Source organism: Thunnus maccoyii, chromosome 23, assembly GCF_910596095.1.
Source record: "Thunnus maccoyii chromosome 23, fThuMac1.1, whole genome shotgun sequence".
Lineage (NCBI taxonomy): Eukaryota > Metazoa > Chordata > Actinopteri > Scombriformes > Scombridae > Thunnus > Thunnus maccoyii.
The window spans coordinates 15,191,322-15,308,494 of NC_056555.1; the positions used below are offsets into that span (position 1 = coordinate 15,191,322).

General features: G+C 39.3%; 4 protein-coding genes across 6 annotated transcripts; 2 read left to right on the forward strand and 2 right to left on the reverse strand.

Moving 5' to 3' along the window:
* Positions 1–7,015: 7,015 nt before the first annotated feature.
* On the reverse strand, positions 7,016–24,692 carry LOC121891238 (sodium- and chloride-dependent betaine transporter-like). The gene is made up of 16 exons (XM_042404065.1): positions 24,385–24,692; positions 23,030–23,215; positions 22,518–22,652; positions 21,355–21,495; positions 21,030–21,147; positions 19,831–19,881; positions 18,069–18,198; positions 16,411–16,545; positions 14,180–14,283; positions 13,972–14,096; positions 13,369–13,481; positions 12,778–12,915; positions 12,276–12,378; positions 9,508–9,608; positions 7,998–8,144; positions 7,016–7,849 (listed from the first exon to the last, which is right to left on the reverse strand). The coding sequence occupies exons 2-16, from the start codon at positions 23,202–23,204 to the stop codon at positions 7,682–7,684; spliced, it is 1,884 nt and encodes a 627-aa protein (XP_042259999.1). The 5' UTR covers positions 23,205–23,215; positions 24,385–24,692; the 3' UTR covers positions 7,016–7,681.
* A 453-nt stretch (positions 24,693–25,145) lies between these two features.
* On the forward strand, positions 25,146–30,860 carry LOC121891240 (protein mono-ADP-ribosyltransferase PARP11-like). The gene is made up of 8 exons (XM_042404067.1): positions 25,146–25,305; positions 25,536–25,660; positions 26,425–26,545; positions 26,735–26,810; positions 27,223–27,295; positions 27,631–27,758; positions 29,521–29,672; positions 29,766–30,860. The coding sequence occupies exons 2-8, from the start codon at positions 25,544–25,546 to the stop codon at positions 30,080–30,082; spliced, it is 984 nt and encodes a 327-aa protein (XP_042260001.1). The 5' UTR covers positions 25,146–25,305; positions 25,536–25,543; the 3' UTR covers positions 30,083–30,860.
* An 86-nt stretch (positions 30,861–30,946) lies between these two features.
* On the forward strand, positions 30,947–34,959 carry LOC121891241 (protein mono-ADP-ribosyltransferase PARP11-like). 2 transcript variants are annotated; one of them, XM_042404069.1, is made up of 8 exons: positions 30,947–31,517; positions 31,712–31,814; positions 31,920–32,034; positions 32,122–32,191; positions 32,341–32,404; positions 33,784–33,917; positions 34,010–34,161; positions 34,278–34,959. In XM_042404069.1, the coding sequence occupies exons 2-8, from the start codon at positions 31,716–31,718 to the stop codon at positions 34,565–34,567; spliced, it is 924 nt and encodes a 307-aa protein (XP_042260003.1). In that variant the 5' UTR covers positions 30,947–31,517; positions 31,712–31,715; the 3' UTR covers positions 34,568–34,959. The 2 variants fall into 2 exon arrangements, with proteins under 2 accessions (XP_042260003.1, XP_042260002.1); XM_042404068.1 differs by having other exon boundaries at positions 30,947–31,501.
* Positions 34,960–39,539: 4,580 nt separating this feature from the next.
* Positions 39,540–100,438, reverse strand: tmtc2a (transmembrane O-mannosyltransferase targeting cadherins 2a). 2 transcript variants are annotated; one of them, XM_042403668.1, is made up of 12 exons: positions 99,985–100,438; positions 69,904–70,519; positions 56,147–56,981; positions 55,107–55,221; positions 54,222–54,307; positions 53,332–53,516; positions 52,957–53,035; positions 51,569–51,690; positions 48,282–48,363; positions 46,222–46,336; positions 43,557–43,620; positions 39,540–40,984 (listed from the first exon to the last, which is right to left on the reverse strand). In XM_042403668.1, the coding sequence occupies exons 1-12, from the start codon at positions 100,065–100,067 to the stop codon at positions 40,781–40,783; spliced, it is 2,586 nt and encodes an 861-aa protein (XP_042259602.1). In that variant the 5' UTR covers positions 100,068–100,438; the 3' UTR covers positions 39,540–40,780. The 2 variants fall into 2 exon arrangements, with proteins under 2 accessions (XP_042259602.1, XP_042259603.1); XM_042403669.1 differs by lacking the exons at positions 69,904–70,519; positions 99,985–100,438 and adding an exon at positions 66,103–66,264.
* Positions 100,439–117,173: the final 16,735 nt, after the last annotated feature.

Consider the following 117,173-nt stretch of genomic DNA (forward strand, 5'->3'; position numbering starts at 1 on the left):
AGCGTCCACTGCCAAGAATAATAGGGAGCGATTATGTAGGTGATACAGGCAGAATGACAATAGATATAGAATGTCATGAATGCAAAAATTAAAATTGCCCAAGTTCTGAAGATCATGTCAGAATTTCATTGGTCATATTCTTATTTCTTCTTTGAAGATAGAGAATAGTATATGAGAGAGAGAGGAAACATGGTAAAATTATTTACACCAGGAGCTACAAGAATAAGGCTAGCAGAATCATTAAGGATTCCAACCACCTGGATCACAGCCTTTTCTCCCCGCTGCAGTCAGGAAGAAGGTGCCAGATACACCAGGCCAGCACCAAGAGGCTCAGGAAGAGCTTCTACCCTCAGACCACTAGGATCCTAAATGAGGTTACTGCCTAAGAAAAAGTAGAGTTATAGTTCATGTACCACATTGAAATAAATCATGTTTGCAATTTTTGAAAATGTTAAAATTCTGTAAATTTTGTTGCACTGATGTCTTCAAGAATAACCTAAGTTAAGATAAGGTGAGTCTCATTTATGTCAACAGTACATAAATGCTGCAAGTTGATTCTGATAATGTTAAATGGGAAATGTCTTACTGCAGCCACCTTGTTACCACAGAGGAAGACATGCAGTACATATTTGAAGCATTTCCCTCATTACATTAGTGAGAGAGCTGCATTGCACTATGACACATATAATAAACGACTCAGCAAATCCAGATGTTGTTTTGTGGTAGAAAAACAGTGGGAAAAAAACAAAAACAAAACAAAAACAGCAATCAGCATATCCGAGAAATCAGAATCAGTCATGTGTGCATTTTTAAAATTTTATGATGATTTTTATAGAGTAATAAAGCCACAATTAAAGTCATTGCAAGTCATTGCAAACAGACTAAAACTCATGCAACATTACTCAGTAACTATATTATTTCTGGTGAATGGAAAGTGAGTGAGTGTCATAAAAAGTAGTAGACTTGGACTCATCTTCAATTCAGTTGGTAAATATTCCTTAGTAACCTTAAATGAGGCTTACGTATGCTTTTTTGTATTCTCTTATTTTTATACTGTCATGATGTCTGATGTCTGTTAAACATGGTCAAAGTTCCAAAACTTGAGGTGAACATATGTAAAAATGCTCCCTGAAAGTCAAACGCCAGGCTTGTGATATTACCTCTACTTCCTCCTTGTGACGACATCAGATTGTTCGCACATGCCCACAAACGGCCAACCATTCAGGGGCTTTTGTTGCTAAGGCTTTTCAACGGGTTGTTTGCGTTGTCCACTCGCATGGTTTGGATCAGATTCGAGCTCAAACATGTACAGACATATTTGAGAAGTTTGAGAAGAATGAGCAAAAGAAGTGAAATCCTATTACTGATTGTTTAGCCTTCCGAGCTGCCAGAATTCTGCAGAGACACAGCTTCTGGAAGCTAATCAATCAAAACAGAGTAGGCTCATCGAGAGGGGAGCCTTAAAGAGACAGGAGTTAAAACAGCCTGTGTCAGACAGAGGCTGAACTGAGGGGCTGCATAAAGGGCCAGTCTAAGATATATAAGGAGTTTAATCATGTAAAGATATTCCAGTAGAGCTGCAGAATATAAATATAGACCTGGAAATGTGCACAATATGTCCCCTTTAATGGCAAAACTGGACAACAGTTTGTAGAAACCGCTGCCTTTGAGGCCTCCTTGCGAGCTGCCTTTAATTCACAGCACGTGTTGTGATCTGTGAATCAATGCGGGGGTTATTATAAAGCAAGGAACGCCCAGAGGCGATTGGCATGCGTAGATAGGGGGCTAATATTACCAACATTTTCATCCAGCAATGCAGTGGGACGATGCATGCCGCATAAATTTCCACAGGTTAAGGACGAAAGCGGGGCGAGGCGCACATCAGAGAGAGCATGATTGTGTTAATGAGCGAGAAAGAGTAAAAAGATGAAAGATGATGAGGGAGGCAGGGGCAGAGAAATCACTGCAAAGAATGAGGAAAAAAGGTATAGATGGATTGGGAGACAGAATAAAAAAGATAGTGAGATAAAAACGGAAAAGTTGATATGTTGCAGTAGTGCCTGGTTAGATAAGAGGGGAATGAGATGAAAAGATACATAGAAAAGGGAAAATGACTGTAAGACACAGAGGAAGATTGTTCCATTGCTGGAGATGGAAAGAAAAACTGGAAGAGAGAGAACATCAGATAAAAGAAGTGACAGAGGGCATTGGAAAGTCTTCATTTACAGTTTGCCTGATACATGAATTTGATAGAGTTTCATTGGCGTCGCTGCAGAATGTGCTATTCCTCCCCGGAGATCCATCAACAGCCTCATTCTCCATTTCATTCCATTACCCCTGAGTCATGTCTTATCATCGCAAGTGTCTAAAATCCTTGTGACCTTGTTATATGCAAAGTCATTGTCCTTAATACGCCCCAACATAAATTAGATCAAGGCACTGTCACCATAAAAGCCCTAAGAAAGGCAATCAAACTTTTTGCAATTTGTTACTGTGATGCATTCAGTGTTGCCTTCGTCAGGGGACCGCTTAGTGATTTTTATCAAATGGTCGACTGAACGATAAGGTCAAGCACGTTTGATGTATTAATCTTCTCTTTTCTCACCTCCTGTCCGGTGGGAATTGTTGCTGAGCACAGGGAACAATCAGAGGCGTCATTAAACACTGATGAAAATATATGGACAGGTACTGACAGTTACTGCAACACCGAGTGATGCAATGTCGAGCCGACAATGTCATCCACTGGCACGCGTTCAGCAAGAAATGCTTGGGACAAAGAACAAAAACTTCTCAAGAGGCAATTTTGTAGTATGAATATCAGTTCTGTAGCCATTATAAAACTCTTCATTGTGTTTGCTAATCAAGATAATTACTCAAAAAGAACTTTATTGACAAATATTTTTATTTTATCAGATTTTATTAATTATTGTAACTGACCGCTAACTCATGCTGGAAGTCCAAAGTTACCTCCTATTTCTAGTTGATAGATTTTCATTTGTTATTTATACATTCCTTTATAAAACAGTTGCTATTTGATAGTTTTTATGTTTACGTTTTGAATTGGACAACTCATCCCTGTGTAGTTAGATGTATTTTCCACAAGGTGGCAGACATCCCCTTGCTGAGTTGGTTAACTGCTCATGCTAAGATGACTAGGTGAGCCCGTGCATATTAGGCCTACTCACCTGCCGCATAGCGTTATTAGCTTGGTGAATATGGAAGAGTAAACATGCATGGAGACTTTGGAGAGATGCTAACGGTATCCAGAGACGAAAAGGAGAGAAAACTATCTGAAAATCCTTGTTGAGCGGAATGAGGTATGTGAAGTAGTCTTAACTGCCTTCACTGCAGGTATCACCAGGGTTTGAGTTGTTCATTCAAGTCATATGAAACGTTCTTCTGCTTTGTTTGTTTATACTATTAGCATGCAGCGCCATCTTATTAAAGTAGCAGTGGATTCGTTCTTTGTGTGAATTTAAACGTGTTCTATGTGTGTTTGTTTGAAGGAAAAGTCATTTGATGTAATTTATTTATGCGCTGTAATGTTTAGGATTTGTCTGAATATTCACTGCTTGTGGTATGCATTTGAATTTAAATGATGATGCCGTTTAGTCAGCTTTGTAGGCAGCATTTTGAATTTAGCTTAGATCAGTGTGTACACTCATTGTATGTGTTTTTTTCTCACTGGACATTAACATGGGTGAGACAAGTTATTATCAAAGAATGTCCTGAGTGACTATCATTTAATGGTTGTTTAACTCACTTTATCATCCTATGTACTGTATTTATGCTGTAGATAAGTATTGATGCCATTTTTTGCATTTTTGTATATCTTTCTATAGTTTTCACAGTGCTTTCTACAGTGCATGAGATGACTGGTGACGAGAAATAAATAAACCGTGAAGCATCAGTTTGAGACTCTCTGTGTCTTGCTCAACCAGGCCAAGGACTGTTACAATTATATTTGACAAATGAAACAATAATGTATAGACAACATAACAGGTAGTAGCTGACACTGGCTTCATTTTGAGGTTAAGTGAAGGATTTTGATGTCTCTTTAAAGTATATTTAAAAAACAGAAAGTGTCTTTACCAAATAGATCGACTCTTCCATATATCAGTGAACATGCCTAGGTACATAAATAGCATTTCATAGATTTTTTCAATTCTCTTTCATCAGATTGCCTCTATATAATTAAAGTTCTGGTTAAGACATTAATAATCTCCTTGATCCAGTAACACGGTCTGTTGTAAATCCATAAATTAATCATGAAGAAAGCCAGTGGGATTTTCATGTGATATTGAAATCATTTCTGAATTACAACATGAGGTTTTGTACAAGTCCACAAGCAAAGAAATACCTATAAAGTGTTAACCACAACTGGCATAGCTGCGTCAACCCCTGCAAACCACTTGTTACTGATAAAGTTTCCACTTAAATGATCAAATAATGTGTTTTAAGTGAAAACTTTAAATGTTAAAATATTTATATTCATAAAAAAATAAAAATAAAGAGTTAGTTTGACAAAAAAAAAGGATCCAGGATCCAGTGTATGTGTTATTTCCAAACCTTTAACCACATCTTGTGGCCTTCCTCAGCAGATGGAGTTGCTCTGTTGATTTAGTTTGTTATCACATGTCCAAGTATGGAATTTACAGTCTCCCAACGGTGGTGCACTATAAGGGGTACGAGTGAACCTTCAAGCTCAATATACTTACACTCAATACTTACACTATACTGAATCATGCAAGCAATTGATCTTCTGAATGTGCTCTTTAAATTTAGGCATCTAGAGTCAGTCAAGAATATAAACAAGTCCATGTTAACGAAACAGTTCTACCAGTTCAGTGCTTCCTGGGCCAACCACATGGAGGCTGCTCTTACTGACAGTAAAACCATGGCAAACAGGAATAGGCTGCTTTTTAAGTTAGACCACACATAGTTTGTAACTGAAGAAACATTTATTTTAATTCATTAAAAGAGATGATGAACATTGGCATCTAACTACAACCAAGCCAACAAACTAAAATGGGTGGGAGCCAGGGGGAAAAGAGACAACACTGACTCCCACCAGGTTATGTGGAGTAGTCAAGCAGTCAGTCCAGGTGAGTCAAATCTCTCTAACGACCCTACTCCAGGCTCCTCAAAAGGGAGCATAAATTAAACGGAGCATAAATAATTTTACAAGACATTAAAAAACATAGAATTGAACCCTGACACTAAAATAGTACAAGAAAAAATAGTAGGTGACTTAAAAATAATGTGTTGTTTCTCCAATTTTACTGAGAATTTTTTTCAGAATTTATCCTTTTTTACTTGATGTGCCCTATTTACAACAGCCTATTGTGGATTCACACACTGTATTCTGTATCCTCCAACATCTAACTTAATAGAAGAAATGTCCGTCTAGTCTTGAAATATCACCTCAGTTTTTTACAGATACATTTTTCATATCTTCACTTTATTTCAAGCAGAGCATCACTCCTGTTTCTTTCTCTCGGTCTTTTAAGAGACAGAATGGGGGACGGGAATACAAAGACAAATTTGGGGAAGATCCCAGCTCATTAGTGAAGTGCACTAATGATGCAGCAGAATTAATGAAATGTGATATCATAGCATGCTTCGATTTACCAGGTGATTTCAAATCTTAGCCCAAACATTGTTTGGTTGAGAGATTTGGCTTCAAATGTCTCATTTATGACAGAAACCCTGCGTTACGAACTGAAGATGTGGAGTTGGAAAGATGTCAGCTTTTAAATGTAAGAAAAGGCCTAATGAAAGACATTATAAAGTTGCATTATGGGAAATATAGGATCCAGAGGTTTTGGAGCATTACCCATATTAGGGACTAGAAGTCATAATATCGCAGCATCTGCTGCTCAGTTTTGACCATTCTTTACTTAATCTGTTTCTTGTGAATCTGGCAACTTAGTGGAAGCTCAATACTAAATTGTTGGAGTAAACCTTTTAATGTGGCTAGAGAACCAACTCTGAAGTATTGGTTGGGTATGAAACTGCTCCAAAATGAAAAAAAAAATGAAGGAGAAAACGAATTTGCAAACAGACCTATAGTCTTGCTGCTTCTATGACAGCTGTTAACATCCTACTGGCCTTATTTAGTTCCCCTTGTTGCATTCTATATTTGCATATATTTGTCGATCTAGGAAATTGTTGGTACCCATGCCAATGATTGGGGTTTTCCATTACAGTAACACTGGCTCTTATGCGTCTACTGCATCTGGTTAGTGGTTGGTTATGTAAAAGCTGCAACGGGAACAGGAAAAACGGGAAGTGTTGCACCACTTGTTAACCTATAGTTCTATAGCCACCCTCTGGCTAACTGCAGCTCCTAATATAAGCAGAGCCATCAATATATAAAATAGGGGCATGACCTGACATGTCCATACTGTTGTTCTCCATCACTTGGAGAACATTGAATTGCCAGCGGCCCACGGGTAGATTCCTGTTGTTGATTTTTTATCCTCTCATTATGAAAAAGAAGAACACCAGTGTCAATTTCTAGGATGCACCTTTGACCCACACAACCCAATGGTGGGCATTTTGGCTTTCAAGGCCAGACTTTTTCTGGAATGAGGGTCATTCTGTGTCGTCAGGGGCAGAGTGGAGGTGGTTGCAGGGGAGGGGAGGTGGGATGCAACTGGGTGGAACTGTCTGTTAATTGAATGCCGGTTTGAATTACACAGATGACTGAGCTTGGCATTATAATGGAGCAAGTTCATGTTCACCAATCACACGTACGCTGTGACATGACACATACACATAGCCTGTTTGTGGTTTCATGGCTGTGTATTAAGTTCTTTTTTTGGTATTTTTATGACAAAAAGAAGGTAGGAAGACACAGACATGAAGTTTTTGTTTTAATGTTGTTACACAATAGGAACACTGAGATCAGCTCAAACTGACAAGTTGATCATACTGAACTTGTATCGAATGTTTATCTTATCTGGTCAGAAATCAATGGACAGGATGAAAAGAGACACACTGCACCAGGACATTTAATACACTGATACTTTTAATGAGATTCATCACCATTGTTTACACAAGGTAATATGTGCAATACATAACATATAATGACACTAAAGACCATGGGCACATTCTGAAACAAATTTTGGTTGACTAAAATGGAGATATAACATTAATAAACACAAAATTCTCAAGGTAAATTGTGCAGAGTACAAACTATTGACTATCACAGCATCATAACAGTACATTAACAGAATTAATCAACCCTTATTCAAATTTTGCATTCATTAAATTTAACTTAATTGGATGACAGTTTTGTCTGCAATTATACATTTGATGAAGAACAGCTAATATAATTTAAAATTGCAGGTAAAACATGGTAATAAGTCAAATGAGCCAGATGCATGGCCCTGTTAATGTCAGAGGCCAACTACAGTATACAGGATTATAGGTAAGTATGAGTTTGTACATTTTATGGGACTTTTTCATTATTATTCATTATTTTAAAAAGTAATAAAGTAAAGGGGTCAAAAGAAAACATCCCTAAAATGATCTCCCTGAATACTCATGAAATGTGTAAACATTTATAAATCTTTGCGTATGATTAAAAAATGTGTGTTTTTGTTGTATAATGCAATGATGCTAATGGTTTAAACAGCATAATTTGCTGCAGGTCTATAAATGTCATCAATTACCATCAAACACCAATGGGTTCCTCTATCATCATCTTCTCGTTTCTTTTGTCCACGCTGTTGTTTGGCTGCCCCTGAGCCTTGAAGATAACCTTGCTACACAGTGTGAGCACTGGCTTGTGTGCCCGAGCCTGACGCAGGTCACTGGATGGTGTAGTCATGTTTTTGGGATTCTGATTGTTAGGAGGGAAATGCAATTAAAACTCAGTTATGCAAACATCACAGCATCGTAGTAAGTGTTGAGGAAAAAGATTATGATTGAGCTTTATCTTATTCATTTATATTTGAAATTGACCAAATGCAACTTGTGAATTCACTCACCCTACACAGTGGGACCAACATGAAAATTGGGATGAATATCAGTGGAGTAATGATGAGTAGACTGCCCAATATGGTAGCCCAGAAACCGGGTACAAAATCATACACCACAAAATGGCCTCCCTTTGATAGGTCATACTGCATAGTGAGCTAGGGGACAGGAAATGGACAAGTTAGAGAGCTTTAGTAGTAGTAGCTTTAGATAGTGGCGCGCTCTGTGGTGCGACAAATAGAAAGAAGAGGAATCAAAGCTATCTTTAGGTGAATAAAATCAAAATATCTGTGACAAGTCACACTTTAATTGAATGGAAAAAATGACAAACTAAATATTTTTAACCAGATAACTAGGCACACATAATAATGGAGGGAATCCGCAACTTTTTCAAACTTCACTGGTCGAAAAAATTTAAGGACAGTACCAGCGTTTCTGCATGTCTTTAATTGCTAAAAAGCAATGAGTTCCCAGGATACGTTGTAAGAAAAATAAACTCAGAAAACAAACAGTGAGAAGAAGAAGACAGCAAGAATGGACTCATGTAAAACTGACAGGATTTTGTTTTGTTTTGTTGTTGCTTTTGTTTTTTTTGACCACTTGGGGGCAGCACAACAACCTGTAAACACAAGACCGACATATTATCTGTTATCATATTATCTTGTAGCTCTGTGTGTTTAGCTAGTTGCTAACACTGGTTGTCAGCAGTTTGGTGCTGGGCAGGTAGTGTACAGTTAATCAGAGCTAGAAACAAGGTTGATGAGAGATGATTGAGACCAAAACAGTCAAGTTTCTGGCAGTATATCCAAAACATTGAGCTGAAGTCACTAAAATGCTCTGTAGAGCTGAGAGGAACTAAAGAGTTGGATGATAATTCTCTGTGGGTTGGTCACTTTGAGCAACCCATTTCACATTACACATTTTTCCATTGTTGGTAAAAAAAAAAAAAAAAAAAGACTAGTGCAGCGTAATGTCCTAAATATTTTTAACACAAAGTTTCAAAACTATCCACAGTTTCAACTATTACCACACAGTAATACACAACTCTGACCATGTCAACATAATCCAGTGGTTGTCTGGAAGGTAAAAACATTCATTCTTAAACATGCAAAAACATCAGTATGCACCTTTAACTGGTTTAATTGACTCCAGGTCGGAATAAGTGTGTCTACTGTTTCTGCTCTTGTACTGATCATGTCTGCAGTGAAGTGTGTTTAAAAACAGATGAGTCCACATTTCAATTCAGGTAAGCAGGCAGCTGCCCTCCTCTTATATGTGAGCTCATGCATAATTACTGATGTGGCAAAATGAACTATCTGAAACACTCAGCAAAGATGAAAGGCCAGGAGAGGTGGAAACACGAGGAAGAAAAAACGAGGGGTGATGAAAGGCAGCATAGGATCTGTGTTCAAAACGAATATAAAGAAAATAATGAATAGTGTGAAAGAAAGGAGAATACAGGAAAGACACACAAAGTAGATGAGTAGTAAGAGAGATGTGATCCAAGTGTGAGAAGCTCACCCAACAGATGGTCGGCGTGATAAACAACCAGCAGTACTTGAGCACAGGGAATGGCAGGTACCCTATCATGTCCTCAATGTTGTAATAGAAACGGTCCGCTCCTGCAAAGTCATGGACAGGAGACGTTAGTCAATCAAAGGGAACAGAATTGTTTTGTTTTTACAGGGAACACTCTCAAACAAATGGGGCCCTTAAATGAAAACACACTGAAATGGTGAAGCCTTCATTTTCTGATATCCAGTGGTGTTGAAATACAGATTTTGATTAAGTAGTGATATGATAAATCCTTACAGAGGACAGTGGGTTTTTTTTCCCCTAAACTAACCTGTGATTAGATGTTTGTTTACCCTGTTAAAACCCAACCTTCTTATCAATGTCACATATAAAACATAATCTCAAAATAAACATTTTAGAATGACACTTTGTTTAACACTACTGTATATTCACTATATTATATATATAATATAATGTGCCCTGTGGAATTTTCAAACAAACAAATGTTATGTTTACATTCAGTGTTTCTCACCTAAATGCATTGTATGTATCCTTGAGGTGTAACAAATGTGTTAAATGTATTTCCTTTCTCATAAAGCACTAGCAAAGCCAAAGTTTTAAGTTGTGCAATGTTTACATCCATTTGCTGCAGTACAAACAAAACCCACTCGTAAAAATATTGCTCCATAGCGCTCCTACTGGTCAAAAACTGCACAGGTTGCCTTTAACTTGTGATTATTCTTTTCTTGACTTACGTATGGACATAACTTTGTGGATCTAATAATGCTTCAACCCAAAAAGATTTTAAAGCTCTGTGAAACAGGAAAAATTGGTTTAGTTTTGTGTGTGTAAATGGTCTAAAAAATACTAAAATAATAATAATTTATTAACACAACATGGGTACCATAATCTAGGATACTGTTTTGGTTTCATTTATGTACCATATTATCTAAACATAACTAATGACATTCTTGTATGTCAGACAAGCAGCAATTGCTCCTGTGACATACTAATCTGATTTCTTGTTGGAAACATGTGATGTTTGTGTTTCAAACAATGGAAAATAACCAAATTGTTAGTGTGGAGGTGGTGTTTGTTGAGGAGGAACCTCCAAACCAACGAGAAGCAGGTATCAGGGGAAATAAAACTCCGTTTTAATCTCTCAGTTAAAATTAGGAGGGATGGTGAATAAATGCCAGGAGGGGGGAGATAATGTGAGTTTAAATGAGGAGGGATGAGGAGGAGTGAAACAGGAGATGAGGCTGCTCACCTTGAGCAGCTGAAGCAAGGAAGAGAAGACAATAACTATAGAAAGAAGGAGAGACATTAAAACGCAGGCCAGGAGATAAGTACATGACCTGCTTGAGGGAGCAACATCCACAGATTGATTTTTGCAAATGCATCATAGCAGAAGAAGTTGTCGAACCTATTTAGAAAAGCAGACGCAGCCTCATAAATGATACAGTAATCAACCCTGAAACTAACTATGCGAAGAAGGAAAGTGAGTGGCCTCATTTCGATGTGGGTGAGGATGCATCGCCACACATAACACAGACTCACTCTGAAGGCCGAACGAATGGCTAAACAACTCAAACTGGGAAGAGGAAGCAGCTGCAGAGACTGATCAATATCTCGCTCTGCATCACTTTGCAGTGGGGGAATGTGTGGCTGAACCCTACTTCTATAGAGCAAGTGCATCTGGAAATGCAATTCTCAGAGTCCCGTCACTGTAATTGAATATATACTGTGAACGGTCAGGGTGTTTGTGAGTGCACTTCCAAGGAATATGCTGTTATATCTCCAGTAGCAGGCAAAGATTGCTTCATCTTCATGAAAGAAAATGTTTTGTTTTGAGAAGAGTATCAATACAGTACAGATGCCCTGAGAGATAAGAGATTACTTATAAAGACAAATATGAGAACAAAGGAACATTCAACCCACATGCTGTAATTTAGCCACATATACTTCTGATGATGAAGGTGTAGGAGGTGGTGAAAGCTGAAACAGTTTATCCAAAGTGATAGCAGATGAATACTGGGATATGAAAAGGTTAACATTTATGGTAGAGGAAATGGACAGATAGAACCAGTAGGTGGGGCACTTGTCCCTCTGGTCTTGATAAATGCCACAAACCACAACTGAGAGAAGGACAGTTTGTTTCTTTGACCGAATGCCATCCCCAGATGAGACTGATTAAATTGTGGTGATGAAACACAGAGCAGAACGCCTCAAATCTTGACTTCTCTGTGCTTGGAGTACAGAATGTACAGTACAGTAGGCGAAACCAGAAATACTACTTGAAACATAGCAACCAATAACTAAATAAGCAATATCACAGATACTCTATACCCTTAGGGGAGTGTACCTACTGTATATGTGGTGCATATCCAGAATAATGTGAGAGAGATGTAATGTTAAGATAACTAACAATAAAATATTCTAAAACATAAGTAAACACAGAATCCTCTTTTCCCTTTAATTTCATCAAAGTGTTCTTTTGTATTGGAGAGCCAATTTAAAGTTATGCAGGATAAAAATAATATAACTGTCAAAGTTTTTTTTTTAATCTAAAGCTGGTTTCTAAACAGATAAGATTACAAAGATAAGTGATTACACTGATGAAACAAATGCTGCTGCCGGAATAGCATAAGCCAGGGAAATAAAGTGAAGTTCTGTTTGGTAGCTACTGTGAATTGAAGTAAGTAAATCACTATAGTGTTGACAAGTTGGTGTGCATCATGTAGTGCAGTGATAACAGCCAGTCCATGACTAACCATACACCCAGGCAATGCCGATGGTCTCAAAGCAGGCAATGAACAGGAGAGAGATTCCACTGGCACCGTAGCTGTCAACTAGCTGAAAGAGGACTATCCCTCCCTGAAACATGAGCAGAAAAAAGTCATGGCAGGCAGAAAGATGAAAGACTATTTGTGTTTTTATACATGCATTTTATTACATGCATATTTATATTTAGTGTATTATTTATCAGTATCATGCTGATCTTACAGCAAAATTAGACTAGAATTTCAAGAGAGTCAGGCTAGGCTTGGGTTTATGATTTATGATTAGGCTTCAGAAGGGTTAGAGCACCAATCTGCTGCATCTAATAGATATTCAGTCTATTCATAGTATTGTATATCTACATGTATTTGTTGTTATTTGACTATTAGATCCCTGCACCACCCAAATTAAGAGTAAACAAGAGTTATGTGATTAGCTTTTCTTTCACTGTCACCCTTTCCCATCTGCCGTCCTTGTACCTTCCCTGCTGCTTACCTCGGAGACAAGTGGCAGCCCCAGTAGGAAGCAGACAACAGCGATGACCAGGACCAGTATCTCTCTTCTGCCAGGCTTCCTGAGTTGACGTGGGAACAGGTCTGTGATGGCTGTGGCCAGGCTCTCCACACACACAAACTGTGAGGAAAGAACCAAAACGGATTAGCTTATTTGTAAAGAGCATATGATGCTGCTATACTGGATATTAGGTCTGCAACTAACTGACATGACTGACTGTTATTTTCTTTATCTATTTAAATTTGTTTCTCTGACATCTATAAAATATGAAAATGGTGAAAAATGTCAATCACTGTTTCCCAAAGCCTGAGATGCAACCTAAAATGTTTTGCTTTGTCCCGACGAAGAAGTCCACAACCCGAAGATATTCAGTTACAATCACAGAAGATTAAAGAAACCAGAAAATATTCACATTCAAGGAGGTGGAACCAGAGAATTTTAGTATTTTTTTCTCAAATGTAATGACTTAAAACAATTAATCTGTGATCAAAATGGTTGGCGATTAATTTGTCGATCAACTAATCATTTCATCGACTAATTGTTCAGCTCTACTGTATATTATCCATTACATACCTGACTGTCCAGGCCCAGGAGGAGGATCATGAGGAAGAAGAGCACAGCCCAAAATGTGGAGCCAGGCAGTAATGACAGGGCCTTAGGATAGGCTATGAACGCCAAACCAGGACCTGTTGAAAGCATATGAATACATCTATCGACCCATGATCTGGAAATTTTGAAGACCACAACACAACTGAGTTCAATAACTGTATTTGTGTAGCATTTTTCATGCAGAGATTTGGCCCAACATGTTTTTTAAAGCTTAAAAAGAACAAACAAGGTCAAGAAGAAAAGTAGAGCAAACAATCGAAAATTACTTTAAATCCTAAAAAACATTAACAGTAAAAAATATGTAAAAAAATGAAATAAAAAATTGTGAAAGACAGTATTCATTGCATTCTTGTATACCTTTAGGAATGTCACTGGCCCAAATGATGATGAACTACTTTCAAAGGAAAATCTTTGAACTGTATCTGGACATAAGATGCCATCTTGTGGACACTGTTGGTTGTTGTCAACATTTTCAACACCTACAGTTTCGTTGCCTACATTTATCACATGACACTGATAGTGAAAACAGTCAAATAAAGGAGGGTGAAAAGTGGGGAATTAACTCACCACTTGCAATGACTTCATGTATCGATACACCCTGGTCATAAGCCATGAATCCCAGTACTGAGAACACAACAAAGCCAGCAAAGATACTGGTGGCGCTGTTCAGACAGCACAGTGCCAAGCAGTCCCTGAAACATAACAAGAAGACAAGATGGCTCGATGAAAGAGCACAAATCTGTAAACGTGATGATGCGCTGAGAGCAACACTGACCTGTAGCAGTTGTTGTTGTATTTGTTGTAGCTTCCCAGAGCGGTCAGTACTCCCTGACACACGGCGTAGGAGAAGAACACCTGTGTCCCTGCATCAAGCCATACCTAGAACGGGTAAAAAAGAGACTTTTTAAGTTTCATATTGTTGAAATAACCCAGATTATATGCTTCTCATCATCCCTTTACAGAACAATAAAAAAGAATCTGGTCCAAACTATAAACCAGAACTGTACAATTACAAACAGCTTTGCTTTATGTCAGCATCAATAATGATACAAATGTCTGTTCTCATGTACATAATACAGGCATAAGGTATTTGCATCTTCCTATTATTTTATTTTGTGTCACTGTGTTCACAACTATGTGAATGAATGAGTGCACACCACACGTGCGTTTGCATTTGCGTGCATTCAAGTTTGTGGACATGGGCGGTTTTGTTTACATGAATGACTGTCTGCGGGCCCTTTTCCTGACAGCATCTGGTTAGCATTAGAGACACCACAGTGCTTAGAGTCTTGCCCACTAAAAGATAGAGTTGGCAAGGCTCCAAAGCAATATACAGACCCCTACTCTGGCCCCATGCTGGGTCTGACTTATTCCCAGCCTCGGGTCAGAATTGTAAGCCTCAGTCTATAGCAAAGCATCTTCACATTTGACACTGGACAAAGAGGGAACTGTTGTGTCCTTTTAGAAGCATGTATTTTATAGGAATTCCTCTTGAGCGTTCTGCATGCAGATTCTCCCACGCACAGACACTTAGACAAAAGGGGACACAGTCATGCATTAAACAGACCCCAGATACATGCCAGGGCTTAGTTACTATTTCCTCTGTGGATTAAGTAAAAACAGACACATGCATGCTCGGCAAGGCTCATAAGAAACAGATCTGTTTTCAGATTTGTTGTTAAGAGCATCTGGCATTGCATAACCCTACTCTCATAACTGCTTTCACCTGCTTTTAACATTACTACACATAATATTCTCACAGGTTTTGTTTTTTCCATGATTACATAGCAAGATTCTCACGATGGTTCAGCACGGCATGTGTAGCTGTTTTGCAAAAGATATGACACGTGTTTATCAGTTTCTTAGAGTAGCACAAATATTTGGTCTTCTAACTCTGAGTGGCATGACTGAACACAAGCATATTATCTCTCATTCAGTGTGTGGCGGTGAGTATACTATATAGGCTAGCAAAGAGGTGAAAACCCCAGTGCATCCAATTGAGACAGGCACACAGGAATCCAGTCAAACAGACAGAGACTGTACAAGAAATAGTGGGAGAAACAACTGCCAAAGCAAATACCAAGGGTCTCCTTTTTTATCTATGTGCTACATCAACATCAGCCCTGATAAATTTGGATTTTTTTTTACCACGCAGAAACACCACTCCCAGAAATGTTCATACAAACATGCACGCATAGGAACAGGAAGAGACACCCCTGCACCCCAAGACGAGTTCCGAGGCTTAACCCTCCAGCGATAACATTTGACCCCTGAAGCTGAGAGTCATGCTGTGAACTGTCAAGAGGAAGACAGAAGAGACAGAAGCAGGAGAAGGGGGAAGAGAAAGACCCCTTTTTGCCAGCTGCAACAGATGCAGTCATTGTGCAAGAGCATGCAACGGAGCCAAGACTTCACCCTCTGTTTTTTAGTTAAGAAATGAAATCATTAAACTATTGAATAACAGGTCTGCTGTAAGACTGTAATACAGTGTGCTAATGTTTAGATTAGATAATCAATTTGCAGTGACAGTAGAGTTATTTTGACTTTTTATAGGAAAATATACCTTCAAAATGTGTTAGAAATTCCCCATAGAGTGTGCTGTTTTTACTTCTGTGTGATGATGTTACTGTATACTCAAGGGAGAAGCTTTCTTTGACAAACTTTTTTTGCTGAAAAGGATCTTGGTTTGCTTATCTTGTTAAGACTCTGTCTTGGGACCGGAAGTGTGGAGTTAAGGCAGAGAAAAGGAAAGGTGGGGGTTGGGGGGTGGGTGAGAGTAACAGGACACTGTTTTCATCCTGCTAGAAAACAAAGGAATCTAACAGAGAGAGAAGTGTTGGGAAATAAAGTGAGTGAAAAAGACAGAGCACTAACTCATTCTGCATGTCTTTACTTAAGAGCCACATATTGATTAGTGTACTGGAAAGCAGGAGTTCTAGACAGTACAATGGTATTTCAAAAACCAAACATTGTTACAAAAACAGTTGATTATGTGTGTGTACTTACGCCTGGATCAGTGATCTTACTAAAGTCAGGCTGCAGGTAATATTTCACGCCCTCGACAGCCCCTGGCAGTGTCATCCCTCGGAAGAAGAGGATGATCAACATCACGTAGGGGAATGTAGCAGTGAAGTACACTACCTGCAAACACATAAATGCATGCAAGCAGGTTATGGTTTTGTACATATGCAAACACCTTACACCACTTGCCATGTGTCTTTTGTAATATACACTATACACACTGCGTTAAATGTTTGGGCTTTTTTTGTTTTGTTTTTATTTGGTGACTTGGGGTCAGCACAACAAGCAGTAAACAAAACAATATACTGTATGAACACGTTACACAGTTGTAGGGGTTGGCAAAGAGTTAGCAAACAGTTGCCTATTTTCACATCCAGCAGACATGGAGCAACATTAGCTTTCATTTGGAGTTGTATCTCCTGCCACCTGGAGAATGTAAGTGCAATATTCATTCTCCAACATTTCTGTTTTGGTCTCTACTGACTCCTGAGGGAAATATCTGGCTCTTTAGCTGCTAAGTGCTTCACCATGCTTACCAGCTAGTTGCTAACTTTGTCTTTGTGCCTTTCCATGCTGAGCAAGTAGCATACAGTGTTTGTTTGGGGTTTTTTTAAATCTAAAACAGCTGCCTGCTGTTAGAAATGTTGATAAGAGCTATGACAGTGAACCAAAACAAAGTTGTGGACCTTAAAACCAAACAAAGAGCTAAAAGATGCTAAAATGCTCCATAGAGCTGAAGGGAACTACAAAGTCAGATGATAATTGTCTGTGGGTTTTTCACCACTAGCAACCCCTTACGCATTGTACATATTAATTTCATCCACTGTTGATATAAAAATATTCATTAGAGCAGCTTTGAAGTTAAAATGCTGCAGATTTCAGTCCTGGTTTACTTAGTGACACCTGTGGTTACTGGTGGTAATTACAAGTATGTTTAAATAATACAGAGTTCCTTTCGAAATGACCCATGTATTGATCACTGGGGGCAGCAAACACACCTTAAGCAACTACTCTGTCAGAAAGAAAAAGGAGCAACTCCTGCATTTGTTTACAGTGCACCCAAACAAACTGTGGAGGATTAATTTACAAATTGGGGTTGGCAAAAAGGCTAAAACGACAGTAACTGAAAATGTGGGAGGTTGAGGAAAGTGAGATAAAGGTGAGTTGGATAGTGCACAATTCAAAATGAATTTGTCTTGTGTTTCCTCCATAATTTGTCAAATGCATGCGTGCACCAGTTTTTGTTTTCCACATTATTTCTAGTACGTGATCCAAATCCCAAGCAGGAAAGGCAGACTCAGCCAGTTACTATGAAAACTACTAAAAAGGCAATTACAGATACAAATACCTTGAAAGGCTATTGCTGAAAAAATGCCGGCTATAGATAGCATCGAAATGACATTTGATATAATGAAAATTCGGATTTAGGATTATAACTTAATGTGCACTGATGAATCCAGATGAAAAGCAATCATCACTTATTGATGTCCCTTTATTTAATCTATGCAAATCCTAAAAGAGTGAATGTACATAGAGAGAAAGGTAAATAAGCTAAAGACAGCTGACATATGGACTGTGCATTAAGTGGCTGCAATCTAATATCAGGGAGGGAACTATAGTGTATATGCACCCTGAGTGCTTACCTTGCCTGTGGATTTAATTCCCTTCCAGATGCAGAAGTAACATATTATCCAGGCAAGCAGGAGACACAAAGCCAGGTCCCAGTGCACCTTACCCAGTGACATGTCATCTGACATTCTTAACACACGGTTACTGTGGGGAAGAAATGGGTCATGTAAACACTTATATACACATGCATCATCTGCAAATAACACACAGAATGATAGATATGTAGATGTGGAGTGCATACAAACACGCTTTGTTTCTTTTTCAAAAACTTTCCTGACCTGAAAATGAACCAAGCCTGGTGGAAATATGTCATGACTAAAAAGCATAAGAAGAATGACTTGAAAGCCATCTTTTCTGTTAACATGCCCATGTGGAAATAAATTCAGATACATTGAAAAGGAACAAACATCTGTGCCATACATTCAGATGTTAAAGTGTCTTTTAGTTGATTCTGCATGGCTTTAGTTTATATTATAAAAACTGCAGAGCACACATTGTTCTCATTGAGGGAAGCCAGTGCAGTGAGGTTGTATTTCTCAATATCTGATATCAGTGATTTCTCAATATGTGTTCACATGATAGATCTGTCATGTGAAGGGCAGCAGCCATGTTACGAAATGTTTAAAAGTTAGGGAGTAAAGCTGCGAATTTAGATAAGGTTCTGTAATTGGTCATATGTGGCTTTCTGGCTCATTTTTTCTGCTAGGTTTGGGTGTCCCTGGTTCACCTTAACATCATAACTCACTCAACACCCTGAGAATAAAGATTGCCTCTTGGTATCCTGGAAGCATTAAGAGCTATTTATGAGGAATGTTCCACCCACAGATAGACACACTGGAGAGTAAGATATTAATGTCATTACTGTTGTTTTTTTTTTGTTTTGTTTTTTTTTGTCATGGACATGATTTTTGTTCTTTTGGGTTCTTATGTTCACTCCGTGTGTCTGTTTAATTCCAGTTCTTCTTTATGGTTATTGAGCCTGTTAAGTTTTCAGTTACAATATGGCTCTTTGTCCCTTTGGTTGCTATTCTCCTCTGTACCAACAGAGCCCTTGGCCTTTTCTCCCTGTTTTGTGAAGGCTGGACTGGGTGGTAGGAGTATTACTTTTCTTGTATATTTTGTTAAGCTATGCTAGTCAGTGTGCGGAGTCATTTCTTATGTTGTTCTATTATTCACTTTCAGTAAATATACTGAGATCTAATATTGGGATAACTTATGGGTTAAGTCTGTTTGAGTTTTCTGTCTTCTGGTTTTGGTGTGTCTAATGAAATCTAAGTCCTGGCTGACATCTCTGATAGATCATTGATGTTATTATTTTTGGAAGACAGCAGGTTATATGAGATTTGTCCTCAGCCCAGAGTAACTATTGCCTTTTGTGTTCTTTCTTGTTTTCCCCAGCCTGCTCTTCCCTACACACCTGCCCTGTATCAGTCTCGTTAGCCCTGCCCTGCTCCATGTGTTTCCTCCCCGCCAATCGGCTCCTTGTCTGTTCCCCTGTCCAGTCACCTGTTCCCCATTGCCTCATTAATTCTGTTTATATTTTAGCCCTGGGTTTCGGTTTAGTATTTGTTGGATCCTTTGTTCAGTTTGTTCTGCTGGTCCTGTATTCTGTTTTGATCAGCCAGCTTTTGTTTTTGTCTGCACAATCCAAGAATAAAGAAGTTTCTTCAGATGTGCTCTGCCTGCTGTCCTTTTGTCCATTTCCTGTTACTCTTCATGACATTTTTTCATGTTTTAAGAAGTGTGTGTGTGTGTGTGTGTGTGTGTGTTTCTCACATCCAGAATTCCTCTTCTGGTGACCTGATCGAGAATGGGTCCGTCACATTACTGGAAATATAAAACAATGCAGGCAGGTAAAGTAAGCTGAAAGAGGCAAAGCAACTCTGGTTATCCTACCTCAATCAAAGAGTAGTTCTACACCATTCTCAGCTATTGTTGTAGCTTTGTTTTTTGTAGCCTCTAAACATTTATCAGGTCATTAATTTCCTGTATCACACAGATGACTCTTGATATTATCAAGAAAAATGATGTAATCTATAACATTTAAAGGGATGTGATAAATATTTTTTAAATTATTATTATTTAATATGCCACCAAAATATGGCCCTCTTTTCAGCCACTATTAAAATAAAAGCTTGATATGTCAATTAGATTTAGGGGGTGTACTTTTCACCCCTAAACTGTCCCAAGGCAGCAATTAAAATGTGTTATCTTTTACTGCAAAAACAGATGTAAGCAACTCCTGCTATGAACACATAAAAGCATGGGTGTGTCCCTGAGCTGTTGCATATGGAAGTCAAGATGATTCCCATATTTCTTACTACAAACATTCTTACAATGTTTTCTCACGGAAAGACATGCATCAGCATGTAGTGATCGTCCCGCTATGCATTCAACATGTGTTACAAAAGAACATGTTTAAAAACTACGGGAGTTGACAAAATTCAGAACATGAATACATAATTAAAACAGAAATACATATAGTATGTAAGTTTAAACAATTTCATAGTTGTTAAAGAGATTCAAACGCAATTGTAAAGTAAGGTGGTGCTTTAGCCAGGATTTTAAAAGGGCGATAGTTGGGGTAAACTGTTCCACAGTCTGGGTGCAGCAATGGAAAAGGCTCAATCACCTATGGCAGCATTAAATGTTGAGGAGTGAGTGATACCAGGATCTGAGGAGATTGGAGATGTAGGCTGGTGCCAATCAATGCAGAGCTTTAAAAACAAATGAAAAAATCTTAAAATCAATTCTATATTTCACTGGTAACCAGTGAAGAGAGTTCTTGGTACCACTGAGAAGTCTCGCTGCTGCATTTTGAACGAGCTGCAGGTGAGCAAAAGAAGACGGACTAACTCTCACATTGAGCTACATGCTACTATTACTTGACGATTGCAAGCCTGTCTCCAGGTCTCCAGAGAAGGAAAAGGTTTTTTATCAAAGTGCTACATCTTGATAATAATGATGCAACTTACATGTAAGTGCCATTGTAGAAGTATTCAGCTGAGGTGATGTTGCTTAGGAAAGACCAGTTGGACTCAGGGTGAAAAATATCGGGGTTAGCAAAAATGCTCAAACGACCATGACATAACTCTACAAGGTAAAGAAAAGAGAGATAAAGATGAGATTGAGGTTATACACTTCAAAATGTGAAAAAATGTTGAGGAGAATTCATCTTATCTCCATCTCATATTTCCTCTGAGGTCAACGGGAAACCAAGATTTAGTGTGTGCATACTGCTAATGAAATACAGATGTGTTTAAATGAGCCAACTTTGATTCATTCCAAAGGGTTCCTTACCAGTGTTCCACCAGTTGTCACATGTAGACCAGGGCAGAGGGCTTTGGAAGGAGTTGATCAGGTAGAAGATAGCCCAGGCCAACACCACAATGTAGTAGATGTTCAGATAGATCACAATCACCAGAGAGGCAATCCCCACCCCTGCAGGAAACAGTGAGTGTTCACACGGTGGCTTTCGATTGATGAAAGTTTCTGTTCCCAGTCTCCAACACTGAGTTTAAGTAAGTATGTGTTTTATTTCTGTTCTTATTGCATGTTGGTGTAACATCAGAAGTGTTTGATATCAATAATCAATCAGCAACACTGGCCACAATCAGGACACATACTCCCTTCTACTTATTTTTTTTACATTAATGCCCTATTGTATGAGCAACTTTGCCTGTTAGACATTTATATAATGAGGAAAACAAGCCTTTCCCATGACTGACTGAATGCTCCTTAACTCCAGCGTAGGTCGTAAAAGTGAAATGTTGCATCAGATCTTAAACATTCCTCATAAAACCCCTACAATCTAGAATATTAAAGGATGTGTTCACAATTATTCAAGTCTTTCTTTCCAAATTAACATTGGAATAGTTTTTTTTATTGCCATAATCATTCCTCCTGTTCATACTGGCCTTTTGAAAATCTCTGCATAATGCACTTACTGTACAATAGGTGATGGGGGGGGCAAAGTCCACAAGCTTCCTTCTGTGCAAAAAAGCTTCAGTCATCCAAATGAGTCAAATCAAGTATAAAGCATCTTTCAATGTCACACTTTTCTTAGTGCCAAAATCCCTCTTTTTGTTAGTATACTTCCACTGCAGCTCAACAAGGAAACACTGTCTGAGGAAACACACAAGACTGATGAAACCTCACATAAAAGCTTCAGATAAACGTTTAAATGCATTTTTGCACAAAATGACTGTGTAGCCACACTGTGTAGCCACACCCGTCACTTACATTGAAAGCACATCTGAAGGGGATCTTTTAATAGCCAGTATGAACAGGAAGAATGATTACAGCAAGGAAAACTTCTTTTGTGAACCTGAAAAGGTTATTGTGATCATTTTATATTTTCCAGTAATAATGACAAAACCACATTGACAAACAAGTATCTCCCGCATGTCAGCTGACTAATTCTTGTGTAATTCTACACAAATCTTTCTCAGCTGCGCTTTTACCCTCCAACATTGGGCAAATCTTCCTCCAGGCGGTGACTGCACCCTCACTGGTGTATTGGCCCAATGCCGTCTCCAGGAAAAATATGGGAACGCCACAGAAGAACAGGAACACAAAGTAAGGGACGAGGAAGATACCTGAAAATATAGACACATGTTAATTGTTTTCTTGGGGTTGGGGATTGGGGGTATTTTTCCCAGGAAAATCAAGCTAAAATTGGATATTATGACATGTTTTCTGACTGTAATGACAACTGGACTCTTTGGAAAACCTTCTTTAATTAAATCCAGACAGCCATGAAGATGATCATAAATAAAGATGCCTCTTAACTATGTTTTGAGATTAAAATGTAAGATGTTAGGGTCCCCTCTCCATCTCTCAGCCTCTCATGATCTGACCACTTGCCAACATGCACACGTAATGACAGATGAAAACTAACACTTAAAGAGCAAATGCTTTTACTCAACCTCAGCAGCTGTAAATTCTCTGTTTCAGCCAGCAAATAGTCCCTCACCTCCTCCATTCTTGAAGCACAAATAAGGAAAACGCCAAACATTTCCAAGGCCAATGATTTCTCCAGCCATGGAGAGTAAGAACTCCGTCTTACTGGCCCATTTCCCCCTCGCTGGAGCCCCTTTATCTGGCCCCGAATCTCCAACAGGGCCCCCTCCAGCTGTTTCTTCAGTCATGGTCTCTCAATCTGTTGTATGCACACGTAATTAGTCAATTAGTCAATTACTGGATCACTTGATCCTCATGCACTACTCCACTCTGTCTATTCTGTATTTCTGCATTGTAGAACTTTAGCCAGATTTATATGTCTTTTGCACAATCCATGGCCATGAACGCTGTTAAAGTTTTTTTTTTTTTTTTTTAAATAATCTAAAGTTTTAAGTGGTGCTACGTAATGACGCGATAAATGGACCAGGGGCTACGTGATGACGCAGTAAATGGACTAGGGGTTGCCTCCTTCCCTGTTCGGAGATTTGCAGATGTGGGTAAAAGAGGGGCCCCACACAGCGGATGACCCCTTCACAGGAAAGCATAAAAAGACAGAAGTCCGTCATCAGAGCAGACTGTTTTCTTAGTCTGACAAGTAGGCGGCGTAGCCTGTTTATTTTTATTATGACAGCACGTTGTGATATTGCATGTTGTGATTATTTTCTATTTAATTCTGTGTATGATCACATCCTCTGTGTGTCTGCATGAGGAAAGGACAGTGCGTGAACTTGACATCACATCCCTGAGAGTGAAAATATCGCGCTACTTGTTGAATTGTTATTATTATTTTTTAAATGGATTAAAATATTCCCGCAAATGCAGTGGTAATAATTAATAATAATTATAATTGTTTTATTAAAGTTCATAATTATTTTATAAATGTTACTGCAAGAAATAGAATATACTTCATGGTCTATATAGGCCAACTGTGGTTCTGATTTCTCTTTATGAATAAAAACGTCTCAACCCCACCCCCCTTTCTACAAATCACAGCCCTTACGTAAGTGTGGTGAGATGACAAAAAAGGTCCTCGGATCTTGAATCCTTGAATCTTAATTAACACTAGTGAAATAAAAATGATGCCATGATACCTACCATGTTCTCCGCAGCATCTCTCTTCCATAGTCTAACCTTTGCAGATGTGCAACAAAACTTTCATTTATAGTTCTTACATTTATCCTAATGAATATCCCACACCACTCATAAATGCCTTTAACTGGATTTTTTTTTTTTTAATTTTTTTTTTTTTTTAAAGAGTCGACTAACTTGTTGCAAATACAAGCCTAAGAGTAAAAGAGAACTGCAAAACATCATGAGGCAGTAACATTTTCTAGCTACTAAAAAGAGTTTTGAATGCGTATAACTCACCCGTGAGCTTGGAGAGGGCGCCGACCATAAAATGTCTTCACTGTCTAAGCGAAGTTTGAAGAAAAGCCTTTATTCTAAACTGGGGTGTGTCCTGAATAGCATACGAGCTCCACATGGACGCCCTCGCATGCACATTCAAAGGTTAGTGGAAAAATTCAGATATTTAAGCAAACGTTACAATACTACAGAAAATACTGCAAAACTATTGTGATCAAAATGGACTTCAGAATCAAATTATAAATGAGTGTCCTCTATTAGAGTGTTATTATCTAACTATTATTGGATTATTATTGTTATTATTATTATCATATATGCATTATGTAGGGTCTACATGCATCATATTTTATAAGGTATAAAAAAGCTTAAGAACATGCAATCTCAGAATATTGCAAACGACTAAACACAATTCCCACCCCACCAATGGTCGCGTGTGTTTTTGTATTTTTGTCTTTTTAATCAACCTAAAAAACTTGTTTGAGTTGCAAGCTGAAACATGCCCCCCTTCGACCTTTTCTATTACCCAACTACCTGATACTCTACTTCTATCATACGCACTGTATACCAGGCATCTATTTCTATATTCCAAAAGCTTTTGTGTCTTAACTACCTGCAACTTAATGTTTATTAATAAACCAACATTTTAATGTGTGAGGCGGACAGTTTGTCTACCTGACAAGACAAACACTGGGAATACTGCTCCAAAGTCAATGGGAGGAGTTACATCATATTGGCGCATTGACGTATGGTGCGTCACGAAGCAGGAAGTAAAAGTAAACAACGCATAGATAGGAAACGATGTTATGTTGCGTTAGTTATCCGTTCTCACTCCGAGTCTGTGATTTTTGGTGCTTCATTCAAAATGCCTGACGGATTTATAACCCGATAAGGGCAAGGACCCGGTTAGAGACAAGCTGAAAACCGGTAAGACACCCGTAGAGTTGAGCAAGTGTCGGGTGCGGCAGCCGTTAATGATAGCTAGCTAGATATGGCAGTTTCCTGTGTTATTTTGAATTTGTTTACAGGATGAAATACCCTCACGTCCATGGCTTAAAAACATCTCCTTGACGTTGGGTTCGTCTGACGAATAAAACACCACCTTGCCACCTCCTAAACGTGTTGTTTTTATGTTTTTTTTCACTTGTTCATTTCAGATCTCGCTATGTTAGCCATCAGATCGTCAGAGGAGGAGTCCGCAGAGATGGAGGAGATGGACACCTCAGAACCCAACTGGTGCTGGTTCTACTTGGCTGAGTGTGGAGTGTGGCATATGTTTGAGGTAGTACAACTTTACACACACACACACACACACAACAGCACACCGCATCCTTGTACCGCATGTTCCCGCCCATTGCCCCTCCCTCGGTGATACTTCATGCAATTTGGATCCAAGGATCTGCGAGTTTTAGTGCCAACTGAATCAGTGCAATGTCACAGACTTGCATGTCCTCTGTGATTGAGGTCAATGAATCGATGAAATTACGGGGTGCAGTCTGTGGTGGGCATAAAAAATGGTATATAGACAGTAAATGCAGGAAATTAGCCCATTATCTCTGCATATAAACATGTGCAATGGGGACTTGAATGGGGCTGCAACTAACAAGTATTTTCATTATAGACTAATCTGATGATTATTATTATTCTCCAATTACTTGGTCTATAAAATGTCAGAAAAGTGCCTTTCACACTTCCCTTAAGCTTAAGATAATGTCTTCAAATTACTTTTTTTGTCTGATCAACAGTCCAAACCCCAAAATTTTCAATTTACTATCACATGAGACAAAGAAAAGCAGAAAATCCTCACAAATGTGAAGCTGAAATTTTTCAGTGTTCAGTTTTATTTTTACTTGAAAGATGACTGATTAATTGATTAGCAAAATAGTTGCAGATTAGGCTACCTTTCTGACTATCAACAAAGTGAAACATGACTAGAAACCATCACTCACAACTATGAATTAATCTATCCACCTCGTTAATATCTATCCACTCATTACCACTGCTTATAAATTAAACACAAGATTGATTGATCTTTCTCAATCTCAGATTGATCCCAGTGCAGCCTGCTCTGTGACCAGCGCTCAGATTGAGCAGTGCTATAACAGGAACCAACGTGGCGTCATGGAATTCTACACAGCAAAGTATACGTACAGGCTTGACTTCTCAGGTATGATGATGATGAAAAGCGACTTTTTTGCATGACTGCATAGTTCAAGTGATACTACAGCTACTCTGTCAGACAAAGATTAGTCAGCTCTCAGAATTATGAAAGGAAACTTGGAGGATTTTGAGTCAGAATTAATCCTGTTTCAGAAGTTATGCCTGTATTTCTAATCTTTATTAAATTCCTTGCCAGTTATGCGACAGATAAATGTAACGACAGGAAAGCAGCGGCCAATTAAACGCTCCCTCCACTCGGCAACTGGCTTCAGGTAAGACTGAACATTCAGAGAACTTTTTTTTTTGTCCTCATCTCTTCCCTTTATATAGAAGAGAAAAGATGTTAAGAGAGAAAGTAAAGAGCAGTATGGAGTTGTGAGTAAGGAGAGCAGGCCTTAAAAGAAAGGTCAGAGGTCAAGCATCTGCCATGTTCGGGAATCCTTGAGGTAAACCCCAAATCTCTATCAGCTCACCAGGGAGCTGCCCTGGAGCTGACCCTGATTTTTGGTCTCTCCAAGAACAGCAGGAGCAAGAGAAAAGAGGATTTCTTCATCAGGCACAGAAGTCTCCATTTTTCACATTTTAGATAGCATGTATTGACATCATGCAAATACGATCACTCTTATAATGCTGTAATATCTTGATTACTGACTCCTCTCCTCTCTCCGTCACTATCTCTGTCAGGTTTATTTGTGATAACCTCGCCTTGCCTGTTCCCTGTCATTGGGAGAGAATCAATACAGATGAGCCCTATCAGGTAAGTAAAATAATGTAGTGTGTATATTATGCACACATTACTGTTATATACACAGTGTTTCCACTTCATTTGCACTGAATTGGGTTAGCTTTTGCCTCAGAAGAGTCACATGTTCTTAAGCTCTTTTATGAACAGGTGCTTTGCTGACACAGTTCCTGCAGATATTTCAGTAGCACATTCACACTGTCCATAATCCACTGCATCTCATTCCAAACGTGCTGTTGGAAGGTTGATTAAAGGTTGATTAAACATTCATTTTATTTCACTTTTTTCATTTTTTTCTAACTTGCTCACCATTTCTTTCACTGTTCCTGTGTGTGACTGGTTTGTTTCAGCTCATCCAGCTCGGAAGAGACACCTATGAGTTTAAAGAAGTAGCCAGACTGTACGAAAGGACCATGGATCATCCAATCAAATCCATCCAGAGGATTCAGAACCTGGACTTGTGGGAGTTTTTCTGCAGGTAAACAGTTGTTGTATAGTCTATTTGGGTATCTTATTTTTTCTATGTGGTGTATATATCTTAGCTCTTTATTCTTTCTTCTTTCTTCCACACGTTTTTCAGCCACTAACTTCTTCTGCATACTTTCAGCTGCAGAAACCATTCAAATATCTAGGGCTGTAGTCTGCTGGTCGACTGGTTGATTAGTTGGTCGATATGCTCTCATCCGACTAAATTCTCATTGGTCGAATAATCTCTGTGTTATTTTCATAAGGAGAAAAGTGCTTCATCAACAGCTTTCCAGGATTATTCCATTATTTCCTGCGGCGGGAGGGACAGACTAACAAATTACCTGTGAAAACGGGGGTGTATTCAAAACACCCCCGTTGTTTTCACAACTTTGAACTCGCCCAACCTAATGGAGACTGCTGGGTCTAACTGTACTCAACGTTTACTGAACGTTTACTGAACATACTAACCGTTTACTGAATCTGTGTTTCTCCATAGTGACACAACGAGAACCCCCGCAAGGCCAAAAAAATATTTTTTAATATTTGATAGCGTTTGGGAGTCTCTGAGCAGCGCTGTTCCGGTACGTGAGTCAACCTCTGTGTCGTTGCCTGGGAAACTATTGGTCGCGTGGCTCCGTTAAGGAGTATGTTTGCGTACTACCCCCCCCCCCGGCACTAATCGATTAGTTGAAGATTATTACGATTTTGGTCGACCAAGATTTTCTTTGGTTGACTACAGCCCTACAAATATCAAAACATTCAGCTTTTTCAGGACAATGCTTTCATTCAGTTAGTTTTTATAATGGAAAGTGTATGGGAGGAATGTTTTTGACTAATAACTCATGAACCGTGAGGCCTATCAAAACAATATTTGCACAGTGTGTTCCTTCGATGAAGCTGATTCGACTGATATAAGCCACGCCCATTTGCGCCAGGAAAATCCTTCCACCATTTTGGATTTTTTGGTAAACACATCTTTTGTTTCTTTTGGCACATATTTCATCTAATTTTCACCAAACTTGGTACATATCATATCTAGATTACCCTGAATAAAACTTATGAGTTCGTTTTTGGGTATCACTGTTTGTCAGTAATTGGTTACCAAATTTTTGAAGGCGTGGGCTGATACCCTTAACAGGCCATAGCTCTTCAATACTAAATTCAATCGCAACCAAATTTGGGAATGTTGTACACACAGTCACATTGCACATTGCAAGTGTGTAACATTTCATACACTTCTACCCAGAGAGAGTGCTTAAGTAACATTATAACATGATATTTCTGCAGTTCTGTTGTCTTAATAAAATGGAATTTGGTACATAAGTTCTCCATAAGAATGTACACATCATATTGGAGCATGGCACTAATAGCGCCACCTTGTGGTTATTAGTAAAACACCACCATACTACTTATTAACTGCCATATCTCTTTAATGTAATATTCCATGGTAACCAAATTCAGCAAAGTTGTACAGATGGGGATGGTGAACAAGTGTGTAGCATTTGATACAATTTGAGTTCTCAAGCTTCCACCACAGACAAAGCTTTTCTTCTGTTAAAATGATTAAACAGAATGAAACCAAGGTTAGAGCATTCTCACTTTTACCAACACATTTTAATTGATTTTATTGCAACATCTAAGAACCACAATGAGTCAGTCAAAGTTTTGAGCATATCCCTGTAGCCCTTGATGGCTTTAAAATACACTCATCCTGTAACGAGGTAATAATCAGTACTCTGTGTTGTGTTGTCATTCCTTGGTTCTCCCCTAAGGAAGAAAACACAGTTGCGAAAAGTCAAGCGAACATTGGATATTGAGGAGCGAATGCTGTTTCATGGCACAGGACACAGCAACATACAAGCTATATGTACGTTTAACTTTGACTGGCGGCTGACTGGAAGCCATGGCGATGTTTATGGCAAAGGTAGATCCATCTGTGTTGTGATACAACATCATGAAACTATTCACAACATTTTTTTTTTTTGGTCAGATTTTAACTCACGCCTCTCTCTTCCAGGGAGCTACTTTGCCCGGGATGCCAAATACTCCAGTAAATTCTGTCACACCACGGGGAAGCACAACACCACTTTACAGAGACACGGACTCGCCCCGCCAATATTTGCCAGTGAGCCGCCTTATAAGACCATGTTCCTGGCCAGAGTGCTTGTCGGAGAGTACACGGTTGGTCATCCTATGTACTGCAGACCACCCTCCAAGGACGCCAGCTTCACCAACTTTTATGACAGTTGCGTGGACGATATGGCCAATCCAAAGATTTATGTCATTTTTGACAGCAACCAGATTTACCCAGAGTATCTGATTGAGTTCTACTGACGCCTAACACAAACTTTTTTCTTATCAAAACATGAACTATAGAGGCTGGATCTCAAATATGGAAATATTTAGGATACAAAGTCAGATGATGGGATGGAACAGAGAGAGAAGAGTTAAAGGGACCTTTGCTTTTTCTTTCAGTTAGATCTGGTGCCTAACTGGAGCATGGGTCATCTAAAGTGCCTTTAAGGAATTGGAAAATCAAGAAGACAATACAGACTTTGTGTACAGTTTGTTTACTGTACAGTATATTCTAAGACGGGACCTTGTGGTTGGATTTTTTCTCTGTGACTTATAAAAAGTCTGAAAAAACTGAATGAAAATCTGCTTTTACTTTAATCAGTCTTAGTGGAAGTTTTGTATTTAATGCAGAATATGTGCTTGCTTGTTGAATATCTGTGCACAGTTGTTAAACATAAGAGTGGAACTTGCAGCCTGTAGATTATAGGTGATGTCCTGCCACCGGCCACAGCCCTTCTCTCACGTCCACACAGTGCCACGCATGAGCTTATTTACAAGTCATAGTTCCTGATGACGAAACCAAAAACCATGTTCATGCTTACCCATTAAGCCCCGTGATCTGTTACTTAGTGACATAAACATCTGTGTGTACCTGGTACGATGTATTATGTAGGCATGGATTCTTTTGTTTTTATTCCCCAAAAAACGCTTCTACCTCTGCATTTTTTTAAACCATGCATCAGTGCACTTTATTCTTTCTGTGAAAGGCTCGGTAATTGTGTCACAGTGACATAAAGTTGTGATGTCTTGTATTCAATTGTGGTCCTTGAGCAATATGTTTCTGTGTATCTTCTCTGACCATTAACTCTAGTCTTTTAAAAGACTTTTTGTTCATCCCAAACCAAAATCAAATCAGTTTGAACATTTCCAGTTAAAATCATCCGAGTGTGATGTCACCACCTGCTAACATCTCTCTTAAAAAGGAATAAGCAGGTTTTCTTTGCACCTGGTGTAAATTGATCAAAAAATGAATGTAGCCAGCACATGTATAGCACTGTAATGACAATTAACCACACAATGTAATATTGCTTTGCTATGTACATGTGTTGAATTCACTGTATGATGTTTGTGTGTGTTCTTGAGCAAAGGTGGAATAACAAAAGGAGGATTCAGAGTACTAAGTTTGCCACAAGGTGGTGCAACAGTACAAAAATGGTTCTTGAGAGACTCTTGCATTTCGTCATAAATGCAACCCAGTGTCTTCAGTCGTAACACTACAACTGTGTGTGTGTGTGTGTGTGTGTGTGTGTGTGTGTGTGTGTGTGCGTGCGTGCAAAGGGTGTGTGCAGCTATATGTGTGTGTCTGTAATTTGCACATGTTACAACTAATAAACTTTTCAACAGATCTATTCGGTTATTGATTGAAGAACATCTTTCAGAGGAAGGCCTGTGATGCAAGTAAATATACCACACAGTATGTTTTGCTGATATCACTTGCTCTTCCGGTTGTGTAAGCCAACCCTAGAGGTGTGGCTATGACGTTACACTCAGCTGAGTCAGAAACACAGATGTCAACTTTAATAGCTACCTGAGTAAATCAGAAAGAGGACAGCAGGTTTTATAGCTGATTGATTTAGCTTTTACTGTAATATATTTAATCTCTGTCAGGACAATGTGGTGCAGGGAGGTGGAAATGGAATCAATGGACACATCAGACACCCCATGGTGCTGGTATTACCTGGGAGACTGTGGAAGGTGGCACAGATTTGAGGTAATTTGTTTTAAACATTTCTTAAAATCTACTACATTACAAAATGTCATGTAGAGCTGATTGTCTGAAGTATCACTGTCCTTCTGTTTTCTGTTCATCCTTCAGGATGACACAAATAACCCACTTAGGAGTGTGGATATTGAAAAATATTACAAATTAAACTCGAAAGCAGTTTTAAACACATCTTCATCCAACTGTAACAGCAAGTTCGATTTCTCAGGTATCTGAGTACATTTTCTTCTTTATATAGAGTTCTCATTTATCTGTAATGAGGGTTGAAATTGATGCTTTTTGTGTTCTTAAACAGCAATGTTACAGACTGACCTCATCACAGGAAGGCAAAGAAGGATCCACCGAGGCTATGACCTTCAGAGAAGGTGAATATGAAGCTTAAAATAAATAAATTTAACAGATGAGTTATATTACACAACAGTGAGTCCTAGATAAGTAAGTCCAAAGTTTGGTTTCTTGTAAAATGAAAGTGAAACTTTCAGCTCAATGAATAGTTAATGATTTCCTCCCACAGTTGCTCCTGCTTCAGTGCTGCTCCTGTCTTCTGGGAAATGGTTGATTCCACTGCTCCATATCAGGTGATAATGACAGAAATGAATGGAAAACTGTTCAGTCAAGCTAATTGTGACCTTAGAATAATAAGGTTCTGTCTGCTAACCGAGTGGTTTTGAGATGGTTCAAAGTTTTTATTACCTTGATAGCAACACTGATATACAGTAAAGTTCCCTTTTATTACTTTAAATATAGAATATCAAACCTCTTTACTTTTTGTTGAAAAAAGTACACAGTTTAGTCCTACTTTGTTTTAATACACAAAATCATATAGCTTACTGAAGGTAGTTATGATATAAGATATTTGGGGACAGACATCAATTTTGAATTGAGAATATTTGGTCACATTAAAGATTTTGAAAAGATGATTTTTGATAACACTGTTATAAAGATTTTCTATATATTCTGACGTGCTTCTCTATTAATTTGTGGATGTTTTCTCTCCTTGTTCTACAATTTTTCAGTCTGGTACTGAATTGGCCTGCTGTTGTTTGCCCTTCTTAGAGATATTCTGGCCATTATTCTGCTGCCATAATGATTTCTGCTTTTTTTGCCTGGGCAAACTGTCAATGTCAGTTTCTAAGCTCTGAATGCAGTCATTATCATCACTGTGTGTCTGCAGTACACAAGTTATAAACAGACACATAACAATCCCAGTGAGAACCATAGAGTTAGCATTAAATCTCATTCAGCAATCAGCTAGAAACCTGAATTTATCTTATATTCCTACATATTAAAATGTTGGTCTTCATTGATGTCATCTCTACTGTAGTCACAGTAACTGGAGTTAAAAATAATAACATTTAATTCATGATAACAGTTTCATGAGCTGTGCTGTGAGCTGTGTATTTATTAAGATTAGCTAGCTAGCTGTCTAGCATGGTAGCTCATGGTAAAAACCAGCTTTACCCAAGTTAAAAAATTATACTAAAATGACTCTTAACATAACAAGCATTTATAACCGTGCGCCATTCATACTGTTTTTGATAAGATCGTCAATTTTGAGGTTTTAAGTTTTTAAATTGAGCAACATGTCATGATCTTTTCAGCTCCTTTAACAAAGTTAAAGAATGACCTTTTTGTTTTGTTTTTTTTAATCTGTGCCATTTATGCATAACATAAAACTAGACAAAATGTTAACTTGTCAAAGAATATTGCCGTTTGAATAACATTTTTGCGCTCAAATCAGATAGAACCATAATTCTAAGGTCACAAAACCCAATTTGTATTTTTCAGTTGCCTTCATTTGCTTCTAATGGAGGTTTTTGCTTTCAGTATGTTTATGTTCATAAAAAATCAGACAAAGCCACTGGAATTCAAAGACTACACTATACATATGCTTTAATGTTCATGTATGTTTTCATGTTACAGTGGATGCCTATTTGTATTTTGAAATATTTTGCAGTTAACCCCACTGAGTGAGCTCACTGCTGAGTATCAGACTGTGGCACATTACGTGAAGAAAGATGGGCTGTTGGACAGATCCATTGTATCAATCAGCAGGATACAGAATTTGGATCTTTGGGAAATATTTTGTAGGTATGTAGGTCTATGAGTCTTGCTCTCTCCATCCCATCCGGCACTCCACTTCTTTGGAAGCAATATTGTCTTTCTCTTTGTTTGTGTCAAAGGAAAAAGAAACAGTTAATGAGGATTCAAGGTGTCCAAGAAATTCAAGAGAAAAGACTCTTTCATGGGACTAAATTCAGAAATGTTGACAGCATTTGCAAGTACAACTTCGATTTACGATTAGCTGGACAAAACGGTCATATGCTTGGAAAAGGTAAGTTAGATGATGCAGTAACAACAATGCAATAATACATTAAACTGTTTGTGTAATGTACGTATCTGTTCAACAGACTTTCCCCAGTTAATGTGACTTTCTTTGTTTTTATTTAGGAATATATTTCGCAAGACATGCAACATATGCAGACAAATACAGTGAGAGCAGCACGGATCCTTTGCCACCGCATGGCAGCCCAACACAAAGTACACCAACCAAGACCATATTTTTAGCTCGGGTGATAACTGGAAAATCAAACGCTGGACAACGTTATTTCCTAAAACCTGATCATGGATGTTCTGAAAACTTGCATGACAGTTGCGTGGATGATATCACACATCCCACAATTTTTGTAATTTTTGATCCAAATCAAATATATCCAGAGTATTTGATTCAGTACAAATGAACACAAGAGAACACAACATGTCCACCTCAACTGTCTGGGTGAAGGATTTTCATCAACATTTCCAACATTTTTTACTACTTTTTTTAAACAAGCCCAAATCTGAATTTACATGCAGTTTATGACGATTCTTTTTTTTAAATGCTCTTTTTAAGAACACAGTCTTGAAAGCTACGTATACCTTTAGATATCTGAAAAGGAAGTAAGTCTATTTATTTTATAACTATTTTACATATTGGGAAGTTTGGGTCTAAAAGACATCATTACAGGTTGACTTTTGTCACATTTGTTTATAATAAGACATAATTTATTAGCACATAACGCAGATAGCTTTTTTATCTTGAAACAGCAGAGGTTATTAAATAAAATTCCTGACACAACCAAACCAAAGTTCACAACTGTTTATTTCTGTGTTTATTCTGTGTGTTATCTGTATTAGGACTGTGGATAAAAATCTTAAAATTGTGGTCTCTTGGAAGGAGGTGCACATTGACCACATCGGTCAACTAATTTAATATTTGGGTGGTTATTGTGTGTGTGTGGCTCTGTGTGTGTGTATTCTCACATGTTGAGATATTCCTGTTTGCTCGCTCTGCCAAGCCACATACAAGGACAGATGAACACCCAATTCTGCTATTCAAAGCACGCCCATTAAAAGAAAACAATTGAATGCATTAACAATAAAGAAATAAAAAGAGGCTGCTGTCCTTTTCACAACTAAGGTGAATAACCTGCACAACAACCTGCACTGACATCACTGGCTGTGGTGTGTTTTGATCCCATTCCTGTTACCTGGCAACATGAGTGATGTAATCAATGTTTAAATTATAATTTCATTATTTTTACATATTTACATTTACACATATTTTCAGTGGGGTTCATTCACCTCTTTGAATACAACTCATTTTTTCTGTCACAGAACCTGTTCAAATGTAGGAGACAGAAATGCAGCGTAAGTGTACTTTATAAAAACTGTCAGCAGAGGTCGCTGTTGACACAGTGAACATTTGGGCAATGGAGATTGAACTCTTCACGCAGGGCAGCGCTGGCAGGTCAACATTAGATTTGGGATATTTCTGTAGGAAACTTGGGCCTTTTCAAAAAGCCAACTTTTAGCATCATCATTAGTTCCTCGGGAGTGAAAGCTGGTGGTCCTCATTATAGAAACTCTTTTTGCTCATTAAATTGGACATCCACTGTCCTCCACATCCATCTTCTCACTTATATTATTTGGCCTTTGAATGAAACAGTACATTTCATATACTGATTTATTATGATTATTTTAAAAGTTCAAATGAAAGCTTACATTTTAGTCACATTCATTCACTGTTTTTGAATAACTGAGGCAGCACCAAGGCTAAGTGCCAGTTTTGGACCATATAACTATTAACACTGATACTTCACCTAACACAAATTTAAGTTTTTGATCAGGCAAATTGATGAATTCTCATTTTTGCCATGCCCTTAAATGGCATGTTGACCGCTATGTTAATCCATCAGTATGCTGATAGCTTGTTTTTCCCGTCTTACCCAACTGTATGATTCACAGGGTGAGTGATTCACTGAATTGTCATAACAATTTTTTTACATCTGAGACCTCACACTTTGCAAGCCAGTAAAATTTAGCCAAGAGATGTTTGCATGTGTGCCTGACTGTATTTGCATAGATCTACATAGCCTGCATCTACAGTCTAATCAAACCATATCTAGTGTCCTTGACCTTCAGTTTACTGAAACACCAAGACATAAGGCATTGGCCATATGTTCCCCCCTACGCCCACATGCTTACCTAGCAGGCGTGGTAGAGAGGGGTTGGAAGGAAATCTTTCATCTGCCTCTCTTCCTTTCCTGTTGTGTAGTTTTAGTTGTTTACTTAAGCAGGTACAGCAGAGGCCCAGGTGTCGCTCTCGCTGTCGAAAGTGAAGGCTGCTGAATATGAAACACCCAAGCACAGATGTACCCATCATGAGTGGAAAAACCATCATTTTCTGAAAGTCAAAAGCACCTAATTAGAGTTCATTGGCTGTTAGGTGTAAAGTACAGTAACAAGTGCAGACTGTCTACACTCAAGTAAAGGAGAAAATATTCTAATTAGACTTGTCAGCTTTTTAAAAAATGATTACTCATGTGAGTGTGGAGGGAGGTGTAAAGGCTATATATATTTCCCAAGTTTTCCCTGTGCTGAAGGTGTCTGATTTGCATTGAGTGCTGGGATAAAGGATCCTGCAGGATATTTGCTCTCTCTTTTGCTCTCTCTTTTCTCTCCCTAGGGGTCATGGGACATTACTTTCATGTACTATTATAATGAGCTTTATCACTATGAGCAGAATAAGACAACTTGTTTTGCCAAAAAGCTGTAGCTGTAGAATTCATTTCCGAAATGTTCTACTTCAGATTTTTTTTTTTTTATAAAAAGGGTCATACCCCGAATATATTTGATATATTATCATGTCATTAACCAAGAACTTTATTTCTTCTAATCATGAAATGCATTTGTGATTTATTATTTTGCTTAGCGTTTGCACAGTATACTCTTGTGTAATCATATTTACTGTAGAGTGAAATTTCCATACAATAAGAGAATGTGGTTTACTTCATACAGAATATTTGACTTCATTAAAGTTAGGAAAATCCAAAACATTGGAATCCCACAATCCCAAATGGCGCGCGCACACTCAGTCACATATATACACTCAATATTGTACAGGCTTTATTAGTATGGTATTGGTAGGTTTCCAGGCCATCATTTCTCAGTGATGCGTATAGCAGATGGTATATTTAAAGTAAGGTCCTTTCTTTGCATAACAAACACACTCTTGATTCAGTGCTACATAACAAACTATGTCTTCACAGATGTATGAGTTCCACTGCGTACTTTGCGTTTGAAACTGGGGCTGTGAGTTCTCACAAGTCAATAAGTGAGTGGAGTTTGATATCTGCTTAAATATTTACAGCTTGGTGTGCTCAGAGCCTGGCGTGTGATTGGAACCTCTTTGATGTCTGCGTGATCAGATGATATCAACATGTTGAGTTTGTGAAAAGTCTAATTAGTGGTTCCTTCCCAGAATGCTGGGTGTGTGTTATTGAGAGAGACACAGAAAGAGAGAGGGAGGAACTGAGTGAGGGGCTGTTCTGACTTAGCAAAATTGGCCTACAATGATACCAAGAGAGAAATCTTTCTAAATTATTTAACATTTCAATATTTCAAACTCTCAAAAAATATATATATTTGGTAATCTTAATTAAACTGAGCGAGGCAGTGACAGGATCAGAGCCTCATATCAATTCTGTAAATACTCTATTCACTCTACTCATTATTCACGCACAGTAGTGGTTGAAAGTTTGTGAACCCTTTAGAATTTGCTCTCTTTCTGCATAAATATGACCTAAAACATGATCAGATTTTCATGCAAGTCCTAAAACTAGGTATAGAGACATCAATTAAACAAATGAGACAAAAATCTTACACTTATTTATTGAGGAAAATGATCCAATGTTACATATTTGTGTGTGGCAAAAGTACATGAACCTTCAGGATTATCAATTCATTTGAAGGGGAAATTAGAGTTCGATGTTTCAATCAATGAGATGACAATCAAATGTGAGTTTGGGAGGCCCTGCCTTATTGGAAGAAGAGAAATCTAGGTCTTCACTATCGAAGTATGAGCTTCACAACACAAGTTTGTGGAAGTGTATCATGGCTCAAACAAAGGAGATTTCTGAGGACCTTAGAAGAACAGTTGTTGATGTTCACCAGGCTGGAAAGGGTTACAAAACCATTTCTAAAGAGTTTGGACTCCACCAGTCGACTGTCAGGCAGACCATGTACAAATGGAGGACATCCAACACCACTGTTATCCTCCCTTGGAGTGGTGGAACAACAAAGATCACACCAAGAGCAGGCATGTAATAGTCCGGGAGGTCACAAGGGACCCCAAGGTAACGTCTGGGAAACTAAAAGCCTTTTCTTGCAGTGGCTGATGTCAATGTTCATGAGTCCACCATCAGGAGAACACTGAACATCAATGGTGGTCATGGCAGAGTTGCAAGAAGAAAGCCACTGCTCTCCAAAAAGAACATTGCCTCTCGTCTACGGTTTACTCAAGACTACGTGGATAAGCCAGAAGGCTGTTGGAAAAATGTTCTGTGGATGGATGAGACCAAAATCAAACTTTCTGGCTTGAATGAGAAGCGTTATGTTTGGCGATGAGCAAACGTCACATTCCAGCATAAGAACCTTAACCCATCTGTGAAACATGGTGGCGTCAGTATCATGGTTTGGGCCTGATTTACTGCTTCTGGACCAGGACGACTTGCAATCATTGAAGGAGCTATGAGCGCTGAGTTGTGGCAGCAAATTCTACAGGAAAATGTCATGGTATCGTCTGTGAGCTGAAGCTCAACAGAAAATGGGTCATGAAGCAAGACAACGACCCTAAACACACAATTCGTTCTACCAAAGACTGGTTAGAGCAGAAGAAAGTTCATGTTTTGGTCAAAGTCCTGTACTTAATCCTAAAGAAATGCTATGGAAAGACTTGAAGTAGGCGGTTCATGCATGGAAACCCAGCAGCATCCCCAAGTTTAGACTGTTCTGCAAGGAGGAATGGGCTAAAATTCCTCCAAGCTGATGTGCAGGGCTGATAAAACAGGTACCGGAAACGTTTAGTTGAAGTTATTGCTGTGAAAGGGGTCACACCACTTACTGAAAGCAAGGGTCCACATACTTTTGCCTCAGACAAATATGTAAGATTGGATAAATGTCGTCAATAAAGAAATTTTTATGTTTTTGTCTTATTTGTTTAATCGGGTTCCCTTTTTTTTTAGGACTTGTGTAAAATGTTTTAGGTCATATTTATGCAGAAGTAGAAAAAATTTCTAAAGGGTTCACAAACTTTCAAGCAGCACTGTAAGTAAATATCTATCCATCTATGTACTGTAGGTTGTCCAGCTGCCATTCATGACATCACTCAGCTGAGAGCAAAAATCATATTTTTATTATGGAAAAAGGTTCAGTTTTCTTTACAAAACACAACACATTTCCAGCTACACATTTTCTATAATTTAACCAAACGACACAATCATCAAAACATCTAACATCATTTTGAAGAAGCTCTCTCTGTGTCACAAACCCCACTCTGTGACAGGAATCACAACCTGATGTCCCTGAGCAGAGAGAAAAAAAATACATACACTGTATAAAAAACACATTTTAATGTAATTGTCTAATGAAATTATGTATCTATATGGAGAAATGAGAGCGAGAGGGTGGACTAATGCAGCACAGTGTTGTCATTTTCACAAAATAACACGTATTAATAAATTAAGTTTGATCATTTTGATCACATGAAATGAAACATCTTCATTCGACACAAGGAACACGACACATAAGTGAGGACAGTTCTTGCTTGGCACGAGAGGCGAGAAGACTCAGTACAAGCTTTGGCACCGCTTTTTCTCATGATCTGTTTTCTTATTTTATTTTTATTTTTTTACAGTCACAAGCATTTCAAATGCACCAGGTGCAAACAATCTTCAGTGACTCGGACAACATATCAGTTGGAGCAATGTATTGTACAGCACTGTATTCAAGGGCGGTACCTGAAGACGTCTAAGCACTGGCATGCCTTTAATACTATGGATTTATTGTGTTAGGAGTAAAAGTTGAAGGCTAGATCACCCTGAGGGAAATACATCAGGGATTTGATTTTTTAAGACAAACCAGCTGGCATGATGAAAGACTACTTCAAAACCCATTATTTCACTACCTTTGCTACATCTTCATTCAAATTAAGCACTTAAAAAAACCCAGATCCAAGTTTTTAATATCAGTGAAATAATAAGCTGATTTCCAGATTTTTTTTTCTCTTTTTGGGACTTTTGGGACTGCTATTATTTGCTTTTGATTTCAGTGTATCATTTAACAACTGGGCATCATATTATAAAACATCATAATAAAGGTGACATTAGTTTTAGCTGTTTGACCCACCACACCACACCACACTGGTGGTCATGTATTATAGAGCAGAATCTGCTTCTTAGGCCCTCCAATCCCAACCATGCCAAGCCTCAAACTGTATTCCACAAGCACCACAGGCCACGATTCAAGAGAATTAGTCTGTCATGCCTCGTACAGCTCTTTCATATCCTGTCCTGCTTCGTTCTCTGGAGGACAATAGGTCATCGTTGAGGGAGCAGTGCAGCAGCTTTCTTAGTTCAAAGGTCGCTCCTCTGCATCCCAAGCCCGTGCTTAGTCCTGAGTCCCTGCCTCTCCATGATGTTCCACAGCTTTCGCAGGTTGGACTGGGTAATGACATCATCAGGTTTGAGCTGCAGTGCACGCAGGTAGTTGGCCTCCGCTTCGGGAAGCTTCCCGTTCAGGTGGAGAATGGCGCCGAGGTTCATCAGAGCAGCAGGGTACTGGGAAAAGGAAGAGAAACAGGGTCAGAAAAGTAGAAAAGGAGACAGAGTGGTGCACACTGCCATAATAATAAAGAGATGTGAGGTGTTCAGGGTGTTGAGTTATAGGATTACAGCACTCATGGCAACTGCGCCGACCTTGAATTTATCTGTTTGGACAAACTATTTTAAACTTGCCCTTCTCGGTTCCACGTTTGGCACAGACAGTTATGTGAGACATATACACATTTTAGGAAGCTTCCCAGGTGCATTAAGGCTCTGATGAGATTTATTTAAGGCTGAGAAAAACAAATATGCATTAAATTAGCCCTAATGCAATCTCACAGTAGCATGGCCAAAGACAAAAGTGTGTCCTTTGACTGTGCCACAGTGAACAAATAGGTGGCTACAGATTGTGTGTGTATTGTAAGTATTTTTTTTATGAAATGTATGAACAAATGCATTTAGGGGTGTGTTTTCAGGAGTTCTATTTAATTAAATGCCTCTTTTGAAGTGGCAAAGTGGAACCATCTGGCCCTGAATAGTGTACCAGTTGTGGAAATCTACAAAATCCAGGTCTCTCAGCAAGCCATAACTAACAAACACACCCAAATCTCATCCTAAAAGTCCTCTGCACCTCATCCCCCAGATCTGGCATCGTTCCCGGGCCCCGCGTCCTCACTGCATGACATATGGTTAGCAACTTGGCAACTAGTTCACAGCTTCTCTCTCCCCAAACACAACTGTTTGTCTCTTCTTTAACGCTGATATTTCACTCGTTTACATTCCACTTCTCGGGGAGCGTCAGGAGACAAGCCTCGGGAGTGGGAGTTTGTTTTTCTCACCTAATGTAACAAATGAACGGAGCTGGAAAATTTCAAGCTGTGGCCTTGAAGGAAAATGGAAAATTAATTAATCAATGCTGTTTTACAGCAAGAGGAGCTGCAGTGCAGCACTGACACCCATTTTTCAGTTGGTGCTTGTTTTTGTCACCTGGCGCAACTTGTATCAAGCAGTTACGTTACATTTCAAATGCTCCAAACTTTGTTCTGCTTTCTGTACCTTGTAAGCAGCCATAGACACACTAAGCTAAATAAATGGGGGTCCTGTGTCATTCTAGACAACTGGGTGATATGCAATATACAGTCTGGGCTTAATCACAACAAACAGACCAGGGAACATTAGAAATGGAGCCCCGTTTACATGTGTTGTGTGTGTTTTGAGAGTAAAGCTCATGATTTTGCCTGTCTTGGGTTGGTCTCGCTGTTATACACTCACAGTGATGAAACGGATGTGAGCGCTTGACCTTCAGCAAGTTAGATAAGCAGTATTTCTAAGATAGCCTTATGAACTACAGCACAGTGAGCCATTATGTCAGCTTAAACTCAGGCAAATTTCATTATTTCAATGCGAGCTCATCATGTCATTGTTTTTGATTTGCAGGGACCAAAGAGCACACGCTGTAGATTCATTACTCACGGTGACAGTTTCCGCAGTTAGTAAACATCGCCTGTTCCGCCTAGGATTCAGCGTTATATTTTGAGAAGAACCTTCATCCGAGTGGTGTAAATAAAGCATTTCAGTCGGCGTGTAAGATGGATATCTTTTTCTCTGAAGCCACACGATCATTGCCTTTCTTAGCATGTAGAACCGGCGCTGTATCTTTCATCACCTGAGAGCTTATTGGATTAAGTTGATATGTGAGAGACTGTCATTCACTAAGCAGACGTGTGCTAGTAAAAATGTCAAAGACAAGAGGTGCTTTATTCGTGACAAGTGACAAGAGGAGCCCTCAGCATGTCTGAATGTGCGCATGAAGATTTTCCTTTTATGACTCTGAGGTAGAATAATTTTTACATCACGCAAACACAGCTTTCCGAATTAAAATGGACAACCAGCAGTCTCGCTCGGCTTTTAGGATTTAAACAGGATATAAACTGACAGGCAGACCTTATCTAAAAAGGGTAAGATGCTATACAGGACCCTGTGGGTGTGGCAGTATAGCGCACGTTACTCCACTGTCGGGCATGAAGATGAAAGTCAAACCCTCTCTCCTGACTGAGCCTGCAACATAAGTCACAGAGCAGGCCGTCACCAAACAGACTAGCAAGACAAATGACTGCAGGAAGCCTCTTCTAGGTCTCGTGTAAAGACACACAGGTTCCCTCTGAATAAACTACCTCTCCCAGACTGGTCCACGCACCCCTTTCCTTTGAAGTGACTGATTCATACTCAGAAGAGGAAACAGGATATAATAGCCCCCAACTTCCTCAACTGTATGTGCTGACACCGAGAGACACGATATCCCACAAGGCTCTAGTCTGTTAAACTATACTGTGATTATCAAGTATTTACTCTGAGGCTGAACGTGTGTGTTCATCAGCATCAGACAACAGCAACCATCGAACTCGTTTCTCTTTGGAGATTTTAATAAGCACATCAAGGCATCATCCGCAGCCATGAACAGAACAGTTCCCAGTTTTTTCTTCAGCTGCATCACTTTTTGCCAGTAGCAACAGTGCTATAACATAATGTCAGAGTGATGGGTAATACATAGCATGTTGTAAAGGAACAAAAAACACCAGGTACTTACATCTGGTCTGAGGCTGGCTGCACGCTCATACTGCCTCTCTGCTGCCTCGTTTAGACTGGCCTGTCTGCAGAGGAGAAAGAACAAAGAGAAAGGATGGAGAGTAAAAAACATGCACAGAATAACACAATTTATAGTAATACGAATTACTAATAATGACTGCATTCATAGCTTTACTGCTAACCATATAAATTACTGTAATTATTAAGAGGAACGCCTCACTGATGATTTTACATATAATTGTCAACTGGATTTGTCAGGTTCTACGCATATTTTTTGTCATGTTACATTTATCAAAATTATCATTGATAATACACACTTTTGTTTATTTACTAGTTTATTTAGCAGGTACATTAGACATAAATCAACACTACTCAAAGTGTGTCAGACTAATCCTAAAAGAAACAGAGAAGCTCAAACTAAAACATTTTGCACACCACGCTGCACGGACAGATTCATTTTTCTTTAAACCAGAGGTTCCCAAGCTTTTGGGTTTGTGACCCCTTAAAATGAAAAAAAATGTTTACTTTGTGAACTCTCGTCATTGGACGAATATGTGCGCCAGTTCAACCAAAGGGCAATTTTTTCCGTGTCTTGTTTTATATGACAAATTTGTTTCAAGAATTTGTTTAAAGAATTTGAGTCCTCAAGAGATAAAATTATCCAGTTGTTTACCAGATAAAAAAGTAGATTAGAGGAAAGTCTGAAAAAAAAAATCAGTTTAACTTTGTGTTGATTGGCTGCTGCTTAATAAACAATCAGTTCACATTAAAGCTTTTTACTTTGCATTAAGATATCTTATCTTTTTGGGCATTATGCATAATTAATTTCTAATTAAATACCATTAGTTTGTGGAAAAATTATGTTGCTCTAGTTGTTGCAGACAAAGACTTTCCTTGCCAAGCTAGAAACATGGACTTAAGGTATTAAATTATTCAGAGATGACAGATGTCTGCTAGTTAAAGGCTGAAAAGAAGTCTTAACTTATTACTAATTTATGTTGTTTGCATGTAACAGATTTGTAATAGTAGCCAATGTCAGGTTTTTTCAAATTCAAGCTTGTAAAATACTTGAAAAATACACAAACAATGTTTTGCATTTTGATATTAATTTCCTTTCTTGACTAGCTGTGTCATACTGGGATAACTGGGATAAATACAGCATTACAGTTTGTGTTGGGGCATTGATTTGTCCTGTTGAGACTACCTCACTGTACATTAAGCCTTACATATTATTCATCACAGTACGATGGGGCACAGATGAAGAGAGATGGATGTTTTTAGGATGGTGTTAAATCCAGAAGCACTTCACCACCAGTCACCTCTTACATGCTACAGCTGGCTACATAAAATGGGGTTAATCTGCTCCATACTGTACATACATTTTTATCCAAAGAGCCTTTGTTATGCCAAAGTTCATAAAGTCAAGGAAATCATTCTTTCCTGACATGGTAATTAATATTTATAAGACTTACTCAAGTAAAAAGGTATGCAACATTTTATCAGGAATGAAGCTCATAACTGACTATCAAATCCATCATCTTATAGTGTCCTTCCTTGGTCTTTGTTTTGTTTGGTCAGGTGCTAGCGAGTCTGTAAAAAGGGCTGATAAAATGGGGGAAATCACATTTTAAAGGAAGTAAAATTGGGTAGAGGAAAGCGCAAGTCATTGTTGCTCTTTCCTAGAAGAAAAATAACTTCGTCCAAAACATGTAGAAATGAACTGCTTCGTTCACTCAACGCTCTATTTGCATGAGTAAAATGAAACGTGGGCCGAGCGGAGCATTTGAAGGAAAACCTTTCATCAAACTGGTTTGTCAGGTCATTTACTTACAATGATTATGGTCATTGTAGGTAAAGGAAGCCAAGATTTCTAGCTTATCTTTACTATCAGTGGAGCAGCTTTGATGTTAAATCCAGCTAGTGACAGGTGTATGCCACATTCATTAAGACAGGTCCAACCCTAATCGCTTTGGATTTATGTCACAGTTGAGTCCCATCTGAAAATAACCAGTCAGGCCAGAAAACAGCAGAATAATCTGTCATTTAGATTTACTCTTGCGTTTCTGAAAGCAAACCACAGCCAAACCCTGAGACTTTCAACATTTTTTTTTTTTTACAAATCCTCTGTGGTGTTGCCTTTAGATGAATGCTAGAGAGCAGTAATGGTTTTTCCACATATGTAGAGCAAAAAGGAATTAAGGCACATCGTTCCAATATTTCCTTCAGTTGCTGGGAGTAGAGGACATTTGCAGTCCCTTTTGACACGTTTTAAGACTTATAAGCTGTCTGCGCACGTGCTTGCCAAACTTTGGAGGAAAATTCTCCAATGGTCTCTTTACAAGCCGAGCACTGAAACATCACTATGATGGACTGAAACCATACCAGTGTTTATATATGTAATACATAATAGATTTTATGGCAACTATTTCTATAGAGAGGACATTTACTATCCTATAACAGTTGTATACAGTCATTTATATTTCAAAAAGATGGATATTAAATAGCAGTGGCACACAATAAACTCTGTAAATACAGGATTTCAAAAGCATTTGTTGAAATATGTGTTCATTTAATTTTCTGTACTGCATGCTGTTCTAAATAGGGAAACTCTACTTTCTGTTGTTCCAGGGTGGTTGCCAGTGTTGTGTGTCAATGCATTAGCCAACCTGAGCATATGAGCAGCACTGAAGACCACATCAAACTCCGAGCTGTCCAACTCCGCAGCCCTCTCCGCCATCTCCGCCGCTTCGCCAAGACGAGACTGCTCCAGCAAAAACTGACCTGGAAAGAGGGGAGGAGAGAGAGGATAGCACAAGATCTGTTCAGTACTTTTTCCTTGCAAATAAGAGGGGTTTTTTTGCTGAGAAAATTATGTACAAGTTTAGTCTTTAGTATCATATTGTGGCAAACCGACAGAAGTGAGATTGAGTGGAAAAAAAAAAAGATAGAGAAAGCTGGTTAGATTAGCCAAAATGGAGATTGGTGCAGAAACAAAGGAAGATGAATGGAGGCAGTGAAAGAGATGAGTGCCACAGGAAATGCAACAAGGAGGCAGCGACGCTGAGAGAAAAAGTGAGACGGCGAGAGTGAGGGATTGTTGTTTTGCTCGGCGGCGTCTGAGAACACAGATGAGTTGGGAGATATTTCATGTGTTTTCCTGTGGGAGTCTGGCCACCTGGTGCTGCACCCACAAGCGCCTGCCTCAGTGGCTATGAATTAACAGCGGAGCCCAGCCGCAGATGTTAGAAAGAGGATAATGTAGCGAGGCTCTATTGAAGTGTGTGTGTGTGTGTGTATCTCTTGAGTTTTTTTGTGCAACTTCCAAACTGTTCTGCATCCCAAAACAAGCTGTTACGCACCAACACAGACTCGTTAGAAGCGGGTCATAGGAAGGACAGTTGGCATTAAAATGTGTTACTGTGAACAATGGCAGGAAAGGGGGGTCTTGTCTTCCCTATCTGACTTGTCCTGTGAGCTTTCACCCCTTATGTCCTTACTTCCTTGCAGTTTCTCACATGTGTCATTGTGTGTGCATCCGCTGTGTTATATTACAGACAGATATCCATCAATCCTTGCACGCACACACACACACACACACACACCTGGAGCTCATCCAGTGAACCCTGGATAGCTAAAGCAGCCAGATTTGTGATAAAGAAAAGCCCAAATAAACATCACCTATAGCAAAAGCCTACAGGATAACACTCAAAAAAGAAAAACAGCCAGATAGGCAAAGATAGAGAAAAGAATATAAGAACCTCAGAAGGGGAAACAGCCCGGTCCAAAGACAGCAACGCGCCCCTCGCCGGGGACCAAACCAAACTCAAACCCATAAGATATGCAGTGCAGAGAAAGTACCAGAAGGAATAAAGAGAGATAAGGAAGAGGAGAAAGGGGACAATGGCGCTTTCAGTGAGACAGTACAGATTTCATTTCCTATGAATATCCTGGAGATAGCAACACGGAGCAGCAAGGAGCCCACTCCTCCAAACTGATTTGAAATACTGCATTATAACAGCAGCACAGGCAGAGCGTGGTATCATGTTTTGCTCTCTGTTACGAATAGTAAATGATGTACTCTGATCCTGTCTCCTCACTCAGATAAATGTAGCATACACTCCTGTTTGTATATGTGTTTGCACCATCTGCAAGCCCTCAAACATACAACTCCAACACTCCCAGCTCTCATAGCAAGAGTCAATTAAATGACAGTATATTTCCACAAATTAGTTACTATTGTGTAGTGATTGCCTAAACACATCCGAAGATTTTTTTTTTTTTTTTTTTTTTGGAAACATTATAAAAGCAGTGAAGTATTTGACACCTTCAAATGATTGATTCCAGGCCGGTTTACAACTTGAGTTGTAAGTGGACCTGGTATATTTAATAACTCCGGGTCTGAGGGTGACACTACAAAGTTTGAATCTTGGATAAAAGAGTAAAGACCTCTGTGTAATTATTATCCTCAGTGCAGCTTACTGCAGCAAAGCCCGATCATTACAGCAAAGCCTACAAGCACTGCGCGGCAGAGGATTGGATTATAAGCAACCCATGCATGTTTGAGTTGGAAGAAGAGGACTTCAAATGATATTTTTATATCTCTGTAAACCACAGAACAATTTTTTTGAGTATAGAGGCATCAAAGTTTTATTATTTATATGTTAATTTTAAAATAGGTTTTGCAAAAAAGAGTTTGCAATATCTCTCTGTGATATTTTCTTCTTACCATAGTGCATGTAGCAGTTTCCTTTTGTCGGGTCCAGTTGAATAGCTCTTAGGTAGTACTTCTCTGCTTCTGTCTTCTGCCCCTAAAGGAAAAAGAGTGAAAAAAAATCATTGCTTATATAAGACATTTATTTTTGGTTTTGTGAGACAATTGTGTTTCTGTAATATTTTGAGTTTTTTGCATTGACACATGCTATATTTTGACCTAAAAGTGTTTTGTTGACCCCTCATGAATATACTAAACCTGCAAAAAGGTATACTGGGGTCCAAGCACCTGACACAACCAGAAGGATGAGGCCATCACTGAATAAGGTTCAAATAAGTGTTTAAAACATTTGTTTGTATGCTTGGGGAGGCTCAGAGGCCCTCCGGCAAAATCTACTCCAGCCTTGGAATCGTTTTATTTTGTGCCTTGAGTACTCAAGTGTCTCTTACTTTAGGTACTGTTCTCTGCAACACACTTCAAACCTAAAATCCAAAAAGAAAAATGTTTCCCATTGACTTTATTTGTTATATAGTTTAAACAGAAACCTCCTAACTTAACCACAGCATGATTTATGAGTATATTTATTATCTACAAACTAGAATTACACTATGTTATGTACAGAATTATTTTATGATGAAATAATATGACCCTCCTGGGTGTAATGTATTAAATAAAATCAAGGAAATTAAATGGGATATGCAGGAATTTTTGCATGAAGTAGAAACTGAGTATCAGCACTAACCAGATCATAAAACCTGAAAAAATAGATCAAATTATAATGAATCAGAAAAGTGGTGGAAGATTAAGTTCTTCGTGTTAGAAATGCACACACCACTTGTATTTTACGGCATGTGCCCTGAATCATTTGAGTGCATTGCCATGCATCAGTGGAGGCATGGTAACCCTTGCTGTAAAGTTCCAGCAGGAAACTGATGCTCATAAAGAACACACTACGCCGCCACTAAGGCCTTTAACCTTTAAAGAAAAACCTCAGAGTTGTGCGTGCGTATGTACCTGCAACCAAACTGAGAAGGATATTGCTTCTGTGCACACGGGGCTCAATTTCTCCACCTCTTTCGTTTCATGCGTCAGCGCTGATTGCTTCCATATTACCCATGGACTCGCCATGCAATATGAAATGAGAGGACTGGGCATATTAGGTTTGCTTCATTGGCTTTTTCTCATGCCCGCAATCGCTCAGAACGAATGAGCAAATATCTGGCCTGGATGGCTTATTATACATTTTCTTTGGCCTCTTTCTCTTTACATTCAATTAAACCTTTTCCCCAGCTATCCATCAGAACAAAAAGTCGAGAGGTTCAGTCCAGTTTGGTTGGAACAAGTAATCATTTAACAGATTTATGAAAGGTTTCAGTTTGACAACAGACAACTATCATGAGACAATGTGAAATTTTCTTTTTAGGCAGATAATATAATTCAACATAAAGACACACACACACACACACAAAGCAGTTAAGCAGCTATACCTTGCACCCTTATACTGTATGCAGTCTTCTGTTTTTGCATTATTGAGGGGTCTTCCGAAGTGAAAATCAGTGGTTAACGTAATGAACGTGTCTAGATGCACAGCTGAGTTTAAACTCATAAATCACATGAGCGTTGACTGACCACATCTTTCCCTAATGTGCACCACACCCTTCTGACTCCAGAAAGAGATCTCTGACAGACAGCCGTGCTCTAATGTTACACAAGATACCATTGTGACCTTGGTAAGAATAAGGCTAATTAGCGGCGTTAGGAGTTGCACTCGTTATGTGCTGAGGGAGAGTGTGTTTTCTCTCAGCTAAGTGCATCTGTGAATGGACATGAAAATGCCAAGTTTCAGATTTATTATTGTGTGGATTTCCCTTTTGAGAGGAGGAGGAGAGGGTCACTTTGAAATTGAAGAGTGCAACACAAAAGTTTTCATCAACTTTCAGTGAGAAACAGCATTACAGCACGTACTGGGGTGAACCGCGGTACAAGACTCCAGTTTGACCTTTCCTCCCCACGTTTGTATGTCGATCGACTTCGGCAGGACGGCAAAAACTGTAGCTGATGGAGTGATTCAATAAGGAAGCACAGTAATTGCATTATAAGCCTGTCCACTGGCCCATTGTCCAGGGTCCATCCAATCTCCTGTTCCTTAAGCCCTGTAAGAGGAGGGGGCCTCTGTGTGAGTCAGGGCCCTGCATGGATCTGTAGCCCTGAGCCTGAGGGAGCACAGCAGATGTCCAGCCACACTGGGCGACTCTAATCTAAACCTGTCCTTTAGGTGTGTGTGTGTGCTATGTATATCTTCAAATCTTTCATTGAAAAAGGGGAAATGATCAAAACTGAGGTTTAAATCCCCTGAGGATTGCAGCTGCAAGTGTGTATGAGTGTGTCGGGCTGTGCAGTTGGTTACGTCTTTCTTCACTCAGTACCCGCGGCTGTGGAAGGAGAGAGGTCAAACCTTTCTAGAGGGGTTATGGAGGGCTCACAGTTCAGCTCCCACATCCAAACTTGTCTCAGCTGTGAACACAACTGTTGTCACATTTTTAAGGAACAGGAGAGGTGGTGGGAGGACAGGAAGTATGACTTTTATTCTGCAGGAAAAAACTTTAGAAGTGCAAAGTAACATTTGGGGGGGTAGGTGGGCAAACTTGTGTACCCTTGATGTCCTCTAACACTCACACATGTGTATATATACATGGTCTCACACTGTGAGGGGCAGAAAAACACACGCATAATCTGGAACTCATCCAATCACAGAGGGATATCTTTCATCCACACCAGACAAACTCCCCACGTCTGTGACCTTCAAACATCAGACACAAATTTATGCAGCTACTATAGAGCTGGTTTTCAAAGCTATTTGGCTTCAGTCCGGGATCAGGGTTAATCCAAGGTCACCCAAAAAGCAAAATAGGTATCATAACATTTCAGTCTTTTACACAGCGTGATCCTCTTCCTATTTCATCCAGCTTTACTAGAGATCAAACACTACAATAATTAATGCATAGCTATTCGCCTAAATGACTTCTGATCAGGGAGAAGCATTTGTTCAGCATGCACCTTTGAGGCTCGCACCTCATAACAATTATCACACCTCTTCAGGCTCTGCAGAGGAATCGATAGGATGGGTTGCTCCAACGTTCCATAAAGTCACTAAATATGCATTATTCATCACTCCACTCTGCCACTTCAGGTCCCATTTAATTACACTCTGCCAGATAGTTAACCACTGCAAAAGTCACTAAGGTAATGCTTTGTCTTGTCTCGTGGTTCTTCATGCATTCTGCGTCTGCAATGTGACTTACAATGATAGACAGGAGTTTCCCATAAGTGAGGTGAGCAGGGATATGGTCAGGCTTGGCCCTGAGGGACTCTCTGTACCAGTGACCTGCTTCCTCCAGGCGGTTCAGCCGCATGTAGGCCTCTCCTAGAGAAGGGGAAAGGTCAACATTCGATTAGACTAGCAAACTAAAAATGACTATTGTCGAAAAAGCAGCAATTTTCTTTTACAGAATCTTTTTTGTATTTTCAGGGTTTGGTAGCTATCGTCCTAAAATGATCTATAGTAGGCCCCTGCTCTCAATAACAGTAAAGGAAAATATGAAATATGTGCAGCTAACAGATATGTTTTCAATTAACAAAATTGTGTTTAAAAAGAGAGATATGACTGTTTGATTCGTTATGACTTTTTTATTGGCACACTAGTTACTGACAGAATTCAGAAATGTCCATGCTGTAGATCTTTATTTAGTCATGTTGTCATATTGTACTTTAATTATTTGAATCTCTCTACTATAGAGAGGCTGCTCAACAGAAAACAGCTCAATTTAAACAGGTGCAAGACAGATAAACTGATTTGAACTCTGCTGCCCCTTATCCACAGGGTTAGCATTCCTCACATGCTGAATAAAAACTTATTTCCCCCCATTGTAGTGCAATCTATTACACATCATCCTCTGAAAAAACAATACTTTTGTTTGAAACTCTGAGATTTTGTTTGATCTGAGGACATGCTGTTGGCTCCTGGGGTAAAATGACAAGCTGATGACATCAGCTTGAACAAAGTATCCCCTGGACATCCCACTAATGCAAACACTGACCTCCTCCAGTCCCTCCCTCCACCTGACTAAACACATTTTCCCATTTTCATTCAGAGCTTCCAAGGAATTCATGTGGACACCTCCCCGCAATCTCAAACATGACATCGGGATGAGCTTTCAATAATGTAATTAGTTTTACAATAACAAAAGAAGGGATGTGATTTATTACGCGGATTAGCTTCAATCATCTTCAAGGAGGACACAAAGTCTGTGCACGCATTTAAGAGCTACAGTGTTGGAATCAAACAGGTGGTTTGAGTCCTCTGAAAGTTTATTTTGGCAATGCGTTCATGTCAATTTGTTGAATTCATCTGAAAGCTCAGATAAAATGGAAGACCAACATCCACAATGGAAACAAACATTACGTTTCGTCACCGTAGCTCGAGCCAAAGTCAGCGCTGGACTACAATGTTTTTGCTCGCGTCATAAAACAATCACGAGGCTGTTCTAGTAATTGTATTCATTGAATGATTTTGTTACTTTACATTTCAAAGCAGGTATCACCAAAGTAGTGAACTTTTAACCCTGCAATTTCAGTTGCTGTCTTTGCAAACAAAGAGTCAGGGTCAAAACAGGCTCCAACAGTAACTTACCCATCATGTTGAAAAGGCTGTGTGGTGCAAACTGTCTGGGCATTTTCTGCACCGCTTCCTTATAAACAGACAGGGCCTCCTATAGTGGAGGAAAAAATAGTAACAGTAACAATAACAGTAAGTTCAGTTTTTGTTTTGCATCAGCATAATACAGGCCTTGTAAATAATGAGGGACTCTTTGTGAAAAACTGGCTTTTCTCTACACAGTTGCGTGTTCAGTTCTAAATGGTTCAGTATTTAGTCCTACATTAAGGAAAAGTAAAGTTGTAAGAAGAATGTATCATCACAATTTTAGCAAAAAAAGCCACACCACTTCATCAGTTCAACTCCTTAAATTTTCCCTCAGTTCTTTCAGCACAAACTAGATGCACAAACCTCCTGCTGGCCCTGTTCATGAAGCAGTTTTCCCAGGTTGTACAGGCAGCTGGTGACTGAGCTTTTGTGGGCGTGGGGATCCTTCAAGTTCTCATCGGGAATGTCGGCACAAGTCAGGAAGGTGCGTTTGGCCTCTTCCAGGCTGCCCTGGTTCATCAGGATGATTCCTGTGTTCAAGTAGGCCGCTGTGAGGAGGATGGGAGAGAAAGACAGAGGCATTAAAACACGATGGATACAATTATATTAAAAAGGGTACAATCCGCAATCTACATGTAAACAACATTCAAAACACAGAATCTGCTGTCTTTTAATCCTCCACAGACTAACGTTAGAGTAGAGAAGATAAGGAGGATCAACAGAGATTTAGTTGGGGAAGATGGACATATCTGTACAATAATGCAGCCAAAAGGCGACAGGACAAAAAAGTCAAAAGCAGATAAAACTGGCATAAGTAAAGAAAGTAAGAAATAGAATGAAGTGAGGCTAAAATGGGATTAAAGTGGGAGAGAAGACCTGAAGATACCTTGTCAAATGAAAAAGGGGTCTGGAAATAATTGCACCTTTTGTCCTTTCTCATAAAAACTGTCCTTGGCCAGAGTCTGGTACAGTAAAAGACAGACCCCTCATCTCACATGCGAGCACTCAAGTGTGAGATTGGATCTCATCATTTCACTGTCAAGCTGAAACAGCCTGATATGGCCTTCCCAAAGTGACCACAGAACATCTAATTCAGCATTAAAATCACAGCATAATGGTGATCCAATAACAAACCCTTAGCTCACATCTAATGAATCCAAACAGTCAAATTGAGTAACGTGTGAGTACATCTAATTGCTGATAACGTTTCCGTTGATCACTCCAGTCATCATCTCTCTGTCAGATTTACTTACATGCCAGCGTTGGCCGACTCCCAATGGCTAGTTTATAATAATGAAGTGCCTCAGAAAACCTCTCATTCTCCTGTAGCAGTAAACCCCTGAGAGACAAAAAACAGACAAAATGTGAGACACAACACAAGAATTATCTTTTTCTTTTATATCTGTGTCAGTTGAGTAGGCTTTGACCAAAATTACAGCATGTCAAAGTGATGAGGAGACTTTGAGTGAAAGTTAAGTAATGAAAACACAAAACTGCAGCAGCTTCTGTATCCTTTACCCAATATACCAATGCATAACCCCAATATACCCAACCATCCATCATGTTCAAATAGCACCTCCATTTTAAAGACTGCAAAAACATCATTGTTAGGTTTCCCCCCTCTCTCTGTGTTGCTTTGCCAGCTTCCTGACACTCGTAACTTGAGAGGGAACAGAGAAGTGGGGAGAAAAACAGTGCCACCAGAGACATGGGTCTACTATGAGGTTTTGGCGCCTTTGACACTTTGTGTCGAAGGATTGGAAGTGGCTTTGTGTTCTCCCTCAGGCCCCGAAAAACCACGACTAATCAAATCAGCAGCAGAAGGTACAAAGAGCCAGCAGGGACACACAAAATTATTTTCTCTTTGCTACACTCTTGCATCACATTTTGCTCTGTGGCTCACTTGTGTCTTTCCCCCTGTATCACATCTATTTTTGTTTTGCCTTTTTTAAACTCTTCCTGTCTGTCACTATCCGTCTTCATCCCGTCTCCCTTCTCTCTTTCTCTCATCTCATGTCCCTTTCTGCCTTTCCTGTTCTGCCACTGCGATTTCAAATGATGGATGGGATGAATCAGAACTCCTTCGCGTCAAGATGCTGCAAACGGAGGGAGGGGGGATGGGCATCTTTAACACTTACAGGTTATACAGCATGTCAGCCATATTCCCTCGGTAGTGCAGGGCATTTCTGTATGCCCTCTCTGCCTCCGCCATCTTGCCTTGGTTCTTCAGTACGTTCCCCAAGTTGCCCCAGGCTACAGGAGACAGGTGCAAGTCAAGAGAAACACTTTCAGAGTGGAAAAACACAATGTGGGTATTCATTTAAACAGTGGTTAGTGTGTTTGCAATATTATCACAGCAATGGCCATTACTTGCCAGAATAAACAACAAATAATTACTGCATCTTTTGTTTAGTTGTGAACATGGTTATACTTAATTCAACTATTTCAAAGCCAGTCTTTTATGTAGGAGCAGAACGGGATATTGTGGTTTTCTTTGTGGGCTTAACTGTGTTGTAGTTCCCCAAGCAGAGTTGTGTTACTTTCTCACATACCTTCCCACTTTTTCCACATCTTTCCAGATCATATAAAAGGCAAAGCATGGCTATAAATAGTGTGAGCTTCAGGAGACAGGCCCAACTTAAGGATGTGGTAAGTAGAGCTGGATATCATTTGAAATTTTTTTAAATGTTTTTCTACAAAACCCTCTTTTTCCTGTTAAACAAGGTAAGCCAAACTTCTCAAATGCCTGTGTTAATTTTGTCAGTAGTACAAGAACTTTGCCTTGCAAAATTTAAACAGCAAGACAGCAAACTTGTGAATAGCAGCCACTGTGGCCACAACTGGCAGCTAGGGGCTAATTTTAAATGCTAAAACATAAGTTAACAGTAGCACAAGTGAATACAAGGCATTACATCAGAAAAATGACTCATTAATACCAGTTACACAGCAATGTCTAAAGTTAGCTGACATTATCTAACATTAGCCACCTAAGCTACTGGTCATACCAGACCAGGTAAGGCTGTTTTTTTGCTTTAAATCTGGAAATATCTGATCAAAGACAAAGTCATGATAACGATATAATACCATCTTTTGATTCTTGACAGTTTTCAATTTTCAATCAATTCAAAATTACTCAGGTTTGATACCCATCCCTGATGATAACTGGTGCCCTTCTTACCTTTTGCAGGGTTCACACTAATCCCAGACTTGTAGAGATTCTCCTCATTGCTCCAGTCCCTGTTTCTTTGAATAGTTCTTAGCCCATTCAGCAGCACTAGCCCCACACAGAAACACAACAGTAAGGCCTTGCAGCCTCTAGTCCTCAGTCTGACATACAAGGTTCTTGCACCAGCAGCAACCAGTAAACAGAAGCCTATACTGGGGATGTATAGTACCCTCTCCGCAATTACAAAACCTACATAAAAGAACAGGTTGGAGGCTGGGATGAAAGGCAATGATAGTACGCCCAATGAAAATAGTACTAAGTTTTCTGTAGGGGGCAGGGACGTCCGTGGAAGGCAGTGGTGAAGTCCAGTTGACCCATTCAGGGTGGTCTTTGGTGGCCCCTGGTCTGTGTTATGGTTTGTGTCGACAGCATGGTAACCATTCCCATTTGTGATTGATTTCCCATTAGTGACCTGGGCTTTCCCATTGGTTTCCTTGGCTTTAGAGATGGGGCAACGGAAGTCAAACATAACCAGGAGGATAAATCCACCATAAAAGGCAACAGTGTGAAGGTTCCTCCAGTCTGCCAGGGACCTGACCAAGGGCAAGGCGTCCATGGACCAGTCGAAACTGAGCTTGTCGGGGCAGAGAAGCAGCCAGGCGTTGGCGGCAGGCAGATGGAGGAACGTAAGTGTTCGAGTGAGAAAATGTGGCGAGTCAGCTGCAGGGTTGTCAGAGTTGGAGAAGTTGGGAGGCTTATTGCCCATCCAGTAGAGGCGAGCTGACAGCAGGATCACTCCCCAGGAAGCCAGCACACCGAGACTCAGCAAAACACTGATGTTCTTTTTCTGAAAGTGAAGAGAGAAGAAATAAAATCATGCTAAAAAGGAAAACACCTAAATAAACATTTCAGTCCAGAAGAGCTTATTCAAAGCCACAACATTTTGTCTGTGTTCCAAAGCACCTGAATTTGTTTTCATTTTAGGAGGATATTTTAATACTTGTCAAGTTTTTCAGAGCTGAGCCACAGAGCCAAAAATGGACCTATAAATTTATTGTTAGTCTCTGCAGACAACAAGTTATTAAGAAGGATGTTCAAGACTTTCAGTATGGGCTGTTAGGGTCTGATTTATTAATCCACATTTGAAAAAAAAAGGAAAAACACTTCAAAGAAATCCCAGATTTATAATTCCACCACTGTATAGAAACAGAAACTGTCCAAAGAAATCTCTGGAATGTTTTCAATGGCTGCCTTGGGCATAAACCGCTCTCATGTACGATTACACAGCTCTCGGTGACACTGGCATAGTTCTTAAATTTAAAATGCACCACAGCCAGAAACAACACCACTTTATATACAAGAAGAAATATGACAGATTCAAACTGGTGAAAGACACCTTAGAATTGGAATAGCTGTGTGGTGGAGCGGATGTCACTTTCAGTCAGCAACAACATGACTGTCAGGAAAGAATCCTTTTTAATGGAATATGTCATATTCCAACTGGTAAAAAAAAATGCAATATGCTTAATTTCACATTTAGTTTCCAAGTACATTCCAGTAAGTCAAGAGCTTTTATTAAGAATGACAAAAAATAAACTCAAAAACCAATGTCAAAGAATGGAGCAAAATTCCAATACTTTGATATGGTTGCTTATTGAGGATATATTTCTACAATTTCCATACATCAGTAATCCACATTCCCTTCAGTTCTGACCTCGTTGAGGTCAACTTTGAAGTAAATTTGAAGCATGAGAAGCTTTTCCTCACAAGTCTTTCCTTGTTGTTGTGTCAGGGTTGCAGTGAGTGTGACTGGTAATCAGCTTAGGACTCATTGTGTTGGTATGCAGATGCTGTTTACATCTCATAAGAGCATTAATTCTATAGCATGATCACAATTAGGTCCCCTGTCACGCAACACCTTTCACCCAACTGTCTCATGACATCCAACTTGATATTTACTACTGTAACCTCAACCTTTATAAACTTCCAAGATTGAAATAACATAAGCTGAAAATAACGTTAATCTCCTAATCGCTGTATTTATACACACTTGTAGTGTTAATGTTGTCAGCTAGTACTTTATTTAGTCTTAGTCCTGTGTCAAATGTTTTTGTTTGTTGTTTTTTTTTTTAATCATATTTAGTCAACCTCATCCTGTTTTTTTTTTTTTTAGCTGACTGAAAGTCTGGTCATTTTAGTCTTATCTTTGAAAGAAAACCATAACTATTTTGAAATAGTTTTAGTCGATGAAAACTGTTGACATTTTAGTCTTTTTTAGCCATCAGATCATATTGAATATTTCAGACAATGTAGTCTAGCCAAAACCAATCATTTTTGTCATTTTAGTCAAACTTATTTCACCTAAGATTGTATCTTATTATCTGATGAAAAACACAGGTTGAATGATTAAAAATGCAGCTTTGCAGAAAGTTTCTGGTCTGATGGGATCAATTTAAGTAATACATCCAGACATGGAACATGTTCTGGTTTGCATATTTGTTTTGAACCAGTATGATTCAACAACTGGGGCCCAATACTCTCTTTAAAACTATTATAGCTGTACAGACAATAAAACGTTTTGAAACCAATTTTTTGGTTGCCCAATGTACATGACAAACTAAAGTAGTTAGCCTAATAAAATTGAAAAGAATAGTGTAAACACACAAATTGCAATCTGCTTGCATTAAAAAATAAAAATAAATAGATCTGAGGTCGGTGTTAACAAGAAAAAAAAATAAAGTGCCCTATGGATTTAATAATGACATACGGTTAACAAATTGCCAAGTGAGCTAGTTCATATGGCATCAATATTAAAAGGTTAAACAAGGCAAGGTTTGCTAGAATAACAACAACAGTGATAAGGAAAGGTAATGTTATATACTGCTATTTTAAATCAATAGAGCTGTCTACATGGGCTGTGTAATGGCTCACGTTTCACTTGCACTGCATACACATAAACATGACCTGAAGTCTATTTTCCTCCGTTTTATGCATGTAACTACAGGCATTTTGTATTGGGCTCTGAGCCCTTCAAAACGTGGGTGACCTTCACTCAACACTGCACCTGAACGCCTCAGTCTAGACACACAGACGGCGCACTCGCTGATGCTGCTACTCTGCTAATGTGTTGCTCACGCTATGCCTCTCGTGATGCTATAATATTTTGTCTCCTCTTTTTTGTCAACAAAAATAAAGAGAGATTTTGGTTAAGTTTTTTTTTTAAAACTACATTTTAGTCTCATCTTTTTGCGTCAACAATATTGCATGTTGATATAGTCACAGTGTTGAATGACGTCGGCGCCGTCTCGTCATCATCTCATCTTAGTCATGGAAAAAAAAGGTTGTTGACGACCATATTTAGTCATAGTTTCTGTTAACAAAATTAACATTACATACTTGGAAGGACATAGAGAGAACATTTGGTGGATGGCTCTTTAAAATTTGAGGAAAATGTCTTTGATGCATAAATTAGATTCCAAACCAGAGACAGGAACTATGTGATTCCCAGGGCCAAACTGTAATTCATTTCAGTTGCTTCACAATGGGCTTGTATGGATGTCTGCAAGTCTGCAATTTGAGATTCCAGTTGCTATGACATGACAAGGTCGCATGATCACATCCTTGACCTCTTCACTTTTGATCAGCAGCTCGTGAAATTACACTCGTCCAAACATAGTCAACACAGTCAGTGACAGCAGGAAGAGAAAAGGGAAGGCGTGGCCGTAAGGCTGTTGACAGCGTGACATTGTTTGGTTTTCTGATTTCTTCATGACCCTATTTTGAGATGATGCTGTCTGAAATCAATTACTGCTTAAATCTGATTTAGTGGTGTGTTTACGCTAAGATTAACTGAATCTGATTTAATTTCTTTCATTAAACACTGATTAAAATGTAATGTCATATATATTATTGACAAAGACAGCCTGGTGCAGCACTGAACAAAACGGTTATTGTTACTCACGCTCCTCCCAGAGTTTACTGAGTGGATTAAATACGACATAACATCATGAGGGATGATCACAGAGATGCTGCTGACTTCCTATTTTCTGAGGCCATTTATTCTTTCCAAGCACCAGTGTAATATGAACTCTATTTGAACCTTTCCAAAGGGAATTAGAGCTGCGTGTGTGCACACGACTGCATGCTCACATACTGTAAGTGCTCTTTATTCTATGCAGGACAAGAAAAGTTATATTGTTGATCTAGTAGTTGTGTTATCACTATTGGCTTTGATATGACTGATAATCACCACCATTGCAGCCTCCATAATTCAAAGGGGTTGATCCACTGTAGCCCTGATTTTGCTTTTATCTCTTAAGTTAGTTTATGCAACTACAGCAATAATTTAGACTCTGTATAATCCACTTTAAATATATTGCACAATAAAAAGATAAAATCTTTTTTAAAAGCCACACATTGCACAAAAAACAAGCTTTCATTTGTCATCAATAAAATTTTGAGATAAATATTTCCTCTACTACAATGATCACACTTGAGTAAGCTCATGTGCGCACTTTAAACGTACTATGATGGAAAACACAGTTCTCCATAACAAACCCATGTTAGGATTAGCATAAGAGGTTTAGTGTTGACTTGCCTGACCTACTGGCTGATGACCTAGTTGCTGATTTCGCCAAATGACAAATGGAGAGGCCTTTTCCCTGAAGAGGTTAGCTGAGGTAGGTAACCCTCCCTTCAGGAAGTGTAGGCATAGCTATTTACAGAAAGTCACCTGTCAATAGTAAAATGGAAAAGGGCCAGTTCGACAATTTCGAGCAGTATAAAAGCCTGTGAGGAACTGAGAGTAGAAAAAAAATGGGATATTGATTTGGACGCTGAAAGGTGGTACATAACAGATAAGAGAGAGTGTCTTTTTCACAAAAAGGGGGATGTGCTTATTGATGGATGGGACCACATTGCCTGTCAAGGGAGGAAACTGTCTGAGAAATCCAATTTTGCCTGGGATCAGAAGATAAGCCAATGAAGAGAGTCATTTGTGGTATTTAGGTGAATGAGCTTCATTTTACCCCTCGCTGCCTTGTCTATTTCTAAATTGTTCCTTAATTGACTTCCTAATCAATCACACACAAACACACAACTCAAACTGCCAAGTGGAGGGCTGGTTCCGCTTTTCAGTTATGTATGACCATAAATCCACAAATTTAGCAACAAATACCTGCAGTTTTCAAGCCAACTTAACATAAGCTTTCAAATATGTCTGTTTTTAGGAGCAACCGGCTGCAGGTTGGTTATTTAAGCAGGTTGGTAGTGGAAGAGTTGCTGGGTTTTATCTCCTGTAAGAGTGGTAACCAATACTTATGGAATGATCTTCTTGCTCCACTTGGTTGAACAAAGCTCTTCAATAACCTCATATCACCCACTAACAACTGAATCATTCCCTTCTCAACTGCTTCCTCTAATTGCTCTAAAAAGTATTTTAATCTCTCCACTTAACTGTTGATTTATTGATTTTCCAATCAATTCTTGCCTACATTTGCAATCTATCGTCAGAAGGATACTGGCAGGTGGCTGGGTACTATCATGACTTTGACAACCCTTGACTAGTGGCTGCTTTTTGCTTTCTTGGTGACTTGAAAATCTAAGACTATACGCATGAAAGTAGCATAAAAACGAGGAAAAATAATTATGTTTTTAAGTATCTACAAGTAGGCTCTGACAATTAGGTTTGAAAACTAACTTCAGACAACTACACAAACTACACATTTCATAGACATCTCTCATTGTGCACGTTTTGACTCCTAGCAGGAAAAGCACAGGTGTAACTAATCACATTAATGATGGCTCAGCTCCATTTCGGTGTGCCAGTGAGCCGACATGCGCAACACCAGAGCCCACGTAATTAATGGTATAAGCTACACCTGTGTTTGACAAGGCAAACTGCCATGGGAAAGGTCTATTCTGCTTCTATATGCATGTCCTCGTTAATCAAAGAGAAATCTGATAATGCCATCACTGCTCAGTTTTTTACGATAAACTCAATTAACCTAAGTCTTTTTCTCATATTTGTGGCTATTATAGAGTTTTTCGAGAAACACGTCTGGTAAAAAAAACAAACATATGGTCAGCTAGCAATTAGCCTCAGAAGTAGATCCCTATGCAGTTAGCTACAATAGCTGATTCAAAGGCTACTTTCTGTTTACTTTCTGTTGGACTCAGAGACAAGCATTTAAAATTATTCATGTAAAATTAGACTTTATTTGGAAAGCTTTAAGAGGCTTGCGCTGCTGTCCTTGATAGACGCTTTGCCGGATTCACGTTTCACGAATCTCTAGAGCACGTGCAAAGTTAGCATGACCCACTTAAATCAGCAGTGCTGGATGTCGACTAGGTTAGTTTCCAAGTGTGAAAACATTTTCTATCAACCCCAAAACGCTCTCGAAACATACAGATAAAAATAAAGAATGAAACAACAACAAACAACAAAATGGGCCCACAATACAAGATGTTTCACAAATATCTTTTAGTCTCAAGGAGTCTGTTTTTTCTTCAAATTTCACTCTTCAGTTTCTACTGCCTGACTGAAATCCCTGGAAACTGTTTCTAGCTATGATTGATTGGACTTCATGAGATGCGTGTGTATCCATGGAGGACGGCTGGCATGATCCCCAGCCAACTGTCAAACCTAACATCCCGCTCACTCCAAGCCTTTGAACCTAACGCTCTTCCACATATCTCCTCCACTTTGGATCCTCATTTGGAAATTCAGTGTCAATTTCTTTTACTACCACTACTACTACTACTACTACTACTTTTTACTCCCTCAGTCTATTCTGCTCTTTCTTATTTTCTTGAATTAACCCCTTCTCTCCATCTCCCTCCTTCCGGACTTAAACATGTTAAGCTCCCAAGCCTTCATCTTTTAACAGTGCCATTCATTATTAGCTCTCATTTTATTAATCTCAGAACTGTGTGGTCTGCCTCTTGACACTGTACCGTGTAAAGTGTTTACAACATGTTTGATGAAAACAGCTGGATACAGCTGACTTCATACATACACTGTTTAAAGCTGTTGTGGACTGACGCAAGACAGCAGGGAAACAATCTTCCGAACTGTTCTTGTTAAAGTCATGTCCAATTTAAACTGCTCATAACTCACAACCCAGCATACTGGGCTGATCATACATACTGTAGTATTTTTTGTATTTCTGTTTGTGAAGTTTCAATTAAAACTTTTTCTTGTTAACCCTTAAAAATCAATTTCATATGTATCTCCAAAACATAGATGAAGTAAATGAATGTATTACTATAATTTAACTTGCTGTAAAAGACCACCATTTAATATTATAGGTACAATTTTCAAGTCATTTTGAAAAATCTTGAGTAAAAGTTGAAGTGGGAGGCACATCGCTCTACTGTGGACAGTTCTTTCTCACTAACATGTGCATGGAAAGGCCTTCAGAGTTTTGGACACAGTATGTTTGTGCAACGCACATCCAGCAGCGCTCATATTTGATGCATTACTAGTGGCAATGCTAACTTGTGATGAAAGGCACAATGAGGCATGCATCCACTTCTTTTTCCAGCTCTCTAATGTGTGTCTGGATTCTGCTGACTTGGCACAATTCACCTAAGTCATCAGACAGCACCATGGCTGGCATTGAGAGGGCTGACTTTGATAAAGTGACCTAATTACCCCATAGTTCTCTAAGTGAAAGCCCTGCTACTGCTGGCATAGAGACCTGTAGTGAGATGGGTCACAGGTTGAAGCCTTGCACGCTGTCCACGAGGACGGCTGATAAAAAGCGCTGTTAACTTGGTATTTCAAGAGTTTTCTGTTTGAGTAAAATGTGGACATCAGTGTCAGAGGGGGTTTACAAAACAGGTCCTAGATGCTCTTGATGTCATCTGATTTAGCTTAGCTGACCCAATTTCTTACTAAGTTACTTGAAAGACTTTCATCAATTCATTCGTTCTATTGAGGCTCATTAGGAACAGCTTAAATGCACGTTCCAAGTACGAAAATACAATGGGCCTCATGCAAGAACCGCTTGTACGAACAGATTAGTTCTTAATTGGCGCATGCAAGTGATTTAAGGCCCCATTTACACTTTCCACTTAAAATGTCTTGTACCCAGATTCAATCAAGCTGCAATTTAATACACTTTGGTTCAATTTGTCAAAATATGAGTCTATTTATGGATGGATAAGAATCAGATTTGCAATCCACCTTGATTGTCCTGTGCTATATGCAAATCAGTGTCAGTGTTAGCTGCTTGGTAACAGACATAAACTCCAGAAGAATAATCTGTGCACTGTAGCAATTTAGTTACAACAATTAACATTTAGCGATAACAGCTAGCTAGCTAACAATTCTCCATAAACTAAAAACACATGGATCAAGTCTTATCACTTTCATGGGCTGTCCCTCATGGTTTCACCCATACATATTCAATAGTCAAACAGATTAGTGATCAGATAAACATTACAACAGTTCAGTGCACCTTCTGTGTCATTTTTGCTCGTTACAGGTGACAGACCCTGTGGAGGCTCTACCCCACTGTGCTTACTGACATACTGTAATTACAGTTGGGAGGAGTAAAGATTGCATATGCGTCTTGTAGAGACTAATGTTTTTACACCTTTTCAACATCTGACCAGAATGCAAGCAGTTTGATTTCAATCTGTCTAAAATGCTTCTTATATCTTTTTATTTACACAGTTTTTTGCAGATTGGATAGCTATCACATCTGCTCAAGACACATGAAGTTACAAAGTGTAAGTGGGGTTTAAAAGAACTTGTTGCATTCACCAATTTTCTCATACTACGATTTTTTTCTTAGATATGAAAAAAAACCACAAGTCATGATGATTTCCAACAGCAAGACTTAAAGCACGGCACTGCAAAGTTCTTTTTTGTCTCGGGTGACATTTTGGTGACGGAAACTTGCCCACAAACAGAACGGAACAGGTAGCCTGGGAAATTTAGGAGCATCAATTATATGCAAATCTCATACGCACACAACTCATGAACAGGTGGTATTGATCAGGTTGAAACAAGCAATTACGACACGTTTGTGCAATTAAGACTGTCTGCTGAATCAGACTTGGAAAAGATATAAGATGAGAATATGAAAATGTCTAGACATGCAAGACACAATGAAGATGCACAGTGTTTGGCATTCCAACATGTTCATGCATGTAAGCTATCTAAAGAATATGCAGCAGCACTTGCAATAGAGCACATCATTTCACAGCCGAATGCTTCTGCTACACGATAATTGGCACAATATCCATCAAGCCGTCAGCTGGTCACACTGAACTTAATCTGCGTGTCTCCAGCGCTCATTGAGACAGATGAGGAGTCCGTAACACATTTAATTGCACACAGGTAAGGACACTATCAAATCCCTCCGTTGTCAATGTGCTTCAAAGTAAAATGCTATTTGTCGTCTTTCATTTGGCTCCAGATGCACACACTGAAGTGTGAATTAGGGAATGCAAAGATATGGAATATGGAGGATTAGTAGGAGTGAGAAAAAGTCTTTCTATCAAATCCAGCTGTATTTTTCTTCAAGGAACTATATTTAATTTCATACCTTTTCATTTAGAGCTTTTTCAGCAGGGGTTAGGTATGATTACCGATTCATTGTGGAGTTATTCAAATCAAGGTAACGATTAAAATTTCACCTCAGTATTAAAGAAAAACCCCAAGTCTAATCTTGCCTGCCAAGGTTTCATAGTTTACTTAAGGCTTAGCGGAGAGATTTTTACTTTTTCTAATACTAACAAAGGCTAACTATTTCCCTGGGCCCTGTCTAAAGCCTGGAACCTCATTCATCAACCTGTATGTTTTCCCCATTGACAAAGAACAAAGCCGTTATGTTCTCATGATCCTGGCATATAAAACTCATTTTGCCTTTAAATTTGCTTTCTCAACAGACTGCAGTGCTAACAGCACACTTTCCTTTGTCTCCATCTATCACTTTCTAAAGCTCCCTCTGTCCCACCTTGGCTCATTTGAAATCTCATCTCGGTCTGATTAGGGAGTTAATAGGATAAGAAATGGAGTGCTGGTCGAAGCGCATCTGTCCCCTCTGCTACACCGGAGTCGATTTGCATTTCCTTATTGTTTGCGGCTGCTGTGAGGCAGCGGTCAGGTAATGTAATGTGGGGGAGTTTTCATTCTTCTGATTCTCTGTGGCAGAAACAAAAAAAAATTTGATTAGATAGAAAATGCTGCTTGAATTGTGTTGCATTGTTTTCTACCACAAATGTTTTCTACTTCTCCATCTACCATTTATTTCAACAGCAGGTTAGCTGACTATGCCTCTATCGCAGAATATAATACAAGAGTAGCCAAGTCGTCCCTTCCCAAAGTGCTTTTAGGGCACAGTGAGTGAGAAAGACCAAGGACAGATAAAGGAAAGGAAGTGAGAGCATAGTTTCCCTCTCCCTCGCTTATTCTCCTCTCCGATATCCTCCTGCCTTTTGTGTTCCCATGCGTCAATCGCGAGACGTCTGGCTCATAATCGAGCAAGCGATTGCCCCCGTGGCTGGCCCCAGCACATAATGAGCTCCCTGCCAAGATAACCGTGACTGGGGCAATAGAGGAGGGCATTTGCCAGAGTGATAAACGAGCCAGATGTGCTGGCGGTGGTGGGAGGCGCTGAGGGGGTTGGTACCAGGACCTGATGGTTGGCACAGGGACACTGGACAGGGCTATTGTGTCTGGACAAAGAGGTGGAGGCTGCTGATGACATCCCCGCTCCACCGTGTGATAAATCCAGTGGGAAAATGTGATTTTTCATAACAGTTTCTGACAACCACCGAAGGTGATGAAACCTTTCAGATTGTAATGCAACGCAGTGAAACACTGGAACAAGTAGTGCTTAGTGTCTTTCAGGTTGTGGTCTCATTTCCAAGACAATGTCTCTACTTTCTTTGTTTATACAGGGGCTGGAGAAAAAAATGGGAATGTCTGATATTACAAATACTTTAAGGCGGCTTGAATTTTGTCAGTAAAATCATATTTTCCTCTTCATTTTTTGTTAAGACAGTGGCAGAAAAGTGGGCAGTTCAACAAACGTAACCTCTTCGACCCCACTCACCAGTCAGATCAGTCAGTACAAGCACATGCTGTGCAGCCAAGCTTTACTTAAATCCACAGAATTTTATTTAAAAAGTTTCAAAAGATGCCCAACATATCATGGATGCCTTTGGCCCTGATTCATATATTTTACATCTCGCTTATCTAGAAGCCCAGGCTGCCCAAGCCCATCTGAAAATTGGTATTCTTCCTCAGCTCGAAGGTTGGCAAATTGAAAAACACCCAGGAGGAAAACAGATTGTGTGAAAAGTGAGTCTCATTTACTTATGTATTATACATATTATGATAATTTCAGATTTTCAAATTGTCATGGAAAGCTCAACGGAGCCCTAAAATATTCTGGTAGAGATGATTGAGATTTGGAATGGTTGTTTAAATTTTTAATTTTAGGATGGGCCATTTAATAATTACTCGATTGATTTCCACAGGACAATAAACAATAGTGGTGCTGCAGTGATTAGCGCTGTCATTTCACAGCAAGAGGCCGGCTGGGGTCCTTCTGTGCGGAGTTTGTGTGTTCTCCCCGTGCCTGCGTGGGTTCTCTCTGGGTACTCCAGCTTCCTCCCACAGACCAAAAGCATGCAGGTTCAGTTAAATGGTGACTCCAAATTGCCCGTGGGTGTGAATGTGAGTGTGAATGGTTGTCTGTCTCCATACTGTATGTTAGCCCTGTGATTGACTGGCAACCTGTCCAGGGTGTACAGCTGAGATTGGCTCCAGCCCCCTCAGGACCCTCTAGAGGATAGGCAGTAAAGAAAATGGATGGATGGAATATACAGTAGTAGATGTTTTTTCAGTGATTTATGAAGTTTGATTTAGAAACTGAGGGTCTGATCTGATTGTGACAGTTGGTTGGTTTCTTTCTTTTTTTTTGGGAGTATTGTTTGAAAATACAACTTATACACATTTTTTGTGTCTTAGAAGCTTATGTGGGCTGGGCATTGTATTATACATGACACAATAATACAAAATGTATTCATTCTGTCATTTGTTAGGCTGAATTTTGAAAAAATGTGTATGAAACGAGGCACAATACATGCAGAATATTTCCATTTGGTTGAAAAAACAGGTCTCACACAATGTAAATATCTTTCAAAGAGGAGTTGGTAGACAGTGTGGATTTTTCCAAACTTAGAAGCAAGTGAAGAGGAAAAATAAGGCAAAAGTGGATTGTGATGTTATGTTGCATTATTTTTCTTTCTCTTCTCTTATTTGCATTCATAACAATAAATTTGTCTGCATCTCCATCAACAAATGAGTTACATCCACTTTCTTGCTGTGTAGCTATTCTAACATGGTTTAGAAGCCTTAAGACGTGACTGGATACAATTTGAAAGACAGGTGTTGTTCTGCATCTGCTAAGGTCTTGTGGTTATGAAAGCACACATGCGTGCGTCATTCCTGCCAAGCACTGAGGAGAAAGAAAACATCACAACTCCTCTCTCTCCCCCCCCTTCACTGATCTCTCTGGGCCGCTCACTGCAAGCCCTCAAATAACAGTTGTGGGTTATCATTCTGCCAGAAACGACTTCTGGAGAAGCTGCCCCACAGGTACGGTAAAGCCTTGCACACTCGTAGGTTGCACGCATTTTCATTTGAATGCTGGCAGGGTAAATAAGACCGTCACGCATACTGTAGTGCAGAAGTGCAAGCACATCCTCTCAAGATGTTTGTATAAAATAGAAAATCCTATAGGAAGTTTGTGATGCACTATAAAAGGTTACATCACAAACCTCACTGTAAACAGAGGTATTTATAGATGTTTCCACAAGAAGAACCCATTAAAAAGATTTCCACGCACACACACACACACATTCAGAGCCAGACTGTCCTTGCTCAGTAAACCCAAGGGGACTTTTTATTATGCTAGTTATGTATTTTATGAGGGTCATCATGTTGGCTAAGGAGCAGTTTCTCTAATCAAATGTAGAGTGCCTCTGCGAAGAGGCTTTCCAGTCAAACGCTGATTCCCAAAATCAGATGAGTCACTGCGTCAAGGTTGTGCTCATCAAATAACTTGAGTTTGGAAGGGGAAAATGGAGTCCTGCAGAGGAGGTATTGTGTGCGTGAGTGTGTGTGTGTGTGTGTGTGAGTGTGCGTGTGTGTGTTTACAGGCAGCTTACGCAACAAGAGGACTGAATCATTTACCAGAGTAGGATGTTTTATTGTTTTTCTCCACATACCTTTTGTCACGTTAAAATGAAAAAAAAAAAAAAAAACCTAACCCTGAAAATACATTTTCCTGTTCAAACACACACACACACACACACACACACAAGATCCTAATCTGGATTTGCTTCCATTCATGTATATCTATTTACCGCAGCAAACTGACGTTGTTGGCAATGTTGGAAGGAACTGGAAAACTTCCTCTCTGTATATAGCTTCTTCCTGTTTAGCAGATGACATATAGGAATAGCTTTCTGTTCATGAACTGTGCGGTTTGCACGGGCAAACAGCTTTCCTAATTGCACTACCTAATGAAAAGCAAACAGTATGCAACACACACAATTTCCACACAAACAAAACCATGTCTCACACACACACAAAACGTAACCCACCATACAGGAACCATTAACAGCTGGCTGGCTGAGGTTTGCCTCTGAGGGAAGGAAGAGGAAACTGGATACACACACAGACACCAAGACGAGAACCAGTGCACACACACACATACAGGCCCCAGCAGCATGCATTCATTTACCTTTCCTAGCAGGAGGAGAAGTGCCTGGCGAAATCTGAGCCTCTGGAAGACAAAAAGGTCGTACACAGCCGACACAGCCAGAACAGTCACCCCCTGCTCCTTCCACAGCATACTGGCTGCCGCACACCACAGACTGCCCAACATCCAGCCCCAGCAGCAGGTGACTGAGCTGCCGCCACAGCCACGGGTCTGAAAGGTCCTGCAGGGGTCTGTTCGAAGTCTGCAGTGTCTCACATAGCAGAGAAGAGACAGCAAGAAAAACAATGCAGCGCCAACGTCTGCCCTCCCAACCACGCCGGCGACCGCTTCAGTGTGCACCGGGTGCGAAGCAAAAAGGAGACCCGCCAGCAGGCTCCACAGTCCTCCACCCAGGAGCGGGCGACTGAAGGCCGTGAAGATGGCTGTGACGAGCCCATGCAGCACCACGTTCAGCAGGTGGTAGCCCCAGGGGCGCAGGCCGTGTAGGGTGTAGTTGAGGCGGAAGGAGAGGGTGCAGAGAGGGCGGAAGGACTTGTGGCTGCCGCTGTGAGTGAGCAGGGTGCCCCAGAAGTCATCATACAGGATATTGGTCCAGGGAGTCTCAGGAAGAAGGTCCTGGTTGGTCTTGATGGCTCGGCTGTGGAAGGAGAGGAAATAAATTAATCTTAAGCACAATGTCTATCAATGAAATCATGAAAATTCAATGGTGGACAATCTGCAATTTTATTATTGTAGTCCCTTTGTAGTTTTAATAGTATTAGTTTTGTTTTTAACTGTATTTTTATGTTTTTTAAGTATACCCTTATTGTTCTTATATTAAAGAGGAATTTCACTGCTGTAAATATGATTTACTTTAAACTAGGTCACCTATGTAGTAGAAATGTGCAATTATTCTCGAAATTGGTGCCCTATGATTCTCAGGGGAAATCCTACGACAACCACAATGCAATGCACGCGCGTCCAATCAGCTACTGATGTTGTGTTTACAGAACGCGGGTGGCCAATACGTTTCCCAGCAGAGTGGCCGGTTAGCAGCGACAAAGTTCGTAGTGCTCTGCATTATCTCTTTACTGAGGCTTATTTTCATTTACAAAATGTTTTTCCTCATTGAGTCTGGATATATCGTACTGGTGTGCAAGGATCATAAAATAAACGGCGCACTGGAGTTAGTTATATGGATCATTGCAAACTCACAGAGAGCTGCACACAAGCCAGAATGCTGCCAGAGCGCATTAGTGCCGGTGGACAGTCAAAAAACCTCTGAGTCTGCAGTCTCCATTTAAGCTTTGTTTGGGAAACAATCGTGGACAAAAGCCTGTAAAACTGCAACCAAATGCCGTTTCTTCCCATCATTATGGACGACCTAAGTGTGCTCAAGCTGAATGTAGCCTCATAAGTTACAGGTAACACACAGTCGCCGTTGTGCTATTCTGTTCTGTATTCACAGTTGGCAAATTGATATAATATTCCACAGCACAATATTCAGTATCGTGACAGTGGCGCCGCATCTCCGATTCCAACATCCATCCATCCATTCATCCATCTTCTGCTGCTTAACCCAGACATCCTTCTCCCCGGCAACACCCTCCAGCTCCTCCTGGGGGATCCCAAGGAAAGATATGTAATCCCCCCCAACCTGTTCTGAGTCTGCCCCAAATATGCTGATATCGCTAGCAAGAAAAGGACATGGCGGACGGAGTGTTTTGGGAGACCCCTCCTTGACAGTCCTCGAAGGCACCACTACAAAAAACTAAGGAAAAGTAGTTTGTAGTCCAAGACAGATGACGCAAAATGCATCATCTGGTGGATTTTTGCAGCTGGATGAAGAGGGATATTTTAATACAGGAGAGACAGTGAAAATTTTAACATCATTCATATATAGGTACTATCCAGATTGGAACCATAGGAATCAACTTGAAAAATCAGTGAAGACATCCTTTAAGAGACTATTAGGATTATAGGTGGGGACAAATTGTTGTTTGTGTTTTTGAAACTCAAAAAACAGAGCATAATTAATCTATTTATTTATTCAACAGTTTTTACAAAGAAGCAAAAAAAAAAATCAAGTGAATTGAAGGCGTCTGCATCTTGTGTCACATGCTGCATTTACAGCATCACTTTATGTAGGATAATAGCTTTTCCATCTTGCTGATGATCCACTCGTAAGTGAAATTTAATAGACAAATTCAACGAGAACGCCAAATGTAATAAAAAGGGCCACAGAGTGTGTGATTAAATAGACACATGTGGCATTGTCGGTTTCACACACACACACACACACACACAGCATGTACATATGTCACAGGTACCCGCTCACGGACAGGTGGTTGCAAACCCCCGAGGCTGCTGCGGATTCTCATAATTAGCGGATCATTACTGAGGACACGAGCTGCATTCGTGTACACTCGCAGACTGCAACAAATGAGGTTCGCCGCAGGGATTAAGAGTGATGAATGGGATGGCAGCTAGAACAACTGAAGGCCAACTGGGAGGATCAAACACAGAAGTACTATAAAAAAAAAAAATTCTTTAGTTCAATCTGAGATGTAACTTGCATACAAACAACACCCTGTCAATAAAAAAAATTATTATTGTAAATTGGATTTTCCTGAAGCTAGGCAGCAGTCAGGGAGAAAACAAACACACACAGACAAAATAGAGGAAACGGGAACTGGTCACAAGGGGAAAATGGTTTGCTGTGAAATTAATGTTTCCCATACAAAGTTAAGATCTGGGGTTACACTTTTAGTACAATAATAAAGCTTGTGTTTTCACTTAACATTTGCACACTACTATATTTTTTAAAAGGAGACACTTTGAATCGTTGTCTTAACTGTAAGATGGGAGATAAAAGTCAAGCTTCTTTAAGAATGAGCAACTTAAATACCTAAAAAAGTATTTTTGTCACTGAGCCTGTTGAATGGAACACACTGTGGCTTCAGGGCTTTATAGAAACTACACTCAGCTGTTGGCAATGTCACCTAACGAACATGCACCAGACTTCAGGACTGGATCAAACTGATTTTTTTTAAATCATCTTGAAGCTCCATGTCACTCTCATCAGTTTAATTTCACTTTTCTTCTTTTCTTTTCTTTTTTTTAAATTAAGCATTTTAGTGCACTGACAAAATATACAGAGAGGAGAGAGAGAGAGGGAAAAGTAGATTTCTCATTAAAACAGGAAACTGATTCAGTTTCCTAAAACTATATTAAGATTTGGCTCTTTTTCCAAGTTCTATCACTGGACTGTTGACTGACACTGAGATACATGACCTCACCAGTTTCTCATATCTGTTACAAATCTAACAAACACTGACAAAACGAAGGAAAAAGTGAACTGGGTTCAGGGTTAAAAACAGGGAAAGTGATTTAACTTCAAACATATTTGAACAAACTGAATATAGACTGTTTAAATCATAAGCTACACAGTCACATAGAATGATAAAATGAATGAATGATAAAAAAGCTGCGATTCCACCTAAGGAGCTACCAGCTGATTCATGTGCAGGAGCAAACGAAGAATATTTTTATTCTAAATCAACTAATAGTGAATGTAAAAAATTATACTTATAAAAGAAAACCCATGACTTGTGCAACACAGTGCAGGAATACACCATAAGAGGAAATGATGGCTTTACAAAACAAAAAAATACAACACCCAATTCTACTGCTAGCACATGTTGCTGCATGCAAACTTGGATTATGTGAGAATGAATGTCATCAACTTTGTTCCAAGGATTTGATCACACTGGCTCAGTGGCGGCCGTCTTTTCTCAGAGCTGTTGATTAACATTAGCGCTGTTTCTATGTTTGTGCATGGTGCACCAGAGAGGAAAGAGGACAGTGACAGGGGGCCAGCCAAGGACTTCCTTTGTCTAGAGATTGTTACTTAGCGCTCAGAGCATAAAGAAAGGGAGGGAGAGAAACTGAGCTGCCAGCCTGTACTCAGCATGAGACCGAACAAGGTAAAAGAAAAGATTGAAAGTGAGACAAAAAAAAAAAAAAAAAGAGGAACATTTTAAAAAATAATAATCATAAAAAAAAAGCACACAGAATGGCACACAAGCCTACAGATGTGGTGTCAAAGCGATAATTGCTCAATGCATTATTCTTAATTTACATGTTATTTCCTTCCAACCTACAATCCTGTCATCGCGTGAGCTATCGTGAATTCCTCCATTTCCCAGCATTGTTCTGTGTCGGAGAAAGGCGAATGTGTGTTTCTCAGGCTCTGAGTTACAACAAGACGCTGCTGAAGTGGAATTACATCATGCAGTATACAAACCTTTTCCCTTTTTCACTGTACTGTAGTTCCTCAGTGAGCTATTATTTATACAGTGTTTTACAGTCCCAGTACATTGCCAAGTATGATATGATGGTGGAAGGACTCGGGTTACAAGAGCTATAAACATATTGAAATGTAATGATTATCAACATTGAAAGCTTTATTGATGCTGTGTTTATGTTAATGTCTTGATTGTATATAGAATGCAGCAATCTCACGTTACTACAAAGACTCTGTGAAATTCATATAAAAAGTTTTGATTAATTACTGAAACAGAATACATAACATGTCCATCAATGCGTCCATCAAAATCTAACATGTTTTTTTGGAGGGTTCTTTTTCAGTCCTCTCAGACAACAGCACACTATCAAATCCAAACATGGCTAGATACAACCTCACCCAGTTCCCCTCGTGTCCCTTGCCATGTCTCGGGTCTCAATACACTCCGGTGATAAATAATTTAAATATTCAAATCAGCACCAACCACTCATCTCCCTCCCTGTTCCTGCCTGGCGCTGGAGGATGAAAAGAATGCATTAGCCATGAAGATTTGGGAGTGGGCTGTAAGTGCTGGTGTTTGCGCGCGCACGCTTGTGCCTTTGAGGGCTCAAGAAATAAACAGTTACATGCAGGGTGTCTGGTTTTTTTTTGTGTTTTGCGAGTGCGTGCACATGTGTGAGAGTTGTGTGATGGCTTCATTGAGGCCTGTCGCTGCAGCGGGTGCAGATAGAGTGGTCTCCCGTAGTGATTGCTCTTACAGAGCGGGTCTTTTGTATTCAGCCGCCGTATGTGGGGCAGGCAGGCAGGCAGGCAGGCAGGCAGGCAGGCAGGCAGGCAGGCGGCGGGGCACTCTATTCACAATCCTCAAAGTACAGGACGGGTTTGGTCTTTTCAATTTTCTTCTTTTTTTATGGGGAGGGGGTGTAAAATTGGGGGGATTTCCATCAGAGGCTGAAAAGAGACATTAGTGGGTAGGATTTTTTGGGGGCAGGGGGCTGGGGTCCATTTGTGGTGGGGGGTGAGGTCTTCTTTCACCTGTCCACTGCTTTTAGTGTCGAGAAAATTGGCCTTCTTTCAGTGTTTGGGTATGTGTCTTTTCAATATGCAAATGCAGCTCTCCACTGCCTCCCCAACAGTGATCTCACCACCAGTGATTTTCTTTTTCATGAGCTGTAGCTGCCTAGAGATGCTCACTATCGGCCTCTTTTAGTGACAGTAAGCCAAAACGTATTAAATGTGCAAAATATAAAAGGGACAGACTGACATTTGCAGCAGCCAGAATTAAAACAAAAACCAAGAAAAGAGAACATATAACACCAGTTCTAGCGTCATTACACTGGCTACTGTAACACTGAGGATTGATTTTTAAACTCTTTTACTTGTTTATAAGCCCTAAATGGTTTAATAACTTCATACTTCTCTGATTGCTTATCTGAGTATGCTGCAAACTGCTCCCTTAGGTCGTTTAGTGCTGGCTTGCTCAATGTGTCAAAAACGAGTTGCAAAAAGTATGGTGAAGCAGCTTTTTGTTATTATGCACCAAAGGTTTGGAACAAACTCCCATTGCAAATAAGACAAGCAACCTCTGTTGGTAGTTTTAAAAAACAGCTCAAAACTTATTGTTATGATCTTGCTTTTACTTAATTCCACCTTTTTTTTAAAAAAAAAAAAAATTTTATTACTTGATAGTTCTTTTATATTTCTCATACTTGTTTTATACTTTTTATATCTTAAGATTGTTTTTACCATTATCAACTTGTTTTTCTTACTAGTATTATCCTATTTTTTAAAATCTCTTTAGGATTTTATTGTTTTTTTATTTGTACATTGCGTTCCTTGTGCCTCCTGTTTTTAATACCTGTGTTACTGATTTCTATTGTTTCTCTTGTAAAGCACTTTGAGCTGCATTTTATTATAAGAATGGGCCCATATAAATACAGTTTATTACTATTATTTTCTGTACACAGGTGAGGTAAAACCTATAATCTCTTTTTGATTTCCTTTATCAAGTGGGGAATAGAATCAACAAAAATTTGCAGCTGTTTGCATTGTGTTTATATAGAGTGTAGCAAAAAGTCAAGAGGTTGTGATATGTACCACAACAAGCTAGTGAAGCACTGTAAACAGAAACAAGTTCCCACACAGTCTCTACTGAAACTGAAAATGTGATCACTGTTATTAGTCTTTGGAGCCATTTCTAAACTAACTACTGTAAAAAGAAAATTGCCAAACATATCCTTTAATTCAGTTTTTCAGTCTCTATGTTCAGCATATGGAGTAAAATGTCTTCTTCAGTGTGTAGTAGTCATGTAGCTTCAGGATTTTTTTTTTTTTTTTTTCAAAATGTCACCAAAAATCAATTCATCACCTGCAGGTGTCACACCTCTGGTCAGACACAGAGCTGTAGGTGTGTCCCTGTTTCCTTACTTAACATCTTCTTAATATTAAATCTGAGAAAAACAAGATACAGATGTTGTAACCAAAAGTACAGATACAAATCCTATCCACATGCAAGCAGACCCATTTACACATATCTGAAGCCAGTATGTGCAATTCTAAACAACTATAGACAGTAAAAAAACACTCATTCATTGTGGTAATTCAAATCAGAATACCAGCAACACATGATACATCAATTGCATTACCATGCAGTCCTTGAAGATATCCTGATTTCATAAATTCTGAGTATTTCAGAGTGCTCTTTAACACACTAGAGTATACTCAAGTGCATCTGTGTTGGATGTAAATGTCTCTTTCTGTGGACATTACTGCAGAACATTATTGCACTCTTCCAATAAAATCTCCTTGGCCTCTTAACCAAATGCATTAAGTTATTTACCCAACACTCCAGCTTCAGTTTCAGTCATCCCTGCCCCGGTGATTACCCCCCTAATCAACTCTCATGAGGCAGAGAGGCCACGGGGGAGATCTTAACTCTCTCTCAGCCAGAAACTTGAATCACCAGAAACGTCATTCTATAAAACGTCTCGTTTCCTTAATTGCAAAGTTGCTCGTTTCCTTAATTCGTAAAGTTCCGTTTACAGATTCACGATGACATGTTTGCGCACAAACACACACACAGTACATTACAGTCTGTCTCATTGAATAAACCTACCTTATAGTTTAAATGCTCACTTTTTGTGTTTTATTACCAGAGCAGCAATATTAACGGCATTGCAAAACACCACACTTGAGTCTATTTTAAATATTTGGGCTGTCAGCCAGCCTGTCTGTCTGCAGCATGTACACTAGCCAACCCACTCCACTCTAATAAACATCTGCAATATAAACTGCCTTCACTTAATGTAATCAGGACCGGCTGAATTACAACCTTTTGTTGCAGAGTGCATCCTATTGCTCCCTGATAGCAGTAATGAGATGGATAAGCCAATCATCGTAAAAACAGCACTGCTAATGGATACAGGCCTGGACATTATTTCATGCATATCATCACTTCTTTGTTCACTTCCCTTTTTTTCTTCTATTTGATTCCATAATGTTTTTTTTTATACAGTAGCAACCCACTCCCAGCCAACATCCATTCTTTTATCCTAATTTCTAGCACTTATGAAGTTAACATCATTTTATCCCCCCATCTTGTCCATCCATCTTCCTCCCTTCACTTTACTTTTGTTCCTCTCTGCTCATGTCTGTCTTTTTATCTTTACCATTTCCCTTAACTGCGTCTGCTCTCCTTCTGGTACCAAGCGCTTTTTAGTCTGTCCTTGTCTGGCCAAGATCTATTAAATTTCCATCCCCTTACTCTGCAATCTGAGTGTTAATTAAGCACACAGACCGAGAGCTGCGGCAGACAGGCCTATTCACACAATGCTAATCTAGGGCTGGCGCACCGCTGAAGTAAACACACCACTGATGCTGCTGGCTTTGTGCAGGAGTAACAGGAACGCAGATGACTAAGACTCTGTGAGAAGAAAAATCCTCCATACTGAGGAGAAAAAACAAATCTGTATCACAGCAGCGCAGCAGCAAATATACTGAAGTGGAGCCACTGAGGAAGAATATGATTACATAGCAGCCACCTTTGGCAGGTAAAATCTGATTGAATCATCGTTTATCTGCAAAAACATTCTAGTGCATCGAGAAGAGTTACAGAGGATTGTCAAAACAGAGTTAAGGTCCCTTTACAGACTGTGACATGGCAGCGAATTCTAGTCACAATTTTCTTTTTTAAACTTCATTGAAAAGTGGCACTTACAATGTCAAGCCAGCCGGTTCATTCTCTGTCATTTCTGTCTTACTATTGTGAGAATTTTGGTCTAAATTTAGGGGTTTTTGTGTCAATTTGTGACTGGCTGTCACTGAAACAAGCACATTCTAAAGCCCTAAATCGGTTAAACCTCTAATAATTAGTCATTTTTGTCTGAGAAATCCCTAAACAGCTCCTGGTAGGATCCTTTACACTGCACAAACATAAGGATCATAATACATTGGTGAAGAAAATTAGTCTAGAGATGAAACAATTAGTCATTTAGGTGATCAGTTGATCAGCAGAAAACTAATGGCAACTATTTTGATAATCAATTAATCATTCAGGTCTTTTTTTTAAGCAAAAACACCAAATGTTCTATGGTTCCTGCTTCTCAAATAAGAGGATTTGCTGATTTTCTCTGTTTTATATAACTGCGAACTGAATATATTTTATTCTGAAGTTTTTGAGCTGTTAGTCAGACATAAGACATTTGAAGACATCACTTTGGGTTTTATAGGAAATTGTGATGGACATTTATCACATTATTAGACATTATCTGCAGATGTTATTACAAAGGAATAACCCAGACGAATAAAGGGACACAATGAAGAGTGGAGAAGTTATCTAAAGCCTTCCGTCAGTATATTTTCTCTGTACTTCCTGGTTTATCTTTGTAATCTGCAAGAAAGCATTAATTAGGACTTGTCATGCAAAAGTCCATAACAAATGCTCGACGCTTGATTTATTGACAATAAATATAAGAGATTGATTTTACTCAGTTTTTCGGAGTTCTCAAAACAATCAGCATCGGAAAGGGGGGGATGGCTCACATCTCATCTGCTACCAATTATTGATTTCATCTTCATTTAGATTCAGTACTCACAAGCACTAGCAGTGGGATAAGCAGCAGTGTATTAAAAGAGAGGTGGAGGGAGAGAGAGTGTATATGAGTGGGTGGGTGTCAGGGTCCAGATCACCTCCATGTTAATCCAATGCTAAAGGGATTAGAAAGTGATCATAGAGTGCATAGGGTTTCTGAGACATGCACAGAGGTCAGGGGTCATAAAATAATCTGATTAAAGGTCGTGTGTGTGTGTGTGTGTGTGTGTGTGTGCACGCTCAAGGTGCCGCACTCATACTGCGCATGTAGAGTGACAAAATCTGTAATCTATACAATATAGTGTCCTAGATCCATGCCGTGTTGCAGTTGGCAGGAAAACACTGTTCATGGCTTTGTTCCCAGTGAACGCCACAGCTGGCTAGGAATAAAAATCCCATGAATTTCACCTCAATGGTCATTCCAGTAGGGAGTGTATTGTACTGCACCACATGAGGCAACTGAACACGTGGCGATGGTGATCTGGTTTCTTTTGTTTTTCTTTTTTTATCTTAGTGCCCATCCATCACAGTGCAAGGTTGAACAATCATGCGTGAAGCTATTACGCTAGCTGGCTGGGCCTGAGTGATTCATTCATTGGCTGATTATGAGCCGCTATAATCCTGCCAGTATGTGGCCACTGCAGGACAGCAGGTGGGAGATGATAATGATGATGATGATGAAAGAGTAAGATGTTGAGGAGGAGTAAGAGACCTTCATGTGTTAATCTCTGTTCTTCCAACCAACGGAACTTTCTCCTGTTTAAAATGTATTTCTCCTCCTCACTAAATGGTTCTAGACGACTTACAGACGCAGACACTGCATAAAGACGCCAATAAAATATTTTTATCAACACTTTGTATCTGTTTAGTTTGTATATCTGTAGGCTGCTAGGTCAGGAAGTGAGCATTAAGGGTGTATTCAAACATCATACATCAACGACACCACTGGCAGAACAATACCCCTAGCAAAAGTGGCACCACTACTTTCCCACACTCCGTCCCACGCCAAACTGGCACGAATATGGGAGGAGAGGAAAAATGCATAAATGTCCAGATAGCATTCATAAAACTCTGTCATACTGCCAGTGGCCTAGTTGTGAAAGATTTATGCTTAGCTTTGCAGAGGCTCGTCCCTTTCCTGGTGTGTCAGGAAAAAAATGGACATTAATTTGGCAGGTTTTATGCCCAGCTCAGATGCAATTATTTGTTTCTTTCCATCATTTGAAATGTCTGTGTGAACAGTGATAAACTGCTGTTGGATAGTGTTCAACATAGCTGGGCACTGGTGACATGAGAAAGAGAAGGGGAAAAAAACTGGCAAGATTTTCATCTTTTTTTATATATATATATTACTGAGAATAAACCTGAGACACAGAGGATGAAACGTACTTTGTATTCAAGGCACTAACCTACATTTTTTTTTCCTCTCCTGCTCAGTTCGGTGGATCTATCTTTTCATTGATTAAAAATAGCCCATCCTGCAGCTCCCAGCATTCTCCCAGGGGTGCAAAATAACCAGCAAGAAGTTTGGAGGAATTAATAGGCCAATTTAATGACTTATTTTAACTCTTCATGCAGACATTAGTGTGAAAGCACAGCAAATTACACAAAGCAATCTATTTTAGACATACTGTATATTTTTCTAAACAGCTGCAGCTTATACAGCACAAAACCAGTTTTTACATGTATTTTATTTGTTGCTCAAAGATCCGTGCAATGACCATATATGATGTTTACTATGAGCAATCCTTGCTGAGTTTACTAAGGAAGTGTTTAATAAGGTAACTTCTGTGTTTTCCACCCATGGATTTGCCATTCCATTTCACTTCATTCATTGTGTGACATGTTCATTGTAACCAATGCTTTATTGAGGGGGGGGTTATTTTGTCCCAATCAAAAGTAAGTGATCTATACATCCTATTCCATCTCATTTTAGTTAACAGAGATGTAGAGGTTGCTAGAAACCGTTAATTTAATGTTTTTTAGGACAAGCTAAGAAATGATTGAGTTTCAGTGGTTATTCTGTAAGTCATCATCTTACAATAACTTGTGCAGCTGCGCCTATCTCATCGACACTTATAGGCATTTTTGTTGAATTTTTGTTTGATTTTTCATCAGTGTAGCTAGGCAGCTAGCTAGCTATGCAGGAGGATGACATCAACAGTTTTATTCCCGTCTACAAAACTCTGATTGGTCAACTGTTTCTCCAACTGGCTGAAGTGGGCAGCAATGTAGAGGTCCTGACCAACAGTCCACAACCCAACAATATACAGTTTACTATCACAGAGGACTAAAGAAGCCAGAAAATAATAACATTTAAGAAGCAAGAGTATGAGACTTTTAGCATTTTTTCTTAACAGATGACTCAAAGCAATTAATCTGTTATGAAGATAGTTGCTGATTAATCAACTGATCGTTGCAGCTCTAACACAATTTAACATCCTATGTACATTGGGGAGGAGTGACACACAGACTTATTAATACAGAAATAAATTACTCTTTGGATAGTCCTACTAATGCTCCAAAAAGGCAAAGCTGCATATTTTAACTTGATGAAAGACTGAGGATTTGTAATCAAACATTGTTATGGTCTACTCACATCAATATTTGGCCTCAAACCAATAATAAGTATAAGTATTCATGAATTTAATTGCTGTACTTTAGTGAAATCCAGCTGTTTTAACTTCATCACCACGCAGGCCCAACAGTCAATTCATACCTGATTAAGATAAAGTCTCCTCTGCGTCCTCAGTCAGTCCAAGCAGCCAATCAGGAGAAACAGATTGCTTCCGGGGCCCTCAGCTTCAAAGAGGCTGAAACGGTCTCAGCTAAGCGTCAGGAAGTTGGCTCTCTTTCTTTTGTCAGGCCACAGACTTGCTTTCATGTTCCTTGTGAAGCTGGTTTCCTGATTAGCAGAACAGCTAACTCCAAATAGGCCAGGGTCGACTCATTGTACCTAACGTGGATGTGTGGTGTGTACTTGGTCATGACTTTGACCATGACTTTAAATAAATGCTGACTGGGAAAAGAATGACATTTATGCCGGTTTTTATGTTCCCTGAGTCAACATAAAACATTGACCAACTAAGCCAACCTAAATCTTGCAAGTTGTGTTTCTAAAAAGCATCAACTCAAGCCAGTTGAGTTTGGCAGCTGGAAGCCTGACCAATCGGTGAATGGAGAGTGGTCTAAAATATATGAAGTACTGTATTTTGAATTTGTAATATTTTTGGACCCCCATTTCTGAACTTTCAAATATCATGACTGCTTCAATTAGATACTGTCTATCTAAAAATTTTGCACAATTCAACTTCTGTCGATACAAGTTGACAACATTACAAGAATTCCTGTTGCCAGAAAACCCAAATCTCAATATGCAAAACAACATTCATACACTTTGTTTTGTATGGATATATCAAGCACTTGAAGTAATAGTTTGACGTTTTAGGAAATATACTGATTTGCTTTTTTTGCCGACTAATACAACTCTCAGTTCTGTCCGTTAAGTATGGAACTAGAGCCAGGAGGCAATTAGCTTAGCTTAGCTTAGCTTAAGACTGGAAGCAGGTTGCCTCTGTCCAAAGTTCACAAATATGCCTAACAACACCTCTAAAGCTCATTAATGAACACAGTTTATCTCATTAAATTAATCTGTATACAAACAGAAATGTAAAACTGACAAGTTGTGGTGCAGGGAATTAGCTTTTCACAATAGTTTAAGTTTTCCCTGCTACCAGTCTAATCTAACACACAGACATGAGAGTGGTATCAATCATCTCATCTAATTTTCAGCAAGAGAGTGAAAAAGCGCTTTTTCCCAAAATATCGAACTATTCCTTTAATGATGAGCCATATCAATATACACTACAGTTCTTGTGGTTAAAAAATTATGAACCCAGTCATACAGAGTGCGACTCCCTCAGCTATTTTTCAGCAGATTGATTGTCAAGTCTTTATCTCCATCTCAGTGATTGATTGATAACTTCCCATTAGCTGGTACCACAAAATAGAGGTGGTCTGACAAGAATGCCACCACTGCCACCTCAGCTAAAAAGGAGAGCGAGTCCACCACAGCGTTCTCTGACTGATGATGTCAATAAAAGGCTGTGATGAATCTTCTGCCTCACCAAGGGAAGGCTATGGGAAATCAATGGCTAATAAAACTAATGCTATACTCTTCCCTAGGGCATAAATCGAGCAGATGCAGTGAAGGAAAAGACTGGGTTAGGATTTAAGGGGGTAAAACTTCACACCTCAAAAAAGCTGTGATATTAATTGAGTTTTTATATGATGAACATGACAACTTTCAACACAACTGCAGACTCACAGTAAGTCTGTTTGTCCTTGGAGAACAGCAATTTGTCCAAGCAAGCTCGCAGGTAGACCTGCCACATAGCATATTTGTACTTTTAAAAAAAAGCAAAATGCATGAATGCAATCAAATTGAAAAACAAGTTGAGACCGAGGTTTGGGGGAGGGTAACAGTTAGGTTCAACAGCAAATTACAATTTCACACCTCCATGAACACCCCAAAGACCACCAGGAACTCCATGAAACTACTCCTATATGAAGAGGTTGTTTCTTACAGTTTTGTTTCTCCCATATACATTGAGATAGGAGTCCTTAATGTAAAATTTATAGGTATCTAAGTATGTGTCACCCAATAAATCTGCCATATGCCTTCAGTATGGTCCTGTGCCCAACAGCATTCACAGTGAGAAACACATTTAAATGAGCCAATGTCCAGGAGCATTGGATGCTGAGAGTTTTATAGGGTTTTTAAAATCCTTGGCTTTCACACACATCCAGAGCTTATCAGTGAAACAGTGGCCAACTTTAACACCCGCCATCCATCCATTCCACCGGTGGGATCCAGCCAGAATACCACCTCCAGCGTGTTACAAGAAAACAAATGATCAGCCAATCAGTCTGTCCAAATTCTGCATCAGTATGGTCCCAGCAGTTAATTACAGCGTCTGACTATGGACGGGTAATTAGGGTGGTCTCCCCGCGTTGCCTGTATCCACGGTGATAAATGTGATGCTTGATTAAAAACGGACTGAGTGCTGTTCTCTGACTAAGCCAAACAATACATAAATCACGGCTGTGTACAGGCTGGGGATATGAATTAAAATACCAGACAGATGTTGCTGTATCTCAGCTCGCTACTGCAAATACAACATTGTTGCTTCTGCAGCAATTCAAGCAGCGCTCTGCTATTTTACAGGGATCTTAATTTGCTTCTCTCCAATTGTACCATGTACTTACAATATGCAAAAGACCTATCACTTTTGATTCAAAATTCCACCTACCACTTGGGGAAAAAATAAATATTCAGTTTGAAAGGGTGTTTTTGAATTAAACAGTGTATATCAGCCAAAAGGCTGTGGTTTGTAATCCAGCAAGGGACGTTCCTAAAGTGTTTGTTTGACCCTGTTGCCCTGTCGGTAAACTAGGCTAATGTTGTTTTCTTTGCTAATGCTAAATGAAGAAAAATAGAGTGCAGTGCTGAACATCAGATACCAAAGCATCTAAGAAGTAATGTGAGGAAGAATTTTGGATTCAACACCAAAAATGGAAAAACTGTGGATAAAGGTTTGTTGACTTTTGTAAAATATCACACTGCCACTGCCTTACAGTAACATTAGCTTCTCAGTGAAGCAGCAGAGGCACCACAAATGAAAACTTAATTCTACGACATATTGTGTCCAAAATCATTCACTTATTCACTCTTCACTAATATAATGGACACTAGTTTACTCTATAGTGACAGTAAATTGAGTTTTGTGGAAGCAGTTACACTCAGTGTGATTTTCACATCTATAAATGAGTTGTAGGATTGTTAGCATAAAGTAACGTACATGCCAGAATTCTTGGAATTGAAATTTTTGAGGGAACTATAGTGTATATATATTTCACACTCTGTCAGACAGTCAAATAAAATGTTTGACAATAAATTATAGTGCACTATATGGTAAATAGGGTGTGATTTTGGACACAGCCATAGTATAAGATTAGGCTACATGGGTTGCATTAAAATGAATTCAAACTAACTCTGTGTTACCTCTCATTTGTTAACACTTGATTTCTGGAAAAAGGCCTAATGGGTGATCATTTTTCTGTCCAAATATTCTGCCAGGGTTACTCACCTGCACGTGATCATGTCTTTTTTTAGCACCAAGTGCAATCCCTTTTCCCGTACCTCTTTAATTCACTTTACCTTCTGCTTCCTACAATCAATTCCACTGGCCTACTTCCAAAGAGCTGCAGGTATTGGCACAGTGACCTATAAAAACGTGCACCTCCAGCCACCTAGACTCAACATTATGGAAGCCCCCCCCCCTCGCCCCCCGCACACTTGAATTAAAATGGGGGGCTTGAATACCGGGGACAAATCCAGCGCCTGGCATTGATTTTTTTCTCAATAGGGAATAGATGAGCGTTGATGGGTCGTTAAGAGTCGCGGCTTAGAAAGGACTGCCAATGTTCCCTGCTCACTTTTCACCTCAGTCCAGCTGTATAATTTGTATATACATATGCTTAAATTTACACACACACACTCTGCACTCCAGGTGGGGTCACAGTCAACTCACAAAAATACCTCTCAATACCCTCTAAACCCTCTGGTAGCGCAGGCCCACTATCATATATTCACAAGAATCAACAGCATGGCAGACATTGGCAATGTCTACCTGGATCTACTGTCCGCTGCCAAGATAAAAAGTTCCTTTTCTGTAGTCTGCACAGTTGGAATTTGAATTACTGAACTGTTGTACTCCCCTGAAACCTGCTCTGCTATAAAGTAGCGTCCAGGAATGAAGAGTATTTTTGCTGAAGGCTAATCAAATGCAGATATGACGAGTCCCTTTGGGGTACAGGTGTGTTCCATGGAGACAAAACTTCTGTTGAAACTTCAGTGTCCCTTTGAGAAACCAGATCACTTTTGATCTGTTGTGGAGATTATAATGAGGACAACTCTAATTGCTGATGACAAATCACGGAGCCAGTGGAGGATCTGAGCATTGCAGTTCTGCCAAGGGAGCAGCTGGAGGAACAAAGCAGCATTCTGTTTCTGCTCAAAAGCCTTCTGTCTCTGATGAGAAAAAAAAATCACTTTAATGCTCCACCAGAATTGGTTCGTAATCCCATCACAAATTAAAAAATGCAGCTATTTTGAGAATGTAGAGGATTTCTGCCTGTATATTGTATGTAAAGAATGGCTGGAAGTTGTACAGAAAACACAGCAGTGTCACATTCTGCAGGACTGAGGTTTTTTTTCTGCTTTGACAGCTTTCAGCAGTCAGATTCACATGCAGCATTTGTAATGTGCAAGTATGCCGCACTAACAGACCGTACAGCACTGTATCCAATCCGGAATAGGCCCTCCTTTCTTCTGCTGTGACCAGTTGTCACATTCCAGCATTAGCGGGAGAGAAACAGCAGCTATAGAGGGGTACCACAGGGGCCAACCCAAACCAAATCTGTCTTCTTTTCAAGGAACTGTGCTAATTATCTAAGATCTTTTCAAATTCTGATCTGTGATCTGTCGAACACGGCTGGTACAAGGAAGCCATTTGCCTGAACTCGACTTTCACATTGGAACCAATGAAGTCATCCCAAAAAGTACAAACCCCATCCATTTGACCCTTAACGTAGGACAAGGCAAAAGTTGGCTGAAGTGGTTCAAAGGTACTCAAACTTCGGCCACATTTTCATTCAGCTCAAATACACCTGAGCAATACTGTACAGATCCTATCAATGGGCCAAAGGCAAGCATGAATAATTATAGCCTATAAATTCTGAGAGCAACAGAATCCAAGGAAATAATAAAATATGTCAGATGCACTTCCCCTAGGAGGTTTAATATAATCCAAGTTTGTCAAACTATCAACAGGCTTCCATAATATATGGCCCTGTTTAAAATGCTGCAGGAAACTCCATTATGAAACCATAAAACGCATCGTATAACATCATAAAAGAACAATATTCCTTTCTGAGATGGACTGAAGGGGCAAGCAGACATGATGTCATACTACAACGTCATGACATTTGTATGTGATTGTAGCCAAGTTGTTCTTTTTGTTATTCAATATATATATATAAATCACAACTATAGAGAGCACTGATGGGACGAAACTGAACACTTCCCTCTCGTTTCCACATATAAAAAGGACTGACACGATGTTTAGCTCCAGTTTTGCAGCTGCATAACAAAACAAAAAGATAAGCATGCATCTCTTTATCTGTGTGTGAGTGCATTTCACTTCTCGGAAAAAGCATCTTTCCAGCTTGCAACAGAGACATCACATGGTATGTTTCTTGTGCTGATAATGATATCAGTGCTTGTCATTGCGGGAAAATTACAGCAGTACCACTGAGTGAAGATTAAATTGTCATTGTCAGTCACCGCGGTAATGGATTGACTGGATGTGGTATCACGGTAATGAGTGAACCTTGAGGGAAAATGTCTGTAGATTTTTTGATGAAATGCACACAGCGAGGTGGATGAGCTCGCACCGTCTCACTCTGTGGTGACCTCCAATCTGACTGTGTCTACAGAGCAAAGATACATATCTACGACCTGGCAGTGCCTTTGGAGGTTTCCTTAGCTCAAATTCACATGAAAAAGAATGATTGATCGCCTTGGATACTGAGTGTCTTTTAGGCAGGGGGCAACTAATCAAAGTATTGACATAGTGCTAGCACCCTGCTGCGCGTTTCTTGCCAAAATGAAAGTGAAAATGTACCACAGAGCTTATACAAACTGGCTGTGTTCTTATCAAAAGCAAAACATGCATAATTCAGTGACCTTCAGTACAGAGCACCAGATTAAAAGATGAAAATAATAAATTAAAGGGTAAACTGTGAAGGAGATAAAACTATGTGGTGTGGTAGATACTCCAAAAATACATCAAAAATAAATTACAATGTTGTCATATCTCATCATGAAAGCACCAAAAACACTGCATACAGCTTTTCCCCTTGCCATTGATCCATGAATATCAAAATGATGGTTTGAGACAAATTACATTCTGTAGAAAGATAAATATGGTGGCTGGTTTATCTCAGGCTGACTGAGGCGGGAAAACAGCCATTATCAAATGCAGATTTCTCCCATTTGTCAAGGTTGCTTTCCACTATGGGTTGCTCGCAGTCAGAACTGCCATGTTTACTTAAACAGTGATTCACCTTATCTCCAGCAGGCTCCGGGTACCTGTGAAACCAGCCACTGATCTCATCGTGAGACTAGCTGTGCAGAAATGAGCCAGCTCCCCTCCGTGAGACGGGTAAGCAGTCTATTGAACGATGCTGGAATGAGGAATGATGAGGAATCAAAATGGGAAAATTGGCTTAATTGTTTCCCAGCCCTGTCTAGATAATTACGGAGGATAGTTAGTTTGAAGGATGATGTGCTTTATGGTTCCAAACACAAAATAATGACCTTCCAGTGGAGCCAGACCTGAGTGAATCGGTTTTTCAATTGGGCAGGAAATTATGTACCACAAAACCCCAAACTATGGCTATATGGTGAAACAGGAAATTACAATCTGCATTCCAACTCAAAACAGCTGACAAAACCAGATCGCTCAGTTTTTAACAAAACAGCACTTTTTTCAACCACAATGGCAAATTCCTTCTATTTTGAACAATCTAGCTTAATCACTATCCGCTCCCTTCATAACACAACATGTGTCATCACCCTTACAAATATCTTTCCACAGTGCCACAATGAGACCTCAACACTTCCTCCGTCCATAATATCTAATGTGGTTCTTTCCTTTTTAGGCACTAAGGAGGAAACAGGAAAAGGAGAATGGCTATTTCCCTCCTCTGAGTAAATCATCAGAGTGGGAATGAAATACGCATGTCTTCTCAACAGTTATTAATCTAGTAAGTGTGAACAGAATTTGGACAGATGAACACAGATATCTGAAACTTTTTTTGAGACATACAAATAAAGTCATAAATTCAGAGATAAATGACTGCATATCAATCTTAAATCCCTCACTATACTTTCACAATGACCTCCTAAAGGTTCTCTTTCAGCATATTCCTTTAGAAAGTGTCTGATATCATGCTACAAAGGCATTGAAGGCAAACAAATACCAACTGTATCACACTTCACCGCAATCACATCACTCCTCCAACATCACAATACCAAACACTATAACTGCACCCTTGAGTAAAGGTAGCGGGGCCGTCATCTGATCTCCCTTGAACCTTAAATCCCTCAAGTCCTCCACACCATCTCTCTCAATCTACCCCTCAGGTTTTTATGAGGTGAGAAGCACAAACCGATTTTCCCCCCCACACACTGGGTACTCTACAGTTGGCCCTCTTCTGACCCACAAAGCCTTATGCATATTAGTATATTTTACAAGAGTTAGCTGGTGTAGCCATGCATGAAGATGGAAAGAGTGTGTGCAGTGCTCAGCTAGGGTTCAGTGCCAAGGTTGCCGAGCTAATGAATCTCTATTGGTTTTGTGAAGCGCCTGGCACTTAGAATTATAATTAAGGTGCAGCAGTCTCAGTATCCCATGCTGAGATGAATGGGAGTTTCATCACAGCTTGCATGGCACTATTTTTTTTTTTTTTTTCATATTTTAGGTATTTGTCAAACAAAAAAACACTTTTGCAGCACATAAACATTTATTTCTCGCTTCATCTTCAGGAGGAAAAGTTATTGCTTCAGGTGATGTAACAGCAGGCAGCTCAAAATGTTAGTAAAGCACATCTCTTAACAACTATTATGTGTTTACCAACTGAGTTCAACGACTCTGAAAGGCTCTAGCTTGGATTGGGGACCTCATTTGCAAATCTTTGAATATGGTAAGCATTAGCAAGGTTAAATGAAGTGTTCACCATTTCTCTTATTTGCTTTCTTACTGAAAGTTAGATGAGAAGATCAATATAACACTCATGTCTGTGCATAAACTATGGAGCTAGGGCTAGGAGTCAATTAGCTTAGCTTAGCATAAAGACTGGAAGCAGGGGGCAGCTATCCCGGCTCTGTCCAAAGTTAAAAAATACCAGCACCTCTGAAGCTCACTAATTAACAGGCTGTACCTTGCCTTTTTAATCTGTAAGCAAACAGGTTTACAGGGAGTTACAGCTGGAACTATTTCTTGGCAACCAGCGGTTAGGTTCAGTGACTTGCAGTTTTTGCTAGTTGCCAGCGAGAGTTTCTTCCTGCTTCCAGTCTTTAGGCTGAGGTAAGATAATTGTGTCCAGGCTCTAGTTCTGTTGTTAGCACAACAAATGACAGTGGTATAAATTTTATCATCTAAGTTTAGGCAAAAAAGCAAATAAACATATTTTTGTCAAACTATTACTTTATGTTCAGCCTAAGCAAACACAACAGCGTCACAAATCTGTTGAGGCACCAGTTTGATCTTAAAGTTGAATGATTTGCGGAGATTCCTTCCCTTGTCAGACATGTCAGACGTTGCCTTTAATACCGTCAAGCCTTCTCAGCTACCACCTACTGCAGCACAGCCTTCCACCAACTCAAAAAAACCAAAAAAAAACATGCATGCACAGCTCACAGATCATATCAACCAAAGGCATGAGTGCCAAGCCCGCTCCATCAACCAGATCATTTACACCATTAACTACTGACAGCTTCACCATCACCCAGGAAGGGCTGTCAGTGCATATGAAAAACATGCACACCTCCACAAGCAGACCCCTTCATATTCTGAGGAGCTGGATGATGAAAGTCAGAACTCACTTTAGAGTGCTATTCACAGTCAGAGCTGATGCAGACCGTAGTGAAATATGAGCGCTTTGTCAAGTGTAGCAAAAAAACACGTTTGATTTTCTGTTCTGACAGCTGTTCTGGGCTACAAAACTCCACAGTCGCTGAAAGTTGAGACTCAATGGCTATTGATTACAAAAGGTAGACAGGGTAACTGCTTGGGACTCGTGTGATCCCCAGATTGGGTTTGGTTTTGTATTACGTCCCAACTGCTGTAACTTGTTTTAGAAGTCCACCTTGTAGTTTAAAGAGGGAAAGTAGATGCCAGCTTCTAAGTGTAATCTCATGCCACAAAAAGGTGCTTTGCTTACAAAGATAGTTTAGTGCACTGTGGTAGAAATTCAACCCCATGCTGCTGAGCATAGTTATGAAGGATCTCAGTTAGTGAAGAGCTTTATGAACATGCATGCAGTTGGCCAGATAACTTTATCTGCAGTTCTGAGGATTTCATCCTCCCAAATCTAGCATGGGTGTTATATGACAAATGTACAGCTTTGGCATGAGACTCTTAAAGGGCACTGGCAAATTTGTAAGCCTGGTTTTCCGTGGATACCAGTGTTTTGGGATCCACATATAGTGTGTACAGGGAGGGTCGTGGGACTGAGGTTTGGCGGTCATGTCTTGGCAGACGGGCGGGTCGGCTGCGGCCTTCGAAGCAAAAGGGCCAGCCAAAGGTTAGCAGCAGCCTAAACCAGCCTCATGCATGGCTTGAACTCAATGGGACAAGGAGGGACAACCTAAAAATAAACAAGCCCATCTCTTCTCCATGTATGTGTAGTGGGTCCAGAGGCAAGGGTAGTATGAAATAGTACAATTAATAAAAATCATCTTAAAGCAGGTATAAATTAACATTATGCTGCTTTCTGGACATATTCATTGCCCGTACCTAGAAGACTTTAGCTTTACTAAAACAAGGTTTACATCTTTGGATGACTGGCACACAATGTTACAGCCAGAGTTAATCATATGTAACTAGACAAACAAATGAAACTAATCTTAAAAGCAATGAAAAAACACACAAAATCAAGGGGTTATATTTGCTTTTTGTGTGAAGTAACCTTGGACAGCAACTCCTCTCAACTCTCACCATTTGGCTGGTATGTTTTCGGATAATCTGACAATTTGAAATGAACAAATGATCAGTGTTATGAAAGAAGATGTCTCAAATCAAATTATGGCTCCCCACTCCACCCTCTGCATCACTGAAGATGACAAGCAGCAGGGACGCTGACTGAGAGGAAAACTAAAGTCTTTAGCGAGTTCACGAAGATTCAGAAGTTCAAGTTGGCAGACCTTTAGAACTGTGCAGAACGAGAACTTTCATAAACTGTTGCTGATAAAACAAAGCCTGCCTTGTGTATGCCTCACTACACTTTCATTATGAAGAACAAGCCATTTTTTGCGGTTCTGTTTGCCAGAAGACTGTTTTTCCTGCCCCTTTAAGGATTCTGAAAGCTGGAGCACATCCCAGAACAAGAAGATGGGCTTTAACATTTCATCATCTGTCTTCAGCACAACTAATGCCATTTCATTCCTTGAACATTGAATCGGACATCATTATAAACCCAAAGAGAAAATCTAATTCACCCCATTCAACATACAGTGCTGGATTCCTCAAGCCCTCATTTGTGGCTTTAAAGCATTTTCAAAGCCACAATATCTGCAGTTGACCACAAGCTTACGTGAATTAAATCTGCTAGTAATCAAGATGAGACTCTTTGCCCCTCCTATTGTTTGACTGATAGTCCAACCCCTCCACCCCCAAATCTGAAGAGGTTATGGATTGCAAAAACAAGACATCAATAGCAAAACCCATTTTATGGACAATGAATAAAAACATATGTTAATGCTTAAATATACTGGGATACTGCATAAGATGGCGACACATCACCAAACCACACTTTTCATGAGATTTGCCTGTTTCTCCTAGAAAACACATAATCCTTTATGTACGCAAATCTAGTTAAAAGCCTCCCACCTCAAAACCATCTCAAATTACTATTCATAAACACTTTTTCATTAGTTATCCTCACCACATGGTTCACTTTAATTCTCTACTTGTCTTTAGGCAGTGTTACTCATTTCTGAAACACTTACAGTGAAAATTCCTCCTGACAGACACAAGCTTTTTCACCTCAGACATATTACTTACTGCACACACAACTCAGTCAAAGACATTTTGCTCACTCATTTCATTAGCCTACATCTTCCCTCAATATTTATCTGCTCCAAGCACACACTGTAACTTAAACAGCCTCAACACAACTAGGGCACATGTTTTAGATAATTATTCCACTAGAGGCACAAGGATTCTTGGCAACATTTACAGTGGGCCTTGAGAGTGCCAACCCATAAGAGATAACAATTATGAGCAGTTATCAAAAACAGAGATGATTCAAAGATGGTTTGGGTTATTTTGTTAGAACACAATCAAATGCACGCATCAAATGTACTACTTGAACATTAAGCTGAAAAAAGTAATATTACAACCTTTTTGTAGTCATTCTGTCAGGTAAACGTACCGTAATAGGGGAAAATGAAAGTGTATCTCATGTTGCAGCAATCTGATTAGCCTATTTTTATCAGTAACATGTAGTTTGAGGGATATTCAGTAATTACATTACAGTTACTAATCGCTGTACCACTCTGTTTATTACATTTTGGGGTTGTTGACTTGTTTCTTGTCTTACCAGGAGTTGGATAGAGGCTTGATATCAGTTTGGTCTCTGAGTGTTCATTGACTGATCTGGGACATGTTAGCTTGGCACTGCAGCTAGAGGTGGGTAAAGGAGGCTAGCCTCTGCCAAAAGATAAAAAATACGCTTTCTGGTAACTCCAAAATAGTCTTTGGAGGCTAGATTCTTTTTTGTCTACTTAGTCTTCTAAGCAGGCTAGATAACTGGTAAACTAGCTTACTGTTTGGAATTGGAAGGTGTGTTCACCCTGCACCTTCATCGTGAGGACACATGTAACAGTAACATTTCTGAACTTCTCTAACTCGCCCAACATTCGTCATGGTACAAGTATAGCCTGTAGCAAAGTAGTGTTGCATGATATACCGATACTAGGAAAGTATTGCAATACCGTGCCGTTAAAAACGGTACTATATCCCATTTTATTAGTACCAATACTTTAAGAATGACAGTGTTTTAATAAGAGCCGGTGCAACAGCGGGGCAGTGAGTAAGTGTGCAGCGCTCTGCTGCTTCACTCCCTGCAGGCATAGTGGCCATGCCAATTGTTTTTTTTTTTCACTCACGCTGCAGCTTTCATGGTGACAGAGCAAGAAACATGACTGCAAGCACAAGTGCTCTTACCGACCATCCACGGCTTGTCGATAAAGTAGTCGCGCAGAGCGAAATATGGCGTTATTTTGCTTACATAGCCGACAGTCAGGACAAGCACACGGACACCACAAGGCCTGTCTGTAAAAGATGTTTTAAACCTACACAGACCAAGAGAGCCAACACATCCAACTTGGCAAAGCATCTCACTAACAGACCTGCTGACCTGTTCAAAGAATTCAAAGACCAACAGGTTAGCGAATGTGATAGATAACATAATTACATGCTCTCAAATATAAGTGAAATGAGTGTGATTTATTTTGTGACATGATATATGTGCAAACGCAGCGTTCACACTGGTAACGTTAACTTTACCATAACTTGCAAGCTGCTAAAAATCAGGCGTTCACAAGTATGCAGATCAACAACACCAGTTATAAATGATCAATTTATACTCAGTCAATACTGGTAATAGTAATCATGGAATGTATATTTCTATCAATAATTATTTCTATTAGTAGATGTGCTCAGTAGAGCACAGACCTCTGTCAAGGCGGTGTACTGAGTCATGACACTGTTTAATAAGTGATATCTGGTTGCAAATATAAAGTTACCATCAAAGAAATCATCAATATAGGGAATATCAGATTACTGCTTACCAAGTAAAGGCCTTAATAACACTATGACCATGATCTAATTATTCATAATAATCCAATTATTAATGTTGTAAATGTACTCATTGTCAAAAACATACCTGCATGTATAAAAAAACAAACAAACAAGAAAACACTTAACAGCACATAAACTGTAATTTTATTAAGCATGAAAATAATAAACATTGACATTAACTGTAAGTCTGGCACTTCATGGTGATGAAGCTCAAACCCAGAATTATTAGCCTGCACACTACAGTAGTGCACTAAAGTAGACCAAACACTAATAACTCAATACACCTTGGGGGAGGTCTCAGCTCTATTGAACGCATTGTCTACTTTTCTGTTTAGTCAAATTAGATTTAAATATGACAATTAATGAGAACAGGCTCTCTCAAAAGTAGTTTACAATCTACATAGGCTATCAAATTGAACTAATAAGGTATTGAAACATTTGTATAATGTTTCAGACAGAAACAGATGCCAGAAGAATCGGCAACCACCCAGTTGAGGCAGCCTTTCCTTCCAGCTATGTTTGAAAACCACAGAAAGTATGATAAAGATTCAAAAGATGCAACAAGATTGAACAAAACAGTAGCTGAGTTTATCTGTCGTAGCTTGCATTTAAACTGTCAAAATATATATATTTTTTAAATAATGCAAAAAAACAAAGAATTTTAAGTCCCATGTTGTGTCCTCTATTATTGCATTACTTTTCCTGATGTTTCATGATGTTTATTGAGATATTTAGACAGGTATTGTTACCAAAGTCATAATTTTAGTATTGTGACAACACTATAGCAAAGAAACAACCAGAAACACTGTACTTGAAATTGATCTCCTCCAGTAAACTGATTGAATTGAATGCTTCTCTTATCTTGGTGTCTGTTGATAGAAGCACATGGACATTCCTGAAACAGTAATTATCAGTCCTTATTTTAACTGAGCATACTTCCACATACTTGCTACATACAGTTTAGATTCATATGCGTGGAAAATTGTTGGTTGACATACATGGCAATAAGACAGAAGCAAGAAAAGCAGGTTTTTCTTACACTTCTTTTCATTTCATATTGTTTGTTTTATGTTCTCTATATTTCTTAAGAGATATTTTCTTATTTATAGGTGTTCTATGGGTTAAACAATCTGTGGACCATTACCATACATAAAGCCAATTCATTAGCACTTCAAGTCAAAGCACTATGGTTTGAACTGTGATCAAAGGGCACCTCCTTAAAGACAATCCCATATTGATGCATTTATCGGTCAACCTCAGAAACCGAGCTAGAGAAGTAACAGATGTTGCAACCGACAGACTGTAATTTTCTGTCTTCATTGCGGCGCTTCCCTTGAGTCACTACTCTGTGTCACCTCTGTGTTATTTGGCATTTTATTTGTGTGTTGGGACAAACATTTTCAGCTTTTAACAGTAAGGATATTCAAGATAGAGAGTGAAACAGAATTTCAGTGCTTATACTATAGAGAGAATGTGCCAGTCAGTGAAATCCAAACCAACCAACCCCTCCAAACCCTTTCACCAAGAGATGAAATTGTTTTGCTCTCCTCAAACAAGGAGGGAAGATGTTTTTACTGCAATCCCCCGAGGGACCATAATGCATTTCTGAGTTGCGCACAGGGACTGTGACGCCATTGGGGTCACAGATGTTTCAGGATACACGACTCTGAATGCTGAAAGCCACTAAGGATGCGTTCCGTTTCACATTGCCACCATCTTTACCTCTTGTCCTTGCTTTTGGTTTCTACCCAATAATGTCCTAGTCTTTCTAGTAAAGACATCTATCACTTGGTCCATTTGTCAAAAGTGTTATCATTGAAATGTCGGCATCATGCAGAGCCTCATTTGTTAACCTGTCAAGAGCCTTGATGATGAGTATTCAAAGGAGGGTTCAGAGGTTATGATAAACATATTTTCCAATCTATTACTACAGCTCTCAAGCAATCAATCTAAAAGCCGGTCCAAACATGAACATATCAGCACTGTGAATAGCTTGTTTAAAATACGATAAAAGGTCTCCGATCACAGTTGCCTTTAGACTTGGCTAAACCCAAGAAAAGCAGTACTGTAAACCAGCAAGATCACGTCTTGATATTTTTCCCCAAATGAAAAATGGTCTGGCTCAAGTCCTCTCCCAGCTCCCGTAAAACTTACTCATTTCACACGCAGAGGCTTTTCATTGGGATTAGCATTGGCCAAGAGAGTGCTTGGCCAGGCCCTGAGCAGTGCCCAGGAAAAACACTTGACATGATTGAAAAAGCAGAGACCGGCCAGAACATCCCCACAAGTTGGATTGCCTGGACACAGAAGAATTATCTGCTTCGCCATCTCGTCTAGGATATTAAGAACTGCATGTGACAAGCAACAAGAATTCGATTACGGAGGGGAAAAGTCAGATAAGATCGTCTAAGCTCACAAGAAAGCAGCCGAGAAAAGCAAATTAGGATGAAGTAGAAGAAAAACAAATTTGTTGACAACCACAACAGTCTTTTTGGACAACACCAAGCCAGAATGATTAGTCCGACTCTCCTCCACTTCGGTCTTCCTCTTGCCTTAACCTTCTGCTCATAACTCTCCTCTAATCCCCAAGGGAGGAGACAGGGAGCACACGACTCTTGACCCCAAGAGAGGACGCTGTTTGATGAACGACCAGGGGAACATCAGACATCTGATTGGTATTCAGCCTCCTCCATCTGAGAGCGCTGAACCAAAACACCAGTGTCTGTTCCCCAGAGTGTAAGTTACCATCGTGACTTTGATAGATACACAGCGTCGGTGGATACTGAACTTTCACTGAGGGGATGGAGTGCAGGCGTAGGCAGGAGCCGGCGGGGCAGCACTACAGGTAATCTGTCACCGGAGGGCTTTTTGACAACCTCGCGGTGTCACGGTCACATGTACAGACGAGGCTGATGGATGACCAACCGCCGGGCGCTTTACTGGAATACTTGGCAAGGTGTGATGTAACTGGAGACGGCATACGGAGCTCATTTCTACGGAGCTGTTTCTCCGCTATGGCTCCTCCTTATTCATCTCCACACACTTTGTCTTGCTCACACACACATAACACACAGGGGTCACTGATGGTGCTGAAAAGTAAAGTGGGGGGATCTTTGACCTTTAAGGGGTGTCTGGAGATGCTCGCCAGACAGCAACCACTGACTGAGCATACTGGACGAAAGGGAGGCAACCTGTTCACTGTCTGCTCATTCTTTTAATCCACAGAGAAATCCACCACATACCTTGCATATCACCTAGTGATTTAATACTTGATAATGGAAGTCTAATTAATATCAGTTTCGACAGGACTGTTGCAGGAGCCAAAGCCCCCTTATGCCTACATGCAGTATTTCAGAAACAATGAAGAACTACCTGTCTAGTTCTTGTTTTAAAAGGAGCCCAGCTGTGGTGCAACCAGCTACTGAGCATTTACATGAGGGGAAATTATTCTCATGAGCACAGATGTATGACAGACACACTCACCTGAAAAACTGTATATGAAACAGAGCAGGCTTGTAACACAATTTCAGTACAATCAGACAATAAAGTGGCATCTAATCTTATTTTATTCATGTGTTGAATGTTTTTTTCCCCATATTTAAAAGATTCAAACACAGTGATTCCAACCTTTTTGGCTTGTGACACCCTAAGATGAAAAATGGTCTACATGTGACCCTTCAACACAGGGGTTATATGGTCTGAGTCTGAACATAATCTGCAGGCAGTTCAACAAAACAATGATTTTAGCTTTTTAGATTCTTTCATTTTAAGGATGTTCACAGGCCAAGAGAGATGAAAGTGTGGATCATTTTATCAGAAAAATGCAAACATTTGAAAGAAAAAAAGAATAAATAAACTTTTGTGTAAGAGAAATATGTTTTAAGACTGAAACAGAAACAGAAACAGAAAAATAATTGGCAACTATTGTGATAGCTGATGCCAAATATTCCCTAATTGGAGTTTCTCCAATATGAGGATTTGCTGCTTTACACTGTTTTATATCATTTCAAACTAAATATCTTTGGGTTTTAAATTGGTGGTTAAACTCAGGACACTGTTTTCTGACATTTTATAGACTAAACGATTAATCAATTAAAGGAGAAAATAAACGACATATATATGGACTATGAATTTAATTGTTAGTTGCAGCCAAAAGTGTATTTTTTAAAAGACAAACTGATTTTTGTTAGTAAAACTGTTTTGTTTTTTTCTCCTTATGACGATCATCATACTTCAACTCATGTTTTGTCCACCTCCTCCTACCTCCACCCATCAGGGCAGGAAAGGTTTTCTCTGAAAACCCCTGAACAGCATGATGGTGTTGACATGTTTATTCAGCTGTTTGCAAAATTAAACTCTCCGCTTTAAATGAGCTTTATTCCCCCGGGGTGCAGGGCATTGTTATAACAGGCATGAGTGCTTCATCAACACAAAGAGCATCTGAGCCACTTCATGTGCGCAGCACGGGATTGGACCAAAGCTGCTCACACAACATGTTGAACTCCTCTAACTGTTACTTACTGTGGAGATCAACCATGTGGCTGTGTGGACTTTTTTTTAAGCATGTCAATCATCATTTTAAAAATAACGTTTCTTTGTAATCTTAACATAGTGCTGATCCTTGGAGGCATATGGTTATATGCACAATATCAGGGGCAAGCCATGAAATTAAGCGAAATAAATCAATAAATTCAATTAGCAGCAAAGCGCAGTGCAAGTTACAGAAATACACCATATGTTGGTAATATTTCTACAATTTTAGCGTTTAGGTTTAAGTACTTTCCTATTTCCGATCCCTATCTTTATGCCTTTCACTACAGCCTGCAAATGAGCAGTGATTTATTACAGGCTACGGACAATAGCACATGCATGCAAACAAACAGGCGGGCAGGCGCAACGACCCGTCCCCCCTCCGCTTCCGTGCGGAGGTAACAAGAGGAGATGACAAGTGTTGGAGCGGCGGGAGGGGGGGGTTGATGTTGGCAGCAGCGCTACTGCGCTCTGTGGGCGAAACCTACCTGTCATCGTAGCAGAAATCTGCGTCCAGCGTGTTCAGATAGAGACCCACAGCCACGGCGGTGCACACCAGCTCCGTGATCATCTCTCAAAAGCCCAAGTGGGAGAAGGAACTGGGATAGAAATGACTGAAATCGGGTCCCGCTTTCTCTCAAGTCTGTGTGTTATTGTGCTCGTAATTCAGCCGCTCGGCAGCACAGCTCTCCAGACGACGCAGGGCATTTCCCATGACATGCAAAGTGTGTCAAAGTTTGTCATATTCCCTCTAACCCATTGTGTTGAGAGACGGGTCAGGGGTGCCGGGAGGTGAAGCTATCGCCGGGTCCGGCTCGGAGCAGTGCGCATTTCTGTGCTGCGGTGTCCTCAGTGTGCGCATCTCTCTGCCTTGGCACCGGAGAGAGCAGAGCTGGGAGACGCATGTGGTTTTCAGGGAGGCCGAGCATGCGCACTTGGCTCAGCACTGGAGGAAAAAAAGGTTGGGAATAAGTAACACTGTTTTTATGTGTTACTGATGATAAGAAGCATGTAAAACAAGTCAGGCATGAAAATGTGTATCAAAGTCCAACGTTTATATGCTAACATTTCATTTTTATTTAATTGCAACAAAACTGAGTCATCCTTGCAAAAGTCATTTAAAAGCCCAATTAACGTTTAATGACCTTTATGGTGTCCTATTTTTTATGGTGGTCCATATAATGCAGAGACATAAATGTACATTAAACAATTGTGACTTTTGAGTTTTATTCACTTGCACAAGTTATCATCAAACAAATATCAAGTTTAGGAAGAGGTACAAAGCCCCAAAAAACTGATTTATTACCTAATAAATAAAATATATGCATTTATTATGACATTGAAAATATATCTAAAGAAGAGAGTTTAAGGTCTATTTTCCCCACACATGTTCTGCAGGACTTTAAGGAGGATGTCATCTTGAATTAGAAAACAGAAGTTAGGACCTCTACCTTATAGAAAATTGTACATGAATATTGTATGGATTATATTGATTGAATGATTAACAGTTCATCTGTGAATTAAGACATCATCAGACATAAATGTATCTTGTATATAAAGGTACCTATTTAGAAAAAGAAGCCAACTGTAACAAAATATGAACCTTATCATACTTTATGGATGTGCCAGGCTTCACATGATATCTGTAGTATTACAGTTATTCCTATTATATACCAACAGAGTAGTTGGCTGTAGTAATAATAATAATATTCATAACTTTCCAGAACTTTTCTTTATATTTATACAGCATCCTCCTGCAGATAGAGGGACATTACAGACAATCACTTTAAGTTATACATCAGCTGAGCTATAAAGCATACCTTGATGTTAGATTTTGAATTATCGCCCTTACAAATCCACAACTTACTCAAATATTAGCCAACATAACATGAGAAAGGCAGACAACTGGTGAATGCATTAAGCACTTTTATATGCTAAAGTGCTGCTGTAGGTATCACATTATCCCCTTCTAACCCCAGATTTCAAATATTTCTTCATTTTCTATACACCAACCCCCTCTTCCCCCTCCATCTCAAGGAGAGCGAGAGTTGGTGAGGTAGGTGTGATTGATGAACTTCTTTACCTCACCCTATGGCGAGGACGCACATGAACGTCAGTTTTGAAACGTGCAGCCTGGTCCCGCTGACTACCAGCTGGACCGAAGCCTGTCCCCACAGTCGGGGCTCCGTGAGGATAAATCCAGTGTAGAGCAGTGGAGAAAGAAAAAACAGATGGTTGGAGAGGGACGTATAGAGCGTAAGGGCACGGACTGACAACGGGTGAGACAGTGACGGAGCGTCGCAGGCCGAGGTTAGAGAGCCGTTTGTAACGCTGGCATGCAGTGGCCCTGATTCTGAACAAGACTTGACCTTGACCTCATGGAACCTGTTGGACCATTTAGGAAGGCTTTGTTTTTATGTTGAGGTACTTCCTCTTCTGTATCATCCATCAGTGTCAAAAGGTAACAAATGGGAGTCTGTGTTTTGGTCATAGGAATAAAGCAGTCCCTTTGACAACTCATCTGCATATCAACCAAAAAATATGGCCCTCGTGTAAGTTAGATTATGACATTTATACACCAAAATAGCTGCAACATACATTCATAAACAAAAAAACCCCATACTTGCATGCATTTACATGTACAGCACACACACAAATCCTACAAGCTGAGCATTGCGCCCTCGTGCTGCCCCATGGGGACAAGGGGTGCTCTGTCTTGCACCCGGCACAAGTGATTAAGGGATTAGGAAAAGACGGAAAAAATATCCCTGTGGAGAGTATAAACAGGCCCAGGGCAAAACAAACACATTACAGGAGAAGAAGTGTTTACTCCTTCTGACTGATTACTTGCTGCGTCCTCACCGTCAAGGAGTGTAATAAATATATTGCTTGTTCTTTAGGTGTAAACAGGCAGCAGTCCTAAATTAAAACATCCTTTTCTGGTTTCAGACGCAAGCATACAGGGGCAGTTGAGGGCTCTGTTAATGCGTGCACATTTAAAATTAAAATCTAAATATTTGTCATATTTGATACATTTTTCACCTTTCATTTGCTATTTGGTTTCCTCTGTTTTAGATTGTGACCATTATTTAGAGCTTTTAAACACATGTGTTTTCTCATTTAAAACACATTTTGTTTTGCTCATCGACGAGGCAAATGCTTGCATATTTCATTGGAGTTTTGTCCTTGACCAAACTCATCTTAGTTGAGGCCTACAGCATTGGTCAATGTAACTGCAATTGCTCATGTAAGTTCACACATACGACAAAGGGTAAAACTGACCACCAGGGTAAACTTTTACACTATTTCCATTGTTATCAAGAGATTTCCTCTCCCCTCTAAGCCATATAAAGTGAGTCATTTCCCAATGCTATTTACTCCGGAACCACTGCGTCTTCACCCCTGCAGATAAAAATCGCACAGGAAACAGATAATCACAGCTGGAATGACCGAGCCCGGGCCCTGCCTTCACAGAAATAGCACATTCGTGGTATTAATATCAACATCGAAGTTCAACAAGCTAAAATCAGGATCCAAATCAAATCCACCTTGGTTTGTGGAACATCCGTGAGGGTGTCACCACCTCATGCTGTTCAGAAAGATCAGAAATATATAACTTTGTGTGGAAAAAGAGGGGCTTGATGACCGTTTGGGTTTGGCGCTGAATTAAAGTGGATAATGAGTGTTTGTTATTATACGTTTACTGTTAAACCACACTAATGATGTCATGTAAAATTGCTTGTATAGTGGATGAAAAGGTCAAGGTACTGATTCAGAAAATAAATATAAGAAACCACTGCTTGTGGAAATGTAATAAAATGAAAGAGCAAATCAGATCCAAATTAAAATGCTTGGATGCTTTGACCATAAAAAGCAGCCACTCATGATACTCAACACTGTTATCATTACTGTGTATAATAAATTTGATGTCTCTTTTAGTTTAACTATAGAGGGGGAATAAATGGAGAGAGAGAGATGCTAAGCCCGACTGGTTAAATTACTTTTCTGCAGACAATATGTGCTTCCTTAGTTAGAACCAACAACACTACTGTAAAATAAATCCAATTTATAAAACTCATATTCTTACCTCAGGAAAGCCTTGACAGTAAATGACAAATACTGAGTGGATTACCCTGCAAAACAGAACAAACGTATATAAATTCTTAATGTGAGTGGCGTTCCACTTCACTTTCCTTCATCAATTACTTTGCAGTTTGTGTCAACATGCCGCATATACTATGACACTAAATGTATTTTACAGTTTGCCAGCATTGTAAGAGACTTTATGACTCTAAACTTACAGTTCACCGAAAATATTTACAAAATCAGGTTATTAAATTTACGTAACATGCAAACAAAGCAGTTTTGGTGCTGTAGTATTGTAGCATCGTAGTAAGACAGAGATATATAAAGCATTACATTTGTTTTCAAATTACATTAGAGGTTGAAGCTGTAGAGTTGGAGCCACACGAAACAATGTTTCTAGTTTTCTACGACTGTTTTCTATGACTCGGCAGATGTTTTTGATTGATCTAATTTGATATTAATCTGGATAACATTTCTAAAGAATGGGCAAGATTAATGGAAAATATGAACCAGAGGGACATGTTATTGTTATTGGAAATACATGATGACTGTTGCACATTGAAAACAGCAGTTGTCCGTTCTCAGTCAAGTGTTTCTTCAGGGTGACATTGTTTGAGGCTCAAACATTTACACGGTGTGACATGCTTTTTTACACTTCCACAGATATATCTCTGACAGGTGTAAAATGCTTTTTTTTTTTCTCCATGTGGCTCTCCAGAGAATAAATCTGCAGTGACTTGAGGCAATAACAGAGATTTTAATCTCATACTAGCAGTGTGTGCCCAGCGCAACGTCCAGCCAAATCCCTTTTTTTCCCCTCACAGCAGGGCATCTGGCAGAGCACTGTAGTCTGTTTGTGACTGGAGGGGCACGATGATGGCAGGCAGTACTACTACCCTCCTTTCTGATGGCTGACTGCCCAGGCCCCCAAAAAAATCCCCGTTTGTACTCAGGACAGTTAAAACAGGACAGCATGATGATTATGTTCAGATGGAAGACATCAGCAGACATTAGAGATGTGTGTAAGAAAGTGGAGGAAGATGTAAACATGGATATTAAGAGTGTGTGCGTGTGTGTGAATGTGATGCTATAACAGAGGTGTTTCCTGACATTTAACAAACAATCAGTTAAAGTCGCCCTCCTCTTTCTCCTATTCCTTTTCCTCATTTTTAAGCTGTGTTGATGCTTGATAAAGCTCACCACTTCCCTTCCAATTTCTGTCCTTTGATTACTGGAGGTTCCTTAATTAAGAGTCAACAACAATATGTGGTTTCCCCCATTCACAAGACGGAACGGCCTCTTGGTCCAAAACATAACATTCATCGACACTAATGGATGAAATTTCAAGTCTATAAAAGGCAAATGTAGCTCTCTTCCTGTTTATTTGAGCTAGTATCTAAACTCCTGAGTCTTTTTCAAATTAAGGAGGTTAGCAGGAACTTGCACCATGAGAAACCTTGAAACTAAGAGCCAACTAAGTGTGTGATGCATTCATCCATCATTTCCTCCCATCATTCCTATTTTGCAATGAAAGTCAGCAGAGGTCGGATTGCCTTGCATGACTCCCCATGCAGACTATTTCTGTCTCCCAGTCTTCATCATATCCTGCAACCTCTTTTTCCTGTCTTCTGTTAAGTGCAAAGTCAGGAAATTGTAGTTTACAAATTGCCTTGATACTGCAGCTTTTGATGATTTCTTTCCAGCAAGTCTGCATGTTTGTTTGTGTGTGCTGGCAGCAGACCTTTTTATCATGTCGTTTTTCTCGTCTACTATGTGGGCACATGAAAGTGACCGTGCCAGTGTGCGTGTTTATATAGATACATGTGCACAAACATGCGTGCAAATATCAAGGATGAGACAGGTTGACAGGACATGACTCACTCTGCCACAACAAAGCCCAGCATCTATATCCCAAAACAAGCCTCGTTCACATCTTGAATTGCTTGCATTCGTGTCAGTCCGGTTTGGCCACTACAGCAGGCTGTCAGTGTGAAACACGGCAATGGATCCAAACATGGTCCAGGCACAGCAGAGAGTCTCACCATCTGTCTTTACCAAGATAAAAATAAAGCTCTGGGACCCAGTTTCGCCACAGCAATGTTGACAGACCTATGGATGGCCTACAGATGTGCAAGCTGCTGCAGCTAAAGTGACAAATAATAGAAGCAGTGGAAGAGGTGACAAAAGGCATTGCTTTGTACCAGCACTGCACAGTGTGAAAGTGGATCATATTTCCTTTGTTTCAGGTTAAATTTGTTCAAGACAGTCTCTACAGTTTTGTAAAAAGGATGTTCCTAGAGAGCTTTAATCAACACTGTTCACATGCTGCCATTACCATTATTGACTCAGTGGTAAGTCCTGTGAGACACACAGGACGCAATATAACCAAATTAATGTTCTTTCATTTATTTTACATAATTTTAATCACATTGTAGTTTGTTTTGGGTTTTTTTTTTCGAATGACTTGATCTCTCTGGGAGACGTGAAATGCGATTTTCATGAAACACAGGCCGTTGTTGCTGTACTACTACTTACCTACACACAGTGACTCGGGCTGCCTTTCACACTAACCTGCCATCCTTTCATGGACCTTACACCTAGTTGGGTCTCTCTTGACAATATGGACATCATGGTTGTGATGAGGAGGAGGTGGGTTGCACAATAGGTCTTGTAATGTCAGAATTGAGAACGAAGGGATTTTGACAGTGTGGGAAAGTGGAAGTGAAGTAACAGAAGGAAATAGCAATGTTTACCCATGATATTTAAAGGCAGAGTGATGATAGAGATCTCCCTTACTGAACTTATGCCAAAGCTTCATTTCTGAAAGTGAAAAACAAGGTTTAATGTGATAAGCAACACAGAGATTTTGGCGATTAGACTCCGTCGATGTGAGGCACCTTCCTAAGCGTGGGCCCTTATGAAGATATGAGATAGGATAGGATCGCCCAAAATAAATGAAAGCATTCTTACCATGCAGAGGATGAATCATTTCTGAGAGGAGATAAGGAGAATATCATGAAACAACATATCAAACAATTAAACAATAAACATAATTAGCGATAGGAGTGAGTCGCCTACATGAACAATTGTTAGGATTTAAAAGATATGGAAAAAAAGGGAGAGGTAGAAATTCTGTGAAGGAAGATAAAGGCTGTCAGAGGCCATAGTAGAGAGGAGTTTAGCCCGGAATAGAGGGCCGTAGGGGGCCAAAGGAGAGAGGATTATCATGAATGTTAAAACCAGCGGAGAGGAAGAAGGCAAACATGGATGAGGTATTAATGTTATGAAATTCTAAATGAACAACCTATATGCACGACTTACCCTATGAGTCTTAGGGCTTCAGGGATTTTTTGAGCAGAGAGGATGATACTGGAGTGAGGTAGAGTGTATGTGGAGTATGCTGAAGATGACCAGCAGCCCATTTGTCGAAGAGAAGAAGATGAAACTCCCCGCATAGCCGTGGGAGTAGCAGCGTCAATCCTGAGGGAGCGGCTCGAGTACTGCAGAGGGCTTAGACACTTGCTTTAAGTTATGACTAAACCAGGATTTAGACATGGAATGAGGTGTTAAGAAGAGAGGAGGTGATGGGTGGGAATTTTCTGAGCTTTAAAAATGTTAACATGGAAACATAAGGACAGAAAGGGGAGTCTCAGTGTGAGCAATAATAATGGAACATGTTTGTAATGCTTAAGAAATAAAAAGTAGAATTTGGGATGAAAGGTTAAGTCAGAAAATGAAACACTGATTTCAGGACTGAATGAATTGGAAGAGTCGGTGAAATCACCACACTTTAGAATCCCATATAGGCCAACAAAAATACACAGTTGAGTAGTGCGTCTATGTAGGTAGTAAAAAGCCATGATGGAGAATAGAAAGCATTCAGTGAAGAATAGAGATAGTAATAGACTGACAACTATAGAGGCTGAAGGGGAGACTTGAGCTACCACAAGTAGGCAAGACTACAGTGAGTTTTGTTAAAAAAAAAATTTTTTCAAAACCTTGTGACTTCATATAATTACTCACTGACAGTATTTACAACAGTGAATAAATAAAGCCATTTGAATTGTGACTTAAAATGTTAAGACAAATGATATAATTTCAAAGTTTTTCTTTCAAACCATGTCTCACTTTATTAACATTTTAAATGAAGATGCTAAGCATTTGTCCAAAATTAGAGAGTAATAGAAAAAATAACAAAGCATGGAGCTCATTCAGGTAATTAAACTTAAGTTACAGTCATTTAAAAAGTAAATACTGTCTAAACATTGTACACAAATAAAGGTACAAAACATTATAAAAATGAACATGAACATGCTCCTGTAATGCAAGCTGTAACCAAAGTGAGTGTTTATAAGGGTTTGTAGTGAATGAGTGAGTGAATGACCAAGAATAACATGGTGAGTAACTGTGAAAAAATGTTTTATCTATTAAGATAATACCTAATTTATAGCACATCCATTCTTCAGTGTTGCATCCATCCAGGAGTTGACTAAATTTGGGATATTGCTGTAAATTGCTGATGTGTTTCATACAGGCCACTATGGTACTATATCCACTAGTATTCAGGCATGAAAGAAAACAATTTCATCAGTTACAAAGTGGTACACACTACTACACAGACAGCAGTGGGACATTATCGAAATAAAATTAAGTCGTTTGGAGACGTTGGCATGTAAGACAAAGTAAAATGAAACTCACCGTGTAATTTGGAGCTTCAGAAACACAAGAATCCAGCTCCACTCTCAGAAATGTTGACTTTCCACTGAAACGAGAGATTATTTTAGCAACAGTGCAGATGTAGCTGGTTAGCATGACTCTTCTTAATTCAAGTCCACTGCTTTTCGCATTTAATTGGATTAAACTCGACTTCAAGAAAACAATTTGAGCCAAAACTCCAAAACATCAAGATTAGTTAATAAGTCAGAAAGAATCTCAGAGAATAGATCTCAGGCTTAACAAAAACATATATTCTAGTGAAATAGCTTATTTTGTCTGATGTTGTGATCAGATGGCAAAGTACCAAATCATTATCATGACAGAAGTAAGAGCTTAAAGCACAATTCAAACTGATTGGAAATGTAATGTATTTTGCCACCAATGCTACCAAGCAAAGCAACAAGCAACTCACTGATTTGCTGGATGAAGATGAAAAACATAGCCTACTCTACTGTCCAGGCAGACATGTGCCAACTCTCTACTGTTGTTTCCCAAATTGCAGTGCAAAAATGCTGTAAAGTGCTGTTTTCTTCCCTCCAAGCAATTAATTCTGTTGCCAGCTCTCACACTAATTAAGAATAGAAAATAAATGCATTCGTGTAGTCTGATACAGCAAACAATATGTACTGTATGCTGTGCAGATGATCCAATAAGATGTCAGTTGTCCATATAAGCCTTTTTTTTCAGGGATGCAAACAGGTAAGGGGTAAAAACAGTGATAACATTGTGTGGATAGAGAAAACCTGCCACAACCACAGTAGGGGGTCCAGGGGTGTGCTCCCCCAGGAGAAAATTTTGAAACATTACATGCTCAGAAAAATAGATGTGGGAGCTGAATACATCAGCAAGAAGTCAACAACAAGATAAAAAAAGTATGTTGGAAATCTGCTTATAGAAGCTTTTTTATTAACAGTCTTTCAGCCATGTAATTGGTAAAATTCATGAAAAGCTTTTATCTACTCTATATGCATAATTACATATGAGTAGTAACATAAATACAAACATGAATTCAAACATTTTTCTTTGTTAACTACAATAAAACTATGAAAAAAAATGATGCTATTACCAAGGAGGAAACAACAGAGTATTACTGTAATACTCTGTTGTTTAAAATATGTATCAAATAAACTAAGGCATCCATTGTTGCTGCGTAACACTTCGTCTTACCCGTATCCTAGTGTGAGGTTTGAGGTAAACAGATAAACAGCGCCATGAAAACCACTGACTTAGCACTTCTAGAAATCAAACCATTTGTCATTTTGCTGTTGTTTGTTGTTTGTTGTCATGGTCACGCATGAGACGCCCTTAAAGACGTACATTAGAGGTTCTCGGGGTTTACATGATTAGAAAGCTCCAGACCACATAATTAGAATTCTGTGCTCCAAACCAAGGGTTTGTATAACTAAAGTTAGAATTAACCAATTCTCCTTGGATCTACAAAAACCTATTTTGATCTCAAAATGGCAAATTTCACCAAAAGGTGAAGAGTTTGCAGCTCTGTTTTTTCCTTTGGAGTGAAATGGGCCACCATTAATTATAACTGACTGAATTCAAGCCGATCTCATTTAGGGAACTTCAAGCTTTTCAAAACCACCTTTCAAGTGTACATGGGGAGAGCCTTGGGGAGAGTTTAAATGAAGCTTTGATGGTTCAAAAGTTTGAATTTTTATAGTTGATCTCAGGTCTGTCAGAAGTTGAGAGGTCAGGTTGACAAAACAGTCGGAAAAAAAGCAATTTTTACACAAACTCTCTGCGAGGAAGCTTATCCAGAGTCGCAAGGAAGATGACAGGAAGCAGAATCAGACTTGTTGAATGACTATAAAAAAGATTTATTCAGACCCATGTAACCAAAGAGCAAGGGTCTCCAAAAATATGAAATGAAAAACAAACAAATCAAGCATACTTTCCTTTGGTTGAACTCTCTTCTGCTCTCTCTCTTCAAACCAACAACTCTCCCCTTAAATAAACCCTCCAATCTGTTTTGCAGCACCATATTTCTCCCAGGGGTGTTTCGGTGTTCCCCACCTATCACAGTTAAACGACTATGTTACTTGTATCAGTTAACATTGTTTAGACACATTATCCAAACAATACCCCTCACTATAAGCTAAAAAACTGTGTAAAAATCACACAAATACTAAACAAAACATTTAACTAAATACAATAAATCCCCCATACTTGGTCCAACCCATGACATCATTAGTGATGTCAGCAAGAGCATAAAAGCAGGAAGTGGTCAGGTGCCTCCCCCTTTTACTTCCTGGAAAGCAAGTGTAACAAAGCAAGCTAATCTATAGGCTAACTAAAGACTAAATCATTAAACAACTGAACTTAAATACTTTTCTGTCTCGATGAAACCAGAAATGCAGATGCAAATGTAACAAAATAATGCTAAACACAAAAAGCCCAGGACAGTACGCAAAAGCAATGCTACAAATAGAGCTGTTACACTGGTTAAACAAATGAAAAAGAAAAAGAAAAATAGCAAAGTGTAATGGGAACAAATGGTGTGGTCTCACCAACTTTGTCATACTTTCCCACAGGAAATTTGATTAGAGAGGAAATACAAAACATGATTTTCCAAACTCACATGAGCACAAAGTAATGTGATTTTATTTTTAAAAGAAATTAGTATAAAACAGTACAAACTGCTTCTAAATGCCATTTTAATTTTAACTCCAGACTTGTCCACCCACCTCTTCCCACCCAACAGGGCCTCTCTGCCGAGGCAGTGGATTGGCTACCAGGGAATGATAACATGCCAGACAGCCGCACAGTCAGGCTGTCATCATTTGATTTACACAGAATCAACTCCTAATTTTATCACATTGGGTTTCTGGTAGGGTTCCTCTGGTAATGAAGGAGAACCAAGCTTTAATGTGATTGGCCCCTGGTAGCCCTGTGCCGCTAACTGTGCACACTGATGGAGGCTCAGGAGCCCGAATTTTGTGCTTTGACAGTTTGATTGCCAGCTGACATGACTGGCACCAGAGTTGCCAGTTAATCCGTAAGTGAAAGTCGCCCTGATGCAAGCATCTTGCAAAAGATGATTTTTTTTCCTCCCATATAGTACTGTTGTCTTTTTTCTATCTCGGAGGGATCAGCTGTGTATCCTCTAGACACTGTGGAAGTGTCCAGGTTCCTGTGTCTCGACAATGCTGCTAGGTTACTGGGCAACCTTACATTATTTATTTAAATACTACATGTGACAGCTCTTACATGAGGTGAGATGCAATAAATCATCTCAGCCTCATGAGGTAAGAGATAGCATAATACAACCTCCTCCTTTGGCATTGTCTGAACTTGCTTCTATATTGCATGCATGACATCAGCAGACTTCCCTGAGCATCAAAATGCAGACAGACTGAAAAAATCATGACTGCTCACTTAATTTATTAGTTATGGTGCTTGATCTATATTTTGTTCTTGTTCAACATTAACCATTTATCAAGTCAAGCTCACTCACTCTACAAAAGGATAATCTTTTAAGATGTCAAGCATCATGTTTAATATGCAGCTTTTTCAACATTTATATACATCAGTAAAATACAGTTTAATTTATTGCCTACAATTCAAAATGACAGTAATCCCTATTAAGTTTTAAACAATGTGTTTGTAATGGAAACCATATCCTGTTATGGCAAATTTAGTTCTGGTGTCCCACTGAAGCAAATCTGGAGGTGATATTTTTGTTTGGGTCATGTTTCTATAATTTTCACTTCTAACTAAAATTCAGCCATCATAAATGAAAAAGTGTCCCAAACGTCTTAATGCTGTGCCAAAAAAAAAAAAAAAAAAAAATTCAAGGGGAAAACACCTTCCTGAACACATTCCTGACATTTGACACTCTGTTTAAATTCATGAAGGTGTGTCTATTAACTGAATAATCTGTTCAGCTGTCAAATACAAGTTGCAACACTATTAGACAAGAACAAAACAGAATAAAACCCTGAGGTTGTTAAGAGTTCATTGGAAAGTTGTTTTTCACCTCTTTCACATCTGCTTTTAAACCTGTTTAAAACACCTAAAGGACTAATCTGTAATTTTTATATATAATATTATTATATAATAAAGACACATTAACAGACATAGTTGGAAGAGTCTCAGTTTTACACAAATGTCAAATATCTGATCAGAGTTGCAAACATTAGTGATGTTAGCAAAACCCCCGAAATGAAAACACAATTTAAATTTTAGATTTGTGAAGACAGGTATTGTTATCTTATATTGGGTTTGCAAATTGTGCTTTGTACAATACCCATAGACTGTAAAAAAAAAAAAGTGGACTGTCACCGTGATGTCACCCATTGGTTTGTGGACTGCAATTTGTTTTGAAGCCTCGGGTTTAGCAATTTCACCATTGCCATCTTGGATTTCACTGTCGCCATGTTTGATTTTTGGAGCCAGAAGTGACCATATTTGGATGAGAGGGTGGTGCTGACCATGGCACTAGCTGCTAGTTTGGTTAACATGGTGCATTTACAATCTATGGTTAACAGTAATAATGCTAATGCTGATGCTAATTTTTGTTAGCCAAAAACAGGCCTAGAACCAAAAAACTGAAACATCCAACTCCTTAGAGGGTCTTTTATCACAACCAAATGCTTGAAAAGATTTTTAGGCGACCAAGATGTTATAATTAACTTTAATGAACTGAAAACACACTGAAATATCAGCAGCTATGCCTATACTCTGTGAATGTGGGGTTACGCCATGGTTATGTCACGTAATCAACGTTGTCGCCATTGTAGCAACTTGTCAATCACAACGTAGCCATGCCCTAAAGCATACGCTGCTTTATCATCTATTTCAGTCTAAACATGGCCATAATTTACAAAATGAACATCATGATGCATTGAAGAAGACTTGAAACTAGCGATTGAGACCATAAACTCATTAGTAAACTGTTAACTGAGGTAATAAATCAAGTGAAGAGTAGGGTCATTTTCTCATAGACTTCCATACAACCTGACCTCTTTTTACAGCCAATGGAGTCGCCCCCTGCTGGCCATTAGAAAAAATGCAGGTTTAAAGCACTTGCGCATTGGCTTCACTTTTCAGACCAGGAGCTACCTGCTTGATAATATTTTTACCCTATTCTTTCGGCCAATTTAAATTTTATTCTTTTCCCTGTAATCCCACTTCTATTTTCAATTGTTTAGAACTTTTTCTTATGGCTGGAAATGTGAATGTGGCTCATCTTGTCCATTTCTGTCTTCAAGTATTTTGCCAGTACATGCTTGGGTCAAAGAACTCTAAATGGGAAGTCATTAAAGGAAAAAAAGATTTTAACAGACTTCCTGGTATTTAGGCGGTGGCTTACAGCATGTAAATTCATTCAGCTCTTCAGGTTTTTATAACACCATGTAGGTGCACCATACTCACAAAGTCTTTCTCTCACAAATGTGGCAGCATTTCATACATTTGCAGACTGAGCAGACTCTACTAGAAATGGTTTTGGAAATAGCCTTGAGTGGTTGTATAGCTACATGCAACCCTTTCACCAAGAGTTCATTCAGTTTTGTTGATGCTTTTTTCAGCATTCAAGAAGTGGTTTCCTGCATGTTTGTCCTCTCCTTTTTCCCGTGACCACTTTCAAAAACCAAACTTAACAAAAACTCAACATTCATTTACTTTCCTTTTGAATTATGGCAATGTGGAACATAAAATGCATTCTGCTAGAGGTTTCCACATTTCTTGTGTAGCCTGCAATCTTCATCTAACCACTTTGTGCTCTATAACTCACTGCGGGGTCATAATGGAAAGCAGGACATACTGTATAGGCAGGCACCTTGGATATGAGGATTTATGATGGCGAATGAATGAATAAATACATGTTTTATAAAAAATGTCAAATTCCGAATGAGGATTGACACAAATTTAACCTCCTGGCTGAATTAGTTGCACAGCTTAATTGAAACAGAGAACCTAACAAGAATGAAACCAATGACACCATTTACTGCAGTAATAACAACATAATCTCTCTATAGCAGCTACAGGGGCAACTAACTCTTTACTGAGATGGACCTCAGCAATTTCTGGCAACTACCCTTTGCACTGAGTTGAATATAAATAATTCAAGACCTGAAACTATTTTCAAATTGCTTTTATTTTGAACAGAATACAAATAGACAATGAAATTTTCTGTTTTTCTGTGAGTGAGAGAATCTGTTTCAATACATTTTAATTAAATTAATAATCAAGTAGGAGAAAGGAGGGAGAGAAGAGGCGGGAAGGACAGGAGACTCTCTGACATTTTTAAAATCCTCAGCACTGCACAGGAGGCCTGAGATACTGCTGTGATCCTTTTAGGACTTTCATTTTGAAAACAGTACCTACTCCTGTTACTCTGTGGGGGGGGGGGGGGGGGGGGGGGGGTTGTATTTTGGAAAAAAAAAAGTATTAGTTTGTTGATGTATGTGTGGTTGAGTGTATGGATGTGTGTCTGTCAGTGTGTGTGTATGTTATTTAGAACATCTAACCATATCCAAAGCCCCCCTGGTTTGCTCCTCTTGCCTCCTTGGGATTCTCATTTTCAAAGTTTAGCAATCTTATGTCCTCTCAGTCACGCTAGTTTTGGAAGAGAATACACAGCTGTGGAAACGTCCCAGTGACCCACAATACTTCTACACTCCACCATTTGAAAATGTTCAAAATGTCAACCCCAGAGATAAAGTGAGTATTAATATGATGTATAGAAGAGGTGTTCAGTCTTTATGAAGCAGTTAACACTGACAACACAGTGTAAAGCTCATGTTTGCATGAAGTATTTGTCTGTACTCATTAAAAAAAGGAGAGGTATAATCTGTAAAGTGAACATACCTGTATGGTTCTGTTGGGCTTCACTGCTGCTTATTTCCACAACTCTCTCTGTGTGTGTGTATGTATTTGGTGAAGATGTGTCCATGAGAGGAGCAAGCATTGATATTAGATGAAGAATTTAACCATTTAATTAGCTAATCACAGTTTCTGTTTCTGCACAGACACTGAGACACAAGTTGCTATGGTGACTTAGGCTCCCTACAGCAGGGTGTGTCTGTGAGGCGAGGCACACATGCTATGGTCAGGGTAAATAGGCAGGACACTGCTTCTAACAGCTAATCCATATAGAAAGTCTTTTAGAAGCATTTTTGACATCCGTCACTCGTGCGCCTCACAGAACTGATATGCCTCCGTTTTATTAAATGTATCAATCCACACTGAACCCACATTGAGGTCAGAAAACTGCTGTAAAAGCCCTCTGGTTGGATGTCAATTGCAAAAGTCATAAAGGTTCTGACTCAGTTGGGTAATTTCTCCCATAGACTGCCATTATTTTGATTTTTAAAAATTAATATAAAATCACTGGAAAATGCGAGAAGAGAGAAAAATAATAGCACACATCTGCTGAATGAGCTGCACAGTTTGTCATTTGAATAGTTTTTCTAGCACAAAGTATGCAGCCGTTGAAAAGGTCCAAATAACGTGCGGAATGTGGAATAATAAGAAGTTGCTGGATAACAAAGAGTGAGAGGAACAAAGTGCGTTCAGCTTCCAGCAATCACAGTTATAAAAATGTCACGTATACTATATTTTTATTTGCAAATGCATTAATGACTAGAAAATTCATTTCCTGTGGAAAATGTGTGTGAATGCTGACAGCTGAAATAAATCGCAAAACATTGCTGAAAATGCCACAGACTTGTTCAGCATCCCCATCTGTACAACTTTGCTGAATTTGGTTACCATGGAATATTACATTTAAGAGATATAGCAGTTATTAAATAATATGGTGGTGTTTCTAATGGCCAAAAGGTGGGGGGTTGGTGCCATGCTTAAATATGGCATATAATTCTCATGGAGAACTTGAGTACCAAGTTTCATTTTATTAAAGACAACAGAATTGTAGAAATATCATGCTATAATATTACAGTAGCGCCCCCTGTGGGTGAAACTGTACAAATGTTACACACTTGTGCAGTGTGGCTGTATGTACAACATTCCCAAATTTGGTTCCAATTGAATTTAGTATTGAAGAGTTATGGCCCATTAAGTGCATCTGGCCACACCTTCAAATTTTTGGTAACCAATTACAGACAAACGGTAAGTGATACCCAGAAACAAACTCGAAAGTTTTATCCAGAAGTAATCTAAATATGTTATGTACCAAGTATGGTGAAGATTAGATGAAATATAATCCAAAATGGCGGAAAATGTTTCCAGGCGCAAATGGGTGTGGCCTATATCAGTCGATTCGGCATCATCAAGGAACACGCTGTACAAATATTGTTTTGATAGGCCTCACCGTTCATGAGTTATTAGCCAAAACATAAAACACGCAGTAACTGACCATATGGTGGCGCTACTGGTGCCATGTTTTAATGTTAAGCATTTCCACATGGGACACCTGTCCATGAAGTATCTATATCTTAGCACTTTTAGTTTTTGAGATATAAACTTTAAAACATTCCTCCCATAGACTTTCCATTATAATTTTTTTATATTTTAAAAATGATATAAAATCACTTAAATATGCTAGAAAGAAGAAAAGTCACAACCTAAATGTCCTTGAAGAGCTGAACATTTTGATATTTGAATGGTTTCTGTCGCTGAAAGTATGCAGAAGTAGTTTAAGATTGAAAACCATATGCAAGAATGCTTGTCAGCATTCACTTCAACAATCCCACTATAACATAATTTGTTTTTGCCCCTCTAAATGCTCCGTTCCCCATTTACCCCATGTCGCCTTTTGTCTACTTTACTGTAATTCCCACCATCATAACTCATGTGTGTACTTAAGTCTGTAACATTTGTTGTCAAACATGTAAGAAGAGCGTGATTTATTAAATGACCAAGAACAGAGCAAAACGGAAGTAAAGATTAAAAAGGGGTCAAG

Excerpts from the sequence above, each read along its gene's own strand:
- LOC121891238 (XM_042404065.1), bottom strand. The coding sequence starts at position 23,204 with ATGACTGAAGAAACAGCTGGAGGGGGCCCTGTTGGAGATTCGGGGCCA. Across the intron at positions 22,653-23,029 it reads GTGCTTCAAGAATGGAGGAG|GTATCTTCCTCGTCCCTTAC; the intron begins GTGAGGGACTAT and ends CTATATTTTCAG. Across the intron at positions 16,546-18,068 it reads GAATTAAATCCACAGGCAAG|GTAGTGTACTTCACTGCTAC; the intron begins GTAAGCACTCAG and ends ATGTGTTTGCAG.
- LOC121891241 (XM_042404069.1), top strand. The coding sequence starts at position 31,716 with ATGTGGTGCAGGGAGGTGGAAATGGAATCAATGGACACATCAGACACC. Across the intron at positions 32,192-32,340 it reads GGCTATGACCTTCAGAGAAG|TTGCTCCTGCTTCAGTGCTG; the intron begins GTGAATATGAAG and ends TTCCTCCCACAG. Across the intron at positions 33,918-34,009 it reads CTTTGGGAAATATTTTGTAG|GAAAAAGAAACAGTTAATGA; the intron begins GTATGTAGGTCT and ends TTTGTGTCAAAG.
- LOC121891240 (XM_042404067.1), top strand. The coding sequence starts at position 25,544 with ATGTTAGCCATCAGATCGTCAGAGGAGGAGTCCGCAGAGATGGAGGAG. Across the intron at positions 27,296-27,630 it reads ATACAGATGAGCCCTATCAG|CTCATCCAGCTCGGAAGAGA; the intron begins GTAAGTAAAATA and ends GGTTTGTTTCAG. Across the intron at positions 29,673-29,765 it reads TGGCGATGTTTATGGCAAAG|GGAGCTACTTTGCCCGGGAT; the intron begins GTAGATCCATCT and ends TCTCTCTTCCAG.
- tmtc2a (XM_042403668.1), bottom strand. The coding sequence starts at position 100,067 with ATGATCACGGAGCTGGTGTGCACCGCCGTGGCTGTGGGTCTCTATCTG. Across the intron at positions 55,222-56,146 it reads TAGTGTGAACCCTGCAAAAG|CCTGGGGCAACTTGGGGAAC; the intron begins GTAAGAAGGGCA and ends TGTCTCCTGTAG. Across the intron at positions 53,517-54,221 it reads GAGTCGGCCAACGCTGGCAT|CGGCCTACTTGAACACAGGA; the intron begins GTAAGTAAATCT and ends TCCTCCTCACAG.